General features: G+C 48.5%; 2 protein-coding genes across 2 annotated transcripts; one reads left to right on the top strand and one right to left on the bottom strand.

Moving 5' to 3' along the window:
- Nucleotides 1–8,314: 8,314 nt before the first annotated feature.
- LOC149331916 (uncharacterized) lies at nucleotides 8,315–79,433 on the top strand. Its single transcript, XM_089556919.1, has 5 exons — nucleotides 8,315–11,498; nucleotides 70,071–70,209; nucleotides 75,764–75,909; nucleotides 77,140–77,269; nucleotides 77,402–79,433. Exons 1-5 carry the CDS (start codon nucleotides 11,432–11,434, stop codon nucleotides 77,643–77,645), a joined length of 726 nt encoding a protein of 241 aa, XP_089413045.1. The 5' UTR covers nucleotides 8,315–11,431; the 3' UTR covers nucleotides 77,646–79,433.
- Nucleotides 79,434–81,660: 2,227 nt separating this feature from the next.
- Nucleotides 81,661–98,379, bottom strand: LOC149331915 (sulfotransferase ssu-1-like). Its single transcript, XM_089556918.1, has 5 exons — nucleotides 97,729–98,379; nucleotides 87,449–87,737; nucleotides 86,065–86,329; nucleotides 85,026–85,229; nucleotides 81,661–83,431 (listed from the first exon to the last, which is right to left on the bottom strand). The coding sequence occupies exons 1-5, from the start codon at nucleotides 97,741–97,743 to the stop codon at nucleotides 83,170–83,172; spliced, it is 1,035 nt and encodes a 344-aa protein (XP_089413044.1). The 5' UTR covers nucleotides 97,744–98,379; the 3' UTR covers nucleotides 81,661–83,169.
- Between the last annotated feature and the right edge of the window lie 29,192 nt (nucleotides 98,380–127,571).

Here is a 127,571-nt window from a genome sequence, read left to right as displayed (position 1 = left end):
CAGCAACTCTCTGCTAATTGCTAGTGCATATAGGCTCATCTCTATTGTTTCTGAAACAGGCGTTTTAGAAACAATTTGATCCCACCTGGAGTAAAAGAAAAACCCTGTGCCATGGTGCACTGACCACAGAGCATTGACCACAGATGCTCTTGTGGCATAAAAATTCATCATCATCAAAACGTCTTACTATGGACAATAATGAATTTTCTGAGGAAACATCTTACAGCAGACGTTTTAGAGAACTCTTGTAGGAGGAATACCTTGGTGCCGACGTCTGTGAGACGTTTCGATGTACCGCAAGACGTCTGTAGTCATGTGGAGTTGTTTCAAGACGTTTGTAGGACGTTATCACATTTGCTCCGACACCTCTCCTGTTGCATACCACTGTCCGCCACTGTGAAGATGCGACGCAAGAGAGCTATAAGACTGTCTAGATTGCTTTTTTGGTTCATATTTGAATAGGTTTTAGGCGCAAAAAACAGACAGACACATAGGTAGGTAACAGGACGAAGCGCCATGGCGCTTCGTCCTGTTACCTACCTATGTGTCTGTCTGTTTTTTGCGCCTAAAACCTATTCAAATATGAACCAAAACCAACTAGCCCAGCAGCAAGTGCTCTTAGACTATGCTTTTTTGGAATTCAATGGCGAGCGCCCTAGAGCTCTCCGTAGTCGTTCAAAAGTTGTGGCAATGCTGCATTATTCATCATCGTGAACTATATGAGCGGGACATCGTTCGCGTAAGCGGTTAACTTACCCTGTGCTTGAAAATTATGTGGATTGGTGATTTGACGCGGTAGCGATGTGGTGAAATGAATTCGGAAGAAAAATAAATCCAGCGCAGCACGGCAAGCGAACCGTCGTATTCAACTGGACCAAATGCATTTAGTTGCCTCCTTGCATACGTGACAGCACCAAAGGTAAGAGTTTCGCTGCGAGCTCGATCTCTAGCCTCGCCTGGCTTGGGAGATGGAGCGGCGAGCTCCAGCTTGAAAGAAGTATACGCAGCACATTTTTGGATGCGTTTTTTTTTTTGTTTCGAATGACGTGCAAGACAACAGTACACCTGAGACGACGTAGAATTCTACGATCACCACATTAATTTGTAGCTGAATTTTTGTGGTGTTTCAGTTTAATTTTCAACAGCCGGACAACGGTTGCAGCGTAACGGACGATTCGAGGTTTTATCATTCAAACTTTTGAGGAGGCTTGTGCAAAAGTTGGTGTGAATTAAACGACGAAAGTAGCTACCTTGCTGCAGTTTTTTTTATGCCTCGCATGACCTCAAATCGTCTTTGACGTCACAGCTGTCAGTTGGCTACTGAAACCAGCCGAAACAAACAGCATGACAGAAAACAATTATTTGCCGCCGGGTGGCGCAATCAATATGGCTGTCCATATTTCGTAATGTGCTACCATGGAGGAAAGAATGTGTGCTGCGCACTAATTCAAAGGATGAAAACAAGGCCAAAATTTGGTTCATTTACTTGAAGCGCCTTGGAACCATCGACACGGAAAGTATATTAGCCGTTTTGAGCAGCTTGTCCTAAAGTGCGCGGAAAATGCTGTGTAAAAAGATGTCACTATAAGTAGCAGTGATCGCTTTCATCCTCGTTAACTAAGTGCACTGAGCTTACTCCATGGAGCAGTACGCAAGTCTCAAAAGCAATCTTAAGCGATGCATTGCGCGATGCGTAAGCCGCCAGCACTGACATTGTGCACGGCGTCCGAGGAATGCTCCTACTTGGGTCAGTTGGTTTCTTTCTGATAACAGAACAACAATGTTCAGCAATGTATTACGGAGGACAACGATGAATGCGTGTTCCAAAATGAGTGTGGAATTACAACGGGATCCTTTTTAGAACTGTTATCTTACTACTTGAGTAACACGTTTGTTGAGTGGGATGGTCAACTTTATATGCAAAAATCAGGTGTGTGCATAGGTGCCAAGGTAGCACCCGTTCTAAGCAACATTTATCTAAGCCGGGTTGATATGAAAATTGAGAGTGATTTAGCCGGATGCTGCATACGCATTTTCCGTTACGTGGACGATTTCTTAGTGCTAGCTAGGTCCGTGAATCCGCAATTTGTGTCAAATGTCCTTGATGTTTTTGCACGTAATGGGTCGGGACTGACGTTCACACATGAAGTCCCTCTAGAAACAGACTTGCAATTCCTTGATTTAAAGTTGTCTTTCGAACCCAATCATGTCTGTTGGCAGTATTCGCCTAGGAGTGAAAAGCCCCTTTTAAATTAGAAGTCCTTTCATTCTAAGATCGTAAAAAGTGGTATTGTTACGGGATGCTTAGGCATGGCAGTGAAGAAATCTTGTGGTCATAAAATGATGTCTAGTCTTCTAGCCCAGGCAAACAGATGTAGGGAAGCTGGTTTCCCGGATTCAGTGCTCGTCTCGAGTGCAGGCAAAGTCCTCCGTGCACTGAAATCGCCTGCAAACGCGTCTGGGCAGCAGAAGGGATCGGAAGAAGGAAGAAGAAAGATAGTGGTTATGCCGTATGTCCACGCGCTGTCGCACCGGATTAAGAAAGTGGGGAGCAAGCATGGGGTAGAAGTTCTGTTTTCTGCTCCTAACAAGCTAGAAAGAGTGGGAGCGGCGGTTCAAAGAAGGCATGAGGGGCGCAGAAGAGATGCTTGCAACATCAATCATGTGACAAGATATGTTCCCTGTAAGACTGGCATAGTTTATCAGATCCCCTTGTCCTGCGGCTTAACCTACATCGGCCAGACTGACCGCTGTATTAACGTGCGGCTCATGGAGCACGCTAATTCTTTAAAAAACAAGGAAACAAACTTAGCAAAGCATTGTTTCGCATGCAAATGCACGCCTTTTTTTGGTGATACTGATGTGTTGTTTCGTCATTCTGACCAGCGCACTAGAGAAATTGCTGAAGCCTTTCACATTAACAGGAAAGATAAAGGGTGCGTGAGTGCGCCATCTGTAACATTATCTGTAAGGGAAATGAAAATGCTACACAGTGGATAGTGGATCTGTGGATACACACGTGCTTGTAAAGCGGTTTTTACCTTTTTTAGTACTATGAGATTGTTGACATTGCGCATGTGCGCTGTTTTTTCATGTGTGTTGTTTTCGTGTGTGTATATTATGACATGCTTCTTCCTAATAAAAAATCAGTTGTAAGTTCAGCGCTGTGTGTGTCTTGTCTCCTTCCTGGTCTGTGTGTGTTTGCGCTGTTGAACCATCACTATGAATCTACACCAACTAGCCCAATCTGCAGTTCTTCAACAAAACAGCATCCGGTCAGGATGACGACACAAAATCTAAGCGCCGTCTGCTTCCGCACAATTCCCGTCCTCATTTGTTTCCAGCAGACGATGCATTTACAAAACGCACGCCGGGTAGACAAATGTCGAAGTGAGCTGGTGTAGCGGAAATTACAATCGATCAATGGAAAATGAACGAGGTCAGAAACCTCATCGAAAACGCATCACATGAATTTCCAATCGCTTTGTAATGCGGCGCGCGCAATGAAGGCTGGAGACGTTACGAAAGAAATGCGTCCGATGACAGCGTAGCCGCGTTACGGATAACGCGGTCAATAAGGCATTGTTTTGTGGCTAACCTCATCTGACATGCTTCACGTACTTCTGCTGTACCCTGTAAGGACCATTTGAGCTCATGCGCTGGGCTCGCCACTTCGGTCGTATCGCTTACGGGACACAAGTAATCGCGCGCGGCGAACGCTTACTGTACACAGTAAAAAAAATTGCACCCTTAAAGGTGTAACGCTAATGACTCCACCCTTTCCGCACTCTATTTTTTTTTTTTGAAAAAGGGTGCACTGAACACGTTAGCACCTTTAACACGCCCGTGCACTCTTCAAAGCTGCACGGGTGCGAGGGTGTTGCAGCTCCTTCAGGTGCAAGGGTGTGAGGGGAGTACGGGTGTTCTTTGACATGTTGAACAACATTGAAGCTGAAGTGCTAAGCATCACTGGCTCCAAATAGGGGCTCTCTGTAATAGCGTATATAAACTTGGAGAAAGTACGCGCGTTACGGCAAGTAAGTATTGCGCGCAGCAGTGGTGTCTTCTGCGTTGAACTCTGTCCCCTCAGTAGATTTGTATGACTCATTCCAGTTAAGCTTATACTTGTTTATGTTCCTCTGGTTTATGTTCCCTGTTTATCAAGTTTTTTTCTTTTTTAATATTCTTACGTGCTAAGCACGCACGGGGGTTTATTTACAGAGGAGATCGATAGAAGCCGAACGGCGACGAAGCCTACAAGCGTCCTCCTGCCCTTTCTCTTCCCCCCCCCCCCCCCCCCACTTGGAAGGGGTTGATACAAAAGCACTGATAAAAACTGCAAGACACAGATAGGTACTGCAGATACACAAACCTGGCCTATACACAATATGCAGGGTAGCACGGAAAGTACAAGAGAACCGATTGCAATGTCCAACGCTCGTTAGCAGTATCTCTAAGCCAAACCATATTAAGGAACGCGCACGGGACTGCTGAAGGGATTGGCTCTTTCTGTCCATGCAATTTTCAATCATTCGTACCAGCGTAAGCTGGCATTATTACTGGCAATCTGTTCGTTACAGCACACTGAATTTTTATCCGAGATCCCTCATATCCTAGGCCTCCATAATTTTTTCAACGCGTTTCTCAGGACTTCCTCTTAAGGCCATGGCGAGGCTTTTCGACCGAACATCCTATCGCGTAAAAGACGGGGACGAAAGAAATGTGCACACAGAACACACAGAGAGAGGGGGAAAAATTGCTGGGGCTTAGCTTTGGTTAAGCCTAGGTAACTGCGAAAGCAAGTGGTGCAACTTGTAGCATCTTCGATATCCATAGCCTCTATCAGGTTAAACGGTAACACACAAGAATCTTGACTCGCGTACGAAGTCTTCCATAGCTATACCGAAGAACCGGCGAGCAGGCGCTACTTTACACCCGATAGCGCCTGGATGCATGGGCGTCCGGAGGGGGGGGCAAGGGGGGGCGGCTTTCCGGGATGGGCCGGTTTTCCAGTGTCACGGTGATGGGGGCTGTGGGACAGTTTCGTGTTGTGGGGCGGATTATGAGGAGCTCCGACTTCTCCGGTGAGCAGGAGAGTCCGATACTCCGCGCATGCGTTTGGGTGAGGATAGCCGCGGACTGTAGGGTGTTCTCTATGTCTCCATCACTGCCATGGGTGGTCCATAGCGTGATATCATCGGCATAGAGTGTATGCCGAAGGTGAGGGATGGTTTGTAGCTTGTGGGCAAGGGAACCGCACCGTAAGGCAGGGAGGAAGGTGGGAGCGAAGAATAAAGAGAGGAGGACGTGCCGTAACGAAGGAAATGAAAATTGTATTTGAGGAAAAGAAATGACGCAGTAGCTGTCACATATCTCGGTGGACACCCGTCATAGATGACGTCACCTTTTGGCAGCTGCGCTCGTCGATGAGTCATCCCAGGCGCTGGATCAACGCCAGCGGACGGACGGGAGAATGAGCCATTAAAGGCTTTCGCCTTAATAACTTAGTCAAAGCGGATCGTGTGCCTAAAGAATGTCTGCAATAGTCTCGGAAGGGAAGAGCAGTTACGACTGGTAGCGTGGCGCTGGGAGTGGTAAGGATAATCGCGTTTTCAAAATTATAAAAACTGATATGGCTACTACTAACGGACGGCTACATATATCTCATTGCATTCAGCGCAGAATAGAATTTAGTTCATCACTTCAACATCTCTAGTTATTCGGTCTTAACGAAGTGGTTTCCTTATGCGCTCTCATTAGGTTACTTCATTACTTTTAATTAAGCGCCGAGTCCTGCGACCGTTTTCACTGACGTCACCCACGGACAGAAGCACATTTCGTTCATTCATCCTGATTGGTTTATTGGGGTTTAAAGCCCCAAAGCGACTCAGGCTATGAGGGACGCCGTAGTTCTGAAGGGCTCCGGAAATTTCGACCAGTTGGGGTTCTCTAACGCGCACTGACATCGCACAGTACATGAGCCTCTAGAATTTCCCCTCCATCGGAAATCGACCGCCGCGGCCGGGATCGAACCCTCGTCTTTCGGGTGAGCAGTCGAGCGCCATAACCACTGAGCCACCGCGGCGGATTACCCTATGATCAAGTCAACGTCGACACTAGGATGGTTCCTGTCATATTCTGACTAAATACTTAAAAAAAATTGCGGGACACTAGAGGCGAAAGCAGAGGACACTATACCATGACGACTTCCGCAGGATGTGACGTAACACCCTTCCCGTGTCTATATCGATACCCAAATTATACATCTTTCGGGGATCTGAAGTTTAATTACGCTTAATTACAGATTTTTCTATCTAATTTGACACAAATCCAACGTTTTTCCGACCATTCTGTGACAATTTTCACTATGCCGTGACGACTTCCGGTGGAAGTGACGTCACATTGTTCTCCTGGTTATATCGACGTCTGCGGTATTTCGACGCAATTTCGACATTTTTGTCCATAATTAACTAATTACTCTACAATAATCAAACTTGGCTTCTATGTTCATAGTTTCCTCCTCTATCTGAAGCAGCCATTGGTTTTCTTCTATCTTTTTCAGTTCCCGAGTTAAACGCGTGTGAGACGCTTTGTTAACGGACGGACGACAGTATGAGCCATTAAAGGCTTTCGCATTAATCTGTGCGCACCGTTTGACGGAGAGGGACCCAGACATGCACACCCGGTGCCGACGCGTCCACAGGACGTCAAGGAGGTGCCGTTCCGACACCTGTTCTATTCTTTTGTCGTCATTTACGGAGAGTACCACAGGCCCGTGCTAATCTAACACCGACGCGCATCATCGCTACGGCGGCAGTGCAGCGGACATGATATCATAGAGACAGCCGGAAACTTGACGGCCTTCTGGACCCTCATTACCAAGGAACTCGGGACTGCTCCCGTCTCACGCAACACATGGAATCCCATGGACTCTATCCCCATACTATGGTAGGATTTCGAGCCCATCTCTCGGCACAGGACGCCCTGCTGCAGATTTCACACGCTATCCTCAATGACATGTTACATCACACCAGAGCAATCCTGGCAGTCGACCTCACCAAAGCATTCGACAAAGTCACGCACAGCGCCATCTTGCAGGGCATCCAAGAGCTGCAGTTGGGGCCTAAGACCTACAACTATATCCGGGCCTTCTTAAACGGTCGCACTGCCTCCCTGCATATAGATGATATGCAGACCCCCTCCTTCACGCTTGGCAACATTGGTACCCCGCAAGGGGCGGTGTTATCTGTCTTCCTCTTCAACCTCACCCTCATCCCCCTGGCCAAGGCTCTCAGCCGCATCCCGTACTTAGGACACACACTTTACGCGGATGATATAACGGTTTGGACCACATACGGCTCGGGTGGTGACATAGAATCGACCCTAGAGGAAGCCGCCACAACTATAGCTACTCACGCGGCAAACATTGGGCTTGAATGCTCTCCCACAAAGTCAGCACTCCTCATAATCCGCCCGCGGTGCGTCCCTACCTCCCCCATCACGATTTACCTGCATGACACTCCCATACCGCAAACACCTACCCTCCGCATTCTTGGCCTACATTTACAGGACACGGGGAAAAACAACCTTACCCTGAAAGCACTAAAACAGTCCACTTACTCCGTCATCCATCTTCTTAGAAGGGTTTCACATTCACGAGCCGGTCTAGACGAAGCAGACAATCTCAAGGTGCTGCATGCCTTTGTGCTTAGTCGCATTCTTTACGCCACTCCTTACCTGAACCTCTCCTGTGCGGATAAAGATGATATCAACGCTCTAATCCGCATGGCTACCAAAGCAGCGCTAAACCTACCAAAGAGCACTAGCACGGACAGGCTTTTATAATTAGGAATGCACAACACTATACAAGAACTTATAGATGCACATCGCTACACACAGTACCTTCATCTGGCTGGTACGGAAACCGGACAATATATACTGGATTCTCTGGGAATTCGCATACCCGCACACACTACAGACTTCATCTCTCTCCCTCGCGCCATACACACCGCGCTTATCCTCAAACCCCTTCCTAAGAATGTCCACCCTGAATACCATCAATCCCGTCGAGTCGCGCGAGGAAAAGCTCTCCATAAAGAATATGGCACTTCAGAGGACGTGCGTTGGGTGGACGCCGCGTGTGGTCGAGACCGTTCAGTAGCTGTGGCTTACCATCCAGCAACCCCCCCCCCCACTTACCCATTTCATAGACACCCCTTGTACCCCTGAAGAAGCAGAGTAAGCAGCTATAGCAATAGCCATTGCCGAAACCAATGCGGCTTAATTATATAGTTAGCGATTCAGAAACAGCCATTCTTAACTTCGCCCGCGGACGCGTCCATCCCCCCGCGTGGACGATATTGAGAATGTGCACCTTAAATTCTGATAGGCGTATTGAGCTCGTGTGGGTGCCGGCTCACTCTGGCAATCCTGGAAATGAGGCCGCTGATAACATAGCCCGAGGGCTTATTTGCCGGGAAAATGGCGACCCCAGCCGGGATTTCTCGAGGGAGCGGGCACACACGTTCTCAGAACTGACTCAGCAAGCACGCCTTGCCCGTCGACTCTATCCCCCTCCCCACCCCCACCTATCCCACCCCCAACAAATCCTCTGGAGGCGACTCCTGACCCGAACTCTTCCTACCCCTCAGCTTCTATCCTACTTCCGCCATATTTCCCCAGAGTGCACTCTCTGCGGAGAATCGCACGCCACCCTGGACCACATCCTCTTTGGCTGCCCTGCCGATCCTCCCCCACAGGGACAGCCTGCCATCGGTACATGGGAGGAATGGGAGGGCCTCCTTGCGTCGCAGGACCCGGACACGCAACTTCGCTGTGTGAACCTGGGTGCCAGTGCCATGGCCCTACGTGGCCTGGACACATGCGCGTAATGTGAGGGCTGTGCGGTGGCCCTGAGACCTTGCACGGTCCAAACTCGCTCGCGTGATAAAGTTTTTCATCCATCCATCCATCTATGCTCCAATTCAGTGTCGCTAATCCTAGCGGCCTATCACTTTCTATTCTACACCCACGCGATCGTCTTTCGCTTTTGCTTCACGGATGCTATCAATCTGTTTTTTTGATCGTTCAAAGCCATGCGCCACTTGGTGGCAGCTTAGGGAACTAAAAACGTTTATCCCAAATTCATGGTAATGCCAGTGAATGGGACATGGCAGTGTTTCTTGGTCCCTGGCGAAGAGCGATACAGTTTTGAGATTAGCCGGTCCTTCGTGCTCGTCTCCTCAATCTTGTCGATTCCACCGGCCAATGTCACTGCTTTGCTTTGTAGGAGCCTAATCGTAGCCGCGTTACTAAAAGGTTAGGAGCGGTTTCACTGATGTTAACTACGGAATACAATGAAGCACGCGCTGTGCGGCCCTCTTTTTGTCGATTGGTCCGTTAGTAATCGGCTCCTGATGTGGCAGCCTTTTCTGTGCAAGTCTTTTGTTTTTAATGGCCTTGAATCATACTTTTTTCGTTGATTAGTGACTATTCTCAATACCTTGGTGTGGTTGCTTATTCCAGAAGTGGGAAAAAGAAGTTGAATACAAAAGAAGAAACAGCGCTAATGACAGTTTTTCCGCAGTCAACCTCTCCGTACGTCTGTATATGTGTCAGTTTTCTCATGTGTCCCGTCAAAGCAACATTATAAATGCGCACATTGTTGACGAACAGCAAACGCACGCTGTGACAGGAGCGATGCGCGAGCCCTCCATTGTAGTCGCACGTACAGGCACTGTGACCTCTGCCACAAAAAACAACGAAAAGTAGCCCGAAGAGTACGCAAAAGAGCTACGTCCGTAACCATACACCTCGCGGGCATCTAGCTGCGCTAGATTATAGCAAGATATCACGTCAACGACCTGTCGTTACGGAGCGCCCGCAAAAGGCCTTCTGCCGGAACGTTACCGAATATCCGGAAGGCTTATCGTCCCGTGATTACCCCCGCGAAAGCCTTTCCGCCCGGGCAGACGAAGCCGGCGTAATGGTTGGACCCGAAAACGGGATTACACGCCTTGCAGCCAGCTCGTTCGACTGCCCTCTATTTCCTGCAGCCGTCGCACGGGTTGCAGTGTTATATAGACGCTTACTGCAGGCCCGATGCGTAAGCGTCTTGGTCGCGGGCAGGTTTATAACAGACCTTATTCCTCCTCGAAAGCCGCCCCTGCCCGAAAGTAAAGGAAAAAACAAAACAAAACTTGCGGGTCGTGGTAAGCGAGCCGAGTCGTGTGCACAGGGCGGTTGCAGTTAGTGGGAAGGGGGGTGCAGGTTGGAAGCCGCAGTATTTCGGATGAGGCTGCGGTGCGAGCATGATCACGTGACCCCATATCGCCCAATGGGAGCAGCCCCGGAGGCAGAGAGTCTCTCCATGGCGGAAACGGGCCGCCGACTCGAGGCGGCGTCCCGAAAATTGGGTCAGCGTTCCAGCTGCGTGGAATCAGCAAAGAAAAGCGAAACCGAACCGAAATGGACAACAAAAAGCGAAAGGAAAAGGATGAAAGTAAAGCCATAGACGCCGCTCTCAAGAAGGGGGGGTTGCAGAGAAGAAAGCGAAAGAGAAAGGGAGATTGCGAACTCTTCGAAAAGCTTCTCCTCAAGAGAGGGTGGGTGGGCCCCCTCGAGGAAAAAAGTTCCCACATTACTGCGACTAGGCCGAGAGACCGCGACTACGCTCAGAACTCACGCACGCACACACACCGTCGCTTTCGAAGAGATTCGCCCGCTTGGCGAACGAATACAGAGAGGGAAAGGGAGAGGCACACGGACCAGCACTGTCTTCTCTTTTTGGTCGTTTTTCTCGGCATTAGGTTTTAGATTTTTGGGCTTCGTATTTCGTGCGCCGAGGGTGCCATCCAGACTCTGCCAGGTACCCTGCAAGACCGGCCTGCATCGTCTGCTGCGGGTTACGTCGTCTGCTACTTGCCCCTCGGTCGTCTGCTAAAATAGACGTCTTCGAAGACAGTGGCGGTCTTCTAGCCTCCGGGACCCGTACGTGATCGCGTTGAAAGGCATCCTTTTTTTTGCCTTTTTGCTTGTTCTTTGTCCGTTAAAATAGAAGTCCCGCGAGAGAGGGGGGACATCGCCTCTCGGTTCTGAAATAGACATCTTTGGTGGCAAGAATCTCCGGTCTTCGCGGAAAAGGACGTCTTCTGCAGCGACCGGTACTCAAGCGTCGTCAGGGAATAGAAGAACAGTGCCCATTTCCAGAGGAGCTCCGGCCATCCTTCGGCTGTCGGCCAGACGCCGTTGCGACAGAAAGTTGCGCGTTATTGTGTGTTGTGTGGTTCCAAAGTGAACGAAGAAAAGTTCGTGGTGTCCAACGAGGATTACGTGCGGCTAGTGAGACTGTGAACCGCCAGGTCGCTGGCGCGTTGACTGGCAGGCTTCGGAAGCGGCCGTTGAGTCGGCTTTTGAGCTCTTCGAGCTGAAGATGAGTGTTCCGAAGCAGGTCCCAAGGAGCGTGACCATGATTCTGCTATGCGCCATCGTCCTAATTGGTGAGTGTTTCGAGCGAGACGCGAGACTATCGCCTCTCGGACGGCGCTCTTATCGGTCGATGCCCTCAAACCCTGCCTCCCATGTTCATTTACAGTTTTCTTACGCTAAAATTGTTATTCAACCAGCAAAGAACACCTAACACTGAAATGCCGCAAACTTTTTTCTCAGTTTCACCATTCTTCAGAAGCTACGATCTTCTATGACCCGCTTTTTATTCGATGAAGATAGCATCTGGACTGAAAAAGTAACACTTCCTTGTGGTGCACGTAAGGATGTTTTATCGACCCCAATATCGAATATACTCTCTGTCGATATCTGCGCGCTTCATCTCTGGCGGAAATTGATTTCCACGGTAACGCATCCGGAGCTCTGGACGCCATTGAGGTAAGTCGTCGCCCAGGTTTTCCTCGGGTGAAAGGTCTGTGCGGGTGGCTGTTCACTTTATATTGGTAAATATAGGCTTGAATATGACGTGGCCAAAAAAAAAAAAGCTTCTCGGGAGTCTATATAATAAATTTGTCCTGGTTGGTTTGAACCTTGTCGAAATCATAATTTTTTTTTGACCAGTATAGAGAATAGCGGATGAAGGTGCAAGAAAATGCCCATTTTCCGTGGCGTCAAACAGGGGACAAACCAGTTTCAAACTGGTTTCATGAAGAAATCACGCTCCTCCATGTTTCAAACGAGACTAGTTAGAGTAGGGGTATGCTGATGGACTACCACTTTATAACTACAGAGAATCTACTTTAACAGAGAACAGAGCTTTTAAAAGGAAGAAAAGGGTCAAAGATTAGACAGGTGTCGCCACTGCTGCCCGTTTACGCACATGCACTGTGGTGACATTGAGCTTTTCCTTTGTACGGCACAGAAAACGAAGGGTGACGTGCCGTCTTGTAGGGTAACTCTTGCATACTTACCACTGAGCACTTTGTCAGACAAGGAAGGAGGCGACGAAAACTAAACGCGGAAAATAAAATGAGGCATTCCTACGGAACTTGACGTCATCGACAACGTCACGAGTTTCAGTCGGAGGGGCGATTCTTATCTCCGCGAATGAAGCGTGGCTTGCTGCCGACAAAACCTCTGATTACATCAGGTATAAGAGTGTACCTACAACAACAAGAAAACCTGACGAATTCCATCAGGTTTTTCTGTTTAGTACAATCCGATGCCTGGATGCCTATAGTCCTGTCTTACTTTAAAGAATACAATGAATAATTTGGTCGTAAAATAAACAGAAGCATGCTGGCGATCTTAAGCGTGATTAGTAAAACCGGCGTTTCCCATATATCTTATCCGGCTGCAGCTAAGGTGTTTCCGCGGCAGAAACCCACCTTTTCTTTCCGTTATGTTTTTATTTTATATTCAATAAAAACCATAATCCGTGCGATGATATGCAAACTATCACTAACAAGCGGCGCAAGTGCAAATCTTAGCTACAAATACACTTAGTATTTTTTCTTCATAGCAGATCCTGTCTGTGCAATACTAGCAGCAAACACTCCTTCATCCGCTTTGCACTCAGCCATGGTATGGACGAGAGCAGTCTTAAAGAATATATATATCAGGACTCATTGTTGAAACTCGCGAGGCAATCGAGAGAGCCACTTTTTTTTTTGTCCGAAGAAACATGCGGACGCCTCGGTTTGTTATACAGCAAGAGCTACCAGGTTGCAAGTAATGGGTTTGGTATAATTGAGGAAGAGGGCGGGGAGGGGGGGGGGGGGGAGGTGCGCACTAAAATAAAAGGCGTGCATTTTGTTACACGCATGGTAGTTTGTTTAGTTGGTCTTGTCATTTCCCTGCGACCCTGTGCTGCTATCGATTGCACTGAAGCTTGCTAACTGCGTCGCTAAGCTGAAGCTGCAGTCTGCAAGAAACGTACTGTCGCTTAATCCCTTGCAAAGAAACGACCGGGAAGTGACCGAAGCTTGCTCGCATCATGAAACTCTAGCAGTTTTTGAAAGTTTAATACCGCGTTCGCAATTGAGAGAAGTCCGAAAACGGGCGTTGGAAAAGCGGTTAACGGTAAATGCGTGAATGTTAGACCTTTGTGAACGCAGATTTACACTTGCTGGTTGTACTTGCTTGTGGTTGATTACATAAGCGATAGTTTAGAAATCTGGCCAAACCGGCTGCCTTTTGTTTTAAAGGACATGCCCACGTGTGACCGTTGTTCCGATGCAACTGACGCCTCTTTCCTGATGATATACTCGCTGAGCTGCAGCTGCTGCTGTTTCGATATCGTTCCTTCCTGGTGGCCATGATGGACGTGTATATCAAAAACATAGTTTTCATTGCCTGCATTTGAGGTTCGGTACCAAGAGTTGCTGTATCGTAGTAGGGCTGTTTTACAACCTGTGTGTAAGACATCATGACTAGTAGCTTCAGTTCAGTTCAGTTCAGTTCAGTTCAGTTCAGTTCAGTTCAGTTCAGTTCAGTTCAGTTTAGTTCAGTTTAGTTCAGTTCAGTACAGTTCAGTACAGTTCAGTACAGTTCGTTTCAGTACAGTTCGTTTCAGTACAGTTCGTTTCAGTGCAGTTCGTTTCAGTGCAGTTCGTTTCAGTACAGTTCGTCTCAGTACAGTTCCGTTCAGTTCAGTACAGTGCAGTTCATTACAATTCATTTCAATTCAGTTCAGTCCCATACAGCTCAGTTCAGTTTAGTTCAGCTCAGTTTTATTTCATCTCCTTCCAAAAGAAAGTGGAAGGCGTGGCAAAAGGCATGAGACCTGACGATGTCTCGGCTCCCATTTGAACCTCACAACAAAAAAACGCTTCGATGTATATTCTCCATGAGTACCCCTGTTACTAATAGCACAAACGTCAGACATAAACATTAGGAGCATGTCAACACATTATATACGCTGTAGTTAAGCAGAAATTATTGCGCTGAAAAATACACAGGACATAACAGGCGAAAAAAAAAGGCGTGTATTTAATGGTTTTGGTTCTGAGTTTGAAACAAGTACCATCATGACAGGAACTGAAACAAAATCTCATATCATAATCATCGCCACCATCGAATTCATAATCTTCATTATCAATATTATTTGAACTACGTAAGTACACTTCAGGACGAAAGCATTCGCGGATTATTTGCACTTACTTTGGAAGCGCCTCGTTGTACTGGCGAAAATTTCCAGACTCGCATCTGTGTCTAATTCTCTGCCGCCCTGAGTATGCCTTCTTTTTTTGTTGCGGTCCTGCCTTTGTAGTAGGTCACCGGTAGATTAATCTAGGCTTCACTTGTTCAACCCATGTCCACTTCCTTTTCTTGATTTCAGCTGTAATAGGCTGCGCTTAGAATGCGATACTTCAGAAACACTGTGCGTCGGGATATTTTGCTTCGTGAGCTTGTGAGTTATCAAGGGCACCGTTTGCCGCCACCGTTCAAAATGCGTGAGCTATTATGGCAAAGGGTCTTGATCATTAAATACCAATAAGTTGACGCAAAAGTTGGAGATGCCGCCTCTAAAACGTACTTGCGGCGTTCCCCCCCCCCAAGAAAAAAAAAGTAACAAACTAAACCAGCTGCCTCTTTGGTATATTCCGGATGCGTTCTAAATGCTTAGGCTTAGGCATCCATATATCAACCTGTAAGGCGAATATTATTCGACTATCGGCACGGAAAGTAAATGCGCCACGAAAACGATTTTATGAGCATAACTGCAGTCACAAAATGACGACCGCGACAAGCAAGGTATACCATGCTTCTTAGCGTATATTGATTCAAGAAACAAAAAAAAAATTGAGCCTCTTCAGTGGTTAATTTAATTTTCAGCCGCCGCGGTGGCTCAGTGGCTATGGTGCTCGGCTGCTGGCCCGAAAGACGCGGGTTCGATCCCGGTCGCGGCGGTTGAATTTCTTAGGAGGAGAAATTCGAGGCCCGTGTACTGTGCGATGTCAGTGCACGTTAAAGAACCCCAGGTGGTCGAAATTTCCGGAGCCCTCCACAACGGCGTCTCTCATAGCCTTAGCCGCTTTGGGACGTTAAACCCTATAAACCAACCAACCAATTTACTTTTCTTGCCGATATAAAACACAAAATAGGGCACTAGTTTTGTCTGCCCTTCCTGCATAGGTATCTTCAGTTTTCGAACGCTTCTCCAATGCAAAGAGCGATCTGCGGGATCAATTCTTCATCTCCTTGTCCTTTTTAGCTCATGCCGACTCTTTCTTCTCTGCTAGGCCTTTTCCTTGGTTGCACGACATAGTCACATCATCGCCATCGTAATCAGTGTTACCGGTGCACACGCAATCGCGTCAGGACTTTCTATATTGCATGTTTTTGTTCATAAGTGATGGCGATGATATAGGGCTACCACTCCACCCCACGCCACCCGCCGCGTGGCGATCGTCCCGACCGGTTCTTTCCGTACTTCCTTTTCATAAAGGACCCGTATGGGTCGTTGGTATAGGATGGTAGCTTCTAGTTATCAGTAATCGCTGTGATTAGTGTGCTTTCGTCTGGCCTGGTTTAAGCGTAACAAAGCTCTATCGCCACTTTTGCCCGGGAAATCCTAAATCACCGAAGTAATTTCGGAAATGTTAGTTTTTTAAATGATTAGTAATGCATAATTTTCGTGTGCCGCTGCATCCGAATTTCTCTTTTCTGAGGGGCGAGTGAGCTTTATAGTCTGATGCAACTTAAGAACGAAGCGGCTTTTCCACGACGAAGGACCCCCTTTCCAGGAAAGCCAATGGCGTCGGCAGATTCTCATGAACCTGCTAGAGTGACAATGCAAGGAGTGTCAGTGAGAGACGATAGTCCCCTTTCTTCATGGTGGGACATAGTTCCCTCCCTCCGTTGTCACTCTAGCAGGTTCATGAGAATCTGCCGACGCCATTGGCTGGAACTGGGTGCTTTGACAGGGAAAAGCTTTTTTTTTTTTTGCTAGACTTGTATTCGACTGTAGTCACGTCGAAAATAGTTCAAGAAATTTGTTACCCTGCTTATGGCTCGCAAAGCCCGTATAACTCTAGTTACGGTTTTTCCAGCTCCCTGCCTCTCGGGCATCTTTGCGCCTGGGAATAGCAGTTCATTTTCACGTTTATTTCCTGTAACTTTTCCTTTATGCGTTCGCTTTCAAAGTAATAAAGGGGAGCTTAGTATAGAAGAAAAAAAAAACTAAAAGAGCCATGATTTGGGAGTTCGTTGCTCCAAAAAGAAGTATTTAATCCGTCTGCGTCAATTATTTTCGTCGTGCGGGCCTCTCGTGAGCAGAAGAAAGAGCGCGCCACACATGATAAAGTTATCGCTCTCAGAACGAAAATGGCTGTAATACGGGTCATGGCAGGATCCCTCACGAAAAAAAAAAGAAACGGTTCGTGACGAAGAAACATAATTTAAAACTGGAGAGATTAGAAAAGGAACGTGAACGCTTTGAAGGCAGAATTTCGCAGAAAAACCGCACTCCGCAGAAAGAAAAAACCAAGTCTTCCTCTTCGTCGTCCTGATTTCTTCTTTGTTTTCCTTTTCCCGTCCGGTCACGCGCCCGCGAACCGCTCGCCGAGTTTGCGCTCGAAGGCGCGCCAGTAAGCCGCTAAATCGTTCTCGCAGTTTTCTTTCTTTTTTTCCGCCCGCCTTTTTCGCTTTGGTTATCCGCACGAAGTTGGCGGGAAGCGAAAAAGGGCTATTCCTGTCCCAATCCGCACGGCTGGGTTGATGCTTTCCGAGCAGGAAGCTAGCAGACGACGGGAAGACGGAACGCAGCAGCGAGATTGTGTCGTCTGCAGCAGACGCCGCGGGGCACAATGACCTGATGACGCCATTAATAGGGCCCATTGCGAAACTGCCCGCAGCCTACGCAGTTCCAAAAATTGACCGGTGTTTTAGCGTTGCTAAGCACGAAATATCGAGCGAAAGCGCAGTTTTTTGCAGGTGATTGAGGTCTACACTGACACTTCAATCACCTGCAAAAAATTACGCTTAATTACACATTTTTCCTTCTAGTTTAACACAAATCCGACGTTTTTCCGACCATTCTGTGATAATTTTCCCTATGCCGTGACGACTTCCGGTGGATGTGACGTCACACTGTTCCCGTGGCTATATCGACATCCGTGCTATTTGGACGCAATTTCGACACTTTTGCTTATAATTAAATAACTAATTAATCTACAGTCATCAAAATTGGCTTCTAGGTTAATTGTTTCCTCCTCTATCTGAAGCAACCGGACGGACGACAGCATGAGCCATTAAAGGCTTTCGCCATAAAACTGTCCACCGCCACGTATCGGAAAGCGCGATTGAGGTGTCCACAGACCCAATGTGCCAGTTATGCGCGTCTTCAACTTTTTCACCGTCATTGCCAATTTACCCAACGTACTCCGGCGGCCTATGCTCCAGTGCCGCGTTTCTGCAGCAGTGTTGTCAATGACGACGAGTATTGCTCTAGTGCCGCGTTCCTGCCACAGTGTTGTCCACGCCAAAGCATGCAGTGCACATCTCTCTGTCGCTACTGCTTCATAACTCAAACTGTAAATATTAGTTTGATAGCAGTATTTGTCGATGAAGAAGACGATGTGCAATGCACAGCGCGAGAGTGTGTTGCAGTTTAACACGAAACGTGTTCGGCTGCGCCGATATCGAGTGGTTTCGCGCAGTGGCCAGCGAAGCTGATCTGCTCGCGTTGCCGCAGATATTTATTTGATTTATTTTTCATTTATTTCACTTGACGCAAAGCAAATACACCGCAAGTTCTTGGGGTTTACCCTTCAGTATAGCGCTATCACACTAAAATGGTTTGACCGTTTGCTCAGCTCTTGAAAGCTAGTCCTGTCGGACCATATAAATCATACAAATCGAGGGTGCACCGGTTTTTGACTCTAGACAACACATGCCGGTCATTGGTTGCTCAGATAACATGTAAGCACAGTCGGGGACAAATGTCTTTAGGACGCATGAGCCGCAAACGAAGCCGATAGCTCCGCTTATTACGCGTCGTATCTAGACCATGTTTGTGGAGGTCAAAATCAAGCCCACTTTCCTTAAACTGTGATAAGAAAACGTTGTGATCACTCACAAACATGGCGCCTGTAGATCTAAACCGATTTCTCATCGTCCTTGAGAGGAGGAAATGACTTTATTAACTCAAGGGTGTTTAGGGCACGTAGGCCCCTGGGCACAGACCCACTGTGCTCAAACGTTCATGAGTACATGGCGGTCCATGACGTCGGCAGCCCGGTCCGTCGCCATCTTCTGCGTCTCCAGAATGCTCGTTGTGATAAGAAAGCCCGCGTCACAGACCAACCTTTCTCATAAAGTTGTGAAGGTGTAGGTTGCGCAACCACGGGACGAACCACGAAGAAAGACACAGAGACACACACAAGCGCTTGTGTGTGTCTCTCTGTCTCTCTTCGTGGTTCTTCCCGTGGTTGCGCAACCTACACCTTCACAACATCATGTACCAACTAGGCCCAACCCAAGTTTTATTGAAGTTGCTTTCTCATAAAGCACGCAAGATACATCCTTCGTCAAAAGTTTAGAGGACGGCGGGGTCTTGTTCTGTACCGCATCTTGTGGCCCATTACACTTCCGCAGTGTTTCAGACCTCTTGAGTGTAAAAGGAGTTCGGGCCCTTCTCTCACCGAAAGTTAGGACTGCCACGGATAATGAAAGCGCCTCACTAAACAGTTTTAAATCGGTTTAAATCCGCACGGAGTTGACGGAAAACGAGAAAGGGCTATTCCTGTCCCAATCCGCGCGGCCGGGCTAATTGCTTTACGAGCAGGAAGCTAGCAGACGACGGGCAGACGGAACACTGCAGCGGAATAGTGTCGTCGTCGTCTGTAGCAGGCGCTGTAAGTCACTGACCCGACGATGCCTTTAATAGCGCCGGCTGGGAAGCTGTCCGAAACCTACATAGTTAAAAGAATATGACATACTGATTAGACTCAACTCTTAGAAGTTATTCCTGGCGCACGTATGGTCAGGCAAATAGAGTGAGGCAAGTAAACTGAGGACAGCCCCCCCCCCCCCCCCCCCCCTCTATTATGGTTTAAAAGAACTCTGATCCCCCCATCTCCAGCTTCTAAACGAACCAGCGCAAAAAACCCAACGGACAAGAGAAAGGCGGAACACGTTTAGAAGCATGTCCTACCAACTAGCCCAAAAACAAGTGTTGCCCATCTTCAGGCTCTAAATTTTTGACGAAGGCTGTACCTTTTCGACTTTTCGATTTGTTGTCTCCACTGCAACTGAAACTACACGAATCACACCTCTACCAACTTATAAAACGACTTTAATGCCCCCGAACAAGTTTAGTTTTTTTTTTTTCACAAGCGCAGTACATTTGGCAGTGATGAAGTCGTTGCTATTCTTTGCTCTTAGTCAGCGCAGCGTTTCTGGTTTACCCGCTCACGACTAGAAATGCTCCACGCGTTCTACCAGAAAAGGGATGCTGCAAAACCTGTCCGGATCGTGACCGGTTCTCTGTAGCGTACACAGAGATCTCAGCGCCAGCCTGTTCCCTCCTATTCCGTCCGATGAAACCCGGCCACCGCAACCGGGACCTAATGCTCGTATAGAACACACCGGGGCTATAAATCCATGAACAGAAAGTAAGACAAATCTGCGCTTGCCACAGAAAGAATTTTTTTCATCTTTAGGTTTGGGAAGAAGCATAGGCTTCATCTGTATGCCTGGCAGCCGTTTAAGATCTCCGAGTGCTCCGAAGACGTGTTCACATTCGGTGCCGTGTAGTCAGCCAGTTTTGGCATACTTAGTGTACGCTTGAGTGTGTTGCAGTCCTTAATGCACTAGAAGTCCGACTTGTCAACGGATCGCGTTGCAAAAGTGTTCGTTAACAGCACGTCAGCCACTCGCTGCGGTGACTGGCTGAGCTGTCATTAGTTAATGCTGCGGAACCTAAGATCTCAGGTTGAGTACGTTGTTGCGTACGTGCGATGTTTCATTATATTCCACATTACATGCAGGAGCCTCTCGTGATTTAAACTATGCTCCAGCCTTAGTGTCCTTCTTAACACGTTACATTCATTTAAATCGTAAATACTGCACTCATCGGTATTATATCGCCGCGTGATTCCGAGCTTACTGATACATTTTGGTGGGTTTAATTTGAGAATACACTATACAGCAACGGTTGGCGGAAGAGAGGGTTAATTAATGGTCATTTGAAGAAGTCTTTGTTCTGCAACAGACTTGCTATATCTGATGATTATTCTTGAGACAATGCAAAACTGATGCCTGCACGTGGGAATGCTTCCATTTTAATCGAGCGTTGCCGTTGTAACAGAAAAGGGGTGCTTGATATGACGTGATATCTTTAGCTACTTTCAATAAGTTGCGGTTAAGATAAATGGGAAAGTGGGTGGGGGTAAAATGTTCGCTTTTATTATTGCCTCTCGGCGTCTACTCTAGAGGGAAAGCAGGAAGATGGGACTCGACAACACAAAACAAGTTCAACAAGGGGCGGAAGGGCAGCCTCAGTATACTAACCATATTTCGACAAGCGGACTTGCTTTGTCTGGAAGATACGTCCTCTTGTCGGAAGACTGGCTAGGGGACTGAGATTCTCCTCCCGAGCCTTCTTGAATTGATTCTGCTACCGTATAGTCTGTTATTTATGGCTCCTCGCCTAGCATTCCTTGTTAATACGACTATTACTAACATAATTTGCTGCGAAAAATACATTATGCGTTGCGTATTATAATTTATGGCTCCTCGCCTAGCATTTCTTGTTAATACGACTATTATTAACGTAATTTGCTGCGAAAAATACATTATGCATTGCGCATTATTGTTTTGTGTGCCAAGTTCTGAGTTCTAAAGAGTTTTTGTTCCACCCCAAGAACGAAGCTTCCCTTAGAACATGTTCCCGGAAAATTAAAAGAAATGATAGGTCATGCTTCGCAAGAGCAAGGCTTGAATGCGCTAGCAAGCAGTTGACCACACTACAGACTGCATGGCTATTTTTTCAAACCACTGCAAATACCTTTTTATGGCCATTGCAAACACCTTTTAAGCATGAAATGCTTTTAGCTCCCGTTGTCGGCAGTGTGGTGACGTCACGCCGAGATGGTTCCCTGACCTAGTCAAGCTGTCCTCACAGCTTTTTGTCACGGAAGCCATCGACATTGTATCAATGTTGAAAATAAATTTTTGATTTGATTTGATTTGATAACATCCGGGCACTGAATTCCACTCATCCGGGCACTGAAACGAGAGCATCCGGGCACCGTACGAGATATAACGAGACTCTCTGAGAGGGCGGCGCTTCCGCGCCGTACCCAAGGATGGCACTGCGGTCCCACATTCACGCATGTGAAAGACCGGCTGCTGGGCCTTCAGCTGTTGAAGGTTCCCCCTCTGGCAGGCAGATGTAGGTTCCCCCTCTGGCAGGCAGATGTATACACGCTCGCGGAGTATTCGAACGCGCTGCAGATACATTCTTGTCAGGCCTGCGTCCCGTCGTGTCCGCGTACGCTTCTGCATCGTCCTGCATTTCATTGCCGCCACCGTCACAGCTGCTTAAGCCGAGCAATGGAGCCTGATGAAAGGAGAGAAAAGAAGCGTCTTGCGGAAAGCGATCGCTTTGCGACTGATACGCCACTGCAGAAGACTGCTCGCCCCTGCTAACAACGCCATGATTATGCGGCCGCTCCCGAAAGCTACATGGGCGCGCCACGGTTCACCAACAAGAAGAGTGTGGTGTGGTGTGGTGTGTTGAACACTAGACCCATTTCAAGATTTTGACTAGTACCATTTACGACCAATGTGTTATGCCCGTAAACATTTCATGCTTACTCTAGTCTCGGTTACGGGAGAGGGAGAGATTTTTTTTGTTCACTTTTAACTTCTGTTGAACCACAGCTACCACCACTGCCACTACCGCCTTATTCACACCGCATCATTCTTCTTTTTTTGATTTTATTCGCAATAGTGGCGTGTTTAAGACACTGTTTAAGACAAGCCAAGGCATTGCCCACTTTGCCTGGTCCATGTTCGGCGCCAAGCAAATGCGGCTGGGCTACGCGCGGATCCATTATAGTCGAGCTCGCGCCAGCTTCCCATGACGTCAACGGAGGCGGAGTTTGTATACTCCATCCACCTTCTGCTCGCCCACGCCACCTAGGATGACGTCATGGAAAGTTCCGCCGCCAGTGCTGCTGCCTCGCTGCCCAGACCATGTTCAACTCTATCCGTCCATATGGCATATACTCTCAGGTCATGAATAGCAGTTTGCCAGTACCCCTCAGGAGAAAAGTATACAGCAGCTGTATCTTATCGGTACTCACCTATGGGGCAGAAATGGGGAGGCTAACGAAAAGGGATTAGCGTACGTCAAGGACAACGCAGACAGCTATGGAAAAATATAATAATAGGTGTAACGTCAAGCGGGCGGAGTGGGTGATGGAACAAACGCGGGTTAATGACATCCTAGTCGATATCAAGAGGAAGAAATGGGCTTGGGCATGGCATGTAATCCTAAGGCAAGATAACCGCTGGTCCTTAAGGATGACGGAGTGGATTCCAAGAGAAGGCAAGTGTAGCAGGGGGCGGCAGAAAGTTAGATGGGCGGATGAGAGTAAAAAGTTTGTTGGGATATGGTGGCCACAGCTGGCAAAAGGACAGGGTTAATTGGAGATACATGGGAGAGGCCTTTGCCATGCAGTGGGCGTAATCAGGCTGATGATGATGATCCATCAAGCAACACGGTACTCGTCGTGGCTGTGATGTTCCATACTCGCTTCAGATGAGGGACTCCTGGGTTCGAATCCGACCCATAGAACTTTTTTTCTCAGATTTTTTTCTGTTTGTGTGACGCAGAAGGACCACACACAGATCGTTGAAATCTTTTATCGCGGGCAGTAATGCTACCGCATCGAAAGGACAAGAAAGGGAAAACATTCGCATTCTCTCGAATGCAAAACTTTCGTGCCTTTCCGAATTGCTAAAATTACGTGCGCCTTACGCAGATAGGCCTTCCTTCCTCGTCTGGAGCCTGTTTTTTCTTTTTGCGCGCCTTTTCCCCGCATGTTTGTTTGTTCTCTTGGAGCTCTCCCAGTGGGACGCCGACCTGTCTGCGCCGGTGGGCAGCTTTGTATAACCGGCCCAGGCGGCCGCGAGGGGCGTACTACTCTTGCTGTTGGCTCGATGACGACACAGATTTCACGCTCTGATATCGGGCGCGCGCGAGCGCAGCCGGCGCTTTGCGTAAGACCGCGTGAAATCGCCCCTCCGCCCGCCGGCTCGCTTACCCGCTCCCCCGTTTCTCCGGTCCGCTAAGAGCATAGGGGAACGCGTTCAATCCGATTCCTTTCCTCCGATGCTATGGCCCGCATCTGTGTTTACGCAAAGGCCTCGCAATCGCGCATTGACCGCGCGCCTTAATTGGACGGCTCGTACTTATCCACGCGCGTGGTGGCCCCGAGGGGCCAATTAGATCCGTGTCGGGGTCAGCGGCTGGTCAATGACTCACGGCGACTCTTGCAATTGGAGACTCTTCCTTTGCGCCGATGGCGGTGTGGAGGAGGATTTTCGGAGTTTACGGCGTAGTAATCGTCGTAGTGGCAGTAATAATAATCGTGGTGGTGTTGGTAGTAGGAGTAGCAGCAGAAGCACTAAATATTAACTAGTCGTACTAAGTAGTTGATGATCCCCACCGGCCGGGCCGCCAGTGTTATTGACCTTAGGAACACAAACAATTGAGTGCAGTGGGGCCATGCGCGGATCTAGGGGCGTGCCCAGAATTCCTTTGTAATGATAAAGTTTTTGTAGCGACAGCTACATTGCGCCAGGTTTTCGCCTCTTCGCCGTACTTTTGAGCCGTGGCCGAACTGTGACGTCACACCGCGGGCCTCGATTCTCCGGCAACTCGGCTCGTCGCGGTCGCCGCGCGGCCACCGCTCCTGCTGTTGGGCGCTCGCTGCGCCCTTGACGATGTCGCCTCAAAAGCCCACTTTACGGATCATAGAAGCGCATTCATTGGTGTGAAAAATAGTTTTACCCGTCGGTTGACCACAACGTCTCTCCTTTCTTAGTCTAGTTGGTTGTGTTGTGTGTTGTGTTGTGTCTTCACTCCTACTTTGTCCTCGTTTTTGGCGCTAAACTTCATCATGAATAAGATTCAACTCGCCCAACTTTCCACCTTACTAGTTGGTTGGTTTGGTTAGTTTATTGGTTTATTGGTTTATTGGGGTTTAACGTCCCGAAGCAACTCAGGCTATGAGGGAAGCCGTAGTAAAGGGATCGGGAAATTTCGATCACCTGGGGTTCTTTAACGTGCACTGACATCGCACAGCACACGGACCTCTAGAATTTCGCCTTCATCGAGATTCGGCCGCCGCGGCCGGGGTCGAACCCGCGTCTTTCGGGTCAGCAGCCGAGCGCCGTAACCACTGAGCCACAGCGGCGGGGCCATTCTTAGTCTAATGGGAAACCACTAAGTTTAATAACGACGTGTCTAACTACAAGCGAAACCTAAGCGCAGCCTGGGGTCTGTAGCTATCGCTACTCGACTACGTTTAACCGAAGCTAAACCACAGCCAATTGTAAGCATGAAATGCTTTTAGCTCCCGTTGTCGGCAGTGTGGTGACGTCACGCCGAGACCGAAAGCCAACATCCGGGCACTGAACTCCACTCATTCGGGCACTGAAACGAGAACATCCGGGCACCGTACGAGATTTAACGAGACTCTCTAAGCCCTCCTACAAGACCGGCATACAAGCGCTGGTGGCTTCGTGCCGAACAGGTGGTGGCGTTCCTCCCTTCGTGTAGGGTGCGGTTCGGGTGTCCACCGAGATGACAGAGAATTACTGCGTAATTTCCTTTCCTCAAAAAGCCTTGCGTCCAAAGGGCAAGGCATCGTGCCGAACGGGTGGTGGCGTTCCGTGGACTGCCTGGAGCAGCGCTACAACACGCTGTCGTGTTCCACTCCTAAAGGCTAAGCTTAAGTGTCATTAATTAGCAGTTAAATAGTATTTAGTCATTAATCAGTAATTAGTCACCAATTAGTAATTGGTCATTACTTCGTCATCAATAGTGTGGCGTAATCCAGTAGTGACGTCACCAGTGTCACATAGGCAAAGTGGTGCGGAAAACGCTTTCGCCTTTACGCTCTTTAGACAGTTTCGAACGCGCTGCATATACATTCTTGTCAGGGCTGCGTCTCGTCGTGTCCGCGTACGCTTCGTGCTATGCCCGTAAACATTTCATCTTACTCTACTCTCGGTTACGGGGGAGGCAGATGTTTTTCCCTCTCTCTCTCTATCTCTCGGCGTTTTATGTGCATATTTCTGTCGTCCCCGTCCTTTACGCGATAGCGTATGAAGCTCGTTCGGTCGAAAAGCCGCCGCCATGACCTAGGATTAAGAGGAAGTCCTGAGAAACGTGTGGGAAAAATTATGAAGGCCTAGAGTATGAGGCGATCCCGGATAAAAATTCAGTGTGCTGTCACGAGCAGACGGCCAGGAATAATGCCAATTGTCGCTGGCACGAATGATTGAAAATTGCACGGAGAGAAATTTCCAACCCCTTCAGCAGTCCTATGCGTGTTCCTTAATATGGTTTAGCTTAGAGAGAGTGCTGACGTTCGTTGGATGTTTCAGTTGCTTCTCTTGAATGTGTTTCTGTCAGTGCCTAGGATGTGTTTCTGTCAGTGCCTTTTTTTTTCGCGACTCGTGTTATTGAGCGACGAATGTCGCTGTATTGTTCATTTGCCTGTTCGAGGGACTGTGGTCCCTTTTATGTACTTGTGGGTCCAATAAATTTCTCTTTATCTGTCAGTGCCTACTTCCGAATCCTTTTCAAAGCGGAAGCTTTATGATGCTTTACTATTTTCTGGTTCTAAGTCCCATTGCCCATGCCGGACTCCGAGAAATTTGTTAAAATTAACAGCGCTACCAGTTTGTCTGCTAAACCTTTCGGTTACTTGTAATGCTTCTGCAATACTTTTGCGGTCTTCACAAAAGAGCGCCACGTCATCAGAGAGAGAGAGAGAGAGAGAGAAAACTTTATTTACAAAGGAATTCGGGGCACGCCCCAGGGTCCCCGCACGACCCCACTGCACTCAAGTGTTTATGTTCCTGAGGTCCATAACACTGGCAGCACGGCCGGTGGCGATGGTCTGCACGGCCGGGTCCTCCGAATGCAGCAGAGAGAGAGAGAGAGAGAGAAAACTTTATTTACAAAGGAATTCGGGGCACGCCCCAGGGTCCCCGCACGACCCCACTGCACTCAAGTGTTTATGTTCCTGAGGTCCATAACACTGGCAGCACGGCCGGTGGCGATGGTCTGCACGGCCGGGTCCTCCGAATGCAGCAGGGTCTCCCAGTCCTCCCAGGTCTTGAGGTTCTCTAGGTCCCGCGGGGGAGGGTCCGCCGGGCAGAGGGAAAGGATGTGGAGGGAAGAAGCGAAGGGTTCTGGGCATAGGGCGCAAGCAGGAGTGGGGAAGGAGGGATGATAGTGGGTTAGGGTAAGGGGCGAGGGGAGAGTATGTGTTTGTAATCTGCGCCAGAGTGTTGCGTGTCTGTTATCTAGGGAGGGGTGGGGCGGGGGGTAGAGCTGGCGAGAGGCTCTGTATGCCTGGGTCAGCTCACTGAATGAGTGCATGCGATCCTTCGTGAATCCCCGATCCGAGGCCACCTGAGCCCGGTTTAAAGAACCTCGGGCTAAAAGGTTGGCGGCCTCGTTTCCGGGATTCCCGGAGTGCGCAGGCACCCATATCAGCTCCACTTAGCGGGGCGGGGGTGCATCGGGCGAGTCCAGTATGCCAAAAGCAGGGACATGAACTCGGCCTCGAGCAAAATTTAGAATCGCAGTTTTAGAGTCAGTTAAAATATACCGGGCTTACTTACAACTATCCAAACATGACATAAACGCTTTGGATGCTTTGATTCGCAAGGCATTCAAGGTAGCACTTCATCTTCCCCTCAACACACCCACAGACAGATTACTAGGCCTGGGCCTCCACAACACGATCGGGGAACTGGTGGAGGCCCACCGACAGGCCCAATACATCCGGCTCACAAAAACTTCCACAGGTCGGTATATCCTGGACTCCCTGGGAATCAAAATACCGGCCAACGACCCAACCCTTCTCGCCATCCCACGATCCCTTCACCGAGAGCTTCTCATCAGGCCGCTCCCGAGGAATATGCACCCGTCCCACCATGAGCAGCGCCGCAGAGCCCGTGCGAAGGCACTCCATCGAGCGTACGGCCCCCAGCCGGACGCCGTATGGGTGGACGCTGCCTGCACGGGTGATGAAGCGACAGCAGCTGCGGTGGACTCCTCTTCATCCACCCTCTTCACACTACCTCTCCCTCCAGATACGTCCCCAGAGGCTGCAGAGGAAGCCGCCATTGCACTTGCTATAACCCGCACCGAATGCAGCAGGGTCTCCCAGTCCTCCCAGGTCTTGAGGTTCTCTAGGTCCCGCGGGGGAGGGTCCGCCGGGCAGAGGGAAAGGATGTGGAGGGAAGAAGCGAAGGGTTCTGGGCATAGGGCGCAAGCAGAAGTGGGGAAGGAGGGATGATAGTGGGTTAGGGTAAGGGGCGAGGGGAGAGTATGTGTTTGTAATCTGCGCCAGAGTGTTGCGTGTCTGTTATCTAGGGAGGGGTGGGGCGGGGGGTAGAGCTGGCGAGAGGCTCTGTATGCCTGGGTCAGCTCACTGAATGAGTGCATGTGATCCTTTGTGAATCCCTATTCTCGGCTCACACGCTCCCAACCTAAAACCTCGGATGTGCCCACTCGCAGTTATCATCCTACAAAAAAGCTCCAAATAAATTTTTACCCCTTTGAGAACAACCGAACCAATACCAATATGTTCCAACAAACAATAGAGTATTTCATGAGACACCCGTGCCGTACCTACGCACCACCAAACAACAAGACGAGCGCATTGACGCCATCATCAGGAAGGCAACAAAGCGAGCACTGGACCTCCCGGTGGCTACATCCAACGCCAAACTGAAGGCGTTGGGAGTGGTAAACTCCTATCAGGAGTTGCGGGAGGCCCACCTCGTGAACCAATATACGCGGCTATCGCAGACGGTGCCTGGGCGCCGCCTGCTAAACCGCTTACACATCCAACACACATGCATACCAGAGGGGACGGAGAACATTCCGGTGCTGTGGCGCCACATGCTCTTGGTCGCTCCGCTCCCGCGTAACATGGACATGGATTCACATGAAGGCAGACGACAAGCGCGGGTTCGCACGCTTGAGAGGCAATATGGCTATAAAGAGGGCGTCTATTACGTGGACATCACAGGGCCGTCACCCACGGGATTCTTCACGGCTGCCGTAGTCCTCCGGGGAATGAATGCCACCCCCACCCGAGAGGCATGGGAGACTGCCCTCCTCGACTGCTCCACACTGGAGTCCCAAAGGGCTCTGGTCAAGCGGGCGCGAGACGGGGCCTCGTCGCACGGTGTCCCGGACTAAGGATACCGACCATGCAGCAGGGTTTTTTTTTTTTTTTTTTACCCTCAAGCTCTCTTTGATTAAAGTTTTTCACCACCACCACCACCGATCAAATGCTTTTCCAAAGTAGATTTGAAGCATAGCTATTTTCTTATTTAGAGCATCACAGCACTCCAGCAGGCTGCGTGCTACTTGAATTTTTTTAAATATGCTTCTTGTTTTTATTCCACACGTTTGGTGAGGTCCTACAATATCCTTTATGACGTATTGCAATCACTTAGCTAACACTTTAATCAGAATTTTATAATCAACGTTTGCTAACGTGATCGGTCTATAGCTTGTTACTTTTATCAGCTTGGCTGGGTCATCTGTCTTAGGAACTAAGACTGTATTCTCATTGCTAAACGAAGATGGCAGCCTACCGACCTCGAAACACTCTTTGAAAAGCTTACAAAGCATAGTGGCAAGGTCATATTTAAAGCTTTTATAAAAGGCGCACTCAAACCGTCAGGTCCCGGCGACTTTCCGGCATTCAATTCATCAATTGCCATCTCTGTTTATTTAATACTTAATTCGTTCTCTAGTTCCTCAGTAATCCCATTTTATAATATTGGCGTAAGTGGCAAAAAGTTTACCCGAAACCCTTCTTCACTTGGCGCTTTGCTTGCAAACAGCTCACGGTAATGTTCAAGGAATGCACTCGAAATTCCACTTAGATCATTGAGGATTTGTCCTTTGTAGTCGATCACGGAGATCTCGTTCGACCGCGCCTGTCTCTTTTTATCTGGGAGCACGCGTTTTGTTGGCATATCGCCGGTAAGCCATTTTTCCGTGCGTGCTCTTATCGCTGCCCCTTTGTACTTCTGAGCTTCTAAAGCTTCTAGCCTAACTTTGACGCCTTTTATATCATGCACGAACACGCCCGGCGTTTGTTCCTCTTCGCGCCCTAAATTCGCCAAAAGCTCTGCAGTTGTTTTCTTCTTTTTTCCCCATACTTTCTTATGGTTGAACGCTCAATGGCATGGACTTTCACATCCTGCTTAAGGCGTTCCGAAGGTGAATACACCATGCTTCACTATTTTTAAACATATCCATGCTTTCCTTAACTTGTCTTAAATATATGTCGTCTTCTATAAGCCTTGAGTTTAGTTTCCACATATCCCAGTTCATTTTTGCTTTACGCTGCTTCCTTCCTCTCAAAGTTATCGTAACTAGGCAGTGGTAACTAAACGACACTTGCTTCACTGTTCACAGGAAGACGAAAACTCCGGCGACGCATATATTCTGTCCAGTCGTGCATGGCTACTACCTTGAAAATGCGTAAAATGCACACGTTTCTGACTATTCACCAGGCCTATTACGTCCTCCAAGCTGCACTCGTTGAGGACATTCTTCAACAAATCAACACTCAGGTATTTTACATCCTTTGCATTTGAACGATCTTTTGGGTCCAAAACACAATTGAAATTTCCAGTAATATGAGCACTCGACTGCATTCAAGGAACGAAACAAACTGTTCAAAAAATAAGTACTTTCTTCTGGGCGAGTTGGTTCATAATTTCCAAAGGTAAAAACTTGCGCAAACGGTAGGAGAAGAAGGAGACGGTACAACAGGACAGAGCGCAAACAGAGCACAGAGCGCAAAAAAGCATTTGCGCTCTGTCCTGTTGTACCGTCTCCTTCTTCTCCTACCGTTTGCGCAAGTTTTTACCTTTGGAAATTATGTTCAAAAAATCCGCGCCGTTCTTTTTGTATCGTAGGAGTGTACAGGACAACAACCCTCACCGCGAATGTTTGGGTATGTGAAGTCACACACGATAAACTGCCCCATTGCACAAGTTATTATTTGTTCCTTTACTATGCTTATGTTTTTCCTCAGGAAAAGACAGCATCCCGCCGACAAACCAGCCGCATGGTTTACACAAACATTGAATTGTGACCGAGAACCAAGCACCATGTTATCTGTTCGCTGCTCATCCTCACTTTTTGTTTCTTGAATAGCCGCGATATCCAGATCTAACTCACTGAACAGTCGGTTCAACTGCACTTGCTTACGCTTCGAGGCAAGTCCTCGTACGTTCAGAGTGCCAACGTCTAGCGGTTTCTTCAAATAAGCCATAGCGTGCACACAGCAAATAAACAACAGTGACTGAAGCTCACTGCTTCGGTCTCTCGTTGCGAGTCACAAGGACCGCGACAAGGCTAACTTGCCTTTTTTGGCTCTCTCCCCTCTCCAATGCCCCTCTAGCTGAAGTTCTTGTTTTCGTAGCCGGTGCCTTTTCGTAGTCACGAGGTCGCTTAATGGAAGCGAATGTCGCATCCATCGTCGCTTCGGAGTCGTGGTCGCCTGAAGTGGTCTTCCTTGTTGGCTGTTCTGGCGGCACAGCAGCATCCGCCTTCTGAAAAGCAGGGCCGTCGCTGAGTCCTGAAGGAGGCGGGGCTCCGGCGTTCTCCAGTTCCTCCTGGTCCATGAGCAAGTCACTCCCGTCGTCTTGCGGCGGAGCACCCGTGGGCACACGCGCATACGTGCGGAAGCATCCTTTCCGTTCGTGTCTGAAAGAGTGACACAAGCTGCACCTTGGCGTGCGGCAGTCGCGTCGAATATGACCCGTCCTCTTGCACCGCAGGCATATTGGTGGACGTCCAGGCACCACCACTAACACTTGCCCTCCGTAAAACTTGAACATGCGGGGTAAATCATCGATAGAGTCCCTCCTTCAGAACCATACGCACCAGACGGGTTGTCGATTCGACGTCTTCGAAACCAAGACTGTTCCACTTCTCGCGAGTGACATCTGTCACATCTCCGAAGTCTTCAAAAGCCTTCTGCGCAGATTCATCCGACACGTAGAAGGGCACCCAGTACACCCTGAAGACCAACACACGTTTGTTAGTGTCAATAACCGCACAATAGCGTTTTTCCACTCCTAGTGCCCTTCTGACAGCAGTCGTTTCTTCGCTCCCGCAGTTTTCAGCTTCAACATCCACACATGCGACGTTTTAAAGGCCCCGATGCCAGCCACGAAGGGTAGAACACCGGCATTTTCCAAAGGCTCACGAAAATCCTGCATGCGATAAGGCCGCCCGGCGATATCAAGGAAAACCGCTGTCTTCATTGCGTCTCCCGAAGGCAGCGTAGGCAAAACTAAGCGATAGCCCACTGATGGACGTCGCTCAGCGAAACCTGGGCCAGACCACCGATAACGAAGCGCGCTCCGAGCTTCCCATCACACGACCGTCTCCTACGGAAGCCGGCAATGTAATGCACTCCGTCATGTCAGCTCGATGGTTTGAAATTAACAAAGGCGCGTCTAATGAATATGGTGCGGTCCTAAAAGGGTATTTTAGAGACATGTACTGTGGTGTATATTAGTAATTATGAGCATAAAAATGAAAGAAGTCGCAGTTGAGCGAGACTCTCTTTTGTCCACGTTTTTTTTTTGCGCCGTTTTTCTCCTGAATCATGAACCAACTAGCCCAAACTAGAGTTCTTCTCTCCTGGTAATGCGACTATCAAAGTTCTCTCACCGGAGCTTGCGTAGCTCTGAAGACCAAAAAGAGATCGCGGATTGAATGAATGAATGATCTGTTAATTTAGAACGGTAGGCTAGAGGCCGTTTGTTGGCGAATTGGGTTCTTAAGGAAGGGAAAAGTAGGGACCTATTAGATACATGTGGGGAGGTCTTGGGTGGTAGAGCCGCGCTGTACACTGCTTTGTAGAGGCCGCTTAGCATATTTGCCAACATCTTTCCAGATGCGGTTCGCTCCGGCTCTGGTCAATGCACGAAATTCTTCGTCACCGGTGGGGAAACCATGCTTGGCGAAGAGGTTGTCGCGTCCCCTGCGGAAGTTTGAGCAAGGATAAACTATAGGCGGTACAGATTGGCACAGCACATACAGGCGTAGTACGGACGCTTCTGTGCCCGTATATGATGCTTGCGAGAGCCGGTAAGCCATTTGGCCGGTATTTTGATTCCGAGGGAGTCCAGGATATACCGACCTGTGGAGGTTTGTGTGAGCCTGATGTATTGAGCCTGTCGGTGGGCCTCCACCAGTTCCCCGATCGTGTTGTGGAGGCCCAGGCCTAGTAATCTGTCTGTGGGTGTGTTGAGGGGAAGATGAAGTGCTACCTTGAATGCCTTGCGAATCAAAGCATCCAAAGCGTTTATGTCATGTTTGGATAGTTGTAAGTATGGGGTAGTGTACACCATACGGCTGAGAACAAAGGCATGAATGAGGCGACATAGGTCGCGCTCCTTCATGTCTCTATGACGTCCCGAAACCCTGCGGATGAGGTGCGATATCGCGCCTACAACCTGCTTGAGTTTCTTCAGGGTGGTGGTGTTTTTGCCATCGTTCTGGATGTGCAGGCCCAATACACAGAGGGTGCCAACCTCAGGTACCGGGTCGCCATTAAGTTCAATGACAATGGGGGAGCGGGGACAGCGGTGGTTCTTAGGACGGATGAGGAGCAGTTCGGACTTCTCTGGGGAGCAAGACAGTCCGATGGTCCGTGCGTAATTTTGGGTGAGGGTGGCTGCTTCCAGTAAGGTGTTCTCTATGTCGCTGTCACCGGGGCGTGCCCCGAATCATGAGATTATGTGTTGGAAACCCTGTATGAGAACCGTCTTGCGAGAAAATTAGATTGAAGATTTACGTAATGAAGTAAACAACTAGTTTCTTTTATTATTACATAAATGTTGGTTCGAGGCAGAGCGCATCAAACAACCAATATTCTGCGTTATACTAGTTCTTCCGGGAATGTCATGCAGGATAACGAAATGGTTATAAATGAGCACGAACTTGTCTCTGTGCGAAACATTCGCTATTCTGCCTGACACTTAGTGTGTGTGTGCATAGGGCGACATCAGTTGCCGCAATGTATCTCTGTTTTTGTAGAGGGACGGATGTCCCTTTTTGATCGTGAGTCCAAATAAACTTCTCTTATCTACGTGCGCCGCGTTCACTGGGCGCGTTTAGAGAAGAAGCATTTACAAGACCGTGCTTTATTCGGTGACTTTGATAAGAATTACTGGTTAAGCGGTGGGTTGTGTTACGCTCCAGTACCTGTACCCATTGCCCACTCGTAGAACTGCGTGGTAGCGCGTCTTTTGGCCCGCGGTTGACGCGGGTTCGATCCCACTAATGGAGGCGACATTCTAGAGGCCCCTGTACTATGCGATGTCAGTGCACGTTAAAGAGCCCCAGGTGGTTGAGATTTCCGGAGCCTTTCACTACGGCGCCCCTCATAGCTTGAATTGCTTTGGGACGTTAAACCCCATGGGCAGGACATTTCGTGTTTCCCGGGTTCGAACCAGGCCACGGAGATATAAAAGGCTCCCGTGTACTGTAATCTGTCCTCGCTTCGGCGAGCGCGGCTTCGGCCGCTTATCTGTTTTTTGAGCGGCGTCCGCTCCGGCGGACGCGGTTGTTGCTGCGACGCGCGTCTTTCCTTTTTCTCTTTCCTCTGATCTTTTGACTCTCCTCTATCTGCACGTGGCAGCGGTGGTGGCTTGGCTCGAGCCAATAGGCAGGCCCGTGCAATTTCCTTTTCATCCTTCTCTCAGTCACAACAACAACAACACGATGCCAGGGGGGTTGGAGCCTTCTGGCTACGACCGTTTATCTGTTTTTTCAGCCAGCGTCCGCTTCGGCGGACGCGGTTGTTGCGACGCGTGTCTTTACTCTCTCTCTTTTTGTCTTTCCTCTTATCTTTCAACTCTCTTCTACCTGCACGTGGTAGTGGCGGTGGCTCGGCTTGAGCCAGTCGGCAGGCCCGTGCATTTTAAGGCGAAAGCCTTTAATGCCTCATACTGTCGTTAGCAGACGCGTCGACAGCCGTGTCGACAGACGCGTCGGCAGGAGTGTCGACAGATGCGTCGGCAGGCGTGTCGGCAGGAGTGTCGACAGACGCGTCGGCAGCCGTGTCGACAGACGCGTCGGCAGATTCGTCCGCCTTTCGGCGTCACTGCTTTGGGACGTTAAACCCCATAAACCAAACCAATAAAATTAAGAAAATGAGCGAAAAATAAAAAAAACAAAATATGTAAAATAAAAAGTAAATAAAAACAGTGGCCAGGAAACGCTTCCGCCTTGCAGCACTTTAGAGAGCCAAAGTGCCCCCTGAATTTTTTCCTTTTCGTCCTTCTCTCGGTCGCAACCAACCAACCAAATCCCCAGGTGATCGAAGTTCTTACGGAGCCCTCCATTACGGCATCTTTCTCTCTCTCTTTTCCCTCCCATCTTCTTCCCTTACCTTAGGGCACGGTTCGGGTGTCTACCGAGATGTGAGACGATTACTTCGTCATTTCTTTTCCTCAGAAACCAATTTTCTGCAACGTTCGCACCTGCCGCGGTGGCTGAGTAGTAAAGGCACCCGTCTACTGAGCCGGAGCCCGGGTTCGAACCAGACCGCAGCGGTCGCTTTTCTAACGAGGCGAAGCGCAAAAAAGGTTCCCGTGTGCTGTGCGATGTCAGTGCATGCCCCCTGGTGGTCGAAATTATTCCGGAGACCTCCATTACGGCACTTCTCTCTTCCTTTCTTCTTTCACTCCCTCCTTTTGTTGCGAAAGCAACACTACGCTAGTCGCCGAGCCATTTCACGGAGTTCTGGAAAGGCTAAGCTGCGCATGCGCGAGGAGCGAGTGACGTCACACGGCGCACAGCCGGCGCGCCGGGGCCGCCGCCGGAGCCACCACCGCCGCCACGAGCTCTCCATCTCCTCGCCGACAGACTCCCCCCACCCCTCTCTCTCCCTCTCTGATGCACAATAGCGATTGTGCATCGCCATCTGCGTGGTTTGTGGTGTATATAAAATTGGCATTGGCTTAGCTCTGCTCTGCCAGGATATACTCTGCCAGGATATACGTAGCGTAGCCTTAGGTGAGGGCGAGGTGTCCACATCTCGGTGGACACCTGAACCATGCAGGGGGAAGGCGCATAACTGCCCCTTTGAAACAATGGACACCTCAATCATGCTTTAAGCTAAGTGGCGGTAGTGACAGGTGTGCGCTGCATGCGTTGGCATTGACAGCGTTGTGCCAGAAATGCGGCGCTGAAGCCATAGGCCGTCGTTGTTCGTTGTGTTCATCGGCGTTGACATTGACCACGTTTTGCGCCAGGATCATTTTAAAGCGAGAGCCTTTAGTGCCTCATACTGTCGTTAGCAGACGCGTCGGCAGCCGTGTCGGCAGATTTGTCCGCCTTTCGGCGTCACTGCTTAAAAAGAAACTGCGCCGAGGGTGGGAATCTGACCAGGGCCTTTGGCATTTGAAGTGGAGACGCTACCACTCCGCCACGAAGGCTCAAGGTTCGAGCATGAATAAATGCATGGGTTTCATAGTTAAAATAAAAGGAATAAAGTTAAGAAGAGGTAAAATAAAAATAAAAAGAAAATAATCAAAAATAGAAATAACATGAAAATAAAAATAAAAACAACAAAGAAGAAAAGGCGCAAAAACAAAAAAACAAAATATGAAAAATAAAAAAGTAAATAAAAACAAACAGTGCGCCAGGAAACGCTTTCGCCTTGCAGCACTTTAGAGAGACAAAGTGCCCCCTGAATTTTCAAGGAAAGGAAGTGCGCATAACGGCTCCCTGTGTCAGTGGACGCCTGAATCGTGCTTATAGGTACGTGGGGTGATGAGAGAGAAATGTGAGCTGCTAGCACTGACAAGGTTGTGCCAGAAACGCGGCGCTGAAGCCATAGGTCGTCCCTCCGAAGACGGATGGAACCAACTCCTCAGAAGGCCAGACAAGAGCATCCAACTGGCACTCATTTCGTGGGCCCAGGAAGTCGCCCCCACCTGGGGGCCACACCAAGCCCACCTGCCCTAAATCCCGCCAATCTATGGCAATAAAGTTGTTTCTCTCTCTCTCTCTCTCTCTCTCTCTCCATAGGTCGTCGGCGTTGATTGTGTTCATTGGCGTTGACGTTGTCAACGTTTTACACTCCGATCATTTTAAGGAAAGGAAAGCGAGGCACGCCGGCTGTGCGTAGTGACGTCACGCGCCTCGCGCATGCGCAGTATGGACGTGCAAGAGCACGCGAAACGGCGAGACTGTGGGCAAAGTAGCTCACGCAACAATACATGGCTACGCGCAGATGTTGCTTTCGCAATCCTACAGGTTTAACCAGAGCTAGGATAGGATAGGATAAACTTTTATGCGAAGCATACTACTTTAGCTACCACTTCAGCCCTTCACCGTGGTTATGCGCCTCCAAATCACGTGATACATGACGTCACACCACGTGACACGATGACGTCACGACAGTGGAGAAACGGGGGCCCACCTCGCGCCGTCGCTGTGGTTGTGCGCCTCCAAATCACGTGACACGATGATGCCACACCACGTGACACGATGACGTCACGGCAGTGGAGAAACGGGGGCCCACCTCGCGCCGTCGCTGTGGTTGTGCGCCTCCAAATCACGCGATACATGACGTCACACCACGTGACACGATGACGTCACGACAGTGGAGAAACGGGGGCCCACCTCGCGCCGTCGCTGTGGTTGTGCGCCTCCAAATTACGCGACACGATGATGCTTCGCATTCTCCAGGCTTAACCAAGTTAAGCCTCAGCCATTTTATTTGCTCTATTTTACAAGTTATTACGGTCGACAGAGGTCGGCGCCCCTATTCCAGGGCACCGTTGAGCTTGGCTGCTCGCTGGGCATGGATGACCAGTTCTCTCTGGAGAACCGGGTTGCCGCTGGAGAGTAAACTCTCCCACTGTTCCCCACTCGGATTTTGTATTGTATGGAAAGCCTCGTTTCTTTTGCATTCCCACGTGAGATGATATAGGGTGGGTTTGGCCCCACACCATGGGCATATGTCCCTGTACTGATCCGGGTACATTTTGCTTAGTATATGTAAGTTCGCAAAGGTTCCCGTTTGCAGCTGCCGCCAGTATACTGCTTCTTGTTGATTTAAAAGGTTTTGTGGGGGAGGATACTTTGCCCTCATTCCTCTGTAATAGTTAAACCACAGCCAATTTTATTCCTTCCCTTACGGCGCGGTTCGGGTGCCCATCGAGATATGTGAGACAGTTACTGCATCACTTCCTTTCCTCAAAACCAATTTTTCATTTTCCATTACGTTGGTAACGCCACTACCAATGAACCCAATGAACGCCGGCGGTCTAGTGCTCCAGTGCCGTGGTCATGGAGCTCCAAGGCATGCAGAACACATCTCTTCGTCATTACCGCCACGTAGCTTAAAGCGCGATTGAGATGTCCACTGAAACAGGGAGTCAGTTATACACTTTTCCTTTCCAAAACACTATACAGACGGAAAACACGAATTTTGAGCGGTGGGAGGCGCTGCTGACAAGCGATAACGTGGAGGACCAACGGACCCTCATACAACAGGCCCACAGGACAGCTCAAGCCAGTGGAGCCCTGGAATGAGGACCCCACTCATAAACCCCCACAACTACCCTTCACGACGCGGGTTCGATCCCGGCTGCGGCGGTTGAATTTCTTTGGAGGAGAAATTCTAGAGGCCCGTGTACTGTGCGATGCCAGTGCACGTTTAAGAACCCCAGGTGGTCGAAATTTCCGGAGCCCTCCACTACGGCGTCTCTCATAGCCTGAGTCGCTTTGGGATGTTAAACCCCATAAACCAAAAACCAAACCAACCAATAAAGTTTTTCCTTTCCTTTCCTTTTTTCTTTTCCTTTTCTTTTCTTTCCTTTTCTTTTCATTTCTTCTCTTTTCTTTTCATTTCTTCCCTTTTCTTTTCTTCTCTTTCCTTTTCTCCTCTTTTCTTTTCTGTTTTTTCTTTTCTTTTCTTTCCTTTCCTTTCCTTTTCTTTTCTTCTCTTTTCTTTTCTTTTCTTCTCTTCCCTTTATTTTCTTTCCTTTCCTTTTTCTTTCATTTCCTTTCCTTTCGTGACTATCTCAGAGGCTCCTTCTCGTCCACCTGAGGATTTTGCGGGGTAGGAGGCTAATCGTGCTTTTTTCATCCGGATGGAAATTGAGGACGACGAATACGTGCAATGCACAGCGCGGGAATATGTTGGAGTTTAAGAGGCATGATTGGGTGCGGCGATAGCACAGTGGCCCCGTGCATTGGCCAGCGAAGCTGATCCGTTAGCGCCTCCGCGATTGCGAAACCCAGTCACGGCCGTATTTATTTCTACATGGGCTGTTGCTATGCTAGATTTTGCCAAGGTCACCTTCAAGGCAAAGCTTCACAAAGACTCAGTGCTCCGGTTAGGCCTAGTGAAGTAATGCTTTCTGACTAAATGCTTTGTTTGCTGGCTTATAATAGAGTTGCCATGAAGTTTGACTAAATGCGCTCTTACTGCTAACGACACGCTGTTGCTTTCTCGTGCCTTAGACCACTCGGCCACAATACCAGCACGCAGTAACCCGCCTCCCTTTATTTTTGTTTCATATGGTCTACTGCCGTACGTTCCACAGCGTCGCAGGCTTTGTATGAAACGAAGTATATGCGAGGTGAAGGAAAAAAAATTAGCCTGGGCACTGCTTAGCTATGTTTTGTATAACCGGCAACTGATTATAGCGCTACACAATCGGAGAAGAGAGTAGGCACGAAGAAGCACTGGTCCGTGTCTTCTCCCTTGATTCTGCGTTGCTCTGCAATCAGTCTGAATGACGCAATACCAACGTGCCGAAGTGGTCTCTTTACAATCGGAGGTGTATAGCCGAAATAGGCTAAGAAACAGTTACTGTTCAAGCATTTCGAGCTCACCTTTGGTATCCTGTAGCTACTTCCTGATCCCATGGAATTTAGCAATCACTTATTTTTTCTGCAGAAAGCAGGAAGGGCTCATCAATGTGAGCTTCGATGGCCCGCCCGATGTTATCCCAATCGAGAAAGACAACAGAAAATTTTCTGTCGCCACAACAGATTTTCTTTAATGCTTTTGACCATGAAATTGAAGTAACAGCCGTATTTTGCGTAGTTACTACAAAAATGTACTCCAGAATTACAGGCTGAAGAGAGGTAGCACAGAAAAATCTCTGCCTCTCCCGTAACCGAGAGTAGAGTAAGCATGAAATGTTTACGGGCCTAATGTCATCTCGGTGGACACCCGAACCGCACCGTACAGGAAGGGAGGAACGCCACCTCCCGTTCAGCGCGATGCCTTGCCATTTGGTTTTTTGAGGAAAGGAAATGGCGCAGTAATTCTCTGCCATCTCGGTGGACACCCGAACCGCACCGTAAAGCAAGGGAGGAACGCCACCACCCGTTCGGCGCGATGCCTTGCCCTTTGAACGCAGCGCTTCTCCCCCGGGCCCCTGTGCACCTGCGCAGCTTTGCTTCGATGCGTGAAGCCCCTAAGAGATCACGTACGACAACGAAGTGTACGTGGCATTTATGTGCTTTTTGCAGGCGTTATTAGAAATCGGAAATTATAATTCCGTGCATTATCAAACGCACAGCGCGACTGATATCTTGATAAACATTGAGAAGGCACTGGCAGCAGTTATTTTTTGTGACTCGTTTGGAGACCAACCGTTGCTTGCATGCCGGTCGCGTAGGAGGGCTTAGAGAGTCTCGTTAAATCTCGTTAAGTCTCGTACGGTGCCCGGATGTTCTCGTTTCAGAGCCCGGATGACTCGATTTCAGTGCCCGGATGACTCCATTTCAGTGCCCGGATGACTCGATTTCAGTGCCCGGATGACTCGATTTCAGTGCCCGGATGACTCGATTTCAGTGCCCGGATGACTCGATTTCAGTGCCCGGATGAGTGGATTTCAGTGCCCGGATGAGTGGATTTCAGTGCCCGGATGATGGCTCTCGGTCTCGGCGTGACGTCACCACACTGCCGACAACGGGGGCTAAAAGCATTTCATGCTTAAAAACTAGACTACTACAGAAAAGTACTACAAAACAGGAAAATCTGTCGTCCCGACAAAAAGGCAAAACATTTGGTCGTATATTTGACACCATCCTGTCGGTTTTTTTTTTCGACTGGGATTCAGTCAAGGGCGGGCAACTTTGAGACAGGCGCTGGACAGAAAGAGTGTCAAAGTACCGTGGTTAAGCATGGCGATGACTACCAGCAGGTGACTTCCGTTATCTGTGAGGTCACGCGCGAATATCTCCTGCCCGAGCTGTTGTTCATTGGCCGGCTGGTTTTCGTGTCTATCCGTGGTGCGGAACCACAGCCGACTCTGGAAGCGGTGCGCATGTTCGGCCGTCTCGCATTCGTGACTTGGCGTGAGGTGGCGGTACGGGAACACGTGACCGCATTCGCGGGATCGGAAAGTTGCGCTACCTCTGAGGTAGCGTGCTGCTGCGCGCTCCCGTTGACTTGCAAAATTTAGTGGCGCAAGAAATGCAGATGCTGCTCACAAGGCGAACGGATAAAAACGCAAAAAAAGAAGAAGAAAGACGCATACCGTGTCATGCTTTGCGCAGGCATCAACTTCAGCAGAATGCGAAAAGAATTTAAAAGGCCGCTCTAGCGTCGCCGTCATTCGCATCCGTATGTCTTGTCAGAGAAAACGTGCATGATTCAGGCGTCCCCTCACCCAGGGAGCCATTATGCTCACTTCCTTTTCTTAAAATGATCGGAGTGTAAAACGTTGTCAACGCCGACGCCAGTGAACACAACGAACGCCGACGGCCTATGGCTTCAGCGACGCCGACGGCCTATGGCTTCACCAACGAGGAGAATAAGAAGAGAAACCGTAAAAAATAAATAAACGCTTCACAATTGATACTGCACATTGTCTCGTCTTTAATTTAGTGATAGTTACACGTACCCGAATTTCAAGGTTTAACAGGGGGGAAAGCAAGCTAATAACAACAAGCTTAACCAAGATATACCAATACCTCACGCTACGTGTATCCTGGCATAGCAGAGCTAAGCCACTGCCATTTTTTTTTTTTGCTCAGTGGCCTGCCGTTCTGGAACTTCTTAGGTGGTGGTTGGGGTGGCGGCTTAAGTTCCAACGCTTGCGGAACTTTAGGATAGAAAAAATTAACATCCAGAGGAGCCCTCAGGTTTCCAGGCCATGAAAGGCCGCAGGACTGCAAACAGCATAAAATTGCGGAAAGAGTTGAAGGTGAAACTAGGGAGTGAGTGAGTGAAGAAACTTTATTTCCGCCAGAAGAAGACCCGTGCCCCTCCGGGTCCGCACGCAGGCGTCCGGGGAGGGGCAGCGTCGCAGCTGGAAGACTAGCAACGGTATAGTCGCGCAGCTTCTGCTGCCAGGCGGGTAGCGTACCGTTGTATGCTAAGGTCGGCACTTCTGAGTATGGTCTCCCATTCCTCTGCATTATTGATTCTGCCATATCCTGGGGCACTGGGGCATCTCCATAGTATGTGTTCGAGTGTAGCGATATGCCCGCAGAACTCGCACACCTCCGCATCCTCCCTCGTGTCACCTCCTGTCCAGCTCCTCCAGAGCGGGGATGCGAAGTTTCTAGCTTGGAGTCTTCTCCAGTCATAGGCCTCAGCCGAGCTAAGCGATCTATCCGGAGGAGGATAGATCCTTTTGTTCTTTTTCTGAATGTCTGTGATGCTATTAAAGGTATTGGTTTCCTCTTTAGTGCTGAATTCGTATGAGGTGTCCACGGCTCCCCGGGGTAAAGAGGAGTAGGTTGTTGGCCGGCAAAGCACACGTTGAGTGCGTTAGACCTGGGTTTCTCGTACATTTTAGCTGTAGATGACGTTATTTATGTCAGATGATTTTAAGGCGAAAGCCTTTAATGCCTCATGCTGTCGTTAGCAATCCGTGTCGGCAGCCGTGTCTCCGTCCGGGTCGGCAGTCGTGTCTCCGTCCGGGTCGGCAGTCGTGTCTCCGTCCGGGTCGGCAGCCGTGTCTCCATCCGGGTCGGCAGCCGTGTCTCCGTCCGGGTCGGCACATGTGTCCGCGTTTAGACGGGTGTCCACCGAGATATGCGAGACAGTTACTGCATAATTTCCTTTCCTCAAATAGAATTTTCAGTTTCTTCATTACGGCCCCTCTTTGTTCTCTCACTCCCACTTCCTCCCTTCCTGTACGGTGCGGTTCGGGTGCCCACCGAGATGACAGAGAATTTCCTGTCCTCAAAAAGCGCTGCGTTCAAAGGGCAAGGCATCGCGCCGAATGGGTGGTGGCGTTCCTCCCTTCATGTACGGTACGGTTCGGGTGTCCACCGAGATGACAGAGAATTACTGCGCCATTTCCTTTCCTCAAAAAGCGTTGCGTTCAAACCGTAAGACATCACGCCGAGGGGGTGGTGGCGTTCCTCCCTTCCTGTACGGTACGGTTCGGGTGTCCACCGAGATGACAGAGAATTACTGCGCCATTTCCTTTCCTCAAAAAGCGTCGCGTTCAAAGGGCAACGCATCGCGCCGAACGGGTGGTGGCGTTCCGTGGACTGCCTGGCAGCGCTACAACACGCTTTCGCGTTCCACTCCTAAAGGCGAAGGTTAAGCGGCATTAATTAGCACTTAATTAGTATTTAGTCCTTAATCGGTAATTAGTCACTAATTAGTAATTTGTCATTACTTCGTCATCAGCCCCGCCGCGGTGGCTCAGTGTTTACGGCGCTCGGCTGCTGAACCGAAAGACGCGGGGTCGATCCCGGCCGCGGCGGCTGAATTTCGATGAAGGCGAAATTCCAGAAGCCCGTGTGCTGTGCGATGTCAGTGCACGTTAACGAACCCCAGGTGGTCGAAATTTCCGGAGCCCTTCACTACAGCGTCCCTCATAGCCCCAGTTGCTTTGTGACGTCAAACCCCAATAAACCAATAAACCAACCAATTATGTGTGACGTCATCCAGTTGTGACGTCACCAGTTTCACATAAGCAAAGTGGTGCGGAAAACGCTTTCGCCTCTACGCACTTTAGACAGTCAAAGTGCCCCTGAATTTTTTGTGTGAACGGCGACAGCAGTCGCCGTCGTGTTCTTGTTTCATAGCTTGTTTGTACCGAGCGACACTAGTCGCTGCCTTGTTGTTTTTGTCTTTGTGAGGGACTATGGTCCCTTTGTATGAATAATGAGTCCAATAAACTTCTCTTCAAGGACTCTCGTATTTTGAACACTGTGGTTTGGACACTTACGTTGCTTGTGATTGTATGTGGTGGTGGTGAAAATATTTTAATGAAATGGTTTAGGAGGTTGTAGCCGTGGTTGGAGCTCTCAGTCCGGAACCCCATTGGCGTAGGCTGCTTTCCGGGCTCTTTCGATGAGTTGTTTTTGACTCTTTCCGTCCGAGCTGGACAGAGCTGCCTCCCACCCCTCCTGCGTTGGCTGGTTATTAACAGTGATCGCCTGATTTCGTTGGCAGGCCCATACCATATGGTACAGGTCCGCCTTCTCCCCGCAGAATTTGCATTGTGAGTCAAATGACTCCGGGTCTATGGCATGCAGTCTTCGTGGGTTGTTGTAAGTGTTGGTTTGTAGCTTTCGGAGGTGTTGTTCCTCCCCTTTATCTAGTGTCTTAGCCGGCGGAGGGTAGACCCGACGGGATAATCTTAAGTGCTGAAGTATGTCATTGTAAGTTAGTAGTGGGGTAGGAGGTTCCACGGCATCCGCACTGGGTGCCCGGGGGAGAAATGCTCGGGCTGAGGCATGTGCGCTCTCGTTCCCTGGGATGCCCTGGTGACCTGGTACCCATATTAAGTGTTTGTGTGTGGGTTGGTAGCCACGGATGTAGCTATCTTGCAGGATTTTAGCTGCTAGCGGTGCGACCCTGCCCCTGAGGTAATTGCGATACGCTGTCTGTGAATCTGTGAGAATGTATATTGAGCTAGTGTGTGTTGCAGCTAGAGCAATCGCCACTTCTTCCGCAGCCAGTATGTCCTGGCTAGCCAGTACTAGTCCGTCGACTGTTGTATTTTGGTGCACTACCGCGACGGCCGTCATTCCCTGCTCGGGACCCGCAGCATCGACATAGAACACGCCCTCGCGCCCGCCGTAGTGTCTTTTCATGGCTTCGGCTCGTGCTTGTCGTCTTGACTGGTGAAAATCAGGGTGCATATTCCTGGGTAGTGGAGCTGCTTTGAGTTGTCCTCTCCATGAGGCTGGGATGTCGGTTTTGGTGTCTAGCTGTCGGGGGCAATTGATGTTTAAATCACTCAGGACTTGTCGGCCAGTTCGAGTTGTGGAGAGCCGTACCACCTGCGCCGTAAGGTGTGCCTCTATCAGCTCATCGATCGTGTTGTGCACACCCAGTCGCAAGAGCCGGTCCGTCGATGTCGCAAGAGGGAGTCCCAGGGCCTTCTTGTAGGCAGTTCTGATTATGATGTCGAGGTTTTTGATGTCACGCTTCTTAAGGCGGAGGTAGGGCGCTACGTAGACGACGCGGCTTACAACGAAAGCCTGCACCAGTCGCAGAGTATCGTCTTCTCGCATCCCCGATTTGCGCGTCGTTATCCTGGCGATCATCCTGGCGACTTGCTCGCTCACGAGCCGTAGTTTCTGGAGGGCAAGAAGGTTGTTGCCGTTGTTATTTATGTACAGACCCAGTATCTTCATGGTCTGAACTTCCTTGATGGGTGAGTTGTCTACGCGGATATTGATGGTGTCTTGATTCTTGCGTTGACGGAAGACTATCAGTTCGGATTTTTCGGGTGAGCACGTTAGTCCACACGCCCGGGCATAATTTTGAACTGTTGTCGCCGCGGTTTGTAGTTGTTCTTCAATCATTTACATACTTCCCGTGGTTGTCCAGATGGTTATATCATCAGCGTACAGGGCGTGGCGTATGCCCTGTACCTGATTGAGAAGAGGTGGGAGATTTAGGAGTGCAATGTTGAAGAGAAGTGGGGATAGTACTGCCCCTTGCGGAGTGCCTCTCGTGCCCATCTTCACTTGCGTTGTGTGTTTTGAGCCGGTGCTGATGTTGACGGTTCTGTCCGTAAGGAAATCGCAGATGTACAAGTAGGCTCGCTGTCCGCAGTTCATGCTGTGGAGGTTGTTGAGGATTGTGGAGTGTTTGACATTGTCAAACGCTCCCTTGAGGTCAAGTGTTAGAAGCGCTCGGTTACTGTTTGTGCGTGCGGGATCAATGACTTCACGTTTGATTTGCAGAAGCACATCATGGGTGGACAAGTGTGCCCGAAATCCAAACATCGTGTGTGGCAGTAGCTCATTGTCCTCAAGATAATTGGAGAGACGGGTGTGGACTGCCTTTTGCATGAGTTTGCCTGCACACGACGTGAGGGATATGGGGCGCAGGTTTTCAATGCTGATTTTCTTGCCGGGTTTGGGAATAAAGTGTACATTGGCTGTTTTCCATGCTTGTGGAATGGTGCCGGTACGCCAACATTCGTTTATGTAACCCGTGAGTTGCTGCAGAGCCTCCGTGCCGAGGTTGGCCAGAAGTCCGACAGTAATTTTGTCTTGTCCCGGGGCTGTGCCTCGGCGCATATCTGCTAGTGCTGCAATGATTTCCTCTGAAGTGAAATCTCTGTCTAGGTCTTCGTTCGGTTCCCCACGGTACTCCTTATTGTAGGGTTGTGGGTCTCGCGCGGTGCAGATATAGCGACGCTTGAGTTCATCCACGAGTTCATGATCCGTGCCTTGAAAGCTGTGTAGGGCTCGATGCAAATTTCTGTGTTGTTCACTCTTCGCTTTCGGAGGGTCAATTAGGCATCGCAGAAGGTTCCATGTAGCCTTGGTGTCTAGGCGGCCTTTGAGGGATTCGCACTTCGTTAGCCAATTGGTGCGAGCGAGGTCCCATGCGTATTGGTCTGCTTGAATAGTAAGCTTGGCTATTCGAAGTCTTAGTTTCCGATTGTGTCTTTGTTTTTTCCACCGTTTTATAAGACTACGTCTTGCTTCCCAAAGGTGTAGGAGGTGGTTGTCAACAGCTGGGTGGTCCTCCGTGGTGGCAAGAGACTTTGTGAGCTTTTCTTTAAGGTCGAGAATGGAAGCCGCCCAATCTTCGTAGCTGGTTATTTGTTCGGATGTGGTTAGTTTGGTGTCCTTTCTGAATGTCTCCCAGTCTGTAATTCTGGCTTGCCCTCGTGGTTTGCTGTGCTTGTTGCTTTCGAAGATGGTCTGCAGCACGTAGTGATCGCTGCCTAGGGTCTCTCCTGTATTGAGCCACTCATAGTTGCGGGCATTGCGGACGAGCGTGAGGTCGGGAGAAGTATCCCGCGTTACGCTGGTGCCGACTCGCGTCGGGTGCTGCGGGTCCGTGAGTAGGGTCAGGGCCATGTCAGCGATGGCGGATGCTAGTTTTCTGCCTTTCGTGTCTTCCCTGGGGTATCCCCATAGGGGGCTAGAAGCATTAAAGTCGCCAACTATAGCTAGGGGAGCTTTTTGGGCTTCTCTTAGGGCTTTAAGAAAGATCACGTCGAAGGCTACGCGGTGCTGTTTGGGGCGACTATATATATTGAGTATATAGGTGCCCTTGCTGTTTCTGTGCTGTGGCAGTATTTTTATGAAGGTATATTCAATGTCGCTGTCTAGATTAAGGTCTACAGTTATTGCCGTGCATGATTTGTGGACCAAAATGCATGTCGAGGGATTTGTTTGATGTGTTGAGTATCCTCTGATCTTAGCCTCCATATTCACTTCTTGCAGGGCTATTATTTGCGGCGTATCGGGATGACAGTCTATGTATTGCTGTAATGTTTCCCTCTTCCGTTTTAGTCCCCTGCTGTTCCACTGTAGGATAGTAAGTTTATGTCTACGTTGTGGAGCCATGCTGAACACTAGAAACTTGTGCCTCATCATGTGGTGCGCCCTCAGGTTGTAGATCTGGCTGAGTGCTTGGCAGACGACGAGTTCCCATTTTACCCTGCAGCTTTGTGCCTCTGTTGTGAGAACCATCTGATAATTCCTGAAGTTTGCGGTCAATTCTGATCTCCTGCGATTGCATCCTTATTAAAACTGGTTCGAGGTTTTCCATCATGGGTTTAATAACTGATTCGAACATACTTTTGATTGTCGTCTCGATCATAATTTGTAATTTATTTTCAATGAGGTCTTGAATTGTTTTTTCCAAGCGAGTGATGCGTTCCTGGGTTTGGGGGTGCTCTGTATATTGCTGCTTTAGTGCCTGCGATGGTGGTGCCTGCGGAGTTGGTGCCTGGTGGGGTGCGTCTGGTGTAGTTGCTTGCCTCTCGGGGGTGCTAGCATCTAACTGGTGTGGAGACGGAGGGTGTAGCTCTGCCCTATCTTCTTCCATCGGACATGCCTGTTGCGTCGATGGAGGTAATGTGTTGTTTGGATTGACTGCGATGACTAACTGCTGTTTCAATGTGCTATTTTCTGATTTTAGTTGTTCAATCTCTGCTTTAAGTCGTTTGTAAGCCAACGCTTCGGGGGAGGAGGCAGCTACATCTGCCCAGCTCACCTTGCTGCCGTTGCGCTGCTCCTTGTTATGGGGTCCTGTTGTCTTCTCGGCTGGACGACTGCCGTTGTTGTGCGACACATTATCGGTAGTCCCAGGTCCATTGCTTGAAGAGCGTGAGCCGGGTGGTGCTGAGTTGTTGCTGGACTGGTCCTGGTGGGTCAGTCGGTCCCCGCTGCTCGATGGACCTCTGCTGCCGGACCGGTTTCGAAGCATGGATCTTGACCGGTGGTTGAATTCTCCTGTCTTGGGCTTGGTTTTTTGTGATGTTCGGTACTTGTACTTGCACTGATTCGACCCCATGGGATGTGGACCTTCGCAGACCGTGCACTTGGGTTGGCAGTCGTGGGATTCTGGAACATCTTGCTGACCGCACTGCGGACATCTTGACTTCGAAGGGCAAGGGCAAACATCCGCCCGGTGTCCAAGTTTCCCGCACAGTGCGCAGGCTGGCGTTGTTTTCTTGTATAGGCGTACTGGAACCGCTTCACCGTAGTAGAAGACGTGAAACGGAACCTTTCTTCCTTCAAACGTGATGGCCGCCACGTTGGAGGAACCTAATTTTCTCACGCTCACCACTGGTGCGTCCGGGGAGCGAAGCGCGTTCGTGATGTCTTCGTTGGAAACCCTCGGGTCCACTTGTATTACTCCTTTGCAAGTGTCGTCGGAGGGGCGGAGGTAGGAGTACACTGCCTGTGCCTTGTCCCCAAGCTGAATTTCGTGAATTGCCAGGATCTTTCTGATTATTTGGGCGTCTCGCACCCCGACGACGATGATGTTCTGTTCCCATATGGGCCAAACGCTGAGCTCGGCTGAGCCCTTGTCGACGCCAGCAGCAATGTGCAAGGCGTTTCCGACCGCGTTGCTTCCCCTGAATTTGCTGAGATCCAGCGTTCCTTTAGGTTTGATTATGATCACTGCATCTTGCTTGTCCAGACGCGGCTGCGGAGGAGGCTTCCAACGCTTGACTTGCGTGCGGGGCGTCTGCTGCAGCGGCGTATCCCCTGCCGCGGTGACGCGTCCATCTGGCGTTCGACCTTTTTGCCGTGCCGAGTGGTTGTCACGGGCTGATGCGCGTTCCCACTCTTCTATCTTGCGTTGGATAATCGCCTCCGTAACCTTGTCGAAAACTGGGGTTTTCGCCTGCGGCATGGTGACAATCTGCATCCCCTCCGGGTCGTATCCCATCAGGGTCGTCATGGTTTGCGGCAGAATTTGCCCGCGGAGCCGCGGCGGGCAGCTGAGTCGTGGCCTAACTGTTAGGCTTAGCAACTCGCGCGATCCGCTTGGTCTTCAAATTCTCGAAGGATTTGAGAAAACGGTCCCACCTGAACAAGGGTGGGTGGTCTCCTCGTTGTTCTGGAAGTGTAGCCAGATGGTGTCGCAGCGCTTCGGCAAATGCTTCGAGAAAGGATCATAAAATTCGGCGGAGCCGACGTGAGACACGTCCGCTCTTCCCGACTGCTGAGGCGCGTCTGTGATTGTATGTGTGCGCATCGGGCGACACCTGTCACCGTAATGTGTTTTTCTGTTTTGTAGAGGGACGGCTGTCCCTTTTATACTCCTGGATCCAAATAAACTTTTCAGTGCCTTGGTCCGTGCATGTTGCGCACGGCGTAGGTAATGTCGAGAAATGTCCGAAATAATCGCCAGTGATTGTGAATCTGGAGGAAGTCATGTGCTGCAACATAACTATAATCAGGGCTTCTGAGTGCGACTAGCTCGCTACCTATATGTCACGGAGGCTCGATGATTGAAACTGATTGGTTGGTTTATGGTGTTTCACGTCCCATAGCGACTCAGGCTATGAGGGCCGGAAAATTTCGACCGCCAGGGGTTTTAGAGCGCAGCTCTTTGGCGCCCGTTTCTGCGTTTCTATCTACCTGCATGACACTCCCATACCGCAAACACCTACCCTCCGCATTCTTGGCCTGCATTTACAGGACACGGGGAAAAACAACCTTACATTGAAAGCACTAAAACAGTCCACCTACTCCGTCATCCATCTTCTTAGAAGGGTTTCACATTCACGAGCCGGTCTAGATGAAGCAGATAATCTCAAGGTGCTGCATGCGTTTGTGCTTAGCCGCATTCTTTACTCCACTCATTACCTAAACCTCTCCTGTTCGGATAAAGACAAGATCAATGCTCTTATCCGCATGGCTACCAAAGCAGCGCTAAACCTACCAAAGAGCACTAGCACGGACAGACTCTTAAAATTAGGAATGCACAACACTATACAAGAACTTATAGATGCACATCGCTACACACAGTACCTTCGTCTGGCTGGCACGGAAACTGGACGATATATACTGGATTCTCTGGGAATTCGAATACCGGCACACACGACAGACTTCATCTCTCTCCCTCGCGCCATACACTCCGCGCTTATCCTGAAACCCCTTCATAAGAATGTCCACCCTGAATACCATCAATCCCGCCGAGTCGCGCGAGCCAAAGCTCTCCATAAAGAATATGGCACTTTAGAGGATGTGCGCTGGGTGGACGCCGCGTGTGGTCCAGACCGTTCAGTAGCTGTGGCTTATCATCCAGCAGCCCCCCCCCCCCCCCCCCATTTACCCATTTCATAGACCCACCTTGTACCCCGGAAGAAGCAGAGGAAGCAGCTATAGCAATAGCCATTGCCCAAACCAATGCGGCTTATATACTAAGCGATTCCAAAACAGCCATTCTTAACTTCGCCCGCGGACGCGTCCATCCCCCTGCGTGGCAGATATTGAGAATGTGCACCCTAAATCCCGATAGGCGTATTGAGCTCGTGTGGGTGCCGGCTCACTCTGGCAATCCCGGAAATGAGGCCGCCGATAACATAGCCCGAGGACTCATTTGCCGGGCAAATGGCGACCCCAGCCGGGATTTCTCGAGGGAGCGGGCACGCACGTTCTCAGAACTAACTCAACAAGCACGCCTTGCCCGTCGACTCTATCCCCCTCCCCACCCCCGCCTATCCCACTCCCAACAAATCCTCTGGAGGCGACTCCAGACTCGAACTCTTCCTACCCCTCAGCTTCTATCCCACTTCCGCCATGTTTCCCCAGAGTGCACTCTCTGCGGAGAACCGCACGCCACCCTAGACCACATCCTCTTCGGCTGCCCTGCCGATCCTCCCCCGCAGGGACAGCCCGCCATCGGTACATGGGAGAAATGGGAGGCCCTCCTTGCGTCGCACGACCCGGACGCGCAACTTCGCTGTGTGAACCGGGGTGCCAGTGCCATGGCCCTACGTGGCCTGGACACATGCGCGTAATGTGAGGGCTGTGCGGTGGCCCTGAGACCTTGTACGGTCCAAACTCACTTGCTCAATAAAGTTTTCCATCCATCCATCCATCGCGGTGTCGCCGTTGCCCCTCGTAACCAGCAGTGGACACCTTAGTCGCGCTTTAAGCAGCGAAACCAATAGAGCGGGAGCTTGCAAAGCTCAGGGAAGGCGCATAGCTGCCCTCTTGGAACAGTGGACACCACTGCTTTAAGCTTCGTGGCGGTAGTGATAGACGTGCGCTGCTTGCGTTGGCATTAACGCTGTGTCAGAAACGCGGCACTTACGCGGTTCAGGTGTCCACCGAGATATGTGAGGCAAAATACTGCGCCATTTCATTTCCTCAAAAACCAATTTAGGTCATAGGCGTTCATTGGCGTTGGCGGTGGACGCTTGAATCGCGCTCTGAGGTAGTGGGGTAGTGAGAGAGATATGTGGGCTGCATGCGTTAGCGGTGACAATGTTGTGGCAGACATGCTGCACTGCAGCAACAGTGTCCGGAACGCGCTGAACGTTACTGCCGCCAAGCCGCGTATAGTTGCCCGACACGCCATAGCTTTCGCCCTCTTAATCTGGTTTGAGAGTAGTTGAACCGCTTGGTGGTACAGGGGTTACGGATTTCGGCTACTGACCCGAAAGACGCGGGCTCGATCCCGGCCGCGGCGGCCGAATTTCGATGGAATTGAATTTCTAGAGGCCCGTGTACTGTGCGATGCCAGTGCACGCTAAAGAACCCCAGGTGGTCGAAATTTCCGGAGCCCTTCACTACGGCGTTACTCATAGGTGCTTGCTTTTGTTTGGTTTAATACGGTTTAACTTCCCAAAGCAACTGAGGAAATTTTTTTTTTGAGGAAATGGTTTGGCTTATAGAGGCTTAACATCAAAAAGCGACTCAGACTATGAGGGACGCCGTAGTGGAGGTCTCCGGAGGAATTTTGACCACCTGGAGTTCTTTAACCTGCACTGACATCGCACAGCACACGGGCGCCTTTTGTGTTCCGCCTCCATCGAAACGGGGGCGCCGCGACCGGGCTCGAACCCGGGTACTCCGGCTCGATAGACGAGTGCCTTAAAGGTGCACTGAAGAGGAATCTGAACTCGTCTTTTTGCCGCGGGAACTCGATCTACACGTTCCGAGCATTCTTAGAAACGTCGACTTATTACCCTCTGAGGACGATTTCCCTAATTAAATCGAATTAACGTCCGGCTCCCGCCTTTATTCTGAATTCTCCCCGTACGGTGGTCGGAGTCGACCAACGCGTGGAGTGCCTCTCGGCCAGCTCCGTGGAGGCTTTGCTTTCGCTTTATTTTGCTTTTTAGATTTCCGTGAATAGATAGTTTCATTCGCAGATAATATTGCCGCAAAATAAGCCCGCGGAAATAAAAATACGCGCGGTCTATTTGCTTCTACGGATTACTACGTATTACTCCGCCGATGGCAGAGCGGCAAACCGCCACGGGACTGGGCGAAAGGCACTCCACGCGTTGGCCGACTCCGCCCAACGTACGGGAAGAATTAAAAAAAGAAAAGGCGGGAGCCGGACGTTAATCCGATTTAATTAGGGAAATCGGCCACACAGGGCAATAAGTCGAAGTTTTTAAGAATGCCCGGAACGTGTAGATTGAGTTCCGGCGGCAAAAAGACGAGTTCGGATTCCTCTTCACTGCACCAGTGAGCCACCGCGGCCTCACACGGGGACTGCGGGGTTTGATGTAAAAAGAGGATCGCGCCGGACGCCAGGAAGGAAAGAGTAAACGCGGCCCCTGGGCCGTGGCTGCCTCGCAGAGCAGAACCGGCCCCGCGATCCTTATGGCCCGCAGTTTGTTTCTCTCGGTGGCGTGTCCGCCGCGGTCCGCTGGCCACGCAGCAGCCAGGGGAGGAGGACGGCCCCCCCCAACGTTGGTCGGCACTACCGTTGCCGAGGCTTCGCTTATCTCTTCCAGGAAGGCGCTGCCGGCCGCCTACTTTCTTTATTTCCCCGCTTTGCTGGCGTTTTATTTGCCGTTCTGTTTCTTCGCGCGTGGGAACAAAAAACGACGATGCACGAACCGCACGCGGTGGACATGCTTGTTCTTACTGTCGTGTCAGAGTCTTGTGGTCGGCCGCCTCTCCGATACGGCGGGCGAGGGAGAGGCCGTGAGCTTTCACGAGGTCGATGTTGATGATAGTAATGACTGCTCCATCAGGAAGCGTAGAGAAAGTACACTGGGAGGCTGGAAACTGGGTGCTCAGCCGGTGATATTTGTATACGCATCAGGGCGTCGCTCATCCGGGGCGGTGGGGGGGACACGGATATGCTTTTGTTTTGTCTAATATCATTAGTATAGCCCTCATCATCATCACCAATCTCACCTCTGCCATCTTAATCAGCTAGATCATATGTGCTCTAAGAGAAAAGGCTCTCCCGTTTTCTACCCTATAGTGTTAATTTCGGTTCCACATGCATGTGATTGGTTCCACACAAGTTCCAGGTAAATTTTTTCTTGCACTTATTTTGAACGATGCTAGTTTACAGATAAGTTACGTGGTTGTGTGTGGAACACAAGCCTTAGGAGACTTTGCTGATTTGTCTCCGGCTTGACAGTGCCACTCCGGGCTAAGGTTTCTGTTCGTTAGGATCAACTATGCTACCAAACAAACTATCCCTTATCCTATCAACGCATTACGCGTACAGTTGAAGCAAACTTCTTTGTTTTGAATTCTGCTAGAATATCAGCTGTGTGATAGGTGTACGCATCAGATATTCTCTGTTTAGTGCAGGTGTTTCCTGTTGGGAATCCATAAAACTGCTTGCACAAACTGAGGGCATTCGGCTTGGTCACCATATGTCTTGTTCGCATTCTTGAACAAGTGACTGCATAGAAACCTCTGTGAGGACTTTAGCACTTACGGAAGAAGAACCATGCGCGTTGTAGGGGCGTGACTTAAAACGAAGAAGGTACGAGTATGACCGTTCATTCGAGCACTCATAAGAACTCAATTTACATGTCAAACTACACCAGTGGTACGAGCCCGTATTTTCACGAAATTTAACCCTGAGTGCGATTTTCTTTTTATTACAGCGATATCTTCCTATTTTGCAAAAATTTCGCAACGCAGCTTGGGCCCCTAGGGAGGTATTCACTCATCTTCCGACAAGCACGCCGAGAGACGCCGGCTGCTTGTGACGGTACTTGGTGTTTTTGTCTTGTCACCAAAGCCACTGCGACATTTCCAGCCGGTGGTTAATATTGACTTCAAGTAATTCGTTTTTTGTAGCGTTAGAGGATGGTGAAATTTTTCCCGCGAAAGGATAGCACGTTGTTTACCATTTTTATCAAGTTTTCGTCTTGCAATCACTTATTCGCGCTTCCTACATCTCCCTGTACGCGAGAACTTGATATGCGCCAGTAATGAATAGCTCGTAAACACTACTGGGGCTCAGTGACTGTGGCACTCTGTTGCTGAGCACGAGGCCGTCGGTTCGAACCTGGAGGCGGTCGTATTTCGAAGGAGGAGAAATGCAGTGGTGATCCGCGTACTGAGGTTTTTGGTGAACTTCGTACGAGCCATAGCAATGGAGATTGATTCGAATTCACTTACTATACGGTGTGGATTTCAGTCTCTAAAAAAATATTTAACCGTTAACTTTCAATGACAGCCTCCATTTACAAACTCTCCGATAACGCCTACATTCCTGACGAACAAGCCGAAGTAGGTATACGAACGTATGGATTGCCCAGCGGCGACACAACGGGGGCCATAATTTTAGCAAAACAAAGTTTTGGCAAATTTTCCCGAGTATTCATGCGACTCCTTGAAAGAATGCTGGCGCTCTCTTCTGTCCCTTTGGCGCACCTGATGAACTTGCCGTTCTTCATACACCTCACTCCTATTAGTTAAAACGCGCTTAATTCGAACTTCCGGTTTATTCGAACCCAAGTTTTGGCCCCTTGACAATGAAGTCCGCTAAAAAGGCTTCTCTCAATACGAATTCCGCGTAGATAAGAATTTCCATCGCCTTCGATTTGAAACCACTGAGACCTGACTGCACTATTTTCCGTCGCTGGATCACGGTATTGCTATTAGTCTCAGTGCAGCTCCGGCAGAAATGACGGATGTCGTGAGTGGTGCAGCCTGCTTGACCGTACCGCAGCGATGCACGTTTTTGCGGAAACCCACGAGACTCGCTCGGTTCCTGCGAGGTCTCTCCGTTGCCTGCGAGGGTGGGGCGGTGAGCCCTTTCCTTCCTGTGCAGAGGCCGGGTTCCTTGGAGGGGAACCGCTGTTTGCGCGGAAGCCGGAAGCGACGGACGGCCTCGCGCTTCCGCCAGCCTCCGCACAGCAGCGCGAGCCGCTTTTACGCGGACTCTATACGCAATACGCAGTGAGCGTACATTTGCGCGAGCTTTTGGCCGAACGTAAACTAATAGGATTTGCGTTCTTTCGTCAACTTTTGCGATTCTCAAGACAGAGAAAACGACTCTGAAACGACATTAACTTCAGGAAATGAGAATCCAAGGTGCCTGTAACGTGCTTAACCAGATCTTCCAGTACTTTCAGAAGAACGAAGATGATGGAGCGAGATAGTTCGCTCATGAGGTACGGAGGTTCAGAGCTACGATTTAGGACGAAGGCTGAGTCAGAGCGACTTCAACGTGTGGAAAGTCCCAAGGTATCAGTTTTATCAGCCTCCGCAGTATATGGAGGGGGTGGGTGTGGCTGGCGTTGTCCTGTTTGTAGTTAGGGAGAGAGCGAGTTTTCACGCCCCGACAGTGTAGCGATTTTGGCGCAGCTGTGAATGTTGGAGTCTGGTTGGCGTAGGAAGGTTCAAGTCTGAATCTCTGAGGACATCCGCGCGCCGATCCTTGAGGCCTCTTGGCACTGCCTAAGTACATTCATCAGGGCGCAGTTGGGTTGGAAATGGATTACTATCGCAGGCCAAGCCACGCATCAGTTGGTTCCTAGAGCGACACTATATGAACTGGGTAGTGACGCTGAGCTGCCCATTAGTTTGGAAGATATGTTTGAGATCTCTGTCTGGATGAGGGGGAAAATAATGTGACGTAAGAATTTCTACGCTGCCTCGATATCTATTCGATGAGCAAACCTATTCGATGTGAAGGAAGCACGGTGGTTTCTAGATAGCCAGGTACTCAACTTCCAGGAGTGTGGACACGTCTTACAAACGACGCAATTCACACGCTCATTCTGTTACTGCTGCGCTCGCTGCTTTGTGGTAATTACGGGCTTTGTCCACGCGCGTCCAGTGTTATGGACCTTAGGAACATAAACACTTGAGTGCAGTGGGGTAGTGCCGGGACCCACGGGCGGGCCCCGAATTCCTTTTTAATAATAAAGTGTTTTTCTCTCTCCACGGAAAAAGTACCAGGTTTTTCCCGCGATTGAGGTGAGTAGCTTTGTACTGACTTCCCCGCGGTTCTGGCGCCCTGTAGGGTATCATTTTGCGCCAGGACTAGGGTCCGACGTAGTATGCGCAACAGTACGGATGGTTCTTTATGCCTTAAAGCGATCCACAGGACCAGCACCGGCCACCATCAGCCAAAGAAGACGAGGTGGCTAGCACGCGCGAAATATTTTACCTTTGTGTCGGTCTTTACTTTTGTGTCGCTGACGCTATCATGACCTTCACGTCAGCGCAACCTCAATAAATGTGGCTCCGGTCCAGTACAAGATGACTTCCCCAACCTCATGTTTCTATCAAATGCATCATCTTGTTCGAAGTTATACGGTGTAGGATATCTCTCTTCTTGTGTTTTCTGAGCCTGACAGAGTTGCCTGGGGTAGAGATGCGAACGGCTTTCGGCAGGCAGCCCGAGCTCATTTTGGGATGGATTCGGAGAAATGACCTAGAGATTAATGTTGCCATCGCAGTGTGAAACAAAGTGTTGATAAGGCGTTGCCAGACTGCACGGACATGGGCATGAGGATATAAAGAAGTTTAAATAGAATTGTGACTGCAGTATTCTTAGTGTGTTGTTGCAGCGGAATTATACAGGCGGCCGCACGGTGCCTTTGTGAACATGGCATGATACGTATCTGCTCAAGGTGTGACGCTGGCGGCTGATGCTGGAAGCTGTTGCCGTCGTTAATTCTAATTCGCAGCAAGTGATGCACGAATACATTCGTGCTGGCGGTGGGTGCGTATCTCATCCCGAATGTTTTCCGAAACATTTCTAGAGGTTTTACCTTCTTCCGCCCCGAAGAAACGATATTGACAGCTCTACGGAGCCGCATGCATTCTGAGGGCACTTGCCCTAGCTTCTACCCCAGGGCACCTCAAGGCCCACCTGGGTGACATTACCATACTGGTGCGCTTTAGAGGGCCCATTTCTCTTCACACGAGAATAAGATCTTCGGTGGCCAGCACAAGAACGACGGAGCTTTCAGTCTCGACATTCGACGACACCAGCGCTGACTCCGTCCACTCCGAACAAAGCGCCACATGCGTTCTTTTTCCAAGAGCTCCCACGCTCGCCATCGTAGCGCCCGGTGCGTAATGACGCATAAATAAAGAAGGCGTCGCTACAGAGTGACCGGACAGGAAACCCACATGACCACAGAGTGGTACCCTTTCGGTGGAGATATATATTCTCCACCCAGGGTAATAAACGCATTGAAGGGGATCGCGGAAACTGCTCTGGCCGCCGTCGTCGACCCCGTTTCGCAGTGCTTTCGTGACCGGGCGGCGTGACTCTGAGACAGCGACGACGACGACGAGACGGCTCGTGCCACATAGGCGGGGATTGGGTAACAGCTCGGGCGCAAAGCACAGGCCGGCTGTAGTACTACTGCACATGCAAATGAAACTGACGCTCGCTCGCGAGGCCCGCACGATGAACGGCCTCTGGTGCGCGATGCAATGCACTGCGCTGTCTAGAGGCAGCAGGCAGCGGCGTCGACTCGTGGTGGCTGTAATTGTTGACCTCCGATGCAAGCTGTCAGTGTAGGGGCGTGCGGAGCGGCCGCCGTGGGCTTGTTTGGGGTCACGAAAAGGAGTCGGACGAGCGTACGGGGTCGCTGTATACCAGTAGGGTCAGGTTAACCACGTTGTCCTGCTAGACAGACTAGTCCTGAGCAGAACGTGCGCGGCCAGTTCGAACGTTGCAGTACTGTCGGCTGCACAGGGCGGTAGTTTATTGGCCACAGACGGGCGCAAGGCATGAAGAAAGCTGCAGATTAAGATGAGAAAAAAAAAAGGAAAAAGTAAGCTGCACATAAACAACAACAAAACAAACGAGAAAAGTCGGTCAAGCAATACAATGTAAATTGTGTGTGTTGATTTTTATGACTCGTGGTCGTACGTTTCTATCCGTCAGAAGCCTTATGCAATGCATTGATAACGCATAAGATACGGTGCGTAGCATCAGTGCCGTGTGCTTAAGGAAATGAAGTGCTAATATCTCTAAACGTTTAGAGTTTAGATGGGATAACGTATGACATTGAAAATAACACGTGTGCCGATTTGCAGCTCGGGTCAGCATTGGAAGAAGCCATATATGCAACGGCCGCCACTGTGGCTCAGTGGTTATTGTGTTCGGCTGCTCACCCGTAAGACGCAGGTTCGATCGCGGCCGCAGCGGTAACATTTCGATTTAGGCGAAATGCTAGAGGCCGTGTACTGTGCGATGTCAGTGCACATTAAACAACCCGAAGTGGTCGAAACTACCCGGAACCCTTCACTACGGAGTCCCTCATATCCTGAGTCGCTTCGGAAAGTTAAACCTCATAAAACCAAACCAAACCAAACCAGAAACTGGATCTGCAGCCACGAGTGTGAGCTTTACGGCGTTGATTACGAGTGCCCGTGTCGTTCCAGACACCTCGATTTATTAGCTGTCTGAAGGCAGGCGTAGTCAATGCCACTTATACATTTAAATGCAGGCAGATCCAGCCTGTTTCCGCTAATGAAGTTCTCTCCTGTTGCTCCTGCTTGCGTTCGCCCGTTATCGCACTTAGTACGAACTGCAATGCACTTAGTTTGGCAGGAGATCAGTTTTGCGGGCAATGCGAGCCCGGCAGTGTTGAAAATTGACGCAGTTAAATGTCGATGCAAAGAACGAAGTACACTGAATCTCTATGCGAATTCCGTGCTCAGTGTGAAGACGCATTGATTTACTATAGGGCCAAATCCTCGGTTGGTTCACTTGGAACGCGTTGCAAGACACATTGAGTGTGACAGACAGTTCGTGCTCTGCAGGCAGAGTAAGGAGGGAGCGCCCCATCATTTTCGAGATGCCAAGCGAAATGGGAGAATATGGTTTATGGTGGTTTAACGTCCCAAAGCGACTCCGGCTATGACGGACGCTGTAGTGGAGGGTTCCGGAAGTTTCGACCACCCGGGGTCCTTTAACGTGCACTAACATCGCACAGTACTCGGGCCTCTAGAACTTCGCCTCCATCGAAATTCGACCGCCGCGGCCGGGATCGAAACCGCATCTTTCGAGTCAGCAGCCAAGCGCCATAACCACTGAGCCACCGCTGCCGGCATTCACGAATAGCGTTTTATGCGCACGATGCCTGTTGAGGTAACGCCTCTTCTGTTTCACTGCCAGCCGTATGGCACGCTTCGCAACTGGTCCACTTTGGACACGTTTCCTTACTCGTCGCAACATGGCACCGGCTAGTCTCACCTAACCGGCGTCTTACGTCACAGCAACAGTTGCTGGCATGCTGCGCGACGTCTGCGCACGTTAAAAATCTCCAGGTGGTCGACATTCATTCGCAGCCCGCCACTACGGCACCTCTTTCTTATTTCAACCCCCCCCCCCCCCCCCCCCTTTCATCAATGAAAATAAAAAAAAGTGGAAATTGGTTTTGACGAAATAAAATGGCGCAGTAACTGTCTCCCCTGAACCGCTCCGTGAGGGAAGGGAAGAAGGTGGGAGTCAAAGAATAAAGAGAGTAAGAGGTGCCGTAGTGGAGGGCTCCGGAATCATTTCGACCGCCTGGGGATATTTACGTGCACTGACATCGCACAGCACACGGGTGCCTTTTGCGTTTCGCGTCCATGGAAACGCGGCCGCCGCGGTCGGGTTCGAACACGGATATGTAGTACATATCCGCTTTACCCATTCCTTCCTGGCGCGGTTCGCGAGTCCATCAAGAAGCGAGACAGTTACTACGCCCTTTTGTTGCATAAAAACAAATTGTTTTATTAGGAACCCTTTATCACTTCGGGCACAATACGTGCGTCCTGCCACATTCATTGCCTCAGGAAAACCACCAGCAACACAAATGTGCTCTTTCCTGGAAATCTCTAACTGAAAGAGCGCACAGAAGAAGGAAGGCAGACGGAATATGCGTTTCACGTTTTGAAGATCCTCTGTTCTCGTTTGCGTTCACGTGTATATTTCTCAACCGCTCTTTGCGTCTACTCTTTTTCCATCACAAACTCCCGAGAACCGAGCTCACCGGAACGAACGATCGCGAAAGGTGAAAACGAAAAAGCGAAAAGAAGGAAGCAAGGAGCTCTTTCGGTAGCCAAGGAGCGAATACCTCACGCTCACAGCAGCAACGATGTAGTACGCGTCCCGTACACGGCATGTATAAATGTATGTGCTCACAACGCCTAAATCGCCCGAGCCCGGAAATCTTCGAGAATCCGCATCGCTTCCGGAATCGTCTGCGTCTCGGGCCGTCTTACGGACGCACCGACGGTAGCTTATCTCTCCTTCTTTTCTGTCTTTTTATTTGTTGCGTTTCTTCACTTCCGAGGCAGGCGTGCTCCCGTGTCCAATAGGGTATGCGAACTCCTTACGCAGGCAAGCGAAGCACGAAACGTAGGCAGACTGCCTACGTGCCTTGCGCGCGTAGTACGGGGGATGTGCCAAGGATGGTGCAGTACGGCGACCACTGGTTGCGATAAGAAGAGACGGGATCTGCATGCTCGGTGCGTGGGAAGAACAGGACGATTCTGGAAGGAAGCGTGTCGCTTCGCCCGGTCTTTCCCTCCTCGGACAGCCGGCACGAATTGGAAACCGGCAGTTATCTCACGTGATCACTGACACGTACGCTGCTGTCGGAATTGTCGAGGAACCGCTCGTTCCCGCACTAGGGGCGCCTCTATACTTTCGTTTTCTTCAGGCGTCCCACGAATCCGAGCCCTTTCTCTTGAAAAAGAAGTTTTAAAGATGGTCATAGGGTTCAATGATTCACCTTTGGTTCGACGAAGTGTGCGCGACTTGATTTGAATTTTTATTTCATAGTGACATGTAGCGAACGCAGACCAAAAGCCAGTAGTTAAAAATAACGTGGCCTGCGCCTCCTGGCAGGTCACTCCTATATGAAAGGGAACAAGATTGGACTATTCGTTTAATGATTACACCGTTTAATTATGAGGCAGAAGCGCACTGTTACCTTTCTTACTTTTCGTGTTTTTTTTGTTTTTTAGCTTTTTGTGCTTCTTTTTTCGCCAGCTTTCTTTTCCCTTTCACATTGGAGGGACACGCACATCGCAGATATATTACGCAAAAGTCACATATGTATGTAAATATACGATTATGCAGAAGTCCTATATGTGAGAAAGACGGTCGAACGCATGTACAGGTGCAATCTCTACAGCAAGTCGGCCTCAAGTAAACTTGATTCGATCGGAACACTCCTTACTTCTTCCCCGTACAACATCCGAAAATTGGCATGAGAAACATTTTTTCGCAATGAGCTTGAAAACGCATCCGTGGCTTGAAGTCCTCATCAGTTCTACATAATCAACATGCTTTGCGCCGCACCCTTTATATCATCAACGTACAATACACACTGCAGCATAAGCAGACTGAACTCACGACTGACCTCACTTTCTTGGTTTTCAGACGTAAAGCTGCCTAAGTTTGTTTATTTTGTAACTTATATTTGAATTCCCGCTATCTGCGTGGCTTGCTAATCATTATCATCATCGTCAGCCTGACGGTGCCCACTGCAGGGCAAAGGCCTCTCCCGTGTCTCTCCAATTAACCCTGTCCTTCGCCAGTTGCGGCCCCCGTATCACCGCAAACTTTTTAATCTCATCCGCCGACCTAACTTTTTGCCGTCCCCCTGCTACGTTTGCCTTCTCTTGCAAATCCCCTCCGTTACCCTTAAGGACCAGCGGTTATCTTGCCTTCGCATTACATACCCTGCCCAAGCCCACTTCCTCTTGATTTCGACTAGGATGTCATTAACCCGCGTTCGTTCCCTCACCCAGTCTGGCCGCGTCCGGTCTCTTAGCGTTACACCTATCAATTTTCGTTCTATAGATTGATGTGTTGTCCTTAACTTAAGCTGAACCCTTTTCGTTAGCTTCCGCGTTTCTACCTCTATAAATATAACGCCTCTCCTCTATAACGAACTCTATAACTCCTCTCAATCATAAGTCACGGCTCGTGTTTAATTCTAATAGCGTTCCACAACTTCATGGTTGCACTAATGCTTTTGTACGTCGTTATTCCCGACCACGAGTGAGTAACGAAACCTGCTTGCCGAACCACTTGCTAAGCAGCGGAATGCAGTTAGGTTTAAGACAATGTTGATGAGCCATCTTCTCGATGGACGTGTTCTTGTCTTCGTTTTGTGTTTAATCTTTTTGTTCTTTCCCACCGAATTAACATAACAGAAAAACATGATAATTACTATTTTCTGTTAAAATTCCGTTTCGACCCATTCTGTATCCGCCCTTCTCTTATGTCATACGCCGGCAGGGGGGCCCTTAAGGGTTAATAAATTATGATAATGATGAATGGGGTGGAGCGCATATGGCAGGTTCTCTCAGATCATGAATGGCAGTTTGCCAATATCCCTCAAGAGAAAAGTATACAACAGCTGTATCCTACCGGTACTCACCTATGGGGCAGAAACGTGGAGGCTAACAAAGAGGGTTCAGCTTAAGTTAAGAAGAACGCAGGGAGATATGGAAGGAAAAATGATAGGTGTAACGTTAAGAGATCGGAAGTGGGTGGAGAGGGTCAGGAACAGACACGGATTAATGACATCCTAGTCGAAATCAAGCAGAAGAAATGGACTTGAGCAGGGCATGTAATGCGAAGGTAAGATAACCGGAGGTCCTTAAGGGTAACGGAGTGGATTCCAAGAGAAGGCTAACGCAGCAGGGGGCGGCAGAAAGTTGGGTGGGCGGGTGAGATTAAGAAGTTTGCGGGGATACGGTGGCCGCAACTGGCGAAGGACAGGGTTAAATGGAGAGACACGGGAGAGGCTTTTGCCCTGCAGTGGGCGTAATCAGGATCATGACGATAATGATGAGCTGGGGTGGTGCAAAATGCTGATGCCTTTCTCTAATTCATTCCTCATTTATATCTCCTTTTGCTTTTACGTACACGTGTTTCCAGAAGACACGTGTGCCAGCATTGAGACATACATCAGCACCCGCTTCGCGTGCCCCCACATCTCCACCTCCCGTTATCTCATCTTCCGTCGCGCGCAACCGGCTCGGCGCCCAAATTGCGGCCATACGGATAAGGACGATTGCCGCTGTTGTTAGCGCTATGCGGCAACTCGGTGCGGGGGATTTCCGAGAGGATACTTTCGAAACACGAAACCACCGCCAGGCGACCTCATTGTGTTCGCTTATTCTCCGCATTGGCGGCATCACTTTCCTCTTTTCATGACTCTTTCCCTGCCCCTTAGCGTCGTGCTCGCGCCCACCTTACAAATGCGTTTGCGCGGCAACGTCCTCATCCCTCGCAGCTTTTAACGCGATAGCGTTAGAGGCCCCAATTACCAGGAAATCCGGTGTCGACGTTGTCGGCGTCGGCGTTGGGAGCAAAAAATCAGGGGCATGGTCTCTGGCAGGTGGTCTCCAGAGAGAAACCAGGAAGACATGTGGGCCACGTAGGTCACATGACCTTGCAGCGTCATTATAACATGCCTACCGGATAGGGAGCAAACTGCCCACCATGGCAGGTGGCAGTAAATTAATGAATGGTTGCGCGGCAAGAGCAACATTGGCCACATAAGGCCTACCACTGGGCGCACCTGCCCTCGCAGGGCAGTGGTGCATCGGTTAACGGCTGCGCCACTGCGCCAGAGGGGTATGAGGAGTTCCAGGGATCTATGAATGTAAAGGAGAAGATGATGTTCCGCATATATGAAAATCAACCCACTGCGCTATCACGTCATACCCTTAAGGCGGAGCTTAAGTTTTCTGTGCAATTTTGTGTTTCACTTCCGTCAAAATACAGCTGCCGTGGCCGGGATCAAACCCCTGACCTTGGCATCAGTAGCCAGACGCAAATGAGAATGAGCCACTGCGGCGGGTCCTTTGCAGTGGTAAAGAAATACTTTCGTAACTGACCGTAATTTGTCTTCACGTACACCTATAATGTTTTATTCTTTCATATGTCGGATAGTTAGTGCACTTTCCCTGTTTTGTTCCGCTACACATAGTTGTCGTGCACTTCATTTCCCCCCTTGTGAATACCGCATATCCAGCATTGAGGAACAAACATTTTGAAGATTTGAATATTGCAAGGTACTTTTATGCAAATATTGAAGTTATTGGTCAATTCTTCCGATGCGTAGCAAAATCTTTCTCCTAAAGTTGTTCCACCGCTCGCATCGAGCAGTTAAGACTACCATAGAAAACCACCGGGGAAAGTTCTAGATGATAGCAAAAACATCAATAGCAAAAAAATGCAAGCCTGCCGAGGTGAGACCTGCAGAAAGATTGATTATTGTAGCGAAATATCACTATATATGAAAAAATTGCGTTCATAAACTCATTCCCGTTGCAAAATGCCTTTGTCCAGAATTGCTGGGTATGGAAATCGCGAAAAAAAACAAGGACGCAGTCAACTCCCTGCTTCGGCCATGTTATTGTTGTTGTTTACCTCAGTAAATATGTCAGATACCCACGCGGGGGGATTGGCCAAGGTAAGGTGGTGAATGTCAAGGAAGTATTTGTGTGGGATAAAAGGCATCAGCTGGCGAAGTAGAATACTTGAATGACTGAAACTTTAAAAAATTGCATTAATTGTTGAAAATTTTAAATAAATAAACAAATTTGAAGTACCAGGAATACAATAAAATACACTTTTTGGACATGCGACAGAATTTTAGATACAGTTAACAAAGTAACCTACCAGTAGCAATAATGTAATCATGAAGGTAGCCGCAAACACTGCGTAACGAGAATCCTTCGGAAATTTCGACCACCAGAGGTTATAGAACCCCTGGTGGTCGAAATTTCCGGAGCCCATCACTACGGCGTCCCTCTTAGCCGAAGTCGCTTTGGGACATTAAACCTCTATAAACCAAACCAAACCTTTGGCTCTTACACCGAAAGAGAGAAGAACTGGCAGAGACACAGGGAGTCCTAACCTCGAAAGAAGGACCTTCAAATATTGCTTTCTCAGAAATGCGAACCGCCAGCAAGAGCGGACCAGGTTTATTTTTCACCTCACTGTCTTCTTCGTCAATGAAGACGTGCGTGTGTGTCACAGTGTATACTCACCGTGACCGCTCGAACCACGCACTAGAACTGGATGTAGAGAGGAGGAAGAGAGAGACGCGTCGTCGCGTCCGTGTGACCCGATCACCGGAGCCGATCTGGGACGGCCACCAAAATAGACCGTCGCCGCCGCAGCAAGAACCGACGGTGCGCGGCCTGCCCCGAAGAAGACGTTCACTTCCTTCCCGCTTTCTGAGGCGACGACGAACGACCAACGAGAACAGGAAACCACGGGAGCACGCGCTGGGGCTGTATGCATGGATATACATCGCACCGTCGAGGATCTGCGGAGAAGTATATGCGTGGCGGTGGTTTGGTCTTTTGTCTTCGCCTCTGTCTGAGGTCTTTCCGTTGTCTTCTTTTATCGTACGACGCTGCGATACTATATACTTTCTTTCTTTCTTCTTCTCCACCTCACTTTCGTTGTGATTCGTGGGACAAGCGCGCCTCTGTACTTCTGACGTCGTTTTCCCTTTCCGTGTTCGAGAGCTACACCTAGCAGACCTGTCAAGAGCCGTCCCGGCTACTTTCGCTCGCCACAGTGTTATGACTCGCGCGCCGCGCTTCCATGTGAAGCCACGGATATATCAAAAGCAAAAAAGCGCATACACTCTGTTTAAAAATTTAACTTTAACTACTTTTCACAAAATAGACAACGAGCAGTATATGCTACTCCTTGTTCATTTTATACTACTCGTTGTTGTTTATTTTCATCTATAAATGAAAGCCATGATCAAAGAAAACAGACGCTCATCAAAATGACAGTCTTAAAAATGACGTTTCGGAACCCCTCACGCATGTTTTAATACCTTCTTTTTGGAGAAAGTATGTTTCCTTGAATCACTATGCTTCCCCCACGCCAGACAGCAACAGTCTGTCGAACCCTTGACAAGCCGTCTTTGCTCACAGGTTGTGCGGCCTGGCGGGTAGGAAAGGACAGCTTTGCCATCAGTATTCTCTTTAAGTATGATTAGTTAATTAAGTTTTAAGTTGCTGCAGTTAGCGCGCATATTTATCTTGAAAGAAGGATGGAAAACTGGTTTCATCTACTGGTTAACATCCCCTCCTCCTGGGAGGCAGCTGCATTCCTATAGGCTATTGCGTTTGGTAGAATTCCCGTAGCCCGGCCGTGTGTTCCGAGCTCGCTGCATGCAAAGAGTCAAACCTATCCGTTCAATTACGCAAACGAGATTGTGAGCACTGCCGCAACTTTTCCTTTCATCCGCACGACGTACTACCTCTTCCGTGTGGCGCTTCTTCCGACAACGAAAAAACTAGGGCCTACGGGTGAAGCTGATAACTGTGCCTTCATTTTTAGATTTTGTGTAGGTACACATATGTGTTTGTGCAACATTCGTCGAAGACTTCGAGGTCAAATCCGCTGTCGATGGGCCGTCAGTCATGCCCAATACACCGTATTACGCGCTAGCGGATGCGACACGTCTTGTAAAACTGTCAAGTCGCTGGAAAGCAACTGCCTTCAACATCGTTTGCTCAAGAGACAAGCTGGGAAGACCAGAAAAAAAAAAAAAAACTGATGTACACAGAGGTCAGTTTGGCAGCCGTGAAACGAGAGATGTTCGGTGGCGGGTCGTGCCTTTGCTTTTCGTCTGTAGTTACGAAAAGCGATGGCGAAGGTTAGGTTTTGGCGCGCCGTTCCGAAACAGCTGTCGTGCTCCATCACGCTACGAACTTCAGTGATGTGAGAAGGATGAAAAGCTGACATTCTCGATGCGACCTGTGATGGGCGAAGACTGGTGAAGAAAAACACAGGGTTCGACGCTATGTCGATTTGTGTACTTGCACAAGAAAAAGCATCTATCTGGGAATTCAAGTCCCGTCGCGTTTCGTCATCCTATCTGAGTGGTGGTACTTTCACTCCCAGTGCTCAGTGGCAAAGGTTCGCTTACGCAAGGATTTCAGGGCCGCACTGCGTGGTTTACAGAGACCTATCTTCCTGTTATCCGCAGGTTTTATCACCATAGCTTTGGTTCCTCAACCTTTCTGCTTCCCACTTTATTGTGCTAAGTTTTTGTGTGATTTTGCCGAGTAAAAAAGTGCCCCTTCTTTCGGAAACATATTTTCTCTTGTACCGCGTGACCTGAATTTATCAAGGTGTGGTGCAGCCGGTGACTTCGAGAACTGGTTTCTGGAAGAGAAAAAATTATTCTCTTCCGGACCGTGCGTATTCCTTTGTAAGCAAGTAACAACGCGAACACAGAACGAAGAAAGGAGCGAACAACACAAGAGCTGCATCATTCATTCATTCATTCATTCATTCATTCATTCATTCATTCATTCATTCATTCATTAACGACGCTGAACCACTGCTACGTATCTCACTCGTTTGTCACTTGGGGCCAGCCCCCGTAATTCTTAAGGAACTCATGGGGGATAGATTACAAAGAAAGCTGTAACATGTATTTTAATACTGTTTTTTTTTCTGGTGACTGTGCATTTTTCATCTTGAAGCGCTATTTCATGGTTACTTGGGCTGTCGTTTCTCTTTTTTTTCTCCTCTGCAACAAACATTGTTTTCTTAGACTATTGTGCTCATGCCGAAATGTTTAGTTGGGCTGCTTTGTCAAGCTGTCGACGGACAGTTTTTTCTCCTGGCTTCTTGTTATCATGTACGGCATGATGGTGGAAAAAAGACTTTTCTAATAATTCTTAACTGTGAGGCTAGCCTTATTTCTCAACTATCCTAATAGATTTGTGTGGTGGAAAACAATTGCTTAGAGTACACCTGAATTCTACGGCAAACCTGAACCCTCGGAGGCACTCTGCGTACCTGAACAAACAAGGGTTAGCTAGTTCCTCATCTTGGATAGCAAAACATGTACGATTAAACCTCGGTAATCTCTTCTCGCTGCTGTTTCAGAATCCTTTACGTCTGATACGAAATCTACCGATAACAAGTCTGATCATGGGGCTACCAGAAGTCACTCTTAGCATTGAAAATGTGGCACTCTCCCGCGCAATACACTTCACATGATGCACAGAATTTGAGTAATAGAAGCGCTGCCACGTTCTGTTCACTCTCCCGCTGTTTGACTGAGAGCCAAGAAAAGAAGAGAAAAACTAAACAAGGAAATAACTGCACACAGGCGTACAGTTCTGACAGCCGGCCGTCACTTACGGATTCGCGCCTGCCAGAACTCAGTGACGTGAGGTGTCAGGTTTGGTCGTTTAGTTGTGTTTTAATGCTCTTTTCCTTATCGTGGCAGGATTTTTTTTCCTGTGCGTAGTGGACTGCTTACAACAGCGAAAAAAAAAGATGTTCTTGTCCTTGCTACTTTATTACAGATGCCCACAAACGTTTTCGGAACACGAAAATTGCAACAATGCCTAATCACTTGGTGTGCTTGGTAGTTCAAAGCGCGACCTACAGAATGCACCCCTCAGTGCCCGGTTGCGCTTCTAGACAGCGAGGTAATTTATGTTTTTCGTGATTTCGGCATTCTGAGAACGTTTATGGGCACCTGTACGTACTGTTGGACAAGTATCGGCTGGCCAGCGTTCACGTGGAATGATTTCGGGAAGAACTTCTTCGCTATGCTGGCTTTTCGTCGTGAACAAGCTCATTAGTCACGAAAAAGCAGAAATTTAGGAAGGTGACAGGAACAAAAAAGTGGATAGCTTGCTAAAGAATGTGAGCGTATATACGTATCTCTATATATACATATATGCATATATATACGTATATACATATATATACATATATACATATCTCAACGTGTATTTGCAGGGTACCCTGCGTAATTTTAGTCAAGGGTTAAAGATTGACTGATTTTTCAGGCGATCATCGGGCTGAACCATTATCGTTGTCTGTCGCCCATATTTTAAGGACGAGTGTTTTTAGTGCGGTGCAACTATAGGCACATTTTCCGATTTTGTGGTGGGCAATCTACCATGTGTGTACACCTTCATCCCACCTGGTTAATGGCCATGGTAATGTGTCAGCTTATAGAAACTGGTTAAAAAGAGATCATTGACTTTGAGATCACCGCCTTGAGCATTCTTCACAGAGAACGTAAACGAAAAAGTGACATCGAATCAGTTATCTCAGGGCCCAGCAGTTCGCCAACGTCCAGAATACTATAAAAAGAATAAATTTATTCGGTCGCATGTTGCCTTCAGTGGTGGAATTGTTCCTCACAGATTTGATTATTTGTCATCCCTGCAGGTCTCCGGCCGGCTGCCGGCATCTCCCTCAAGCTGGGCTGCAGCATAGACGTGCTGGACAAGTGTGGCGCGGACCTGGTCATCTTCGGCACCGGACACACGGTGCCCAACAACACCAAGGAGCTGCTCAAGCAGTGCGAGTGAGTGAACGCGTTTTTGCAGAACCCTCCACTCCCGAAGGGAACTGAATGTTAACCTCCCTCAGTTTCTGTCGTTTGCTTTCTCTGCTTCTTTTGACAGCGAACAAATGTTTACTAACGTCGGTGCATCCAACTAAGGAGTCTGATTTTGACGCCGAGAAGATAAAGCAGTCTGTGTAGCAACTGTAGAGCTGATACGGGACTGTACATGGCTAAAGCGGATCGAATTATTGTGGGCAATCGGCAATGGCTGTGACGCATGGGACAGCGATGGTAATTGTGGTTTAAGAGCTGTCGCCGCGCATTGCGTACATACAAGCGTCGCTGTTTCCGGGGGTCGTCTCTGATCTCCGTAATAACAGTTATCTGGGCGCTGTGCCGATGGCTACAGATACATAAATGACTCGGATCGCCTGAAAAAGCTACACACTCCTCCTCAAAGGCATTTTGGCAGCGCTTCAACTCTGCCACTGCCAAAACAACAAAATCTTCAAGAGACACAATAAATTGTGTATTAATGCCAAGTTTCCCCTCGAGAGTAAGTAATTGTTAAATAAAAACAAAAGGATAAAAACGAAGAGGAAATCAGGACCGGAAAACAGGGCTTCCAAACGAACAAATGCGAATGGGTATCTTAAATACACTCTTCTCTATGAGGAGAAACGCCTTGGGGATTCTAGGGCGCTTTGTGAGCAGTGTTGTCCTGAATGAATTTCTCCTAAACTTAGCACAGGACCTCGGAGGATAAACATTCGAAACCTACCTTTCCAGCTTCTTTCAAATTAAATCCATTGCTGTACTTTTTCTCGAGTATAATTTCAGAGGACACCGCCCCGTGTACCAAAGCGGCAGGCAGTGGCGTTGCCAATGGCAACCCCGATCCCACCGCCATATTTAGCGGCGCTATCGACAGCATGCAGAAATGCGGTCCCTGACCTCTTTTATGCAGGCCGAATTTTTACGTCACAAAATGACTAAAAAAAATAATGAGACCTCACGTTTGAGCCGCAACTGTGAGAGCTGCGCACTTTGGATGGCCATGTAACTCTGCTGGAATATTCCCGACTGTGCGGTCTACCCGTCAACGGGGATAATCCGCCATGCGCAAATGAGATGGAGGTTCAGGCCCTTTTTAATTGCAGATGAATGCATGGCTAGCGCAGCGTCATTAAAGTTAGGTTTTGATAACGCGCGCAGACGCACTGGCGCGCAGCTCCATCGTCCTCATTAACGTCCTGCTCGAGTTTCAAGATGATTAATTAACTGGCTCAGGTCATTACTCCGTTGCTCAAAAGAGATCAAGCTGGTTATTAGAACGAGCACTTGTTGTTTTATGAACAAATTTTCTTGCTTTAAGTGGAGGTGTGTGTGAGAGAGAGAGACTCTTTATTGAAGAGCAGAGAATTTAGCCGGCGATTAAAAATCGCTGGCATGCTACTCTGCGTAGGGAGGGGAATTTGGGAGATAAAGACAGAAGGAGAGCAGAGTGGAAGAGGTAAAAAAAAAAAAACGAAGATGAAATGCGGCCATGAAGTGGGTACTAAGGATGCAATGGCGAGTATTGATGTAACCTGTGGAATGATGGAGTGCATAGTCCGACAAATGGGCTGACGAAGTTCACTGCATGAAGAATGCATGAAGGTAACGTGCAAGTGAATTTAGAGCTTATCGAGATGTCCAATGTCTTTTAAATATGTGAATAGAAAAGTCATTGCAAGTCTCTGTTGCCTAAGGCAGGCTAAGGGACCTAAAACTTTGTCCATTGTAAGGGGCACTGAGCAGAGCTTCTGCATGCAATGTTCATAGTACGCACGCTCGTTAGCATATGCAGGGCACTCAAGCAAGATATGCTCCACAGTTTCTATCGCGGCGCAGTTGTCACAGTGCGGACTGTCCATTTGTCTAAAACGGTATCGTAAGCCGTTTGTATATGCAGCATTAAGACGAAGTCGATGATAAAGTGTTTCCAGATGTCGAGGAATTCTGGGTGAGAGTCTTGATCTAAGATGTGGGTCGATTGAGTGAAGAAATTTGTACTGATATGTCGGCAAACTCCAAAGCCGATACATTTCTTCGGAAGCAAAACTTTTGGCCTCCTGGGAGGCATCAGATTTCGTAAAAAAAGTTCTAATGTATCTCCGATGTTGATGGCCCTTACGGGCCGCTTCATCCGCTTTTTCATTAGCCTGAATGCCGCAGTGAGCAGGTACCCACTGAAATGTTATGCAGTGGCCTGCGGCAATAGCTAAATGATGTAGATATCCGATGTCCAGGGAAACTGGCTGGTGATTCGTTTTCTTCAGCAGGTTGGCCAGGATCTGGAGAGATGTTTTCGAATCGGTGAAGATAACGCACCGGTCGGCGGTTCGGCGCAGGATGTAAGAAACAGCTTCCTTAATGCCGTGAAGCTCAGCTGTCGTAGAGGATGTCCTCCACTGCAGCCGGTAAGAAAGGGCATGGCCTGTTGAGGGCACATAAAGGCCACATGAAGAGGTTTCTTTAGTAGTTGAACCATCGGTGAAGATATGGGTGTGCTGCCTATATTCCTCCGTTAAGTAGGCGAGAGTAGTTTGCAGAAGCGCTGCCTGTGGCATGCGGCTCTTTGCATTCACACTTGGAACAAACTTCTTCACCTTTAGAGGAGAGAGTGTCCATGGAGGAAAGGCCAGAGGTAGTAGTTTCTGTGGCTGATTAATAGTAGGGATGGGCAGCAGCTGCACTGCCTGGCCAAAGCTAGAGTTGCTGTGAGTTAGGTGGACACGGTGCAGGAAGTGCTTCTTCCCTTGAAGAACATGGCGGAGATGGGTACGCATAGTTTCCTGGGCGGCAATCACCTCTAGTGGGAGACATCCTGCCTCCGCTACTGTTCCTGATGCAGAGGAACCCTTTGGGAGGCCAAGGCATATTCGCAGGCAGTTGTTCCGTGCGGCAACGAGAGACTTATTGCTTGATGTAGATAATCTTTAAAACACTGGTAGACAGTAGCGCAAGGTTCCTTCAACGTAGGCTTTTTCAAGCAGAAGCATTGATCGGCAGTTGCTACCCCACCTTGTTCCCGCCATGAACCTAAACACTTGCGATGCTGCAGTGATCCTCTCGCGGAGTTTTTTGATCTGAGGTGTCCATGACAGATTATAGTCGATTACAACACCCAGGAATCGCTGAGATCGTACATATGGTAGCGATCGTCCGCCTAGGAGCAGCGGATATCGGGTCATCGTTTTTCTTGTAAACGCCATTGCAACACTCTTTTCTGGCGAGAGACGAAGACCTCTGGAAGCCAGGTACATCGAAATGTGCAATAGCGCTCTCTGTAGACGTTGCTGGGTGATATAGCGCGAGCGTGATGCGGTCCAGATGCAGATATCATCAGCATAAATTGTTATACGGACCCCTCGCGGAAGGTTTCTTCTTATGTGTATAAGGGCAATATTGAACAGGAGAGGGCTGAGCACCGCTCCCTGTGGTACGCCCCTCTCTACTGCGTGAAAGCGTGTTGGACCGTTTGGAGTGGTCATAAAAATTTGCCGTTCTTTCAAATAATGCCCAATCCATTTGTATAGCTTTCCTCCAAGGCCAAGACTGGCAAAGGCAGCGAGAATTGCATGGTGAAAGACAGAGTCACAGGCGGCCTTGATGTCTAGGAAAACGGCTGTCGGGATGTACCCAGCATGAAGGTACTCCTCAGTTGATGAGACGAGGGAGATGATATTGTCAGTCGCAGACCTGTTTTGACGGAACCCGTTCATTTCTTGGGGGAACTCATTTCGGCTTTCTAGGAACCAAGTTATGCGTTTGCAGATCATGCGCTCCATGAGCTTACCTACGCAGCTCAGTAGGGCAATGGGCCGGAATGATGCGTAGTTTGTTGGCTGCTTACAGAGTTTCAAAACAGGCACAATTTTCGCCAGCTTCCATTCCGTGGGGACCTCACCAGTCATCCAGGAAGAATTGTAATACTCCAGGAGTCGAAGACGGGAGGTGTGGGGTAGCTTTGCAATGGCTTCATAGGTCAACTCATCATGACCCGGAGACGTGTGTCTGTTTGTCTCCGCGATAGCTGTGGATAGTTCTTCCATTGTGAAAGGCAGGTCTAACGCTGGCACTGCCGCCTTTGGGATGCCTGTTTGACCATTTGCGGAGAGTGTCGAATGCCTTGACCCTGCCGACAGTAGCCTGCAGTATTCTTCTGAGACTTCTTTTATAGATTTTTGTTCGTGAAGGGAGAGTGCAGCGAAGGGGTGGAGTTGTTGAGGTGGCGTGCGCATACTTCTAACTATCCGCCAAATATTGGTTATTGGTTGGCGCACATCCAGCGTAGAACAAAAGTCACGCCACTTTTGCCGATTGAGTTTATCCTTATAGCGTCGAATGTGACGTTGTGCCCGTCGGCATGCACGTAGGTCATCGAGGCTTTTTGTGCGCAGAGCTTTCCTTTCAGCTCGCCTGCGTATAGCGCAGAGCCTTTGAAATGTGTCATCATTTGAAGGTAGGCTATCATTTTTAGTTGTAATTTGTGTACTCGCTCTCAGGCAATACGCCATTGTTGATGCTAATTCCTCATTGCGAGTTGCCGCAGTAATTCCTCTGCTTACAGCGCCCTTGTATGCGTCCCAGTCTGTAGATTTTGTAAGGAATTTCTTTGGGTTCCTCTGCGCATGGAAAGCAGATATGAGGATTGGGTAATGGTCGCTTCCGCGTGTCTCCAAATCAGTGCACCAGCCAAAGTTGTGGGCGAATGAACTTGTGACAAATGTCACGTCGATGCTGCTGGTAGGTGTGTGTGGACATCACCTAGTCACATAGTCGTCTATGTATTTTTTTAATTTGACGGCTTCTCATGTGGCACATAATGGTTTATGGTTTAGGAGGGTTTAATGTCCCAAAGCGACTCAGGCTCTAAGGGACGCCGTAGTGAAAGGCTCCGGGAATTTTGACTAGCCAGGGTTCCTTAACGTGCACTGACATCGCACAGTACACGGGCCTCCATCGAAATGCGACCGCGGCGGCCGGGATCGAACCCGCGTCTTTCGGGTCAGCAGCCGAGTACCATAACAGCTGAGCCACCGCGACAGCCTGGCACATATTGGGATTACCTGTATACGTAGGTAAACGTGAAAGATGCTTTCATGCAAAAACTTATGAAAGCTCCGGCGCTTGTTGTTATCGTGCTGGTACCAGGAGTTCTGTATACCTCTGATGCGGCGCAATGCTGAGCAACAGACCAGCTTGCTATAGCGTACTGTGCAGAAGCTGAACATTCAAGCCAGTGATCTTAGCTGCGAAGCGTTCGCAGTTACAGTTACAACTTGTGTTGGCATTTTCGTGCATTGTGAACCTCAGCATGAAGCAGGGCTGACATGCGAACGTGATTCTTCTTACCTCTTTTCTTCTAAGGTTTCCAACCTTGGGCAGGAGTTCTTAGTCACTGCCATTTGGTCGAATCAAAAGCAGCTGTTATGAATGGACAGACTGGACATTTGACCTAGTGATTGACTGGATGAATAACTGTATGCTTGGTTCAGCTAATGATTGGCGTGCTCTGCATCTGCAGGATAGAGTTCTCAGCTGGGATCTGTGCGCGGCAGTTCGCCAACCGATGCCTTCCACCTCTTCCCCGGGGCATGGTCGTGGTCATCCTGGAAGGCATCAGCCAGGAGGTCTCCTCCAAGTGCAACGTGTCCAATCCACTACACAATGGTGGGCATATGACGAGCCACTTTTTCGTCAGAGTGATACCGATCTTCTGAAATGACATAAAAAAAGGCATACCACGATGGCACAGGGGGGCAGCTTCTTTAAAACGTTGAAATGAAATATTTTTGTCTTGAAATATTTCCTGCAACCATCTTCCAAAGTATATGCCATGGTTATTATTTTATTGCTTGCACTGATGAAGATGACGATGAACATTTATGGCGCAAGGGCGTCTACGGTCAAGGAGCGCCATTACGCAAGATGTTTTCGTTTTCTTTAGAATTTCACACTAAAGAAGCCAATCACCAGGTCGGGCGAAAGCATGAACCCATTGCATCACCGGTGGGTACCTGGCAGCACCGGGGTTCCAACCCCACACCTCCTGCATGGTGGACGGAATGCTCAAACCAATTCCTAGCATTGACATTTGGCACCGACGGTTCTTTCTCCCAGTTAGAGCTGTTATTAGTCAATTTTAGTCCTTTTGATATGAATTTTATTACTAAGATGGTCGCTAGCCTTGCTCACTGCGGCGCACGAGAAAAGACAGTTCTGGTAATAGGCTGTAATCCATGATATTTGAGAAACAGCGTGACACAAAAGGGTGCAAAGCATGAGTAGTCAGCACAGACACTGACTTCACCTACTTCTGTGTCCACTTCAACTTTTTGTCCTTTTTGTGTGGTGGTGTTTGCACGTAAGGCACAAAACTCTATTAATGAGTTGCTGAGTTTGACTATTGATTTTGCGAATGCTGCTTTCTTGCAAACAAACAAACAAACAAACAAACAAACAAACAAACAAACAAACAAACAAACAAACAAACAAACAAACAAACAAACAAACAAACAAACAAACAAACAAACAAACAAACAAACAAACAAACAAACAAACAAACAAACAAACAAACAAACAAACAAACAAACAAACAAACAAACAAACAAACAAACAAACAAACAAATAAACAAACAAAAAGAATGTCCCAGACCTCATTCGGGGATGTGATGCGACAGTGATAGCCGAAAAGTATAGTTAGGACCCTCATGGCTTAGAGTCAGATATATAGCACTACCACACACGGGATATTGTCCACAGCGGCCACTCTCTGGCCAACTCGATAACATCTGCTAAAAATTGAAGGAAGAAATCTTCGGTGGCGACGTTGGTAACGGGGAATGTTCCTGTTTAGGTACAGGTTTACACAGCACTGATGATATGTCATGTGTTTCGCAGAGTTCCTGAAGCACGCTCCATGCATGAACAAGGTGGGCGACACGCTGCACAAGTGCATGAAGAAGCTCACCCTAAGCCTCGACTACAGCGCCAGCATCGAGCCGCACCTGAGGGTTGGCCGCTCCTGCTGGTGAGACCTGTTTCCCATTTAAGCTGTGGCGAATTATTCAAATTATCTTCTACCCTAAGTAGCCTTGCCCCATATATCCGCAGCCTCGCAAAACACTGGACTAATCCTTTTCACTCGTCTCGCAACGCGCAGCAACTTCGCCGAGTACCTCATGTGTTCGGGCGATGCCATGCGTAAGCAGTGCGGGGAAGAGGCGGAGGACTACATCAAGAAGCTGCTGACGAGGTCGGCGGGTGACTTCATCGAGATAGCCTGCATCAACCACCGCACTGACTTCGAGTCGTGCAAGTCTTCGGCCGCCGTCGTCGACATGTCCACGACACGAATCACCTCCCTACTGTCGCCCATGGCCAAGCTAGTCTCGGCCGAGGGTTAGCTGGCGCAGTGGACGGCGTTCACCTGGACCGACCTGTACCAGGACAAGGCGGGAGAAAAGCAGACACGATCATATTTCCTAATGGACTGACCATGCTACGGCGACGCCGTCTGCGGGACCAGAGCTCGCAGACTTGGCTATGAACTGAGGAACTCTGGACAGGTCTTCTTCCCTGTGGCCGATACTGTAGCCTCAGCTGCTCAGTAGCGCAGTGGCCCATTGGGTCAGTGGTACTGCGCATTACGAAAAGAGTAGTCACCGCCACTATGCCTTGATATAACCCTGAGCTGCTGTCCAGGGAACGAAGCTTTGCAAATGCAATGTTAGGGTCACACCAAAGGCGATGGACAGCACCATTAGACTGCAACCTGTGTTCGTTTATTTGTTGTTCTTATGCTACTCTGCCACTGCCGCAAACTCCTGAGCATGCTTCTTTCCCTAAGAAGTTGACCTATCTGAAATCAGTGTGCTGACTTTAGCCATGTGAAGGCGGGGGTTCGTACTGCAGGTTACTTGCGGGAAAAACCGGCAAGAAATTTGAACTTACTGCTGACTAAACTTGACCATTGGAGCATCTTTTATGGGCTATTATCATTCCGAAGGGAACAGTACGGCTGGGCACTAAGATATACCGTGGCTAACAGACTTCAGTGTAATCTTAACTCTGTTCTGTTTCAAGCAAGCGCACACCCATGGCTATGCTTTGCTTGTTTCCAGGTAGGGAGCCATCAAGTATTTCTTGAAAAGACGCCTTCATTCGCGTGCTCTTTGAGCTGTCGAGCATGTTAACTACTCAAGATGCCGATTATTTACAGGCGGGGTCAGAATTAAGCGAAAGCAGTGTTTACAAGTTCACTGCTTCAGGAAAGCGTGAACGAACTTTATAGACTTTGTAGCATGGCAACTGGAGTAGGTTATGCTTTACCATGGAAAAAGAGCCGCTCATTTGACTTCTTTCGTTATTTGGGAGGAACTGAACAGACGAGAGCGCAGCTCTTAGGCGCCCGTTCCCGGATTCCCTGTCGTTGTCGTCAGCGTTGTCGTCGTAGTGGGCATAGCACGCCACCTGACGACCGCGGCAGGTACTAGCAGAGTGAAACGCCACCTGTCACGGCGAGAGCGGAGGAATTGACACCTGGAAGTTGTCCATCCGGAAAGATCCGACACCTGGCTGGCAGCCACAGCAGGCAATAGCAGGGCGAAACGCCACCTGCTACACCCCGTCAACAGCTGCGCCAAAATTTCCGCATTACAGACAATCGTAACCGTCTGTCAATTTTTGTTTGTTCGACTTCACTCTGGGAATGGTGCTGGTGATTATCCTAACAAATTCATGGCGCCCTTCTTGCGCTCTTTCATACCAGAGTGACGTTTGATGGCGAGCTTAATTTGGCGATGATTTAAAGCTCGCGCATGCAGCAGAGACTGATATGCATGGCGCGGGTTGCATTAGCTGTTTTTAGTGCCTTCCAGATTCTCTTTTGATTTTTTTTTATCTCGGGCAAGTTACTTTAAGTCGTCAATGTTTTCCTCCATTGAAAGCTGATACAAGTTTTGAGCATCACTGTTTCGAGCAAGCGAGGAGTCTGTTCTCTTATTATTTCTTGTACACTTTTTGTTCTCCTCGGTTTGCATGTGTGACCGTGTCTATGCCTGTAGGTGCTGTCGTCTTTTAATTCTGATTTCTCCGTTGTTGTAACAACTTCTTCCACGGATTCTCTTCTGCGCTGGCGCCTATGGTGCTGTGTCATGGTTGAATGAGTACGAATAAAAAGAAACACTTGTTCAGTTGTGACCATAGTTGAATTTCGGACCCGCAGCAGAGTAGGACTGTGGCCTAAGTGATGATGAATTTTTGTGGCCCAAAGGCATCTGTGGCCAAAGAGCGCCACGGCACAAGGTTTTTTTCTTCTACTCAAGGTGGGATCAACGACCCACTTCTCAAGCATTTTACGCTAAAGAAGCCGAGCACTAGGCAGGACAAAGCTTGTACCCATTGTATTCCCAGTGGGTACCCGGCGGCACTGGGTATCGAACCCAACACCTCCCGTATCCAAGGTGGAGGCTCAAATGAACATGCGGCCTAAGTATTAACGCTGGTAAGTATAACGCTGACTGCAAATGTTTATTCGGAAGAGGTAGGTTGGTTGGTTTATGGGGTTTAACGTCCCAAAGCGACTAAGGCTATGAGAGACGCCGTAGTGGAGGGCTCCGGAAATTTCGACCACCTGGGGTTCTTTAACGTGCACTGACATCGCACAGTACACGGGCCTCTAGAATTTCTCCTCCAAAGAAATTCAACCGCCGCAGCCGGGTTCGAATCCGCGTCTTTCGGGTCAGCAGCCGAGCACCATAACCACTGAGCCACCACGGCGGCTAGCATTCTTGTGCGTGAAAGGCCGTAACAACAGAAACGTCATTGAACACCAAGTATTTGTTGACAAAAGAACCTCTGCCTACAAGGATACTTTTGAACAAACTTTGCACAGTCGACAGATCCGCTAAGAAATGTGAAAAGTTTGGTTAGTCAAAGTAACTAGCCATATCACAAACAACCGCATGCTTGGACGAGCTACGACACATAAGGTGGACACCTTTCTCAGCGCAAAAATATAATTTAGTCTAGAAATGCTCATCCGCTATACTTTGGTTTAGAAGGATACGAATGTTTATGCACGTTTCTCCGGCCGACCTATAGCTTTCCTTTTACCTAACCTCGGAACGTTTTGAAAAGGGCTGGTCTGGGCACAACATCAGATATTTGCGGATTTACAACAAGCAGCAACAACATTCCAGCAATTTGGGATGCACATTGCAGGTAAACATAGGCTTCAATTTATGGCTACGTTGAAAAAGTTATCCTTAGAGTTATTGTAATCTTTGCTCTAACCGTTGAAATGCTTGTTTGCACTGTCCGTGAAATGAAAAAAAAATTCTGTAGAAATAATGGTACAGCGCTCTTGAATAAACACTACATACAAACAAAGTTGTCTTACACAACTGAAAATTGAGATTGTTTTTTTAAGAAAGGAAATAGCTCAGTGCCTCACATCTCAGCGGACACCTGAACCGCGCCGCAAGGAAAGAGATAAAGGAAGGAGTGAGAGAAAAAAGGAAGGAAGAGGTGCCTTAGTGGAGGGCTCCGGAATAATTTCGAAAACCTACAACAATTAGGTAAGTGGTATCCAATGGTCCGATGCCTTCCCATTCACACCTTTATATCTTCATCAAGTTCGGTTCACCTAGCAAGAAAGCTGAATTAAAATAGTTATACAAGCAATAACAAGGTCTTTGTGCTCTTGACATAGCCAGTGTGATTCAGTTTTATTTATTTGGCCTCCTATAAATATTTGTGAAGCCATCGTGTCGGAGGATTTCGAGTTTTGACTTAATAGGTCAAAATGTTTATGCCAGTTTTGAGCTGCTACAGGCTCTGTTTGATGTTGGCGATATTTAATAAAGAATAAATATTTTAAAATCATTTTTTGCCACTTGCGAGAGTTGTGATGGATTATTGCAAGGGCTAAAATTTGAGCTGCAAAGTGGTTTGGTCGGTCTACAGCTTACGAACTAACGGCACTCTTTGCTTAGTGTTTACTGTTGCTAAGGGTAATATAATATTCCTTTCTTTACTAGACAGACTGCATTAGCAGGTGTTACATTAATATTGAAACCCATGTGATTAATATTTTTTACCTAACACACACACACACATATATATATATAGGAGATTCAGTTCGAACATGTCCATTAAAGAATCTTCATTGTGATGATTTTCTCTTTTTCTCGCCAATTACCCGAAACTGCGGTCAGGTCGAAAGTGCTCCGAGAATGACATTCATGCAAAGCGGCTGTGTTTTTGCAATTAAGGCACCCAGCTCGCTTTCCCGACATTTATACTTCCAACAAATAAACTTTCAAGTCAACAAAAAATACGGGCATGAAGCGCGAAGTGATCTTCGAAACAACAGCCGGAAAAGATGGCGGAGCGAAAAAAACACAAAGCAACATTACAAACGCTGGAGTACAGTTTCATGGTTTATTAAGAATATGAGAGATTAATGAGAATACGAGAGACGCACAGAGTCTTCATTGGCCCGCCGAGCATGAATAATCTAGCCCCAACAACAAAAAAAAAAAAAGAAACCGCCCCTTTCACAGCAGCAACAAGTGTTGCTCGAGCGGAAACAGTTGGTTGACTAATCTCAGCCAACACGTGAGAAATTTATGCAGGCGTCCCGCAGTGGCTATGACACAAGCAGACTATTCTCTAGTGAGTTTTTTTTAGCGCTAGACAGCAGGGCATAGAACACGGCGTTGCTTTTGTGTCTTCTGGTTCTATGTCCTGCTGCCTAGCGCTGTTGAATAAAAAAAATTACGGAAGACACTTTGGACATTCTAAACTGCGCTTGGCGAAAGCCTCGTCCGTCCTGCCTCGCTTGCTTTCGCATCTGGTGACATGCTGAGTCGTCACATGCGCATTCGCTCCTTGTTCTTCTGGCGTTTGGTGTTGGGGGAATCCGGTGCCTGCTGCCGCTTCCCCGAATCGCTTGGCGCGGAATCATTGGGCCGCTTCGGAGCCACGCGTCTCACTCACTCGACTGTAGAGAGACGTCTGGCGAAGTAGCGGCAGTGCAGCTGCCACCGGCGATGCATGCGCGCTCGTTACTCCGCTACTGTGTGACGTCACGGTTGCTATGCACAGCTGCGCCCCCCACCGACGCGTCGGTTGCTAAGTAGGGGAGCAGGCTACGCCGCTGCGTGGAGGAGAGGCCACAGTTGGCAGGATTCCAGCGCACGGACGGACACCGCGAGCATGAGCCACAAAAGGCTTTCGCCTTAAAACTTGTTATGGACTGCCAACTCATGTAATCAGCCGTTCTTCGAGTAATATATCTCTCTGTGACATTGAGATGGCAGCTTGGATAACACAGGCACACGTGGTGGCCTTCTGGGTAATGCATATGCAGACCTGCAGTGGTATGCAGAATCGGCCGTGCCGAGAGCAGACTAAAACATTTTTTAATGAGATACTCAAATGGCTTACCGGATGCAGCTGTGGTATATAAAAGGGGCTCATACGACTGCATGGATAACGCTCATCGGGTGGGTTACATCATGACCTAGCGGCCCGTTCTTAACGGCGTCACGCCAAAGCTGGCGTAAAGCTCCACTGGATCAGCGTTGCGGGCTAAGTCTGTCTGCCAGGGCCGCAGCGGTTGATGCGGCCTCCGTGAAGCCAACTGCAAAGCAACGCCCGCATAGCGTTCACTGTTTCTCATACATATGTAAGGCCACTCGTCCTGTAGCCAGCAGATGCCAGACGCGTGCGAAGCTCTAAAGTTCTGCAGAATGAAATCGTTTCTGGAAACACCACAGCAGCCTTGCCTGCATGGCCTGGACTAAGTTCCGGTGGCCTGCACTGCAGCTAGCGTACTTTAGGCAAAAAGCGGAGATACTGATGACATGCTGCGCGTGTGCGCACTACGCCACTGTACCTCAATCAAGAGGGCACATTTCTGGTTTAAATGCTCTTGTCGGCGCTGCCAAGCGGTTCGCGTTCTTTCTTTGACCACAGTTCGAGGCAGTCTTCCCACAGGCTCAATGGGTCGAACGTTTTACACTTGTGCGCCGCCTTTTCCCGCATCCTGAGCACCTGGTCAGCCGTGAAGTGGGTCTTCCAGTCGCCCACCTGCCCCTTCCTGATCATGGTGGCGCCCTCGGAAGGCTTGGCGGTCGCACGGTGGCCGGAGTGCTCTAAGTACAGCTGTGCCCATCGGGGAAGTCTGCAGTGGGGGAGGGAACCACATGTACAGACTGATACACTGCGCCCGTACTTGAGGATTTCCATGCGCACAACGTCACAAAGAGTTGCACTCAAATCAACAAAACATAGAGCACAGATTGTTTCTTGCGAGAGTGGTTGAGACACGGAAACTATTACGCGTGCAATTTAGAGCGATGGACTCGCAACAAGATTCCTCTCATAGCATATATTTCATCGAAAGCTGTTATAAGGATGCTTTTCAGACAGGAGCTTCATCGGGTGCGCGCACTAAATCAGGCATGGCGCTGTGATCAGCGTGACGTCACAGCTGGATAAGCAGTGTGTCAGCAGTCCCTCGGATAGCGCCAAGGAAGATGCGCATGCATCCCCTAAAAAAGTTTTACACAGTCTATAGAGTGTCTATAGACTTCTGTCTATAAAGTCTATAGATTGTCTATAGACAAATCCTAGAAAACAATCTATAGGCAATACAAATGTCATAGACAGTCTATAGACAATCGATAGATATATGGCCATACACTCTTAGTACCCTTTTGTCTATAGACAGTCTATAGACTATGAACAGACAAAAAGCAATACCTATAGGAAGTCAATAGAGCTCAACAAGAAATCTATAGACTTTCTCTAGATAATTTTTATCCGTAGCAGCAGCCGGGCATTGAAGGCCCAGAAGCAGCTCTCTCTCTCGTCGCCGTAAGCGTCAGCAAAGTGAAAAAGAAGCTATGTACTGCGCCGAACGGGAATCTGTTCGAGCGCGAAACTGTACCGATCATCGCCCCTGCTTCTTGCCGGTCGCACCTTTGAATCAAATCGTGTGTTCGTACATGAATACCTACGGCCGTACATAACCTAACAACTTTCGCTGCATTAAACCGTATTAAGCCATAAGGGTAAACTTGGGGTCTTCTCTGCTCGAGATTTTATACGGCGATAGTTGCGTGGCCCACGCTCCAGAGGTTTCATAGTGGGTTCTCGAACTCAAAACAACTTCGCTTCCTAACTGTCGTTGTGAGAACTACCCAACTAAAGAGGGACATGTGCCTGTAGACTGGCACCAAATGTTCCCCTACCGCTGGTCTGCGCAGATAGACCACGAGTGGACAGAACAAGAAAAGAAAGAGGAGATTTGGACGAGCGTCACAGCAACCGTGTTGCACCGGCTGCCAAGCGAAATCCTACTGTTTCAGCTTTTTGTCTCTGCTTAATTAAATGCACCTTCTATCTTTATTAGTTCCGCCTGGTGATAGTGCACCATGCGTGTTATCGCCTACCTCTTTGTTTTTGTCCCTTTCTTTTTTATGTTTGTCCTCTCGAAGTACTCTCAAATGATTAGCACATCCATGCCACCCGATTCGTGGCCGATACCCTAGTATGGGTATAAAGACTTTTTTATTTGGGTCATCAGTAACATCAACGACTACTACTGCGTGCGCCAAAGGAACGATGTCTGACCGCAAGCCACCCAAACTCCCGCTTTCCAGTTACCCCGTAGCGGAAGCGTCCCAATGCATCTATTCCGTCACCGGGGACGCGCACTGATTACCAATACTGCCCATGCGCCTGCATGTTTTCTTGACGTTGACCTGCCTTACCTGTCCCTAGGAGTGTTGGCCATGAGGTCGGCCTGGTACACTCGCTCGAGGCGGGAGAGCTGGCGGACACCCTCCACGCTGGCCGCTTGAAGCACTTTGTCCAGAGCTTCACGGTCACGACGAAGTGCATCACCATACTGAGGACCCAAGAAATCTGCCACGGCGAGAACCCACGTCTCGGTGTCTGCCTTCAGGTCTTCATACCTGTGGAAGGAGACAATGTGCGGGAAAGCCAGCGCTTCAGCTTAAGCGTAGATTACCGGGGCAATGGCTCAGCTTGGTCGCTGTTCAGATGCCACATACACTGCCACATAAGAGAATTTACGAAGAGAAGTATGAAAGATAAGGGAAAGAATTCAGTGAAAGCTGAGAAACGTGCAGTGCAAGGGAAAGGTTTCCTGAGTATCACAACCACGGAAGCAGTCACGCTTGCCCAGATAGATGTTTCAAAAGGCGATAACGGCCGAAAAGAAGCTCATCTTTTCGCTCCAGCCCTCCTTGTAGTAGTGCCAGAGAAAAGTAAGGGATGCGCCCCGTTCTTCAGGTCGTTTGCCTAACTTACGTCCTGTGAGCTCGGGGAAGGCAGAGAGGCGACCACAGCAATGCAGCACGGGTGAGAACATTTCTACAGAGTTGTGAATCTTGCACAAGGAAACTTTGGGTTGAATGAAATTCTCGTCAATTATGACACTCAGTAGTTGATTCAAGCATTGCTCGTTCTTATACGGGTCACGAGCGCAAATAAGAAAGGCAAATGTTGCGCCAGAGAATAGCGAACAGAAAACCTCAGCACACCGATTAGAATCAGCAGCTGAAGTGGAGAGACCAAGACAAGCTTTTTTTTTTCCACAAAGGAAACATTCTTCGCTTGCAGGTGTGTTTGTTCGAGCTGAGCGCTTTTTTCCAAACCACTTATTAGTGAAATGTTATCCTTTCTTGCACTGCTGCGACTACCTTATAGTTCGACCTGATAACGTCATTTCATTTTAAATGCAAACACGTGAGGAAAATCTCTAGACAAGCAAAGAGCGGGACTTACTTGACAAAAAGGACGTTGGGGTCGTTCCTGTGGGGGTACCAGGACAGTAAATGGTCGAAGTAGTCTCCGCCATCCACAGCCCCTTCGAGGAAAAGATCGAGGAATTCGTCGAAGGTGCCTTGCTCGAAGTGGTAAATAGGGAATAGTTTGTAGTGGTGGTAGAAGGAGACGCAGCAGTCGAAGGGGTTGCGCACCACATAGATGTACTTGGCATCGGGGCAGATCCGATCCTGGTCGTACAGCATGTGTGTTTTAATGGCGCTACCTGCGAGGAAGACAGCGTTACCATTGTTGTTTGTTATAAGTTGAACATGAATTAAGTTTAACGCTTTACCTTTACATTTTTCCAGGGGGCCAATTGCCACCACTTTTTCGTAAATATGCGGGCGGCCTAAGTGATGATACCCTTTCCCGGTCACTTCCACAGCTTTACTTTGAAAGCCAGGAGTTGAGTTCCGCTTAAACGATCCGCTTAAACTCTTAAGAAGTATTTCAAAGTTTTTAGCTGATACATGAAAGACCGGTGTCGGGAAGACGCCAAAGGCGGATTATTACAGTAAGAAGTATGAGCTGGCATGATCTGCAGTTAGAAAGTATGAAAGAACTCTCATTCTGAAATCTTACGTTGTCAAAGATTGCATGCGTCATCATGTTGCCGCCGTTTCTAAGAAGAGAAAAGAGAATTTTTGAGGCATTTACAGCATTACAAAAACATTAAAGCATGACGGGTGAGGGCTAGAGTTCGTTTTACCCTCCCCAGGCTTCAAACTTTAGGTGTGCCGTAAATAATGCACCACATAGCTCAAATGAAGACACTGTGTCCTAAGTACTCTTGATGGAAGCCATAGCATCGTGACTTTGCGCCTCGGCTCCCGGCTGTCAACTGCGCGATTATGAGCAATACTTGTTGGGGTGCTAGTTGGTTCATGTTTCCAGAAAAGGGGGGTAGCGATACGGGACAGGCATTACGCCTGTCCCGTCTCGCTTGCTATGTGTTGTCCTTTCCGGCGCTACAACCCTATGCGCGATTATGCCTTTTTTTTATTGATACCTACAATCCTGATGTGGGGTATTTCATGAGGAGCGGGTCTTTACAGTGTGTGGCTGACTGAATTTTTCAATTCGCACCTTGATGTGTGCTAGGTGTGACCTATGCCGGCAGAATTCTGGATCTAGTCCTTGGCTGTATGGGCAAAGAAAGCGTTAAGAAGTGCTGTGACATGTGTGTATAGCCTTCTGTGTACGGTAACACAATTTCCAAGTGGCTACTGGTCAAATTTATGAAAAAGACATAGCCTGGTTTTTCCAGCAACAAGCAGTGCTATTAATTATCACACGCCTATCATCAGCAAATGTACACTAAACATTCGCAGTTCATAAGTACCAGGGAAAGTGAGCGCAGAGACGGTTTCGACGCCATGCCTCTCCAGGAAAGGCATGCTCTCGAAAAAGTGCTTGATGGAGGGCGGTGGTTGGCCGAGGCTGTACACGTGGTAGAGGATGTGCTGCACCCACGTCGTTCCGCACTTTGGGTAGGTGACGATGTACAGCTCGCCCGGCCGGTGCTTGTAGGAAAGGGCTCCTCGCAAGATCTCCTCGGGAAAGTGTTCGCAGAAGACGTACGAACCCACGCGACGGCTTCTGGGAACTCCTTCCGGCGCCCGCACGTCGTCCTGCACAAAACGTACAGTGCCTGGTACAGTGCTCACCGCAGCATTAGGCTCAGTATGACGTCATTTTCATAAGGGCCCATATTCGACACGACTGTAGGCGACGCCTGTCAACATATGCTTGCTCGAGCGGAAAGACTTTTATTTATTTGTTCATTTTTGTACCCGCAGGGCCATGGGCATTAGTGAGGGCAGTGGGTACAGGCGTGCAAGGAAAATCAACAAGAACAAAATGGAACGGGGTCGCTGCTAACAAAACGCTTACAGATGTGTCTACTCATGCAACGCTAGCTAAGGCGTTCTTGAAAAATCTGGTAATCTTTGATTGTTGCTGTCGGTGCGGGAAAGTGATTCTACTCTTCTGCTGTGCGACGTAAAAACGACTGAAACAAAGCGTTAGTTCTGCAAAAAGGGACACCGACTTGATAGGAATGATCTAATTGCGATGACAGGTGTTGTGGCGGAGATATGAATTCACTGCGCAAATGTGGATGATGAAAAAGTTTTTAGAAAAGACAGATACGATACATTTTCCGACGTGAGGATAACGATACATACCCAACAGTTCTGGACAAAAGCTGATGCAGTAAAAAAGAAGCGTGGGAAGTCCGTTGGTTCTTCTCCTTCATCAAAGCTGCTGCAGCGCACTGCACAAGACCCGACAAACAGCGTCGCTCGCTCTGAGCCTAAGGCGCCACAACATGACAGGAAGATCAGCGACAAGCAGCAAACCGGAAACTCTGAACAAGATATCACAAGCCTACTCATTCCGATGCTGTTTGCAGCCATCAAGGCTCTTATCCGTGCAAACCCCTCGTCAGGAGGACTCCCAGAAGTAGAAGCTGTCCTTGCAATGGAGCCGTTGGTGTCGCTCTCCTACGCTCCGCAGGGGCGTAATACCACACTTCAGTAATCATGGCTTCCACAGCGAGAACTTCGCCGCAGCTGACAATCCACAACATCTTTCGTACATGCATCATTTTCCAGTGGAACGCTCGCGGGCTACGCTCTAAACTCTCAGATTTCCGACAGCTCGTGCGAGCGTACCGCTTCCCCTTCATAGTCATCTGTGAATCACGCGTCGAGGAAACTTTCCGACTCCACGGATACTATTTCCATCATTCACAACGACCAGATAACGTCAGCAGATTGCTGATAGGCTTTCGCAAGGATATCCCGGCCTCATCGGTTGATGTCCCGCCTCACAGCGACAATGAATACGTGTGCGCTGTCACAGTTATTGCCGGACAACAGTACACTCTGATTGCAGTATATCTTGAGCCAGGCACGCCATTTGATGCTATGAGACTTGATAACTTGATAGCAAGGACGCCCTCACCGCATATTATTTGCGGGGACTTCAATGCTCATAATGAAATTTGGGGCAGCTCACATACATGTGCCCGAGGTGCCAAGCTTGCAAAACTTCTCTCCAAGCATTCGGTTCAGCCATTAAATGATGGCAGCATCACCTACCTCCGAGGCCCGACGACTACCAGCAGCATCGACTTGACATTTGTCACAAGTTCATTCGCCCACAACTTTGGCTGGTGCACTGATTTGGAGACACGCGGAAGGGACCATTACCCAATCCTCATATCGGCTTTCCATGCGCAGAGGAACCCAAAGAAATTCCTTACAAAATCTACAGACTGGGACGAATACAAGGGCGCTGTAAGCAGAGGAATTACTGCGGCAACTCGCAATGAGGAATTAGCATCAACAATGGCGTATTGCCTGAGAGCGAGTACACAAATTACAACTAAAAATGATAGCCTACCTTCAAATGATGACACATTTCAAAGGCTCTGCGCTATACGCCGGCGAGCTGAAAGGAAAGCTCTGCGCACAAAAAGCCTCGATGACCTATGTGCATGCCGACGGGCACAACGTCACATTCGACGCTATATGGATAAACTCAGTCGGCAAAAGTGGCGTGACTTTTGTTCTACGCTGGATGTGCGCCAACCAGTAACCAATATTTGGCGGATAGTTAGAGGTATGCGCACGCCACCTCAACAACTCCACCCCTTCGCTGCACTCTCCCTTCACGAACAAAAATCTATAAAAGAAGTCTCAGAAGAATACTGCAGGCTACTGTCGGCAGGGTCAGGGCATTCGACACTCTCCGCAAATGGTCAATCAGGCATCCCAAAGGCGGCAGTGCCAGCGTTAGACCTGCCTTTCACAATGGAAGAACTATCCACAGCTATCGCGGAGACAAACAGACACACGTCTCCGGGTCATGATGAAGTGACCTATGAAGCCATTGCAAAGCTACCCCACACCTCCCGTCTTCGACTCCTGGAGTATTACAATTCTTCCTGGATGACTGGTGAGGTCCCCACGGAATGGAAGCTGGCGAAAATTGTGCCTGTTTTGAAACCCTGTAAGCAGCCAACAAGCTACGCATCATTCCGGCCCATTGCCCTACTGAGCTGCGTAGGTAAGCTCATGGAGCGCATGATCTGCAAACGCATAACTTGGTTCCTAGAAAGCCGAAATGAGTTCCCCCAAGAAATGAACGGGTTCCGTCAAAACAGGTCTGCGACTGACAATATCATCTCCCTCGTCTCATCAATTGAGGAGTACCTTCATGCTGGGTACATCCCGACAGCCGTTTTCCTAGACATCAAGGCCGCCTTTGACTCTGTCTTTCACCATGCAATACTCGCCGCCTTTGCCAGTCTTGGCCTTGGAGGAAAGCTATACAAATGGATTGGGCATTATTTGAAAGAACGGCAAATTTTTATGACCACTCCAAACGGTCCAACACGCTTTCACGCAGTAGAGAGGGGCGTACCACAGGGAGCGGAGCTCAGCCCTCTCCTGTTCAATATTGCCCTTATACACATAAGAAGAAACCTTCCGCGAGGGGTCCGTATAACAATTTATGCTGATGATATCTGCATCTGGACCGCATCACGTTCGCGCTATATCACCCAGCAACGTCTACAGAGAGCGCTATTGCACATTTCGATGTACCTGGCTTCCAGAGGTCTCCGTGTCTCGCCAGAAAAGAGTGTTGCAATGGCGTTTACAAGAAAAACGATGACCCGATATCCGCTGCTCCTAGGTGGACGATCGCTACCATATGTACAATCTCAGCGATTCCTGGGTGTTGTAATCGACTATAATCTGTTATGGACACCTCAGATCAAAAAACTCCGCGAGAGGATCACTGCAGCATAGCAAGTGTTTAGGTTCATGGCGGGAACAAGGTGGGGTAGCAACTGCCGATCAATGCTTCTGCTTGAAAAAGCCTACGTTGAAGGAACCTTGCGCTACTGTCTACCAGTGTTTCAAAGATTATCTACATCAAGCAATAAGTCTCTCGTTGCCGCACGGAACAACTGCCTGCGAATATGCCTTGGCCTCCCAAAGGGTTCCTCTGCATCAGGAACAGTAGCGGAGGCAGGATGTCTCCCACTAGAGGTGATTGCCGCCCAGGAAACTATGCGTACCCATCTCCGCCATGTTCTTCAAGGGAAGAAGCACTTCCTGCACCGTGTCCACCTAACTCACAGCAACTCTAGCTTTGGCCAGGCAGTGCAGCTCCTGCCCATCCCTACTATTAATCAGCCACAGAAACTACTACCTCTGACCTTTCCTCCATGGACACTCTCTCCTCTAAAGGTGAAGAAGTTTGTTCCAGGTGTGAATGCAAAGAGCCGCATGCCACAGGCAGCTCTTCTGCAAACTACTCTCGCTTACTTAACGGAGGAATATAGGCAGCACACCCATATCTTCATCGATGGTTCAACTACTAAAGAAACCTCTTCATGTGGCCTTTATGTGCCCTCAATAGGCCATGCCCTTTCTTACGGGCTGCAGCGGAGGACATCCTCTACGACAGCTGAGCTTCACGGCATTAAGGAAGCTGTTTCTTACATCCTGCGCCGAACCGCCGACCGTTGGGTTATCTTCACCGATTCGAAAGCATCTCTTCAGATCCTGGCCAACCTGCTGAAGAAAACGAATCACCAGCCAGTTTCCCTGGACATCGGATATCTACATCATTTAGCTATTGCCGCAGGCCACTGCATAACATTTCAGTGGGTACCTGCTCACTGTGGCATTCAGGCTAATGAAAGAGCAGATGAAGCGGCCCGTAAGGGCCACCAACATCGGAGATACATTAGAACTTTTTTTACGAAATCTGATGCGTCCCAGGTGGCCAAAAGTTTTGCTTCCGAAGAAATGTATCGGCTTTGGAGTTTGCCGACATATCAGTACCAATTTCTTCACTCAATCGACCCACATCTTAGATCAAGACTCTCACCCAGAATTCCTCGACATCTGGAAACACTTTATCATCGACTTCGTCTTAATGCTGCATATACAAACGGCTTACGATACCGTTTTAGACAAATGGACAGTCCGCACTGTGACAACTGTGCCGCGATAGAAACTGTGGAGCATATCTTGCTTGAGTGCCCTGCATATGCCAACGAGCGTGCGTACTATGAACATTGCATGCAGAAGCTCTGCTCAGTGCCCCTTACAATGGACAAAGTTTTAGGTCCCTTAGCCTGCCTTAGGCAACAGAGACTTGCAATGACTTTTCTATTCACATATTTAAAAGACATTGGACATCTTGATAAGCTTTAAACTCACTTGCACGTCACCTTCACGCATTCTTCATGCAGTGAACTTCGTCAGCCCATTTGACGGACTATGCACTCCATCACTCCATAGGTTACATCAATTCTCGCCATTGCATCCTTAGGACCCATTTCATGGCCGCATTTTATCTTCGTTTTTTTTTACCTCTTCCACTCTGCTCTCCTTCTGTCTTTATCTCCCAAATTCCCCTCCCTACGCAGAGTAGCATGCCAGCGATTTTTAAGCGCCGGCTAAATTCTCTGCTCTTCATTAAAGAGTCTCTCTCTCTCTCTCTTTGAATAGGAAACAGTTTATGAACGCAATTTTTTCACATATTGCAAGGTTTCACTATAACAATCAATGTATGCCCAGATCTCCCGTCGGCATTTTTGTATTTTTGTGCTATTAATGCTTTTGCTATCATGAAAAGCGTTTCCCATCGGTGTTTTATGACAGCCTTAACCGCTGGATGAGAGCGATGGAAAAACTTTAAAGCAAAGTTTTTTTACACATCGGAAGAATGGACCGTTACCTTCAGTATTTCCATTGCAGTACCTTCGAATTTTCTAATATTTAAAATTTTGGTCCGAGAAGGTTGGACAGGGTTGGGATACAAAGCTTTCTCAAGCTCTCTTCATCATTCTACAAACCATCCATTCCTACGGTTTGTGCTTTGAAAGGTCTAAGCTACGCGTAGAATGTGGTCGGAGATCGTTTCATCAAACAAGGCGAACCTCCGCGGTACTAAGAAGTTATTCAAAACAGCTAGAATGAAAACAATGGGATTTCCTGAATTGTGCCCGCATGCACACTGCTCGGGGTCACGGCGTCTCACTACTTGGATTGCGAGAGGCAAGAAGAGCGGGGCGAGTGCTTACACGAGCGTGCTATTCTGACGTGCTCTTGAGAAAACCCTACACGTCTGCAAGCCGTTGCCTTTCGCTCCTACCTTGTGCTGTGGTGCAAGAAATAGCGAGGTGGAGAATGAACCCTTGTAATACGCTGCGAGCATGCGACCATTAGGCTTTGGCAACTGTTTGTCTGAGCCTTTCGAACCAGGGCGCCGCCATGTTTCCCCCAGGACTGCTCTCAACTCCTGGCGCTACCACTTCCAGCTTGCTTTCGCCAGGTGGGCGCAGCATTTGAACGAGCAATCTGCCGATGCTCACGTAGCGCTTCGTAGCGCCCTGTGCACAAGGCAGTAAAGCAAGCAATATGCCGATGCCTTGGCTCGAAAGGTGTGCGCGCAGTTTTGGGAGCTGCTACTGCACACCTCGTAGAAGTGACAGATCTGCTGGCACTGCTACACCGCACTCCCAGCTGTAACGAAGCGGAGTGCAGATGCACCGTAAAGTGGTGTCGCCACGAGCCTGCCAGTCGACGATGGCAGATTCTACGGGAGAGCGCTGCATCTCTGGAAAACACTCCTTCAGAACAAAGTGGCGCATAGGACAAGGTTAACTGGAGCGGTATGGGAGAAGCCTTTGTCCAGCAGTGGGCGTAGTCAGACTGATGACGATGATGAATAATATCCAGGACCACGATTGTGAAATAAAGGGAATAAGATTGTTGATTGCAAATTATCAAGAAATTGTGGCAAATAAATGAGGTAACCGGGACTGCTATCTCCTTATCTCATCCCAGCCGAGCCCAGTGGAAGCGCCGTACAGACAGTGTGAAACACAGGTAGGTAGTAGGATGGGGCTGAAGAAGAACCCGGACCGCAGATGTAATGGGGGTAAGCAGATGCAGATGCTCTTTCCCTAAGTTGCTACAGATTGTCATGACTTTGCATGTGGCAATAAATAATGACATCGGGTGTTTAAAAACCGCTGTGCGCTTGATATCTCTTCCAACCAATGATAACTAGCTTTTTTTTTCTTGGTCAGTCCAGTCTTTACTTCTCACCTATGTTGTCGGAAATTAACACTGTCGCAGAGTAAATCCTTCGGCTAGTTGGTAAAAGTTCAAATGTTTAAAAACAGCGTAAACTCTATGAGAATGAAAACAAAGACACTACACTCGCGTGTGGTGTCTTAATTCTATTGTGTCGCGTCCAGTACGTGCTGTTTTGCACAACTAACCCTACCTTCGCTGGATTCAAATGCCAAGGGTACACCCACCCCACCGATTCCTTCGTTTACATGGAGCTGGAGGTCACTGTACTCTTTCAAAACATACCCTATAGCTTCCCCATTTTTTGTGATACGAAGTTAACAAAACAATTTTTTTTTGCATTACTCGTTTCGCGGTACTCTACCACTGTAACGTTTCCTTTTCGAACGTTTAATTTATTTAGGAATATTTCTCATCCTGTTACATTAACTAGCAAGTTTGGCCTGGCAGCTTCTTTGCGTTGACTACCTGCTTCTGCGCTTCTCCTCGACACAGCATCACCTCTGAATCTACACGAGGAAAGATGTATGTAAGTCAAAGATAAAAATGGAGCATTGCCTGGGATGCTGGGATGAGACCAGCGTACTGTACACAGCTCCTCATTCGTCGTCGTGTCCTTGTGGTCACTGGAAAATTAGTTTAGTTTACATGTTTAACGTCCCAAAGCGATTCAGGCTACGAGGGACGCCGTAGTGGAGGGCTCCGGAAATTTACACCACCTGGGGTTCTTGATCGTGCACTGACATCGCACAGTACACGGGCCTCTAACATTTCGCCTCCATCGAAATGCGACCGTCGCGGCCAGGATCGAACCCGCGTCCTTCAGGTCAGCAGCCGAGTGCCGTAACCACTGAGCTACCACGGCGGCACCACATTTCTTTTAAGAACTTCCTCACAATATCGCGTCCGCAGCTGAACCATGCAGTGAAGACAGTAGAAAAACTTTCAAATAAAATACCGGAACGGTGGAGAAGACGGTCTCTCCAGGAATTCAGAGCGCTGGGGATGACAAATGGGTCAAACTTAAGACCCAAAAGTGAACCGACTTGTCCAGGATTTGTGCAATGAAAAATGAAAAATAAAAAAAAATAATAACCACTCACTGGGTATTTTATTAGTCCACTGGAACTGTTTAGCGAGTGCTGTAAGTTTAATTTCACCGATTGTCGTTGTATGTAGCTTGCAGTCTCTGTCCGCACAAATATAATCGCTTGAAAATATTATAGTGGCAAGAATATGGCGGCCGCCTGCATCTTTTAGAAAGTTCGGTAAAACTCTAGCAGCAATAGCAATAACTCACGGGCCGTGCTTTCCTATAACCGGGTGCTTTAATTTTACCGTTTAACTGTTGGCTACCTCGACCTTTTTCGAACACACCTGCAGTTTTCGATAGAATGCCTGGGGACAAGTCATAAATGTGTGAAAAAAACGCCTCGACTGTTCTGTTCTCTAGGTGATATTTGTATTTTGCGCCGTAATTTGTCATTCATACGAATGGCACTCTTTAGCGTCTCCTGAAAGGAAATTGAAGTTGTACTACATGAAATATGCTTCGCAGTTCGTACCGTTATTTTGGTGCCATTTATAGAACATCCGGTAGTGAAGTCAGCGGACAGACAGCTCTCCGCACGCATCTTTCAGTACACGTGTCCGCATTCTAAAGAGGCAAAAAGATCAAAATTCTATCGCTAGCGGATGTTGACAAGCGTGAAAATTTAGGTCATACGCCTAGTTTCCCACGGGCTCGCGTTTGATGTATACGTGGGCAAAGCTGTGTTTCCTCAAATAAGCCGCTGTTGGCAGTAAATTAGTAAGCTTGCATTCACCGCCTTCATCAAATTTTCTCAATGACCACCGAAAGACTATAAAATGGTTACGAATATTTTTCTATCGGTACCCTCGGAATTGTCCCGAAGTCTTACAAGTGCCTCTGACAACGTTTAATAATTAGGCTGGGCTATTTAGACTGAGACGAAACCGCATGAGTTGTCCGCACTGTCAACCAGTACGGTCAGCGTGCTTAATTTATGTTTATTTTTAAAAGCAAACTGTAAAAGAGATGGAGCTTTAGCTCAGTGGCTAGGGAACTTCTCTGTGGAAAAGGGTTGAAAATTGGGCGAGTTGGTACGAATTCATACCGCATGAGTTGAGCACTTGTGTTGTTGTCATTCTGTCTCTGTACCTGTTCTCTGTGGAGTCCAAGATCGTGATATCAAATCTCGATTACGTGAATTACATTTCTGTGGAGGGGAAATGCAAAAACGCTCGTGGGCTGTGGCATGTAAGTGCACTTTAAAGAACCCAAGGCGATCAACAAGAATCCGGAGCCCTTAGAGCCTCGTACTTGCGTGGACACTCGGGACGTTAAACCCCACATACAATGCCAACGTCAGCGCTGGATGTAGCGTCACGGCACAGCTGGCGGCGCAACATATATTTCAGGACTTTAAGGCGAGAGCCTGATATCGTCACATTAGCAACGAAACCCAACTTCGTTGTCGGCGTCCAGGAAAAGTGGCCCAGACATCCGCGAATGATGTCATCGGCAAAGAAAAAAATTTCTTTCGAAGGTGCGGGGAATTCCACCAAGGACCTTCAGATTGCGAGGCGAGCTCTCAACCCACAGGTCACAGAATCGCTTTTCTTGGCGAATAAAGATGAACCTCGGGTATGCATTGTCTTTACGACTGCATGCTGGGTAGGCTTGTCGTTAGAAAGGAAGGAAAACATATAAATAAAAAAAAATTAACATTTTCGCCTTCAAAGCAACTAAGTAATCTTAAGTTCCCTTTGTAATTTTTTAAAGCCTAATGTTTTCAAGCCAACCGTACGACAAGCACAGATCACAAGCAGTTTGCAGGTGATTCTTTCATACTTGAGAGGTTCTGGTGACAGCAGCCATTAGAGAGAGAGAGAGAGAGACTTTAATGAAATACAGAGAATTTAGCCGGCGTTTCAATATCGCTGGCATGCTACTCTGCGTAGGGAGGGGAATTTGGGAGAAAAAGACAGAAGGGGAGCAGCGTGGAAGAGGTAAAAAAAAAACGAAGATAAAATGATGCGACCATGAAATGGGTACTAAGGATGCAATGGCGAGTATTGATGTAACCTATGGAATAATGGAGTGCATAGTCCGACAAATGGGCTGACGAAGTTCACTGCATGAAGAATGCATGAAGGTAACGTGCAAGTGAAGTTAGAGCTTATCGAGATGTCCAATGTCTTTTAAATATGTGAAAAGAAAGTTCATTGCAAGTCTCCGTTGCCTAAAGCAGGCTAAGGGACCTAAAACTTTGTCCATTGTTAGGGGCACTGGGCAGAGCTTCTGCATGCAATGTTCACAGTACGCAGGCTCGTTAGCATACGCAGGGCACACAAGTAGGATATGTTCCACAGTTTCTATCGAGACACAGTTGTCACAATGCGGACTGTTCATTTGTCCAAAACTGTATCGCAAGCCGTTTGAGCAGCCATTAAAATACGAGGGACTCACCTGTTGTTCTGGCATGCTGACCCTCTGACGGCTGCCTCTTCAAAACACAAAGAGTGGCTGGGAACGATTCGGAACTTTGTTCCACAATCGGGTTCGCTGCGCAGGTGGCGTCGAACAGCTGGTGTTTTAGCTGCTCCGGGAGCTTATGCGAGAATGGGACGTTATAAAAGCGGAGCTCACGGCCACCGGATGCAGGGCCAAGAACGACAGAAAGGACACGTGAACTGGCATTGCGTTGAGGACGTTACGAGGTACGCTTATCTCCCCTGACTTAGCTACCGGTGGTAACACGAATATATGATCAGTAGAATAGCATGCGACGGCGGATGTAGTTCAGTGATGAGAGGATCACGATAAACTGACGAACAGCTGCGAGGGAAGGTCAGGAGGTGAAGGCCAGGAATTAGTTGAGCGCTCGGATATAGCTTGTCCGAATAATTGAACAAGAGAAAGACGTGCGACTTTCTTTTCTAGAAAGAAAAAAAAAAGCTGGGAGAGGTGAAATTAGCCCATGTACGATCTTCGAAGGAACATAACGCCTTGTATGACGCTACGCGTAGAAAGATGCTCCCGGCTTCTGCCCTTAACCCTGGATACAAGCGAGCGGTTGCACAGGAGAACGCGGGATGCTCAACAGAAAAGTGTCTCGGTCTCTTCGCCTCCGAGGCTTTTTCACGCACTTGGTCCGCGTCCAAAACCTTTCGTTACGCAACAGTAGCTGCGAGCTAGCGCCAAAGCGTTAAGATAACGCTTGATTAGTGTCACGCGGGAACGGGGCTCTTCCATCTCAGCATAACGAGCCGTTAACATCGTGCTGTGAGTCAGAAACTGCGTCACATGGTCGCGAAGAAAAAACAGGTTGTGTAAGAAGCCAACATATGCAGCGCATGGAAGCAAAGGTTGAGGTCACCGGGCTCTGGTATTGAAGCATGTTTACTCACCGTGGGTCTCATTCCTTGGAGCTACACTTAGGACTATGGCCATTTTTCGCGTTTTTAGAGAGACAGATAGACAGATGGACGGACGGACGGACGGACGGACGGACGGACGGACGGACGGATTGACGAATGGACGGAGGGACGGACGGACAAACGAACAGATGGACGGACACAGACAGGCATACACGAAAACAAACAAAAGTAAAAGCACAAGTCCACAAGAACATACACTACGAAACGAGATCAAATAATAACAAATAACTTAGCGTAAAAACAGCCAGAGAAAGCAACAAGCAGAGGAACAAATAAGCTGTAAAGCAGGTCGTGATGGTTGAGCCAACTAATTCTACAGTGTGGAGGTTAATTTCTAAGGTGGAGCTTTGCTGTGAACGATGAGTTTCAAGCCGAGAGTTTAAGACGCTGATTGTTGTAATTTTAGATGGCGCGCTTGGTTTGAGTGTCGCTGCGCGATGTTCGTGCATTGGAAGTCTGTGGGGCCACGTAAGGAATAGTATCTGGGAGATCTGCAGTTGCGTAACACGGTGTAAAAACAAAACTTAACAAAAAAAGAACAGTGGAGAAACAGAACTGTTTTGTGCACACCGAACTTTCGGGTTCGTGGAGACTTTTCCCAAACAAAATAACTGAATTTTGTTCGCAGATTTCTCCGAAAACGAATGGCGGTGTTCATTGCCTTGGCTATGACGAAAGCAGTTGACTTGCTGTTTTCCATCCCTCTGATCTAGCTTCCGAGGGCGACTTATGGCTAGAAGCAGTCGGGAGAAAACGTTGGCACATTTGTGACCTTACGCCACGTCGTTTGCACACGGAAGTTTTGAAATACTGCGCATAGGCGAGGAGAGTTACATCGGGTGTGTGCAGCGCCAAGTGCTAAGCTACTTCTTGATTGGGCAAAAAAGCGTTCGCAATGTTCGTTGGATAAAAAATTAAAATTCGTTAAAATGGACTAATGAAAGCATGTATGTATAAACGAGCATATGAAAGGTTGGTTGGTTGGTTTGTGGGGTTTAACGTCCCAAAGCGACTCAGGCTATGAGAGACGCCGTAGTGAAGGGCTCCGGAAATTTCGACCGCCTGGGTTTCTTTATCGTGCACTGACATCGCACAGTACACGGGCCTCTAGAATTTCTCCTCCAAAGAAATTCAACCGCCGCGGCCGGGATGAACCCGCCTCTTTCGGGTCAGCAGCCGATCACCATAACCACTGAGCCACCGCGGCGGCTTTGCATCTGAAAGGAATCTCTTGGACGATGACATTTGTTATTTCTTTAAATATACTTAGTTGTAATTAGGTTGCATGCCTTTGACGTTGAGCTTTGATAAACTGTAATGTTCCTGCGCTGTCGTTTGTTTATTTGATCATATTGCTTGCATTGATTAGTCTCAGGATACTGTTAGCTCCGGGTCATTGTTCCACGCTGATAAGCACAGAATACGCATGGCGGTATGATGACGGTCATAGGAGGATAGCCAAGGCACTGTGTATTGTAATTTCATGCGAGAACATGCATTGCGTTTTTTTTTTCTGCAGTAAAGCGTACGCAGTCTCTGAATTTTGATCATACGGGCGGAATCTGCGAATCAGCAGCTGTACTTTTGAGAACAGGCCTTTTCTAGCCATTGTTACGAGTTGAAGACACGCTATATCGCCATCGCGAGAACCTCCCTCACTAGATTGCATCTTCGATACCTGAGAAGTTGAAGCAATCGTTATGAATATGTGAGCGATCTGCTGGTCATATTGAAACTAGTCGAGCTTCACTGTAGCAAAGATCGCTGTAATGATCTAAGAAGGCATAAAGGCACCGTGTATTCACCGGCAGAAGTGATACCCTTCTTTTTCGCAATCATTTCGATGATCACGTCATGACGTGTGGCCACCCAACTTTTGAGTACCATGCCAGACCATGACTGCAGACACGTAGACAGCTTTGCAGATTGGTCAATCACGTATAAATTGATTATTGTGAAGAAATGTGCCATGGCCGATAGAGTTTCAAGGTTTTTTTTTTTGCCTTACACCGATATTTTCCAAACTTAAGTAATTTTTTTTTCGCGAAAACTGAGTTGTATCGAACAGATGCAACCTGTGCATGATGCTCCTTTCCTGGCAAAGCAAACCCCTGCAGCGAAAACACAGCCATACTTTTTGGATCCACCTTCATTGGAGATTCCTGAACTCTTCTGCATTCATTGGCACAGTTCACACGTGCAAAATACACTAAAGGAAGTGCAGGAATCAGAGCTAGAAAGCATTACAGAATCGTAACATGCCTTACACTGGTGACACTTTTTTTGCTGAGTGAAGGGTGAGTCGTCTCTTTTCCTGTTGATGAACATTAGGACGTCCGCGTCCAGATTGAAACTGGAAGAATGTTCACAGGATATAGACCGGTGAACTGAGTGTAAATTAGTTTATTGGCGGCATGCCATCCGTAGGATTGTTTCATTTCCCAGCAGCTTTGATGGTTCCCTCGCAAAGAATTAATTTCATTGTCGCACTTAGCGACATTCCTATGTTTCAAGCAAGAAATTGATAGAGGCAGAGTGCTGATATACTGAATCTTCGTCTCGCAGTGGGTTGCAGCTCTTCATATTTCACCCAAGCATAGGTCACAACCACTTCGCGTTCAAGTATAAAAGAAAATCTCGCAATAAATAGAAAGTGAATAGGGGGAATACTAAAGGCAATCGCAAATAGCGTACTCCATGCCAATTCATACGCAGTCATATACGCACATACACCACGGTCAGTGCTAGAGATTTTCACGTCAGCTTGTTTCGCTCTCTGTCTATGTTTAAGGGCGTACGACAGCATATACAATCTTGCAGGGTCACCGGCGACAAAACAGCCCAGGGAAAAAACAGCATGGCGACAAAACAGCACAGCGAAAAAGCAGCACGACAACAGACGAGCGCAGGAAAATAGCAACACGACGACAAAGCAACACATCGGCGTACAGCGCAGCGCTGCTGGAGGGGAGAACTTTCAAAGCCATAACCTCGCTAAACAACAACACATACGGCAGCGACCTTTCGAGTCAGCGGATGCTCGTTGCACAGACTCAGTAAGGAACTGGGTTGTTGTCGTTGTTGTTGTGACTGAGAGAAGGATGAAAAGGAAAGTGCACGGGCCTGCCAACTGGCTCGAGCCAAGCCACCACCGCTGCCACGTGCAGATAGAGGAGAGTTAAGAGATCAGAGGAAAGAGAAAAAGGAACATGGTAGGACAGTATTCGCGATCTAAATACCCCCCTCCCCCCTTTTTTTCGTATTGGTAATGGATTGAATAACGCTGAAGAAGTTGTTCTTGAAGTATGGGTTCTGCGGGTTGACCATCATGATGCTGAATTCTGGCAAATACGCCCGACGTATGGCTCCGGGTGTACCAAAAGCTCTTATTATTCAAAACTCTCCCTGTCTGCAATTAAACCTTCAGCAGTTCTGTCTGGACTGAGCTACAGGGCCTTCATGTACTGAAAAGGTCCAATATGCGATGCTTACTTTTAACGATGGCAGGATTGTCCGAGCTGACATTTTCAGTCTCCTTGGTGTTTAATCAGGAAGATGCACAGTGGTTATCTGAAGCTGACCGGCGGTTACTTTGTTTCTGCACTCGCATCACTAGCACTCGATAACTACAAAGGTCGCTGCCCCCATGTGTTGTTATTTACCGTTCGCGGTTATGGCTATGATAGTTCTCCCCTCCAGCAGCGCTGCACCATACTCCGCTGTACTGTTTTGTCGTCGTGCTGTTTTTGGCTGTGCTGTTTTGTCGCTGTGCTGTTTTGTCCGGCGTGCTATTTTGACGCGTGCAGTTTTTTCCCTGTGCTGCTTTGTCTCCATGCTGATTTTCCCTGTGCTGTTTTGACGCTGTGCCGTTTTTTTCCCTTTTCTTTTGGTAGCTGTGCTGTTTTTACGCATGCTGTTTTGAAGCGTACTGTTCTTTCGTGTCCCCGGAGAATGCGCTAGTACACAGGGTAATTATTTGAGGTAGCTCGGAACAAAAAAAAATTTGGTCAAATTCGTGCTACTTTGGTTGCCGCTCTGCTTGAATGCATTCCTAGTGTATCGTCTTTGTGGTATGTATACCCAACGATCGTTGTCACTGAAAAACATTTATGCCTTCTTTTCGTTACACCGTAAGCAGCCGGATGAAAAAAAAAAACAGCATTGTAATGCCTACGGCATGTATATGTAGAGTCCTCGCCTAACCTCGCCGTTTTAAGCCTTCCCGGTGCTGTCACGCATTCCGTGTTAGGCCTGTCGAGAGTATGAAAGGAACGAGGATACCTGGGATGGCACAGGAACAGACGTCTAATGTGTATGAGGTTACAACCAAAGACACGAAAGGCCACCACGGACTAAGAAAAAAACGCGGGCGCTACAAGCACGCCAGACCAGAGACAAGAGCACGTAGTCAATTTCCATGGCGCGTGGTCGGGCTGTCACCTGGAGCTGTTGACCGTAGGAACGTTAGGATGCGGCATGGGAGCAGAACGGATCTGCGTAAAACCTGGAGCTATTGACCGTCGGAGCGTTGGGATGCGGCGGAGGAGCATAACGCATCTGTGTAAACGATAAAGGTGGAAGATCTGCCCGGGTAAAAGTAGCTAGCGCTGGTTAAGCCCAAGTTTTGATGCCAGCTATGCAACAGAAGAAACACGAACGATTAATAAAACAGGGCGGTGACTTCACTTGGTACAGAGCTCTTCCAGTTCCCTCATTACGTCCTTGTTCCCACGTTTGCGCTCCTATATCTTACCTAAATACGCGCCAACAAGCCCAGCTACAGATACTTTGCTTCTAACAAAAACTTCAGCTGTCAGCCAGACTTCCTGCTTTCTCTTTCTCTGGTCTGCGTTTTGGGGTTTTATTTGTACTGTGCTGACGCTTTCAGCGTGTATTTTATTTCCGTGAGCTTTCGAGTTCTGTTGCTCAGTGGTTGTGGTGCTCGGATGTGAACTAAAGAAGCGGGTTCGACACCGGCTGCGGCGGTCATATTTTGATGGAGCCGAAATTTCAGAGGAGCGTGTACTGTGCGATATCAGTGCACGTTAAAAAAACCCAGGTGGTCGAAATTATCCTGAGCCCTCTAAGGCGCCCGTACAGCCTTAGTCGCTTTGGGACCTTAAAACTCCATACACCAAACCAACGAAAGGACAAAAATTTGAGGTGAAAAGTGCTGACAATGTAGCTGTGACACGAATTCCTGCTTTGAAATAAGTCCATGCTAACGCTTTGTAGTCGCCAAAGTTCTATTATTGGTTCCTGTGGTCACCAGAAAAAGCATTTGTTAATTAGTTGTTTAGTTAACCAAGTTAATTTTATGACCTTATGACCACAGCTCATTAAATACATAATGGAATAGCAGAACTCAATACAATTTTCCCAATAATCAATCGAATTAGAGGTAAATCGAGCGATAACAGTCGGTCGGGAGGCGGCAGCGTGGCAAAGATGCACTTGCACGTGGGTTGAAACAGAAACCAAACGGGCGAAGTGTGTCGAATACAACTGGGTCTCTTCACCCGCTTTGTGGAAAAATAAAACATACACTCGCCAAATGATGGTTTTTAAAAAAACTTGACGTTTCGGGACCCCTACGGGTCCCTTGTTCACAATGAAAGATGGACGGAATGGGCCGCTTCTTATATGCGCACTTGACAGCGCGGTGAGTGGGCGTAGATATCCGGGAGATTACCCTTCGTCCTGCTAATGACATGATCCGTGGTCTGTATATAAAAAAGATTCTAAAAGCAGTCGTGACGATGTGGGTTTCATGGTATCTAATATTGTGGCGTTCTCGCAGTCAATGGTGGGCTTCATTTCTTGAGCATGCTCTGCCAGCGGGTTCGATGAGGTGCGACATTTGTTGACGTCGTTCTTGTGTTCTCTTAATCTCCTTCGGAAATCGCCTGATTCGCAAAGATTAAGAGAACACAAGAACGACGTCAACGAATGTCGCACCTCATTGAACCCGCTGGCAGAGCATGCTCAAGAAATGAAGCGCACCATTGACTGGGAGAACGCCACAATATTAGATACCATGAAACCCACATCGTCACGACTGCTTTTAGAATCTTTTTATATACAGACCACGGATCATGTCATTCACAGGACGAAGGGTAATCTCCCTGATATCTACGCCCACTCACTGCGCTGTCAAGTGCGCATATAAGAAGCGGCCCATTCCGTCCATCTTTCATTGTGAACAAGGGACCCGTAGGGGTCCCGAAACGTCAAGTTTCTTAAAAACCATCTTTTGCCGAGTGTATGTTTTATTTTTCCACTATGCCTCTCCCTCGCCAGACAGGATTCTGTCGAACCATTGATTACGTTCCCTCGCTTTGCGTCCCACTGATGTTGCCATGAGTGAGGCCACACAACAAGCGCGTGTTTGCTAATGGAGAATGTCGTTGAAGGAACAGACACTTTGGCTGACGTGCACATGCGAACATAACAAAAGGACCCTGTAAACCATAGGCGCCTTGATATTCTTTTTGGGAGTTCACATGCAGGTTTGCTTGAAATTGCGTTGCTGAAGGCGGATAATTTCCCTCTCTACACCACCTGGCAAGATTTTTGCTGTCCGCAGGAACCGATTGTACATCTGTCCCGTACATGTGGAAAGAACGTCCAAAACATGTGGAATGTTGCCCGTCCTTCTTGTCTCGTGCCAAGCCTGCCTTATTCATTTCTTCAAGTTTTTTTTTCCGCCAGTGAATTCAGCAGACACTGCACGGACAGCGTTGACCGATGATTGAATTTGGTGAAAGCATGCGAGTAAGAGGAGCAATAGCGTAATGCATTGATTCTGAATAACCCGAATGCAATAGGAACAGCTCCCGGTAAAGACGAACTGCTGGGCTAGTTGGTTCTTATGCTTCAAGCCCCCCAGCGCAGATAAAGTGAACTTGGATGTATATAACAGTATTTGGCGACAGACATTTTGTGAAAATGCCCATTAGTCGCGCATATCACACAGAAATGAGAGCTGCGTTATTAAGAAGGGTTTTAAAATTTTACGAATAGATGAAAACAGGCTCCCGCCGCGGTGGCTCAGTGGTTATGGTGCTCGACTGCTGACCCGAAAGACGCGGATTCGATCACAGCCGCGGCGGTTGAATTTCGATGGAAACGAAACTTTAGTGGTCCGTCTATTGTGCGACATTGGTGGACGGTAAAGAGCCCCAGGCGGTCAAAATTTCCGGAGCCCTTCCCTACGGCGCACCTCATAGCATGAGTCGCTTTGTTTCGTTAAACCCCCATAAACAAAAAAGACTGCAAAATTATTTATAGTTCCCAGTCTTTGGTCAATACAGCGTTATCATGAATACGGCTGGAAGTCAGAACTGTGTCGATGTCTATGAGTGCAGCGGAAAGAAATTTGTCATAGCAGGCGCCCCTGCCATTTCGAATGGCAGGGGCGGACCGCAGGATTACAAAATTTGAAGGGAGACTGACAACTGACATTCCCAGGAGTCGAGCTTCCCTACACAACCCTCCCTGAACAGCCCCTTCAACAGCTCCTTCCTCGCTTCGTTTCGCATGCCAGCAAGTGAGGGCGCCTGTGCCGACATTGTGAGCATCACGTGCAGTGCAAGCCCCACGCAGACACAACGAAATAGGTGATCTTTGGTCTTGGAGCCCGGGTAACTGGATGAAGATGGACTACCATGCGCGACTCCGTTCTTCGCTAGCGGAATGGAGTCTCGAAAACGGATAGCACACGAGCTCGTGCCATCTGGCATCGGTGCGTCGGCGTGACCCTGCCCACGCACGGACTCGGCCCAGGCCCGTAGCTTAGACTGGTGCGTCACACATCCTTGACCCTTTGTGTATCCCTTCCGAGCAACTTCTTGTTCGTCGCTAGCCGGTGTTTATTGTTCCTGCAACCATAAATGCCGCTCGTGTCAACATACTGTCGTATTCTTTTGGTCTCAAGAACACGGCCCGCCGCGGTCGGCTTGCGGGCTGTGGCGTTCACGATCACGGAGTGGTGTTAGCTGTATGACTGTCAGTGTCGGATGAGCGGAGAATATACATCAATATATAACTGCTCCTAGTTTATAAAGCCCGACTAATGGAATCAATAAACAGGCGTGCAGAGTTCCTAAAGGAGGCGGGAAGGTATCTCAGAAATGAGGGAGTGTAACGTGGCTTGTAAGAATTCGTTCCGTGGGTGTTCGTCTCCTGCTTTAAAAAGCTATGACCACAGTGGTCGCCAGGTACGTGTGACGATTTGTTTCTGAATTTTTATCTCCACCTTCAGCTACATTATGCCAGACTGGAGTATGTGTTAGCAAATAAATATCGGCAGGACACCTACAACGAAGAAAAAGAATCACTTCTCGTGAGACAGACACTTTGAACAGGGTTGCTTTATTCAGCACAGCTGCTTCATTGTAATATACACGCTAAGAACAAGACTTCGAAATGCAAAACACACTGAGCGCTAAGAGGTGGGTGGCTGTGTACAGAATGTGGAGCTTTTTCTCGTGAAATAGAATTGTCTTCCTGCTGCTGAAAACAACCACATCGCATATCATGTCATGGTGCAAAACACAAAAAGCAGCTGATCTCACAAAAGGGCAGTACAACCCGAACAGCACAAAAAGAAGGGCGATCACGCTTTAAGGGTCATCACGTGGCATACTCTAGGCGTGAGCCGGTGAAAAGACATTTCAATACCTAATATCGGAAGGTAAGTACACCGAAGATTTTATCATCAGTGTGGTAATTAAAAAGTCTTCTTTCTCCTCTAACAACCTCTCATATCCCATGAACTCTAGCGGTCGAAATAAGTCCTTCTGGCTGCCCGCTATCCGGCGCTGAGTCGGGGCACGGAATTTATATATCACTTTTTATATTTTTTTTGAGTTTATAGTGGCCGGAACATCCCACTACCATTGTCCGTAGCGCAGAATTCTGGCCTGTCATGAAGTCTGTACTCGGCTTCTTGGAACTGTGGCTGTGTTGTGCATTAGCATTACCATCGCTTCACAGTCACTTAAGACCACGCATAAGCTCCAAATTGGAAGGAATTAGAATATATATTAATTTACAGCACCCGTGCTTCGTACGTTGCTGTCGAATTCGCCAATCACTTTGCTCGCGAAAACAGCTCCAAATCGCGAGGTGCACCTTATAATTCTCAATCGCATCAGAATCCTGGTTCCACGAATGAAAGGCATTGTGAAATGCACCCTGCATGCGCTGACTCTTCTGTTAGATAATCGCGCAGTTTTTCAAAGGCAGGGCATGTAAATGACTGATTCAAAGCCTCCGATTTTAATTATTCGTCCCTTCTCCTATACGCCGCAACCTCAATTACGTGTCTGAAACATCACGGAAATTTTTTAAAGCGATAAAATCTGGTCCTCAAAAGGAGTTCCGTTTGGTGTTATGTTGTGAGCACTCCAATGCAGAGCGTCAACACTGCACAAGGCTTTCACATACCTGCCAGGCTATCGCCCACGAGAAGCAGCACAACATGTATTTATCCATTTCAAAATCAAAAGGACGCCGAAAGTGGACCAGAAATGACTCCCGGGTTGCTAGGATACAAAGCAAATAAAGAAGTAGCTGGGAATAAAAAAAATAAAAAAACCCCTAGAAGCAGGCGTGAAAACACGGAGTTCCTATCTATCCCGAACATATACTGCGGCCAACACACAAACTTGTCGAAATTTGCGCTAGAAATTTGAAAACGGCACACTTCTAAAATTCAGAAACATCACACTCGAAAATTTAGAACGACACACTACAAAACTTCAAACCACACACTTCAACACACGTTTGGGATTAAAATGTAAAGGAAATAAGAATGAGAAGCGCCCAGATGCCGTGCGAGCAATCGCTGTTTCAGAATATCGAATATCGACCGAATAACTGGTCGGCCACAAAATTTGAAAAATCCAGGTTTCATAATTGAGCCCGCTCATTACATATCTTAAATATAGAAAATAAAAGAAAACACCACCACAGTGCAGTACGGCCTTATATGAGGACGGCAAGCGCCTTACATGCCGTCGTCTTAAGGATGGTTTCAGTGTAGTTGGTGCTCATTGACATCGAGCCTAAGCTATAATTCAAATTTTAATTTGGTCGGAAGTCAATGCAGCCACAAATAACCGCTGCCTTGATTGCCCAGAGTGCCGCTATCTGTTCAAGGTTGCTAAATTGCTCAACAAAATGTGGGAACACATCACTGATAGCGGACTGCGGTAGTCTCTCAAGGTAACTCTCAAGGTCAAGGAATTTATCTGTGCTGCAGATACCTATTGAATCTGAACACTAACACTGTTAAGACATTCTTTTTCTTTTAGGTTAGTATTATCAACTCAATGAGGCGTCCGTCTCCATGAAATTTCCGTCGGAACTCCGAGCCGAACCAAATGGAACGAGCTACACCTTGCCAAGGTTTGCAATGCTTGAGGGCAATATAATTCAGTCAATATTCGATTGCTGCACTAAATTGCCAAGCTGTTATGTTCGACATGGCGATTACTTTTTCTGTGGCCCTGTTTTTAGGTGTTGAGTGTCGGGCAATGGATTCCTCTGGGTTCATCTCATCTCTCCAGGCAGCTCCGTCGGAGACGAGAGTAACAATGGTGTAAGATTTTTGATAAGATTGTTTCAGTGCCACTCAGGCATGTCCTGTTGTCGCGAAATGGGTATGGATTTGAGGAGCATATGTAAAAGACGTCGATATTCAGGTTCCACGTAATGTCTCGAATCCTCGTTAGCGATTATCATCAATTTTATATAATCGGCTTTACAAAGTAAATAGAAACTCCTGAGTGTATTATAACCAGTTCGACTTAATGAACAGGGTTATATGCAGGCAAGTAGAAGAAACTTTTCCGCTTTAACAGTGAGTTCACATTTAGCGAAAAATACAAATCCGGGATTGGCCGGCTCGCGTGGCAGCTTGGCGTAACTGATTTTTGTATTGGCGCTGGTATGCGGCGACCGCCAGAACTAAGACGCGCAGAGTAGCGGCGTTGCTCCAAGAGATGGCGCGCGAGATGTTGCTTGCGCGGCCAGCGCCACTTAGCTTTCGTGTCTCCTAAACTACATCGCCCAGAGTGCAGCTATCTGTTCAAGGTTGCTAAATTGCTCAACAAAATGTAGGAACACATCACTGACAGCGGACTGCGGTAGTCGCTTGTATAGCTCTCAAGGTCAAGGAATTTTTCGGTGCTGGAGATACCATTTGAATCTGAACACTAGCGCTGGGCAGCGCTTCTCATTTCCGCATGTAAGCTGACTTAAGTGCGGCTTTAATTTTTAGTCCGTTCGCAATTATAGTTGCCGTTCCCAGGTTTGGGCATTGTCCGTCCGTCCGTCCGTCCGTCCGTCCGTCCGTCCGTCCGTCCGTCCGTCCGTCCGTCCGTCCGTCCGTCCGTCCGTCCGTCCGTCCGTCCGTCCGTCCGTCCGTCTGTCTGTCTGTCTGTCTGTCTGTCTGTCTGTCTGTCTGTCTGTCTGTCTGTCTGTCTGTCTGTCTGTCTGTCTGTCTGTCTGTCTGTCTGTCTGTCTGTCTGTCTGTCTGTCTGTCTGTCTGTCTGTCTGTCTGTCTGTCTGTCTGTCTGTCTGTCTGTCTGTCTGTCTGTCTGTCTGTCTGTCTGTCTGTCTGTCTGTCTGTCTGTCTGTCTGTCTGTCTGTCTGTCTGTCTGTCTGTCTGTCTGTCTGTCTGTCTGTCTGTCTGTCTGTCTGTCTGTCTGTCTGTCTGTCTGTCTGTCTGTCTGTCTGTCTGTCTGTCTGTCTGTCTGTCTGTCTGTCTGTCTGTCTGTCTGTCTGTCTGTCTGTCTGTCTGTCTGTCTGTCTGTCTGTCTGTCTGTCTGTCTGTCTGTCTGTCTGTCTGTCTGTCTGTCTGTCTGTCTGTCTGTCTGTCTGTCTGTCTGTCTGTCTGTCTGTCTGTCTGTCTGTCTGTCTGTCTGTCTGTCTGTCTGTCTGTCTGTCTGTCTGTCTGTCTGTCTGTCTGTCTGTCTGTCTGTCTGTCTGTCTGTCTGTCTGTCTGTCTGTCTGTCTGTCTGTCTGTCTGTCTGTCTGTCTGTCTGTCTGTCTGTCTGTCTGTCTGTCTGTGTCTTTATCTGAAGCCGGTTTTGTCAGTCGGTAGCCCACCAGTTATTTTTGAGAGGCTGCTCGGGAAGATCAACCTCGGTCGCAACCCAGACCAAGCAACCCAAGTCCAACCGATGACAAGACCTGCCATAGCACCTGCCTTGTGGCACTGTACCACTGTTCACATGCCCACAGGATGGCTTACTTGGAAAGGCGTTATCAGTGGTAACCAGGTTGCACCACCCCTAAGAGCGCCGGGCTAAGCGGAAGGAACAGTAGCGGTTAGATGGAGAACGTGATTCGAATGATGCTTCCACAGTATCTAAACGGAAGAAGTTGGGGTGGTAATTAGGTTGTAGACTGGTGCCACCTAATAGGCCGTAGCTCCAAGCGACAATTGATATCATGCTAGCGCACATATTCGCATTTGGCCTTATTACCTGATTCGACTGACATTTCTTAACTATCATTTTGACTCGAAATACTAAACACAACTCCGAATCATCGCTCCGGAAATGCAGCTCATAATCTTCAGATTTAAGCTCTGAGACGCAGCTGTGCATTGCATTTGACGATTGCCAACTCCAAGCAAAACACGAGAAAGGAGACGAGCAGCATGCTGCAAAAGAAAGCTAAGAATGCTGAGTGTTCGTAAACTTGCGCCGGTTTACTTTCCTCCTCGCCTTCATCTTGTCTTTCAGCGAACGTTTCAGTGCGGTCGCACATTCTCCCCTCCGCCGACTTCGGATACAGCCCAGTTTCCTGCAAGCGGCGCAAGAGGTTGCTATACACTCGAGCGTAGGCGTAATCTTTCCTCGCAGGTAACGTGTACATTACTGTACGCAGACGCTCGCGTGATTCCACGTATTCTTTTCTGTAATGTGCCCGGGAGCATACGGGAATTCCGCCCAAGAAGCAGGCGAAACCTGGCCGGCGTGCGCAGAGAAGGCAATCTTCGTATCCTTCGAATAGCAGCTTTGTGCGTTTCATCCCTCTGTACAAAGCACGGTCTAGCTTAGCGAACAGGCCAGGCGGAAATGACGGATTGCTGCGGCCAAGAATATTGGAAATTGCGTAGCTGTATGTCGCACAAGGCGTCAGCTCATTGCGATCCAGCGCTATCTCGAGCTCTTCCAATGTGTCCACAAAATCAGGCGGCACAGCGACACTGAGACGAGATGTCAGTTCTCCCCGAAGGTAGACTGAGAGAGGCATGATGGCCATCAACCAGGAGAGTAGGAACAGTTTTCGAAACGACCATCTTCGGAGAGGAATTTGTCCACGCCGACCGCCGTCCATAGGCGAAGAGGTGGAAAAAAATGAGGCTACCAGGAATAGCGCCGAACGGATTTCAGGGGATGTTTGCCCGAATTCAAAACGCTTCCCTGTCAAAAGGACAATCCAGGAGGCAAAGAATGAGATCGTAATGAGCAGAAAAAGAGAGTGCGAATGCTTCAACGCACCGACAAATGAAATTTGCGACCTGCGGGAGTTTCTCCACGTGTAGAATGTTTCCTGCCCATACTCCAAAATTGGCGGTATTTGAAAATTAGCGAAAGTACTTGATCGCGCCACCACTCCTGTCATGAGAAGATCATAGTCGCCGCCAATGTTGGCGTCAGTGGAAAGATGAAATCTCTTGATCGTCTTAAACATTATTGTTGCATTCTGAGCCTGAAGCGCTGCGAATATTATTTTGTAGCCCGGAGTGTCGCAGGACGAATACGCACGGCCAGAGTTGTCGTTAGTAAGTGCACATGCAATCGTAATTCCTTTACCTTCGAGGGGCAGCGTAAAACGTGTGCTTTCTCTGACATATGTCGCGGAGCACGTTCGGGACACCACGGATATCCTTTTCACGGTTGAACTGCTTCTTTGCGACATTGCTAAGCCTAGGAACGACGAACTTACCCCGCAGAGTGGAGAGGTGCAATTGAAGGCTGTCAATTCATCGGGATTTAGAACCTCTAGGGTATCGGGAAAAACAATCCACTCCGTGAAATACGATCTGTTTTCATTGCATAAAAACCAACGCAGCAGCAGGGTCACCTTGTTTGCGGGAGCGCCAATGAGTACAACCACAGTTCGCATGTTCATTGCTGTGTTGTACTCGAGGGTATTCACGAATTCTTCTCCGAAGCATGTCCACAGCGATCTCTTTCCTGGATATTCCCGCAAAAGAGAGTCTTCGAAATTCTGTGTGTGGTACCCACATGACATGAAGGCTGCTGCGTCGTTAGGGTGGATTCTTTTTAGGAGAAAGGCTGAGGCTCGTCTTATAAGATCAGTAGACGAGTGCGAAAAATTGTGCCGAAAAGCCTGTCGCGAGTCCAGATGATTCGCAAATGCCTGCACGCTCAATAACACAGCGGCAAGTAATAACGTAAGTCTCAAATTATAAGGCATATTTATGGTATTTTTCTGAAGTGCTTGCCCCAGGTTGAGGTGCTTCATTCTTATGTCATCTCTTTCTTAGAAAAAGAGGAGATATCAGAGGGTGCTTGAACTTTGACACCGAACCTTCAAAGTAAAAGTATGATTTAATGGCCTCGGTAGTTTGTGAAGCTTAGTTAAGAAACTAATAAGAGAATTCTATTATCTGTGCCGAAAAACCGCAACGTAAAAAATATCCGGATGTAGACACAAAACTAATTTCGTTTAGCTAAGCTCAGTAGCTATCCAGTTTTGCAAACTTTGGAAAAAAATTAGCAAATTACTCAATGAGAATTGCAGAATTTGTCGTCGTCACTGGCATCAAGCTTTGTTACCGTCATAGGTACCTTTTTCTTCACAATGAACAGGAGAAATATTCGTTTTCACAGGTCATTCGACATTCGGGTCGTTGGAGATCAGTTGTGTGCTGTAAGCATCAACGGTACAAAGCAGAAAGCATGGTAAGCAGGGAACTAAAACTTTAGCGCAGGAAGTATTCACCACTTTGAAAAACGAACTCCAGCCTTCAGTTCTCGGCTGGTGAAGCACTGGTTCTGGTGCGTAGCGCCTCTTCTTCTTGCGGTTCCTTCAGCGGGGAAGTTCCGCAGGCCCACATATTTCGTGCGTCATTTCCTCAAAGCTCTTGGAGACTGGCGTAATCTGGAAAGTAAAAGGCACGCTTTGTAGTTAGCAATTCTTTAGTTAATGGAAGTCCGGTTTTGTTATGGTAACCTTACATCCACGGACGCTATCTTCAGTATTCCTGAAAACCGTAGTCAGGATTCGTTGAAGTCAAATCTGTACAGCGAACAATAAGGACATGAAAAGACTGCAACTTCAGTCTCAACGACAAACAGTTCGCTTCCTATACTCTAGATAGCTCGGGAAATGCACCGCAGATCTGTTCACCAAAAACCTTATTGAGTTTGTTAACAACTTTCACTGGATTAAAGGTATGTTGTGTTGTGTTGTGCTGGGTTTAATGGCATATAGGCAACTAAGGCCATCATGGCCAAGCACAACGTAGGATTAAAGGTATACTGAGGTAACACTTGAACGTGGCTGATACCTCATTATACGGTTGTACTGAGGGGTCTAAAGCCCTGCAAGAACAAGAAATTATTAAATTGTTTAGTGTTCAAGTTGCTGCGTTATAATGGACATAAGTTCTAGGAAATACCCATGTTACCCTGAATCTGAAAAACCTCTCCGTTGTGTTGACAACAATATCTAACTAGAGAGAGCATCATAGATGTCGGTAAGTAAACGAAATGATGAACAACGACAAAATGCAGAGGGACAACCTCGGGGCCGATAGCAGACAATGTCTCCGCGCGTCCTGTGTACTTCTGCCCCTTACGAAAATGGCAGATATGGGCCAGATATATTCTATATATGGCTGTATATTTCTCATATATGGGACCACATACTGTTATATAGGTCCATATATGATCGTAAATATGTCCAGATATGACTATGGGAAACCTGATATGCCGCCATAGACTGGTATATATGGGCGTATCAGACCACAAATACGGACAGATACGGCCATAATGTACCTTATATAGTGCCATATACTGCTATATATAGTCGTATTTTCGTCCTTATATAGATGCTCGTTCTTTATACGGGGACCCTCAAATCCTTATATGGAAAAAAACCCCCATATATGGAACATATCCTGCCTCATATATGGGATGCTTGTGCCATATACTTCCGAACTTAAATAATTAACTTTGAGCCAAAGATGATATTATTGGCTATTTAAGCTGGTAAAACACACCACACAGCAAGGTACTAAGCTTTTTATGATTGCGGCATCAATCAAGTTAAGCTATTATTACAAATCGGTGTTTAAGGTGAATTATAGTACAGTGCTATAACTTACCTTCAGCTTTGCTATGATTAAAATGCACTAATACATGCATATACGCGCTTTCTATCTTGGTTGGACTGCGAACCTTCCTGACGATCTTAACCTTGCTGACTGGGTCTAAATAAGTGGATTACAAGTCCAGCGAGTTAGTTGCAATAGACAGCATAGTTTTTAGAAATACTGATAGATTATAAAGAGTCCCGAACGTAAAGCAAGCGCTTGGGGATTGAACTCAGCACTCAGCCCTCTCGCAAACGTGATGAATGCTCAAACCATCAAGCCGGTGGTGTGGTGTACCTTCCTTCTTTGTGCGCTGTTCCCCAAAACAATGTCGGTCTGAAGGAATGAGAAACCTCCATTGCCCGCGGTAATTCCAGACAATAAACGTTTGAAAAACCGCTGCAGCAAACAGCCATTTCTTCTCGAGAAGCGCAAACACTTCGCTGCTTGCGGCACAGATAGGAAGATTAAAACGCTCTAGTATAATTGTCAAAGAAAAAAATACGAAACGTTCGGTAAATTCATCTATCTAGAGTTGCCAGCAAAACGTTTTCAATGCAGACGAGGAAAACTCCACAGCTGCACGCAAATATTTTACCCATTGCCTCTTACGTAAGCATTTGAAACTGTCGATTGTAGGCACGTCGAGGAGCTACTAAGTGCTTAATTTTGGACTAAAATATTTTTTCTCATTTTCTGCGAAGCTCCGTCGACTCGAGTGACGATCGGTTCGACGGGATTTCAAGCAGCCGTGTAGCACGCATTGGGCATGGCAAGGAAAATACTAGCTATGACGTCAGTGGACAGGACTACAGCATTACAGAACAAACTCATGTCATATCCTAGCACTAACAAAATGCGGAAGAAATGAGCTTAGGGCGGCCAAGTAACGAGCCGAACAAAGGTCGGCGTTTAGAGTGGCAGAGTGGACTCCATGGGCAGCGAGTAATAGTCAAAGCTTACGGAATGTCTGATGAGCAGATGTGATGAAAAACAAAAGTAGCCTCACCCTGCCTGACTCAATTAGGCAACAGCTATTCGGTGGTCGATGGGAGGGCTCTTTTTCTTGTTGTAAAAGTAAACACGCATGGTGATGACGATCCCGTCTCTAACTTTGGAGCGAAAAGCGAGCCTCAGATCAAGCAATTCGGTTCTTACAGCTGCGAAACTGCAGCCTTGTGCTTCTCCTTAAAAAACAACAACAACAACATGTTTTGTGCTGGAATGAAGTGCAGCGCGCACAAATACCCGCCTACAAATTTCCGACCCAATCCGCGCAATTATGCATGCAAAGCAGTATATATCAGCGATCTAATTATTTCCAATAAAGATTGCTTACCAAATGCTGCTCCCTGGTAGAAGGCATTTGTTGCAGTTTTGTGTCTTCATGACGACGAGCACTAAATGAAGCTGAAAAGTGTTTTGTTTGATCCTAGGCAAGAGAAATCGAAGAAACGTCATGAGCGACAGCTGGGCGTCACACCAGGGAGAAGTTTGGCGCCCTAGGTCACTGTAGTCAGTTCGTAATCACGTCGATTTAACCGGACATTGAAGATACCTCTGAACACCTTCGTGTTTTGAAAAATCCAGGTAAAGATAATACCCTAACATAATGCCTGCCTGTGTTTTCACAAAAAGATGCACTTTAGCTCCAACAAATAATTAGAATTTTAAGAGGTTTGTTAGGAAATTAACGGTGACAATTCCACCACACTATACGGCCACTTCACTAAATAACTTGCATACAGAAACAGTTGTGGTGTACCGCTAATCATTTCTTAAAATAGAAATTGTGAAACCTGCACCTTCTCAGCATCATGTATGTGTGCAAAAAACTCACGAAACCTATTTGTCCAAAACGGAAACGGCTGTTTGACTAGCTACATAGAGAAGGTCCGCCGTTCGCTTTGATAACCAGCTTAAACGTTCCGTAATCCATCCGGCCCTAAAGCAACCAACATGTAAAATGACGCGATTTTGCGCCACGACGGGCAGCTAGTAGAGGCATTCAAGAAAAGAAAACCGCTCACACATGGGGTGCTGAATCTGCGGAACAAGCAGATACTAAGTCTGCAAGCGAATGCAAACGTCAAGCTGCGCATCGTATCAATCTCTAAAACAGGCAATGATTGGGACCTTTGTGATTTATCTGACGTGATGTAAGGTCTAATTCACTGCGCAGTGTCCAGCACAAGCAGTAGAGAGCTAGCGATTTTTGAAATTCGCTTTAGCAATCCCTTCGAACGTGCCAGGTCTCAATCAAGCCTCTCTTTGGCTTATGTAGACAGGACGAAATATTTATTCGGTTCAGTTTACATAGTACGTCCTACAGAGTGCTCCGAAAATACGATACAGCTGGAGCATCGTTAGTTATATTTATGTTGATAAATATAAACGCGATATAAGGTCGTTTCAGGCTGCTTATATTTCACATAATTTCAGTAATTGTTCTTTCGAGCTCCTTGAACGCGCTAGTCGCTTTGTACTACTCCGTCTTTTACTTTCTCACACCGCCTTCCTGGCTCTCTCCAGACATTTTCCAACAAAAAAAAAAAAACATGCTAAAATAGTTTTTTTTTTATTTTCACGGTTCCCGTCAATCTGCAGCTCATTTCTGTACGCGAAAATACTTTTCTACTTGTGCCGCGTCTTCGAGTGAGTTCAGAGACTTAGATTGCGTTCAGATCACCCGAAACGAACCACACACACGCTGAATTTTGTTAACAGAATGTCCCCGCGCTGTTCTAACTCATCGTCCTGCGTTTCAGAGAGTAATAGTCATTTTATTGTTGTTATGTAAGGCCTCATTGATCAATTGGAGTCTGCTCATAATGTTTGTTGGCTGCGAACACTTTCTTAGAGTGCAGCGTGAGGTTCCACGAATTTCAATTTTTTTTCCACGCATTATACGAAACACTGTGTTCGCCTTCGCTGTTTCGGGAAGCAGCAGATGAGTAGAGCTGAAGAGAATTTTTTTAAGTACAACCACGTATTTTGGTTCAATACAAATATATTGGTCCCGGGTTCAAACCCCGGACCAGGACGAATTTTTCTTTAATTGCGCAGTTTCTGAGAAAGCTGTATAGCTTTCCTTTGTAGCCATATGGCTACGCTCGGGTGGATGCCAATGAGTAATTACTCCCTTATTACAAATCTACTCCGCCTTGGGGGTTTCCCTTAAAACATGTGACCAACAAATATACATCTTAAACCGAAAAACAAAAACTTATTTTCGCCAAAGAAGTTAAGGGTGGAGTTAACTTGAAACTCTCTTCCTGGTCACGGCACCAGTTAAGTTTCTTCCGTAAAATGTCGGAATCGCCGGTTGGCCTCGAATATATGCGTCGCTTCTCTCCTTTTCTCTGGCTAGCTCGGCCGCTGACATTCGTCCGCGCTGTGCGCCATACCCATAGCCGTAACCATTTCACCAACCTAATGTTGCCGTTGTGCCTTGGTTAATAATAACCCTGCGTCTCGCGCACTCCCGAGGCAATTAAAGTGACAATGGGGAAACTCACTCCGTTGTCGGGCTGCCGATCATGGCACTTCAATCAGGGCAGCAGCAGGTCGCGTCCTAGGGCTCAGAAGCTTGGCCGGAACCAAGAGCTCGCAGCAGGCCCATCCCGTTCTCGCGTTAGACGAAGTCCCCAACCACAGGCGTCGCCGAAGTCGCAGCGCTTCGCTTCGTCGGTCTCGCTTCACTCGCTCCTTGGAGCTGTCGTGGAGTCTCTTGGCTCCAAGGCCTCTCACAAAGATATCGCCTCAATTGAACCTTGGCCCACGGGGCTTCTCCCCAAGATGTTGCCCCGTCAATATTCCGGAAAGTACTGCCTCCACCCGCTTTGCAGAAAGCCGCTTAGACGATCCTGGTCACGGCACCAGTTAACTTGAAACTCTGATCCTCGTCACGGCACCAGTTAAGTTTCTTCCGTAAAATGTCGGAATGGCCGGTTGGTCTGATCGAATGATGGGCCCTTCACGTCTTCGTCCACTCGCCCGGCGACACGTTGCCGGTTGAGGCAGCCACTCCGAACTTCCTGAGAGAAAAAATTGATTTATTGAAGACTGGAGCAAAATACAAGTACTGGGAGAAAAGGCAGTTAAAAGGAAAGGCTGTTCGAGAAAGGAGCGCGCCGAGTCTCAGTCTCGGCCGCTTTTCTACAAACAGCTTTTTCTTTTAACTGCCTTTTTCTCCCAGTACTTGTATTTTGCTTCAGTCTTCAATAATCAGTTTTCTCTGTCAAGAAGTTTGGAGTGGCTGCCCCAACCGGCAACGTGTCGCCGGACGAGTGGACGAAGACGTGAAGTGCCCATCATTCGATCAGACCAACCAGCCATTACGACATTTTTCGGAAGAAACTTAACTGGCGGGAACCAAATTTGATAAGCAAAAGAACAAGGATGACAGTTCCACCGTTGTGAGCCCCCAATTTTTTTTTTTGTCCTATGTCCAACCGGCTTAGTACATGCAGCGGTTAAACAAAACAGTTGTAGACGCACATTGTCAGCAACGCCTTTATTTATCACGACAGGAAGATGCGATGAAAAATGGGGAAATTCAGGTCTTTAGAGCGTGTATCCCATTCCCACGGGGTATTCGTCTCCTATTTTAAAATGCTATGACCACAGTGCTCGCCAGGCAGGAGTGACGATTTGTTTCTGAATTGTTATCTGCACCTACAGCAGCCTCATGCCACGATGCAGTATGTGTTAGCGAATAAATATTGTTGCGGGAAAGAATATATTTACAGATATTTACAAATAGACAAGAACAGCTTCGAGCGGCACCGAGAACACAGTCCGAACTTCGTTGTCCTCTTCTACTCTTCCCACTCGTGCCATCGCTCTTTGTCGTCGTTGTCTACCCGCATCAGGACCCCTGGCTGCTGAAACGCCGTCTCGGCGTTAGGGCGGCGACGTGTGGGCGTCGTGATAAGGTTTAAGGCGACAGACGTGGACGATGTCGGTGGTGGCGCCAGAGGACGATGGCGAGGTTTCAAGGGGAGCAATTTCATAGTTCACGTCGGTAACACGGCGCAAGACACGGTAAGGGCCACGGTAGTGCGAAAGGAGCTTCTCGGAGAGACCGACGCTGCGAGAGGGCGTCCAGAGAAGGACGAGCGATCCTGGGGTAAATTCGACGGCCTGGTGACGGCGGTCGTAGGCTGACTTCTGAGAAACTTGAGAGGCTTGGAGCCTACTACGTGCTATTTGGCGCGCCAGCGTGGCCTGGGAGATGGCATCCCGAGCGTAAGCAGAGGTGGGGGCTGAAGAAGGCGGCAAGAGTGTGTCCAAAGGCAAGGTGGGATGCCTACCAAACAAAAGGTAGAAAGGAGAATAGCCTGTTCTGTCATGAAGGGAAGAGTTATATGCAAATGTCACATAAGGCAAGGCTGCGTCCCAATCTCGGTGGTCTGGCGATACGTACATGGCTAACATGTCGGTGAGCGTGCGGTTGAACCTTTCGGTAAGCCCATTGGCTTGTGGGTGGTAAGCTGTCGCGAGCTGGTGCTGCGTGTCACACGAACGAAGAATGTCGTGAACTACTCTGGATAGAAAATAACGACCGCGGTCGGTGAGCAGTTGACGAGGGGCGCCGTGGTGAAGGATGACGTCTTGCAGAAGAAAATTGGCAACATCGGTAGCGCAGCTGGACGGCAAAGCACGCGTGATGGCGTACCGAGTCGTATAATCAGTTGCGACAGCGATCCATTTGTTGCCGGAGAGGGACGTCGGAAAAGGGCCAAGAAGGTCGAGGCCAACACGGTGAAAAGGTTCCGGAGGTATGTCGATGGGTTGCAGAAGACCGGCAGGCAAAGTGGAGGGCCTTTTCCGACGTTGACACAGGTCGCAAGCGGCCACGTAACGCTTGACGGAACGATAGAGACCAGGCCAAAAGAAGCGATGCCGCACCCGAGCGTACGTGCGGGACACGCCAAGGTGACCGGCTGTCGGCAGGTCGTGCAGTTCTTCAAGGACAGAAGAGCGTAGATGTTGGGGTATCACGAGCAGGAGCGGAGGGCCATCGGAGCGTAGGTTTCGGCGATACAAAATGCCGTTCTGGAGCACATAAAGGTTCAGAGACGGAGATCGGTTCGCAGAACGGATGCCATCAAAGATAGGACGTAAAAATGAGTCGTGGCGCTGTTCGTTGGCAATATCGGCAAGATCGGAGGTAGCTAAGAGGCAGGGCAGGGTCTCAGCGTCCTCTAGGTCAGGTGGTTCCACAGGGTATCGGGATAAACAGTCAGCGTCCTGGTGATGGCGCCCTGACTTGTACACGACGGAGTATGAGTATTCTTGGAGGCGCAATGCCCAGCGACCAAGGCGACCGGTGGGATCTTTTAGTGAAGACAGCCAACAGAGAGCGTGGTGATCAGTGACAACAGCGAATGAACGGCCGAACAGGTAGGGTCTGAATTTAGCCACTGCCCAGACAAGGGCAAGACAATCGCGCTCAGTAATGGTGTAATTTTGCTCTGCGGCTGAAAGTAGGCGGCTGGCATAAGCGATGACTCGATCTTGACCCTGTTGACGTTGGGCAAGTACGGCGCCGATGCCATATCCGGAGGCGTCCGTGCGAACCTCTGTGGGAGACGACGGGTCAAAATGTGCTAAGATGGGCGGAGTGGTCAGCAAATGGACGAGGGATGAAAATGAGTTCTCTTGAGCAGGGCCCCAGGTAAAGGGGGTGTCGTTCTTTAGAAGATCGGTGAGGGGACGAGCGATGCCGGCGAAATCTTTGATAAAACGGCGAAAATACGAGCACAAGCCGACAAAGCTGCGCACATCTTTCGACGACCTTGGAAGAGGAAAGTACTTCACAGCTTGAATTTTGATGGGATCTGGGCGTACACCAGAAGCGTCAACGAGGTGTCCGAGAATAGTGAGTTGGCGACGACCGAACTTGCATTTCGATGAGTTCAGCTGAAGGCCGGCGTTACGAAACACTGTCAGAATATTGGAGAGGCGTTCGAGGTGCGTGGCAAAAGTAGGCGAGAAAACCACAACATCGTCTAGGTAACAGAGGCAAGTGGACCATTTAAAGCCACGAAGAAGGGAGTCCATCATTCGTTCGAAGGTAGCCGGGGCGTTACAGAGGCCGAACGGCATGACTTTAAACTGGTATAAGCCATTAGGCGTCACGAAGGCGGTCTTCTCGCGGTCCTTTTCATCAACGGCAATTTGCCAGTACCCCGATCGAAGATCAATTGAAGAGAAATATTTGGCGCCGTGGAGGCAGTCTAATGCATCATCGATCCTTGGGAGTGGGTATACGTCTTTTTTTGTGATGCGGTTGAGGTGCCGATAATCAACGCAGAAGCGCCAGTTGCCGTCCTTCTTTTTCACCAGGACGACTGGTGAAGCCCAAGGACTTGACGAGGGCTCGATGATGTCTTTTGCGAGCATCTTGTCCACCTCTTGATTTATGACGGTGCGTTCGGCGCTGGACACTCGGTACGGACGTCTGCGGAGAGGAACGGAATCACCGGTGTTGATGTGATGCGTCACCACAGAGGTCCGAGCCAAAACACGGCTATCAAAGTCGAAGATGTCGCGGAAAGATGATAAGAGACACCTAAGATCGCGAGCTTGCATTGGCGGTAGGTCACAAGCGGTCATGTCGGCGTAGTCGTCCGTTGGGTTCTCAGTTGATGGGGCCGCAGGCAGCCGGCATTGCTGGGTGTCCACCACTGATATCACACATTCGGGAGCAGGGCACAGCGTGGCGAGTGAGATGCCTTGCGGGAGCGGTTGGATGGATGAACCAAAGTTCAGGACCGGAAGGTACGCTCGGTTGGCCGACATTGTAAATACAATGTGTGGAAGCGCAATGCTGCGCGTCAGGGCGACGTCAAGTTCCGGAGTGACTACGTAGTGACCATCAGGTACAGGGGGAACAGATGAGAAAGAAATGTAAGTTGCGGCTTGAGGCGGTAGACGGACAAAGTCGACAGCACAAAGACGGTGTATAACTGGGGACGGCGACTCAGCAGAAAGAGGAAGGTCAAACTGAACAACATTAGTGGCGCAGTCAATGAGGGCTCAATGCTCAGACAGGAAGTCGAGGCCAAGAATGACTTCATGAGGGCACTGGTCCAGAACAGAGAACAGAACGGATGTGTGGCGGCCGGATATGGTCACACGGGCTGTGCATAGTCCAACAACATGAGGCGTTCCGCCGTCGGCAACGCGGAGAACGGCTTTGGGTGCAGGGGTCAGTACTTTTCGGAGGCGGCGTCGTAGGGCTGAACTCATGACGGATACGTGCGCGCCTGTATCGATCAGGGCTCGCACAGGCACTCCATCGACATGAATGGCGAGCAAATTATGGTGTGCGCGAAGGGCTAATCAAGGATTTTGGGACTGGGGCTGTACTGCAGCATCACCTCCAGACACTGCAGCGTCTAGTTTTCCGCTTGCGAGCGTCCGTAGGGGCCAGGAGAGGAGCGACGGCGTTGGGGCGAACGAGACTGTCGACGCAGGGGGGACGGGGAGCGGCTGGAGCGGGGAATCTGGCCGTCGACTGAAGCACTGTGCTGGGCTGGAGGGGGCGTGTAGTGGCTGGGCTGTTCGTCGTCGCGGTGGGAGCTGAGAGGACGGTATGTGCTGCGACGGGACCAATAATTTCGACAGTGGCGGGAGATGTGGCCAATGCGGTGGCAATGGAAACAAATGGGCCTGTCGTCGGTTGTCCGCCAATCGTTAGGGTTTCGCCGACGTGGAGTGAAGTACGAAGGTCGTCCAGGAGCAATCGCAGTGATTTCGGGTGGTGGTGAAGACTGTACAGGGCTGACGGGCTGGAAACCAAGGTTTGCAAGCTCTTGGCGGACGACAGCCTGTACTAGAGAGATGGTAGGCAAGCGGTTGTCGCCATCATGTAGATGCAGGGGGGCAGGGGACATAGCTTCGAGCTCGCGTCGGATGATGCGGGTCACATTTTCTGGGGGCGCTGGAGTTTCGCGGTGTCGCAGGTCTTCACATGAAGAAGTCGCAGCCGTGTTGGGGAGGCGTGTGTACGGTTGGCTAATACGCCTGCTTTTGGCTTCCTCGAAGCGTCGACATTCCTTAATAATTCCGTCGACTGTAGTGCAGTTCTTGTATACGAGCAAGTTGAAGGCATCGTCGGCGATTCCCTTCAACACGTGGCCGACTTTGTCAGACTCGGGCATGTTGGCGTCAACTTTGTGACAGAGGGCCAGCACATCTTGAATGTACGACACATAGGACTCCGTAGATGTTTGAGCTCGGGAGGCGAGGTCCTTCTTAGCGGCAAGCGTTCGGCCGAGCGGCCGTCCAAACAATTCGCGGAGTTTCTCTTTGCACACGTCCCAGCTGGTCAGATGGTCTTCGTGCGTCTCATACCAGACCCGGGCAGTGTCTTTTAGATAGAATATTACATTTGCGAGCATGAGGGTCGGATCCCAGCGGTTGTAGGTACTCACTCGCTCGTACATGTTGATCCAGTCGTCGACGTCAGTGTTGTCGGTACCAGAAAAGGTCCCAGGGTCACGAGGGGGAGAAAGAACGAGTGATGTCATGGCCGGGGCTGAGGTTTGCTGGGCGGCGTCTTGGGTCATGATGAGTGAAGGCAACTGGCGGCCGCTGCGGAGCTCCGTCGTCGGTAGACGTAGGGGAAAGCCGCACCTCCACCAAATATGTTGCGGGAAAGAATATATTTACAGATATTTACAAATAGACAAGAACAGCTTCGAGCGGCACCGAGAACACAGTCCGAACTTCGTTGTCCTCTTCTACTCTTCCCACTCGAGCCATCGCTCTTTGTCGTCGTTGTCTACCCGCATCAATATCATCAGGACACCTACACCGAAGAAAAAGTCACTGCTCAAGAGACAGACACTTTGAACAGGGTTGCTTTATTCAGCTCAACTGATTCTTTGTAATATACACGGTAAGAACAAGGCTTCTAAATGTAACACACACTGAGCGCTAAGAGGTGGGTCACTGTGTACAGAATGTGGAGCTTTTTTGTGAAATAGAACAAGACTGGGCCTCGTTTTCCTGCTGCTGAAAACAATCACATCACTTATGATATCATGGTGCAGAACACAAAAGCAGGTGATTTCACAGAAGGACAGTACAACCCGAACAGCAGTAAAAGAAGGGCCATCACGCTTTTCTACGGCTGTGTAATCCTCTCTCACTTCCCCCGTCCCCCTTTCAATCTTATGCCCCGTGGCAAACGAGATGGGGTTACGTTCTTCACAGGCAGGAGCTCACTATTATCATCACAATAATATCTTAATGCAATTACATATCGAGACCTTATTCACACCACAATGATGCTATCATCGACGCCATTACGCAGGCTGGCTTTCCTGTCAGTGCTCTAAGATTCATCGCGAAGAAACAAACGGACTATCAGTCACTCAGGGTGTTCTTGATAGACCAATACCTGGTCGCTGTTCTAACGCATTGCTAAAACGCGCAGACGTGCCTCCAGTGAACCCAATACGCGCATCGTTTAAATATAACTTCTTTTGAAACAGGCGCGGCCATAAGTATTTGCGTAGAAGAAGTTTGAAAACAAACAAGTAATTTTGGCGGTCTAACAGAAATAAATAGTTTAAAATGTTTACAAGCATAAAAAGGCGTATGCGCTTTAAACTACTCTAAAAAACTAAGTTACTAGTGGTGAGAACACACTGGATCAAATTTCTGCCCCGTCGAAAGGATATCCTGTATTTGAGTACTTTATGAGACGAGGGCGAGGGGCAGTATACTGTAGGCGTAAGTCGGTGAAAAGGCATTTCAATACCTCATAGCGGAAGGTAAGTCCACCGAAAATTTTAGTATCGATGTGCCAATTAAAAAAGTCTTCTTTCTCTTTTAACAACCGCAATCTCAAGAACTCTAGCGGTCGAAATACAGTCCTCCTGGGTGATCGCTCTACGACGCTGACGAGTCAGGAAGCTGATTTTGTACATCGGTTTTTATACTTTTATGAGTTTATAGTGGCCGGAACATTTAACTACTGTGATACGTAGCGCACAGTTCTAGCCTGTCACGAGGTCTGTACTCGACTTCTTGGACTGTGGCTGTGTTGTGCATTAGCATTTCCACCGCTTCACAACGGTTTAAGGCCCTATACAAGCTCAAAATTGGAAAGAATTAGAAGATATATTAGTTAACAGCACCCATACTTCGTACGCTACTCTTGAATTCGCCAATCACTATGCTAGCGAAAACAGCTCCAAATCGCGAAGTGCAGCTTATCAGTTCTGAAAAGAGCTCCGTTTAATCTTTTGTTGTGGGCACTCCAATGCAGAGCGTCAACGCTGCACAATGCTTTCACATACCTGCAAGGCTATTGCCCCCGAGAAGAAGCACAAGATGTATTTACCCATTTCAAATTCAAAAGAATGGCGAAAGTGTACCAAAAATGACTCCCAGGTTGTAAGAATAGAAAGCAAATAGAGAACTAGCTGGAAAGACAAAAAATAAAGAAAACCGTGAAAACACAGAGTTGTTCGTATTTATCCCCAACGTATATGGCGGCAATCGCAAGAACTTGTCGAAACTCGCACGAGAAAACTTGAAAACGGCACACTATTCGTAAGCATCACACTCAAAAATTTCAAACGACACACTACAAAACTCCAAACCACACTCTTAAACACATGTTTGGGATTACAATGTAAAAGAAACATGAATGAGAAACGCTCCGAATGCCGCGCGAGCAATCGCTGTTTCAGAATATCGAATAAAGCACGCTAGTACAGCCAGAATGTGTGGTTACTGGTCGGCCACACAATTTGAAAAATCCAGGTTTCATAATTGAGCCCGCTTAGTACATATCGTACATATAGAAAATAAAAGAGAAACACCATCACTGTGCAGTACGACCTTAAATGAGGACGGCAAACGCCTTACATGCCGTCGTCTTAAGGATGGTTACAATGTAGCCGGTGCTCATTAACATCGAGCCCAAGCTATAATTCAAATTTTAATTTGGTCAGAAGTCAATGCAGCCACGAATACCCGCTGCCTTGACTCCCCAGAGTGCAGCTATTTGTTCAAGGTTGTTAAATTGCTAAACAAAATGAAGGAACAGAACACTGATAGCGGACTGCGGTAGTCTCTCAAGGTAACTCTCAAGGTCAAGGAATTTATCTGTGCTGCAGATACCCATTGAATCTGAACACTAACGCTGTTCAGACATTATTTTTCTTTTAGGTTAGTATTATCAACTCAATGAGGCGTCCGTCTCCATGAAGTTCCCGTCGGAACTCCGAGCCGAACCAAATGGAACGATCTACATCTTGTGAAGGTTTGCAATGCTTGAGGGCAATATAATTCAGTCAATATTCGATTGCTGCACTAAACTGTCAAGCTGTAATGTTCGACATGGCGATTACTTTTTCTGTGGCCCTGTTTTTAGGTGTTGAGTGTCGGGCAATGGATTTCTCTGGGTTCATCTTATCTCTCCAGGCAGCTCCGTCGGACACGAGAGTAACAATGGTGTCAGATTTTATGCGAAGCAT

Source organism: Amblyomma mixtum, chromosome 8 (genome assembly GCF_055824585.1).
Source record: "Amblyomma mixtum isolate Tamu chromosome 8, ASM5582458v1, whole genome shotgun sequence".
Taxonomy (NCBI): Eukaryota; Metazoa; Arthropoda; class Arachnida; order Ixodida; family Ixodidae; genus Amblyomma; species Amblyomma mixtum.
Note: the sequence above shows the minus strand (reverse complement) of the source record. Positions and strands in the feature narration are given on the sequence as shown.

What these genes read in the sequence shown, in the direction of transcription:
- LOC149331916 (XM_089556919.1), top strand. Translation starts at nt 11,432, where the DNA reads ATGAGTGTTCCGAAGCAGGTCCCAAGGAGCGTGACCATGATTCTGCTA. An exon ending in GAGCTGCTCAAGCAGTGCGA is followed by an intron (nt 70,210 to 75,763) that starts GTGAGTGAACGC and finishes CTGCATCTGCAG; the next exon opens with GATAGAGTTCTCAGCTGGGA. An exon ending in AGGGTTGGCCGCTCCTGCTG is followed by an intron (nt 77,270 to 77,401) that starts GTGAGACCTGTT and finishes CGCAACGCGCAG; the next exon opens with CAACTTCGCCGAGTACCTCA.
- LOC149331915 (XM_089556918.1), bottom strand. An exon ending in CTCTGCGCTCACTTTCCCTG is followed by an intron (nt 86,330 to 87,448) that starts GTACTTATGAAC and finishes TCTTCCTCGCAG; the next exon opens with GTAGCGCCATTAAAACACAC. An exon ending in CCCAACGTCCTTTTTGTCAA is followed by an intron (nt 85,230 to 86,064) that starts GTAAGTCCCGCT and finishes CTCCTTCCACAG; the next exon opens with GTATGAAGACCTGAAGGCAG.